Here is a 144,179-nt window from a genome sequence, read left to right as displayed (position 1 = left end):
CAGGTGTTGCGAACACACATGTCCAAAGGACATGTGTGTGTGTAACATGCAACTGAGAAAAATGCACTAAAGTGCTTTTTTCTATTTTTTCGCTATTTACCACGAAGTCAGACTTCGTGGTAAATAGTGGCCAAATATTGCGAATTCGCAATTTAAAATTGGTTAATGAATTGCATTTAAGGAATCTCAAATAGAGATTCCTTAAATACAATTCCTCGCAAATATGCGATTTCGCAAATAGCGATTTTTGCATTTGGGATGATGAATCCCAAATGCAAAAATTGCCTTGCAAAGGGCCAGATTCTGAGAATCTGGCCCTTTGCGAGCCGATTTTTCATTCATGAATCTAGCTGCATGTGCAATAAGGTAAATATTTTGAGAACGTGGAAAAATATAATTTCGCTTTCAGGGAAAAAATAGTTCCAGAGTTTTTAGAAGTTCTGTTTATCAAAACTGAAGGCCGAATTCAGAGTTCAGGGAACGCTGTGTGCTCGTGTTTTCAAAAGCTATTCTTGTTGTTAGGAGAGAACATTAACTCAGATAGGCTGGCAAAGAATTCATCTACAACAGTAGGTGAAAGTTGGACCATGTCCGAAAAAGTAGAAATAGTGCATATGTGAGATGCATTGCCGTCATCGGTGTCTAGATCAGCAATGGTCACAGAAGGTTGTAACTGTGTGCCGCTTTCATCTCGTACCTCACCACTACCTAGTCGTAATGGTGAGGTCTCAAAGAATGGCGTCATTAGAATAGGTAGCCGCTGGGGACAATACGTTGCATGAGCCGTTACCGAACCAAGCAAAGTATCGATATCCATAGGTACTGCTGATGGGAGTGTGAGACAGAGGTCTAACACACATTCTTCTCCACAGAGCAGGCATCGTAGAACAGGTAGGATGCAATCTTGCCAGATAGGTCTGAACGAAAGAAACCAGGTAGTATTCATATCTCTTAGCCGAGCCAAGCCGAGGACTTTAGTAATCCGATCTCGGTATCGCATTGCTAGGAGCGTTTCTTCCATTGTAGCCTGAGTTTTGTCTGTGACTGGACTTGCCATATCGGAGCAGAAGGAACAAAAATAAGATTCCTGCTACGAGTCCCAAGATGAGAGGCAGGCCGCTGAACACAGAGTGCACGAAATTCGGGAAGATGCTCAGGACTGCTTCAAAGGGTGCTAACAGTCCCGAAAAAATTGTCTTAAATACATGTGTGATGCCACTGGTATCAGACATGTTTAAGATTTGACTTAAAATTTCTACGAAATGCACAGGGCAATCTGGTGATAATAATGCATGTATCTCTGCTGCTGTCCTTGCGACTTGCAGATCATACGTCTCTCTAGACGAGGTTAAAGGCACAGTTGTTTGTAAAAGAATGGACTTCATTCTGCTTAAAGTATCAATTCGAATAGAAGAGATATTCAAAGAAGGTCATATAGTTGCCTCCTTGTCTGGTTTGCTGTTTGGATACAATACTTGCATACAGCAAGTGACCCTGGATGTAACGCTGACGAGATAGGCCGTTCCTGGCAACATGCCACAACAGCTGCGGTCAATTAACATAACGTAACTGCAGTTGGAAAGTTGTCTGAAAAAAGGCTCTATTTGTGTAGCAGGGGTGCCGTGCAGGTGGCATGAAAGGCTATTTGATGAACCTTCGCAGGCTCCATGCAAGTTAATTCCTTTACACAGAAGTGTACCTCTCAGTGAATTTTTACAGTTGTTACCACTAAGAAATACCTCTTTTTTCCCCCCACTCCAACATCTACGTGTGTAAGGTAAATTCCAGGTTGACTTGATGTACCCTTTACCCAACCTTTCATACAGGCCCGCTGGTATGTGGTTTTGGCAATATCGAAACTGAAAAGTCGTTATCGGAATTGTAATGGTGCCATGTATTATCCATTCAACGACAGGTTTTTTGGACACTGTCAATAGTAATCTTTCTAGTTTGTCAATGCTCAGCACTGTATAGTCTGCCCCTCTTTGTGCCAAAGAGATTTGTTTATCTGTAAGGTTAAAGACAGAAAACAATGACGTTGTGTTGATTAGACGCCATGGCACGTAGCCTGAACGGAGATTTTGTAACGCGTAACTGTACAATAGAACGTAATTGGGACTGGCCATGTTGTAACTTTAGCATATCCTGTTCTATTATATCAATAGCAGATGATACAATGCTGTCCAGTGAATACATTCTGGAGGACAGAGTCATCAGCCCATTGTCCACTACAGAGAGTGTTTTTTCTAAATTAATACGATCAATTGCTCGTATTTTTCCAGCAGTTTCAATTTGTGTTACTTTCCAAGCTTCGTTGTAAGCAGCATATATACCGGCGTATATGAAACGTTTTTGACGCTGTGTGCGAGGTCCCAATAAGAAATCTCGCAAGTCAGCACCTTCTTTAAGTAAGGTCAAGTGTTGCTTAATTTCAGGTAGTGTAGATTTCTGTAGCCATTCGAGGCATAGTTTTCCTACACTGTATGTTGTTATTATCCCTGTATGTTGTCTCTGGGAATATCTTGGGGCTGGCCTGTTCTGTTTGAACCGCTGTGTTTTGTTCAGGCATCTATCTTGACAGTTATTAGTGTCTGTGGGCCAGATCAACCATTTTCTCCAATCAAGATTAGTTCTATTTTGGTGTAAAATATGGGATACGTCTATCTCCACATCTGTAGTAATATTACTATCAGGTATGGGCTTTGGTATAGATGGTTTGTTTAAGTCCTTTATCCTGGCTAGGCCAAGACAGGTTGTTTGTTGAATGGTGTCATTCAGGAACATTATATGTTCTGGGATCATGCAGGCTCTGAATAATGATTCTAAACCTTGTACCTGCCAGTCTTTTGTACCCCAGACAGTTTTTGTCTCAATGTTGTTTTTCCAAAATTCAAAACCAAATGTAGACAATTTTTCATAAAACTTTGCAGAATATATCAGTTTAGTATTTGTCAGCATGTTTTTCATTCCTGTCTTATTTATAATCTTAAAATAAAACGTTTCTGGATCAGTGTTATTAAACCCTGAGAAGTAAGGGAATTTATCATAAAATGTTTTCGAGCTGCCTTTTGGCGGTGTTGGACAATGTTCCCATTGATTATAAGCGAAAACATTTCTAGGATTAGCAGATTTATGCAAATAGTGGTGCCCATAATGATTAAAGCAATACATTTCATCATAATCTGATGAACCTTCTAAATAATCATGTTCTGTAAATTTTGCTCACATTTCTAAATCTGACATCATATTATTAATAGTTTCAAAGTCCCAATCATCAGATAAAGTGCTAGGTGATACAAAGTCACTTAAAGAAACCTTGAACTGATGTGGATATTTCAAGAGTTCAACCGGGCCATAGATGTCGTAATCAGTAGCGTCCCATGCTACACCACCAGGTATAGGAATGGCTGTGATGTTTACTGATGATAGTTCTCTTTTTTCAATGTGAGAAGGTCTGTGAGGCTTTAGAACCAAGTTGATTTTCTGACTTGCTGTGTCCATTGTACTGTATTTTCCATCAATCATTCTTCCCAGGCTTACAACCAAAATGAGCCAGAGTAGGAGGAAAAGTATACATAACACAATCCAAAATTCCATCTATAGTGAAATCAGATATGTTTCTCCAAGTTGATGAAAGAGTTCAGTTATGTTTTCTTTGAAAGTTTTATTTGCTGGCTTTTCTTCATGTTCACTTGGATCTTCAGAAAAGTCATCGAAATTGATGAAGTAGCCAGATGCAGTTCTGTCAATTATTCGAATTGCTTCCGGACTTTCATTAATCTTTGCATTTGTATGGTCAGAGGCTACATCATTGTAGACAGGTATTTCTTGACGAGCTCTTGCAATTTGGATTTCAAGAGGCACAAGATCCATTGCTTTGTTGCATAGTCCTTCTTTATTCACTGCAGGTTTATCAAATGTGATTAGTCTCTCAGTTTGAACCTCTTGAATTGTAGCAAGGTTTGGTCTTCTGCTATATCTTGGGAGTCCACTGGGCCTACTACTTATTATTGGCCACATGATTGTGGTTTTACCAGGTCGACTGATACAACTCTGTTCTCCTTTTTACCAGCAAGGGGCGGTAGTACTACTGATCTTGTTCCGCTGATTGCTAAGACAGGTACTGCTTTCCTGTAAGAAGGCCCAAATTCCTTCTTCACCGCGATCTTTTCTCTGACCAGATCCCCAATCTTTGGAATCCAGACAGGTCTTGCTGGGGCAGGTGGTTTTTCTTCAGTGGCCGTTGGCTTTAGCTTTGTGTTACTTGGACTTCTTCTTGTCTCATTTAAGTCCTGTAAAACAGCCAAACGATCTTTGATATCAAAGGTTTTTTGTTCCACCACAGAAGTCTGACTATCGAGGTATTCGATTATCATTTTTGTACCAAACAAAAGTTCATACAGAGTGATTCCACCCAGAGAATTTCTTGGCAGATTATTAAGACTACCTTGGACACTTATTAGATGTTTGACCCACCCATCACCCGAACCTAATACCCTCGCTGTTATAGATTGCTTTATGTCACGTTTTTTTCTCCCCACTACCGCATTTCCCTCAGGATGGAATGGACTAGAGTACCGCAATGTAATGCCCAAGCTGGCCATGGCCTCCTTGTAAGCTTGAGAGCTAAACGCAGGACCCTGGTCAGAATGTAGAATGCCAATTGCGTATGTGCCGATAAAGACTTGCAAATCTTTTATAACAGTTCTTGCGTCAGCCGAGCGCTGGGGCCACATCCAAATGAATCTCGTGCAGGAATCCACTGCGACCATGATATATTTATAGTTGCCATCCCTTTGTAAGGGACCACAGTGGTCCAGGTAAACACATGCTAATGGTTTATCTGAGATTAGAAGGGGCGTCTGTGCAGTTTGTTTCACTGTTGATACTTTCATTTTTTGGCATATTTCACATTCTAAAACATAGTGTCCAGTCTGTTTTCTCATGCATGGCCACCAATATCTCTGTTTTAATAACGATACTGTGGCGGAAACACCAGCATGTGCAGAAGCGAGCCCTTCATGTGCCGCTAAAATTAGTCCTAACCTATATTCCATGTTTGGAATTGCCCTATCCCCCACTCCAGGGATTACAGCAAAAGGAACATTATTTGCATCAGTTTTGTATGAGTACTTTACTGGAAGCCTTTCGGGAGTGTCTTACCACTGTTTTTTACTGAAGCACCGACAGCTTTCATTATCTCGCTGTCTATTTTTGTTTTTGACCGGGTAATGGCAGCTACGGAAGCCGTTTGCACAGCTGCCTTCGCTGCCTCATCAGCCAATGAATTCCCTGCAACGTGAACGCCATCATGTTGATGACTCAGTGTATGTATCACGTGAGTCTTTTGTAGTTCTTTCTGTAAAAGAACTACTTGTTCCCGAAGCATTTTCTGCTTGATTGTGCCACCTTTTGCATCTTTGAAACCGTTTTGAACCCAGTTCTGCAAGTATTCATTGTAAGACTGGACGCAATAATACGAATCGCACACTATTAGTGTGGGGAATTCGCGATCGGTATTTTCAAGCGCCATCTTAAAAGCCTGTCGTTCAGCTCGCGGAGCTGTACAGTCTCCGAGTGATTGAGTTTTAGTGACCAGGGGTCTAAATTTTCCTTCATGACAACGACCTTTAACAATCGCGCACGCAGCACTATATGCTTGTTTACCCCCAACTGCGGGTTGTGCTGAACCGTCTGTATATATTATACAGCCGTAATGTTCCAGAGGCATGATCTCAGTCGGCAGAGGACATTCATATTCGTATTGGAGAAACTCTTGCGTTTTTAAGTTAGGATCAAATTCGTATACTACCTCTGATGCAGCAAGAGAATTAACCCATTGTATCCATCTCGGATGTAAAGCTTTAGCATTCGGAATGCTGGCTCTTGTTACTGCCTCTATGGCAGGTACCGGTGTAACGATTATTATACGTTTACCTTGTGCGAGGGCTCTTTCTTTTGCTACAGCAGTTTGGACCGCAGTCAGAATTTTTTCAGTAGAACTGAATTTCATTTCAGCTTGTGTGTACAAGTGTGATTTATAAGCTATTGGTACAGTTTCTCCATCATTAGAGGTAATGTACGTAAATCCACATCTTCCTGGGATGACTCGGATTACAAGGTTGCGTTCGTTTGCGCGTGTTTGCAGTTTTGTTTTAGTTAACATGTCTGTTTGTAATGATTGTAACATTTTTGTGTGTTTCTGTGTCCAATTAATTGGTTTGAAATCAGGTTTTATTAATTCGTAGAGGGGTTTAACCCTCTCCGCGTAGTTTAGAATGTAAGTTCTTCCAAAATTCAGGAAACCTAGAATTGATTGTAAGTTTTTCAGCGTTTTTGGAGCTTGGAGTACTGCACACTTCTCTAAGAAGTTGTCTGCTAGGCTTTTGCCTTCACTTGATAACTCATATCCTAAAAATAGGACAGTGAGGTGGGCAATTCGTGATTTTTTAAAGTTGAATTCGTACCCTTCAGATGCGAACCCAAGTATAATGGTGTTCACTCTTTTCAAGTGTGTCTCCAGGTCATCGTCTGTAAGATAGATGTCATCGACATAAGATAATGCCTCATCATCATACATTTGTAGTAATTCTGTTACCCTGGCCGAAAATGATCCTGGGCTGTTCTTGAATCCCTGGGGGAGACGGGAAAATTGCGCTGGGCCCCCATACTGGAGAAAGCGGTCAAATATCTGCTTTCTGGTGCAATGTTTTGACAGAAAAAACCATTTGAAATATCTAATGTCGTTTTATATTTTTTATGCGCACGATGTTATTCATTAGTGCTGCACTGTGTGAGTTTTGTACTGCAAATGTTTTGCAACAAGAGTTTAGGTGTCTGTAGTCCAAAACTAGACGATATGAATCGTCTGGTTTGGAGACAGGACACAAAGGATTGTTCATTTGTGAGGTGCATATTTACATCACCCCCTGATACTCAAGTTGATCTAAGATCTCCCTGACTTGTTTTTAGCTTCTTGCTTAACAGGATACTGCATCTGTGCAGTAGGTTGATTTTTTAACTGAATTTGATGGTGAGGAGAATCCTCATCCCATCCTGCATGATTTTTATATAATGCAGGGGCTTGGGCCACTGCCCATTTTCAAGCATATGTGTATTTTTTATGAATTGGAATGTGATTTGAGAAGGCAGGCATAATCATTTCTTCGCCATCTGGGCACTCCCTGACAAACTCTGGTGGCCAGTCTTTCTCTGCTAGAAGGATATCATAGCCTTTAGATCGATTCTCCCAAAAGAGACCTCTTATTTTCCTAGTTTTGTCCCCTTCTATAGGTAATGTTATTTCATATAATTTATGGGGTACACTAACTCTGGTGTCTGCAGATTCCACCTGAATGTATTCATTCGTGTCCACTGTCTCCAGAACATTCATCAGGATCTTGCGAGCTATGGTCACTTCTGCTGCGCTGTCTAGCATTGTCTGGGCCCATTCTCCGTTCTTGAGTTGTGTCCTCAGAATCCTCTGCATGTTTTATTTTAATACTAGCTACCTTCTTTTTGGGAAATTGTAATTTTTTACTTTGATGAGCAGGTTCCTTGTCTTTGGACTTGACGCGCTCTTCTTTATGTTCTGACCGTCCTCTTCTTTCCGATTTCTGTGAGGAAGTCTGAAAAGATCGAGAGGGACGTGTATCATTATCTTGATATCTGTCAGGTTTTCTTAAATTGTCCCTATCTCTAAGGTTGTATCTTTATTCAGAGGGCTCCCATTGTGGAGACCTGTCCCCTTGTCCTGGAGATCTATTTCTATGTTGGGGAGACCTTCCTCTGGACTGAAACTGTTTTTCTCTGATAGTTGTTTGTTTATTACCCTACCACTTCTTTTTTGGAGTAATGAGATTATTCTTAATAAAGGTTTTTTCAGGATTTTCAGTTAGTTGTGGTTTTAGTGGTTTCCCACCCAAACTATCTCTACCTAATTCTTCATAGCACTTTTCAATTATTCTGCCAAGTTCAAAAGGTTAATTTTTGTCGGACCGCCACAGATGCTGCTACTCCTTTTATGTTGGCTAGTAGTATAGCCGAGACTTGCTTAAAGTCTTTCAGTAATTTCATACCTAGATTTAAAGCAGGCTCCGGACCGTATTCATTTTGAATCTGTCTTAGTACATCTGGTATAACCGCCATAGACGGAACACCATGTCTTTTTGCGTATATTGAAGCAAAGACTGTTCCCCAAGTGTCACAGTCCTCCACATGTGGAGCGATCCCCATTGGTAGACAGATTGTCAGAATTCTGTGTTTTTCATGAGGTGTACTATCAGTAAATACTGCCTCTATTTGAGTAATTTTTTGAGCTAACCAGAACGGAATTTGTTCCCGTTTTGCGGGTAATTTGCCAATGACTGATTGTATAGTCTGTGGTGTAATTTTATTTGTGTTCTGTGGAATTTTTATTGCTGGTTGGACTGTTAAAGTCCGCATGACATATTGGACCAATTGTCTATGTATTTTAATTAATTGTTTTAGCTGAACTAAAAGTTCTCTGACTGACATATCTTCAATGCCAGGATGTGGTGTATAGCTGGCTAGAACCGGCCATGTGGCTCCTGGTCTACCTAGTGGACCGAGCCTGGTAATGTGATTTTGATGTTTTAGGGTGCCAATAAACCAGAGCTGATGCTCCTGGTAAGTTCGTGGAATTTCAACGTCCTCGAAAGGAACGTATTCCACCGGAGATTCCTCTTCTTTGTAGTAGTGGAACTCGTGTGTCACAGCATTTGCTGCTGGAAAAGTTATCCATGAATAGAATACCTCTGTCTGCCGATTTTCATGTGCCTCTACCACAAATATGACTGTACCACCTCTTGATGATACTCCATTATTTATAAGTTTGTAAGTTACACTTCTTCTTATATTTATCGGGATCTTTATTGCATCCGGGTCATTTTGGAGGGCTGTGCCATTTAAGACTGCTTGAGCTTCTATTCTAGCTCTTTCCCTTTCGTTGTCACTTTCCGTCATTTTTGCTGACAGAAAGTTGGCAGAGCTTCAAGGAAACAAAGATTAGGTGCACAATATTTTGGAACACTGTATCCTTCAACCTTGACTAAACCAAAAACTAATTCATAGGATTCCCCTCCTGCTAAGTTTTGCCGGATATTAACCTTTCACCCACTCCAGACGTCTATTGGAGTTTTTACGGAAAAAAGGGGTCTGTGTGAAAAGCACGACTGAGTTACTCTAGTATCTAGCGTTAAATTATCGCCTTACCCAACGTTGGGCGCCATGTAGTGTAATTCCTATATTCCCAATAGGCTCTGCGCATTGGAATAACATAAACGATAGTTTAGACGTAGGACTTAGGTTGACTAGGTCTCTATTGAATATGTTAGACTTAATTAGGAACGCCAGCTAGCTCAGAGGCCACTAAAAACGTTCTCGAATTCACAAGAAGGGATTAGTTTCTGACAACCGCATAAACATGACAACTTTGCTCCCTCAAGAATAAGAAGTATATCTCCAGAGTCGCGGAAACAATAGAAAGCTATTTTACTCAGTCAATCGTGCATGCTTAGTTTCACCAGAAGTTCAGAGATACAGATAGACGGGCGTTTTCAATAAAAGAGGTTATTTATTGAACAGTCTTCTTTCTCATGCAAGAGAAGTGAATTGCTACAATCGCAATACTTGTCATAAAGTGAAGTGCGTACAGTAAAAGGAGTATTATAAAATAATACTGTAAAAGCATGGTATGGTTTCTAAGCCATACGGTGTTTAAAATGTATAAAATACATACAATGATAAAATAATGACTAAACGTACTCAACTGGTGCTTCTAAGATACGCCTACCCCGGTGTACCTAACCTAAGCCTAGTACATGGGAAGGAGTAAGTGAGATGTAGTTTGAGTTAAGATAGTTTCTGCCAAGAATCTAAATCAAGAATTCTCTAAGGGTCTAATCAGCTCCGTACCTTGGTTATAGAACGAAGGAGGTCTTTTATCTCTCTCTCAGGACTCGATCTCCCAGCAACCCGCAAGGGTGACAGGGAAACACTGGAGCTGGATTTCTCGGCAGGAGAAAAGACAGCGTCTCTCTCAGTGTGTCAGCGGGAGGGTCGGCTTCCTTCGGCACTTGCTACAGCAGGGCGTCGGACAAGTAGATAGTCGATCTGCTCCAAACCACTGTGTGTTTTTCTTGGGCAGATGCTGGTATATTTATACCTGGAAGGTGCCGAGTTTGACGTAAGGTTGGACATAAGACGTCACTAAGAACTCGCAGTTCTTTCAGGACTTTGGGGGTTCTAGGACAGATCAATACAGAAGCAGGGGGAATTCCCAAGCTACTGGAGGCTTGGTTTATCTAAGAACACGTTGTGCTTTCTAGGAGTCAATGGGAGTAGCCGTGCCGTATTTGGACTGAATTGGCTATGTCTTAATATGGGTATGATTCTTATGCCTATATAAGGATATGATTTGATATAACCACATAAGGGCATAAATCGGGAATATTTAACTAGAGTCCTAGATTCGTCTACAACAGATTCACTGCTTTGTAAACTGGATGTGACTGTATGACTTGGATGCGGTTGATCGATTGTTGACTTTTGGCTCAGGTACTGATTGTTGACCACTCTTAGGTTAAATGTTCCAATCCTCTGTATGATCGGCTCACGAACCTGTATGATAGTTCTTGATGACATGTTGTATTGTTTTAAATGAAAACTTTAAAAAGTATTGAATAAAAATAAAAGATGCTAAAGAAGAAGGGAAGAGCAGTGACTACATTAGTCCGTGAGGTGCAGTTGGGAGAGGTGCATTTTTAGTTCTTAGTGAAGAGCCAGTGGATCAGTTTGAAGTCTGATGGGGTCAGGGATGGAGTCCCATAGTTTTGGAGCAGGGTAGATGACGGTCTGTGTCAATGTTTTCCCTTTTTGGGATTTAGGAATTTTGAGAATTAGCATTGTGCATTCGTTGCACATCTGTGAGTTGTAGCTCTAAAGTGAGTTTCTGAAGGGGGAGGTGTGGCACAGTGGCCAGAGCTGCTGACTCTGATCACGGGGCTCACGGTCCGATCCCACGTGCCGACGGCAGCTCAGCTCAGCACCATGTGACTCTGGACAATAGCTCACTTAGGGCCCGATGTAGGTAATCCCAGATTACCGATTCTTAAATACCGAATCATACCGATTCGGTATTTAAGAACTGCCAATCGGGATGTAGGTAATTTTACCGAATTAATTACCGAATCGGTATGATTCGGTAATTAATGAATCGGTATTTACCGATTCTGTAATTGCCATTGACTCCTATGGGCCTTGAGGCCCGTAGGAATCAATGTCAATTACCGAATCGGTAAATACTGATTCGGTAAATTTACCGAATTTACAAGGGGGACAGGGTGTCACTTTGACACCCTGTTGCACCCCTCAATTGTGCATGGGTGCACATGTTGCAGACATACATGCCCTTAGGGCATGTATGTCTGCAACATGGCACTGTTTAAAAATCAAAAGAAATGCTTTTTAAAGGGTTTTCTTAATTTACCACCAACTTCTAGTTGGTGGTAAATTAAGAATTCTAAAGCCCCTGTAGCACTGATTACATTGCTACCTACATGTCAAAATACAGATTCGGTAATTATACCGATTCGGTATTTTACCAATTCTGTAAAATTACAGAATCTGTATTTTAACATGCCCCTACATCTCATTTTCCAAATACCGGTCGGTAACGGCCGAAATTCGGTAATTTCGGCAGTTACCGACCGGTATCTGCCTACCTACATCTGGCCCCAAATCTCCCAGACGGCCCCCAGTGCCCTGAAACCTTAAGGGGTGATATTTTCGTGCTTTACAAATAAGCATCAAAGGGACAGAAATTCCTCCTGTGCTGAAACTTGAGCCCATGGAGTTGCACAATAGAAAAGAGCTTCAGCTTTTGGCAACTTCCCTATTGGAATTGCAACTTATCGTCAAGCGTCGTATCTAGTGCCAGAGGAAAGGCTGCCTAAAGTTCCAAGCAGAAGCATCTATAGGTTGGTGATGTGGCTAAAACGTAAAGTGTAACCATGTTCAATGTGAGTTACATGTCCTAAGATTGCTCATGTGGTACACTTGTAGCTAGCAGGCACCAGAGTGTCCTCTGTAGCACCAACAGTAAAGGGTCATCTCTCTTCTGTGTGCTGTGCACTTAAGTGTGTGTCTGTGTAGATCTAAGGCACAGAAAGTCTGTTAGAAAAATGATCAAAGGTAAGACAGAGTAAGAGAAAGATGACATTACCAGGGGGCCCTAGAAAGATGAGGGCCCTAGGCAATTGCCCACTTTGCCCTTAAAACATCTTTGCCCTCAATGAAAATATAAGAAATCTTACAAATAAGTACATTTTTTCCTGTGATAGCCGCTTAGAGAAAGTAAATACTTGCTGTTTCCTCACAGATTGCTTAGCATATTTTTGAAAATTTGAACATTTATTAGAAATGAATCCTCAATAAATCTAAGTAGATAAAAACACACTACAAAGTGAGAGAGTGTGTGACCATGGGGTACACGTTACAGGTCCTCCTATGTTGCATTCCTGATGGGTTGTTGAAGCGCTCTTTTCGCGAGTAGCACTCTACTCCGGAACCCATAAAGGACTAGTGGTGAGTTCGTATGGTGAAATATGAATGTGATTTGAGTGGTGGATATGTTAGTCAGTTATTTTTATTGAGAAGGATAGTGGAGGGATAGAAGAGGGTAAAAGGTTTGCATTTATATAGCGCTTGCTACCCCTGATGAGGTGTTCAAGTGCTTTTTTGGCGAATAGCACGCTACTCTGGAACCCGTATTAGTTTGCAGGGTCAACTATTAGTCATAATGTATGAGAACATTTTATGGGTCTGGCCTCAACAAGCAAAACATTTTGATGGTATTATTGTTTTGGATTCAACTTGGACATTCTGTTTCAGGTTCTTTTTTTAAAATTTGATACGTATATATAAAACCAACATTTTATTGATTTCCAGAAGCAGATGAATACAAGTGCGCAAGATCGTTATACATGTCTCATATACCTACATGAAGTGTATATTTTGTCATTATTATAGCAGATCATTATATTCCCACCATTTCCCCCAAATACTATGATGTTTCTGAAGACAGCCTCTCACAACATAAACAGACTTTTCGAGTCTCGCGCACCAGTCCGTTGCGACCTCCACCTTGCTTGGGTCTGAGGCGCTGTATCGTTCCAATGTTTCACAATCTCTCTTTTGGCAAGGAGCAGTAGTTTATTGTACGGTTAATAAGAACCTTAACAAACAGACATACAAATTAAAAGCACTCAGCATGCGAAGTTAAAGCGTCCCATAAGAACAAGCAGGTCTGAGTGCGGCACAAAAAGATTACGCGGAACCATTGTTCAAACAGAAAGACAGGATTTGCAGTGTGTTTGATTGCTGAGACAGTGTTCAAAAAAGCAATATCCGCATAGAGAGACAACAACAGGCCCGTTAAGGCACAAAAATACATTAAATTAAGCCATAGTTAAAACAGAAGCACAGTATTTGCAGCATATTTGGTTGTTAAAAAACAATGTATAAGATTGCAAAAGCAACATAGACCGTACCACACCACGCCCATTTAAGAGACACGGCGCTGCCACGTGCAATGGAATTTTGAAGTGTAGCATTTGTATCAAAACATTTTTGCAAGCGCAGGCCGGCAGAATCAGGAGCACAGGGGTTGAAATTGTAAAGAAAAAGTGCACTACCCCAGACAGAATAGAAGGAGTGCTTAAACTGCCACCTTTGGGGTCTGGTTGTTAGCAGCACTTTTGGCAAGTAATGTCCCACTCCCAAACTGGAAAAGTTCTCCTCGGGGTCCTTCCAGGTCTTACAGGATCCCCAACATGGCTACCCATGGGGATGGATGAATGGGTCATGCCAGGACTCGCGATAGAGTCTGGAAGACCCCTTCTGCCAGTATTCAGCAATGATTGGACAGCCACATATTTCTTTATTTATTTAAAAAAATTTGTATAGCGCAAACATGACCCTCGTGGGTATCGGAGCACTTTACATGAAGAGAATAAGATTATCGATTGATCTGGTCAACAGGCAACATATGCGTGAGAGACAAACATATCATAAAGTAAAAATAGGATAACAGGGATTGGACTGGAATAAAGCCAGTACTAAGAAGGACAATCTACATAAGAGTTTGATATCTATACATTTTCAATGTCACCGATATATTGACTTAGGGTAAGAACTTAGTCAGTCTTAGTCTTAGTCTTTTTTGAAGGCGGAGGTAGAGGAAGTTAGGCGAAGGTCCGGTGGTAAAGAGTTCCATATCTTGGGTACATATCCTGTGTTAATGGTCCCGCATTTCCTGGGAGCAACAAGATCATTCAGGCATCTGACGCCTTTGGGCACGACATTACCTCTCAGGCGTAGGATGGGTGATGTGGAGGTATTTAAGTTGCGTAAGTCGGAGTCGGAGTATCATCTAGCGGGCCAACCCAGGCAAGACCCCAAACAGATCCGAGGAATTGATCACCTGTGATTTATAAATGTTGGAAATCCCACACTCCTCAATGGGCCCCATAAGGACTCTGGCCTCCAGTGGCTATATTGAGAGCTCCATCTAGTGTACCCTTATGATTAAGCATGGGCGGATTTTGCGGATCCACGATTCACGAATTTGCGGATTCACGGATCGTGGATCCGCAAAATCCGTGGATTTTGCGGATCGGCGGATTTGGGGGCGGGGCTTCCTCGAGTGTGTGGGCGGGGCCAAACGGACGGGGCTTCCATGCGAGCGCACATGCCTCTTGTGTGTATACAAAAGGTCAGAGACCGATCAGAGCAGCAGATTAAGAGACAGAAGCCCCTGGTCACAGGAACAGCACGGGGATTGCGCACGTGAAAGCCAAAGATGCAAATGCCTCTGGCCAGCATCACAGCGGATTTCCGATGGTATATTTGGGAAGAAGGCACATCTGCCCAGCCTCCCAACGCTCACGATTTTTTTTGGGCTGATGAATGAGTCACTGCATTTGCGCTTCAACTAGTTCCAGCGACCAAGTGTGTGTTACTACTATGCAATCGCGCCGAAGTGCGCAGGGGTCCCTTGAGTGAAATGTCCATCATAGTGGGTAAATGGCGGGAAGACGGGCGGGTGCACACCTCGAGTGTGTGGGTGGGGCCAAACGGACGGGGCTTCCATGCGAGCGCACATGCCCCTTGTGTGTATACAAAAGGTCAGAGACCGATCAGAGCAGCAGAGTAAGAGACAGAAGCCCCTGGTCACAGGAACAGCAGGGGGATTGCGCACGTGAAAGCCAAAGATGCAAATGCCTCTGGCCAGCATCACAGCGGATTTCCCATGGTATATTTGGGAACAAGGCACACCTGCCCAGCCTCCACAACGCTCACGATTATTTTTGGGCTAATGAATGAGTCACTGAATTTAAGCTTCAACTAGGGCACATATTTATTCAAGAAGACACACCATGTAAATAATTTACGATGGCGCCGGCAAGCTGCCAGCGCCATCCTGCAAAAGTTACTTAATTAGCTTCAACAGGAAGCTCCAACTGATAAAATAAAGCAGGCGCTCGAGCCCCTGCTTTATCTTATCTGTTAGAGCTTCCTGTCGAAGCTAATTAAGTAACCATTTGAGGATGGCGCTGGCAGCTTGCCGGCGCCATCGTAAATTATGTTAGGCTTGAACTTTTGACCGCAAAATCCGCTCCGATCGCGGATTGCGGATTCTCGGTAAATTCGCGAGAGTTCGCGGATCGCGGATTTACCGAAAATCCGCAAAATCCGCGATCGGAGCGGATTTTGCGCTCATGCTTACTTATGATGTGCAAGCGCTTGGAAACCTGGGACTTATGGAGTGTGAAATCCAAAGGACGTCATCTCACCGTACGCCAGACACCCCCCACCTTTGCTATACGGACCAGATCATTGTAGGGGTGAGAACACAGTGAAAGAGTAGCAGGAAAGTGAAATGATGGAGGGTGAAAGGATGGGTGTATGGTACGATGGGGCAGGGTGAAAGGACGGATGTGTCTACAGCTGGCACTCATCCACGCTTGCTTTTTGGTCTCTCTATGTTTGTTTGTTTGTTCGTACGTTTAGGTCAGCACAAGTACGGTTGTATGATAGGTGCTTAGATGTACTTTTTAAGGTTCCTTTAAATATATGCTCACTTTACGATGAGCATTCTGACACCCACGGAGAAAGCGTCAGTGGGTAAGACACTATAACTAAGGGTGGATTTGCACTCCAGTTTGGCATACATCGGTAATCATGATAATGATGTGAATTCACTAAAAATGCACAGACTGTATTATACGCATGGTGTGTATGTACAATTATACACGATATACACACTTCGGAGATATGAATGAGGTGAATGTTCTATCAGCACACAGTGATAACTAGGAGTGTGGTAGATTGTTTATTTGTTTTTCAGGTTATCCCTTTCACAGAAGGATATAAGGTACCATCCGTGAGTATACAGATTCATCTAAGATCCAGGGACGGGTGCACCTTATTGTGTCTATACGGCCCGGGTCACTGCTTAGGTCCTGATGAAAGCCTACTAGTACCGTAGACAGGTTGAAACATGTAGACCACCACGACTATCACTTTTCACAGATACCATAGGTCAATTTAACGTGTTAGGGTGTCACACTTTCTATTTTAATCTTGCCCTATTCCTCCACATTAAATCTTAGGGAGTACAATAGAGACATTTTTATTTTCACATTCACTACTCACTTGCACAATCACCAAAAAAAAATCTCCGCTGTAAACAGGAGTTGAAGCACACTCGGGTGGCATTCAGCTGCTCGGATGGGACCCCTATGATGAGGCATTTCACCAACTAGGTGAGTGAGGGGTCTTTATAAAGAAAGGATTATTTTTTCCTTTCTTCTTCCTCCACATATCTCATGGATCTTGTTTTCTTCTTGGTATAATCCCTTTTATTGTTTATGATATTGTTCTTAAGGGGAAGGGGAGTATCCTATTTAATAACCCTGCCTCTCTAATTTTTTTAATAAAGTATCCAGGGGGGGCCATACATGCGTCCCACCAGTCATTGTCATTTAGCGGGCCAACCCAGGCAAGACCCCAAACAGATCCGGGGAATTGATCACCAGTGATTTATAAATGTTGGAAATCCCACTTTCCCCAAGGGGCCCCATAAGGACTCTGGCCTCCAGTGGCTCAATTGAGAGCTGCATATGGGGTACCCTTATGATGTGCAAGCGCTTGGAAACCTGGTACTTACGGAGTGTGAAATCCAAAGGACGTCATCTCACCGTATGCCAGACACCCCCCACCTTTGCTATACGGATCAGATCAATGCAGAGGTGAGAACACGGTGAAAGAGTAGCAGGAAAGTGAAATGATGGAGGGTGAAAGGATGGGTGTATGGTATGAGGGGGCAGGGTGAAAGGACAGATGTGTCTACAGCTGGCACCCATCCACGCTTGCCATGGGGCGAGACAGAAGTCTGTCTTGAGTAAGCTTGCTTTTTGTTCTCTATGTTTGTTTGTTTGTTCGTACGTTTAGGTCAGCACAAGTACGGTTTTATGATAGGTGCTTAGATGTACTTTTTAAGGTTCCTTTAAATATATGCTCACTTTACAATGAGCATTCTGACACCCAAGGAGAAAGCGTCAGTGGGTAAGACACTATAACTAGGGGTGGATTTGCACTCCAGTTTGACATACATCGGTAATCATGATAATTATGTGAATTCACTAAAAATGCACAGAGTGTATTATACGTATGGTGTGTATGTACAATTGTACACGATATACACACTTCGGAGATATGAATGAGGTGAATGTTCAATCAGTACACAGTGATAACTAGGAGTGTGGTAGATTGTTTATTTGTTTTTCAGGTTATCCCTTTCACAGAAGGATATAAGGTACCATCCGTGAGTATACGGATTCATCTAAGATCCAGGGACAGGTGCACCTTATTGTGTCTATACTGCCCGGGTCACTGCTTAGGTCCTGATGAAAACGTAGTAGTACCGTAGACAGGTTGAAACATGTAGACCACCACGACTATCACTTTGCACAGATACCATAGGTCAATTTAACCTGTTAGGGTATCACACTTTCTCTTTTAATCTTCTCCTATTCCTCCACATTAAATCTTAGGGAGTACAATAGAGACATTTTTATTTTCACATTCACTACTCACTTGCACAATCACCAAAAAAACCTCCGCTCTAAACAGGAGTTGAAGCACACCCGGGTGGCATTCAGCTACTCGGTCGGGACCCCTATGCTGAAGCATTTCACCAACTAGGTGAGTGAGGGGTCTTTTTAAAGAAAGGATTATTTTTTCCTTTCTTCTTCCTTCACATATCTTTTGATCTTGTTTTCTTCTTGCTATACTCCCTCGTATTGTTTATGATATTGTTCTTAAGGGGAAGGGGAGTATCCTATTTAATAACCCTGCCTCTCTAATTTGTTGAATAAAGTATCCGGGGGGTGGGGCCATACATGCGTCCCACCAGTCATTGTCATTTAGCGGGCCAATCCCGGCAAGACCCCAAACAGATCCGGGGAATTGATCACCAGTGATTTATAAATATTGGAAATTCCCAAGGGGCCCCATAAGGACTCTGGCCTCCAGTGGCTATATTGAGAGCTGCATATGGGGTACCCTTATGATGTGCAAGCGCTTGGAAACCTGGGACTTATGGAGTGTGAAATCCAAAGGACGTCATCTCGATGCCCGCCAGACACCCAGCACCTTTGCTATATGGATCAGATCAATGCTTAGGGGTGAGAACACGGTGAAAGAGTAGCAGGAAAGTGAAATGATGGAGGGTGAAAGAAAGGGTGTATGGTATGAGGGGGCAGGGTGAAAGGACAGATGCAGGGGTGGGAACAGGGTGAGAAGTAGGTGCAAGGTGAAAGCATAATCCAATGGTGTGAACAGGGTAAACATATAGATGTAGGGTTGGTTTTAGGGTAAAAGGAGATCACAGGGGTGGATGTAGTATAGATAGATAGATGCAGGAGTGAAAACAATGTACAATGGTGGAGGTTATCTAAGAAGGAAGGCAGGCAGTAGGTTCAGGGTGAAAGAATAGATAGAGCATCACAGATTGGAGGGATGGATGCAGGGTTAAAAGAATGCTGCAGGTGTGGAAACTGGGAACACGGTGCCGCAGATAGATGCATGGGGGAAGCAGGGTGCAGAGTATAGATGTAGGGACTGGATGCAGAGTATAGATGTGGGGACTGGAAGCAGGGTGCAGAATCTAGATTCAGGGAATGGAAGTAGGGTGGAGAGTATAGATGCGAAGACTGGAAGTAGGGTGGAGAGTATTGATGCATGGGTGGGAGCAGGGTAGAGAGTTTGAATACAGGGACTGGGAGTAGAGTGCAAAGGAATGAGGCAGGGACTCGTAGGGTGCACAGTATAGATGCTGGGACTGGAAGCAGGGTGCAGGGTATAGATGGGTGGACTGGAAGGGTGCAGAGTATAGATGCAGGGACTGGAAGTAGGGTGCAGAGGAAAGAAGCATGGGTGGGGGCAGGGTGGAGAGTATGAATGCGGGGACTGAAAGTAGGGTGCACAGTAGAGATGCGGAGACTGGAAGCAGGGTGCAGAGTGTAGATGGGTGGACTGGAAGTAGGATGCAGAGTATAGATGCAGGGACTGGAAATATTGGGCAGAGGAAAGAAGTATGGGTGGGAGTAGGGTGGAAAGTATGGATGTGGGGACTGGAAGTAATGTGCAGGGTAAAGATGCAGGACTGGCAGCAGGTGCAGAGGATTGGTGTGGGGACTGGAAACAGAGTGCAGAGGAAAGACACAGGACTGGAAGTAGGGTGCAGAGTATAGGTGCAGGGACTCGAAGGGTGCAGAGGAAAGATGCATGGGTGGGAGCAGGGTGGAGAGTATGGATATAGGGACTGGAAATAGGGTGCAGAGTATATATGCGAGGACTGGAAGTAGGATGCAGAGGAAAGATGCAGAGGTAAGAACATGGTGCAGAGTACAGATGTATGGGAAAGGGGAGAGTGAAAGGATAGCTGGAAGTGGGCTAAGCAAGTAGGAGCAGGGTAAAAGGATATGAGGCAAGGATAGCAGCAGAATGAAAGGACAAAGGCAGGGTGAAAGTATAGATGCAGGGGATGGGGCAGAGTGAAAGGATTGGTGCAGTGGTGGGAGTAAGATGAAAGGATATATGAAGAGGTGGGAAATTGTTGAATACAGATGCAAGCTTAGGAGTAGAATGAAAAGATATCACAGAGGTGCATACAGAGTAGATAGATGGATGCTGGTGGTAAGCAGGGTAAAAAGATTATACTATGGAGGAAGATGACTGCAGAGGATAGGCGAGGGTGAATAGCTAGATGGAGGGCTGGGCACAGAGTTAAGGAATTGAGGCAGAAGTGAGAACAGAGAGAATAGATAGACACAGACCGAAGCAAGATGGGAAAAGAGATGCAGGAGTGGGACAAGATGCAGAGGATAGATGCAGTGCTGAGTGCAGGGTACAGAGAATAGATGCAGGGATGGGAGCAGGGTTCAAGAGATAGATGAAGAATCAGAGTAGAAAGGATAGATGCCGAGATGGGAGAAGGGTTTAGAGATTAGATTTAGGAGTGGGAGCTGGGTGTAGAAGACTGATGCAGCATCCGGAAGCAGGGGATAGATGAAGGGATGGGAGCACCCTGACCCAGGCAGATGCAGGGTCAGGGTAAGGAGCATAGATGCAGAGATGCGAGAAGGGTACAGAGGCTAGATGCAGGGTTGGGGACAGGGTGTAGAAGGCAGATGCAGCTGCAGGATGCAGCGGATAGATGAAGGTGTGGGCACACGGTGCAGGAGACAAATGCAGGATCAGGGTACAGAAGATAGATACAGAGATGGGAGAAGGGTACAGAGGCTAGATGCAGGGGTGGGAGCACGGCGTAGAAGACAGACGAAGCAGCAGTAAGCAGTAGGTAGGTGCAGGGGTGGAAGCATGGTACATGACATAGATGTAGGATCAAGGTACAGAGCACAGGCAGAGACCTAAAGTTAATGAGACTGAGGTTGAGGCTATCAGAGACACAGGCGCTAGTGTGACTATGGTCCTGTACAAGCTGATGCCTCAAGAGAGATTGCTACCAGGTGAGTATCACCAGGTAACCTAGGCAGACAGCAGTACCAAACCCCATCCTATGTCTGTAGTGGATTTGTAATGGGGAGGTGTGACATGCTCTATGACGGTAGCTGTATCTCCTGTGCTCCCAGTCCAGTGTTTGCTGGGCAATGATCTCAAAGCTTCTGAGTGATCAGAAGTAGAGAGGGGTCTCCATATGAAATTATTGGAGCTCCCTAAGTGGGCATGTGCTGTGATTAGGGCACAGACTATCAAGAAGGGAAAGGCTGGATACTTGGTACCTGGAACAAAGGGCCAAACATCAAAGGACAAGGGTACTGGGCCTGGTGAGCCAGGTCAGGGAACTTCAGAGGTGCAGGAAGAATCTGACCTTGATGGGAAAGATTTGGCTTCAGAGGTAGGGACTCCATCCCTGCCAGAGTTGTCTGATTTGGCAGAGCTGAAAGGAGCAGGAGGACCCTCCATAGTGGAGTATTGTAAGTGGCAGAGAGATTGTCTGAGCTTGAGTCAGATTTCCTCTAAGTAGGAGGAAGTGGATGACAGCGGGTGTCACATAATCTGAAGGGAAGATGGCCTGCTTTATACTGAGGCCAGAAACATCAGGGAGGGGTGCCACCAGGAGGTTGGTGGTACCCCAGAAGTATACAAGAGTTTATCCTGATGTTGGGTCATGATCAAGGTTCCCTGTCTTCCGTTTTTACGGATTTTTACAAATAGATACAGACAGAAAACAATGTGTTTTCTATCTGCATTTATTTTTAAAAGTGGATAAATACAGAAACTTGTGCTTCTTTGAAGTGACTCTCCGTGCTGTCTTTCATGAATTATAGCCCAAAAGCTGAGCAGATGGACAGAACAGGAAATTAAAAGCAAGAGGAAATACTTTAATTAATGGCATATGTCAACATACATTTGTGGTATACGGTTAATATTTAGTAGATGTATTCTTTTGTAATATTTGCCATCCTAAATAGCTAAATCACAACAGACATCAAAGTATGAGTGCATCTATCAGTTAAATAAATATGGAAATGTACAGCTTTACAACTTAATTTATACACAAGACACAAAATAAATATGGATAAATACACATAAAATGGCCCAAAAATAAATATGGATAAATACAGACGAAAATGTTAAAAAAATAAATACTATAAAACCGGGAGCCCTAGTCATGATATACCCTTGGCAGGACATTTGAGACAGACAAAGATATGAAACCAGTTGGTGAACCATTTCTATTGGCCCCATATGTCTACAACAGTAAATGAGTTTTGCAGCTCCCATGTCACCTGTCAGGCCAGGGGAAAGGCAAGGGGCAAGACAAAGGCTCATTTGATACCACTCCCAGTGGCAGGGGTTCCCTTTGAAATGGTAGGGATGGACATTGTTGGTCCTCTGGACCCACCTACTGCATCAGGTGGTAGGTATATTCCCTACAGGGCTCCTGCAGTGAATAAGGCACTGCTTGGTGTGCTCACCAGAGTGGGTTTTCTAAAAGAGTTTGTGTCAGCTAGGGGCACAAACTTTCTGTCCAGCTATCTGACTGCGATGTGTGATGAATGTGGTGTTAACTATAAGTTCACCACCCCATATCATCCTCAGACAAATGGTCTGGTAGAGGGGTTCAACAAGACCCTGAATGACATGATCAATGGTTTGTCTGAGAAACTCAGGAGGAGGTCTCATAGAAAGGGGTTGATATCAGTCCATTTGAGGAGTTAGGGCATCCTGTGAGGAGCCATTGTGCCTGCTGAGAGAATCTTTGGAGAAGCCTCTGAAAGAAATAAAGTACATTGTGGTGGACTATGTGCTAGGCCTGAGATCTAGAATGCCAGAGTACATGTACAAGGCAAGCAGAAAACTGAAAGCTAACCAGTAGCTCATTAGGCATTGGTATGATCAGAAGGCTACTATGCCTGAGTATACTCCAGGACAATTGGTGTAGGTGTTGGAGGCTGTGGCTCCCAAGGCCCTCCATGACAAGTGTAGTGGGCCCTATTCAATCTTGGAAAAGAAGGGCGAGGTTACCTTTTTGGTTGACCTTGACACCCCAGGAACCCTCATAGGGTCCTGCATGTGAATAGATTGAAACCCCGCCATAAGATGGCAGATATGATCATGTTACTGGTAGCTGATGAGGGAATGGAGGAAGAGACGGAGCCATTGCCCAACCTCCCCTACAATAAGTGCAAGATTGGTAAGTGGAGAAGTTTGTACTCTCTCACCCAAATTGACAGACCAGCAGCACAGAGACTGCAAGTAGGGGTTGGAACAGTTTGCTGGTATGTTTTCTTTGACCCCAGGTATCACTGAGTAGTGTATGCACCACATTGACACTGGTAAGAGCCCACATGTAAAAAATAAACTGTACAGTTTTTCTGACCATGTCAGAGACAGCATCAAGGCTGAGGTAGCTAAGGTGCTGGAGTTGGGGGTATTTGAAGCATCTGATAGTCTGTGGCCATTCCAGTGACACTGATGCCCAAACCTAATCCCCAGGGTGGCAAAGGAATTAAGGTTCTGTGTGGACTACAGATGACTTAATGCAGTCACAAAGACTGATGCTCACCCTATACCTAGAGCTGATGAGCACATTGACAAGGTAGGGGCTGCTCAGTACCTGAGTACTTTTGATTTAACTTCAGGTTACTGGCATATTGCCCTCGCTGATGGAGCAAAGAAGATATCTGCATTCTCCACACCAGAGGGACATTATCGGTTCAAGGTAATGCCCTTTGGCATAGAGAATATACCTGCCACTTTCCAAAGGTTGGTGAACAGGTTCTTGTCTGGGCTAGAGCAGTTCAGTTCAGCTTATCTGGATGATATAGCTGCATACAGTTCTACCTGGGGTGATCTCTTAACCTACCTGAGGGAAGTGCTTCAGGTCATGCAGCAGGCAGGCCTGACTATTACGGCAAGTAAGTGCCGAATTGGGCAAAGTTCTGTAGTTTACTTGGACCACTTGGTAGGTGGAGGCCATGTACCGCCTCTCCAAGCTAAAATCCAAACTATTTTGGATAGCACAGCTCCTGTTACCCAGACTCAGGTCAGGGTTCTCCTTGGGCTGACAGTTTATTATTGAATATGTGTTCAAAATTATGAGACCAATGGGGGTCCCTTGACAGAACTGACTTCTAAGAAGAGGCCGAATGAGTTACATTTGACCCCAGAGTTTCAGAAGGCTTCTTATCTGAAAGCCTCTGTGTGTTAAGCATCAGTGTTTCTACCCCTTACCACACAAATAATTTGTTGTTCAGGCAGATGCTTCAGAGGAAGGGATTGGGGCAGTGTTGTCACAGTTAAATGAAAAGGGCCTTGATCAGCCAGTTGCCTTTATTAGCAGGAGGCTTCTTTCCATAGAGGAGAGGTGGCGTGCCATTGAGAGAGAGGCTTTTGCTGTTGTTTGGTACCTGAAAAAGCTGCGACCATATTTGTGTGGGACTCACTTTCGTGTTGGAACTGACTACATGCCTCTCAGATGGCTCATGCAGATGAGAGGGGAGAGTCCCAAGGTGTTAAGGTGGTCCATTTCCCTACAGGTAGTGGACATTACAGTGGACCACAACCCATGCAAATTCGGATGGACTTTTCAGGTTTTTTCACTTGCATGATGAGGACTACCAGTGTTTAGGTTAGTGACCTCTCACCTTTCGTTTGGGAGGTGGCTCTGTTGGAAAGTCATCCTGTATGCTCTGTGCACCCCCATTTTTTGCTTACTGGTGGTAACTGACTCTGACTGTATCCTGGGCTCTGCTAAGCAGGTCCAGGACTAGTGTTATGGTGAAATATCATTGAGACTACAATGGAAACACCTACCTAAAGTAGGGTACACTATATATTTATTACATTTTTAATTGGCTTGACCTAACCTATAAGGCCCTGGTACATAATAGGTTAGGGGGCTTGAAACTACCTCTAAGACCTTAGTATACAATAGGGCAAGGCAGTTTAGAGGCCAGCAGCCCTTTTTGCACTTGCATGTGTGCACTTCAGAGAGCCTGTGGTCAATTAAAACTGCAGCCCAGTGTTGCAGAACTGCTTTTAAATGCAAACTGTGTCCAAACTCAATTTTGGTGTTAGGCACACTTAAACATTCATATTCTATAATATTTTGGGATTATTAGGCATCTCAGGGTCTCCCCTAGGTGTCCCGGGGTCAGGGGTTTTGTCAACATAAGGAGGGCCCTTATAAACAATTCTTTACATGTCCTGGGGATATATATATATTGCACCTTTCATTTCCCTCATTGTAGAAAAGTGCTGACCAAAATCAACAATTTGTGCATATTCAGGATCCCTAAAGTCTCCCTTAGATGTTCCAGGGATAGGGGGCATGTAACTATAAGGAGGGCCTTTATTACAGATGTTTTATATGCCTTGATGCTGCAGAACGTGTGCACTGCAGTTTCCCCAATGTAGATGCCTAGCCCCTTAGGATTACATTGTAATAGTTTATGAATGCATAAATATAGATAGGAACCAAAGAAAAATATCATTCAAGGACTTAGGAGAATGGTATTGATAAATCCAACGATATGCTATTGTTGAATTTATCCTAAAGTGTACTTAAAAGAAGTTATAAGACATTCTTGTCTGTAAGCCAAATTTCAACCTTCCCTAGGTCACCTCTGATTGGCCAGAGTTAACAGGATTAGACAAGCTGCTTTGATGAAGTGATAAGTGGCTCACCCTGAAGAGGGGCTAACTGTTAGAATGAGCTCTGCTCCACAGGAATGCCAGGGCGGGGGGAGGGGGTGTTATAAAGCATCAGCTTCAAATGAAGGATGGGACATCTACCTCCTCCCCTCTCCATGACCCAGCCAGATGGCTGGTTAAACTAGCTCTTGCTGCTCTGCTGAGATTTAAACCATGTTGAATTTTGGAGGCGTATTGCATTCTGGGAGACCATTGTGTCACACTTTGGAGACAATGGTCATGCTCTGGGGAGTTGCCCTACACCAAAACAACTAAGAAATATCCTGCCGTCAACAACTATACAGACAAAAAATGACCGTGTGGATCCATAGACTGGTTAACCAAAAATACGCAAAATTTGTGCGGATTCCCATCACTCACCGAGCCCGGTGACATGCTTCATCATCTGCGTCTCCTTTTCAGGGCTACTACTCCACCCTAGTGATGGAGGAGCCCAAGGATGTTTTATAGAGTTTATTTTCACTACAGATGTGAGCAAGTATGATGAAAACAGTGTATGGGAAATAAGTGCAGTGCGAAAATACATGATGTGAATCTAAAATTGAAGCGGAATCAGACTATAATTTTATTCTTGTCTGATCCGAACAAACAATAAAAAGAGTGCAAAGATGGATTTCAACAAATAACCGTCCTGTAACAAGAATGGGTCAACATGTTTCAGCACACTCAGGTAAAAATTAACCTAGTGCTTTCATCAGGACCTCTTGGATGTAAATGCTATTGCAATACAATATCAGTGGTGTAATAAATAATATGTGAAAAAGGATACACTGCTACGGCTGAGATGCACGCCTGAGGTACCGACGGTTAGAGTGGTGCCTCCTTTGCCCTGAGCTGTTGCCAGGTGGGGTGAGGTTTCTCCTCCATACCCTTGAGATTTTTCCAAGAGGCGAGGGGAATGAAATCTGTGAGCAGTCATCGAGCATTTGCAGGCTTTGTAGTCAAAGGGATGAAACATTAACACACATAGTAACCTTATGCCCAGCTTTGGCAGAGGCTCGGAAGTTGATCCTAAAACCAATTTTTAATGAACTAGGAATTAGAACATGCAGGCAAGCAATTATTACCTGTTTGAGTGGGGCCAATATAAAACTTATTTATCACTTTGTTAAGTTCATCATTATTGCTGAGAAGAAACTCAAAGACGAAGAACAAGTAAATAACCACTTTTCGTGATATAAAATACTTAAAGAAACTTATTTAAAGAATTGTTTAAATCAAAATGTATGCCAGTTGAAGGGCATATTAGTATAATTTCCTATAGTTATGTACATTGCACTTTATTATAGCTTGCAAATGGAAAACAGCAAAAAATGTATTTATACTTGTATCTCCAACTGCTAACACCTGTCACTTTAGTTAAATGCTGCTATAATAGTGATTGCTGCTAATATATTGTACTTTAGTTAATACCTGCATTTTAATCATTGTGTAAACGTTTTAATATTATTATGGAATTGACTGTATTAATGCAATTTTAGATGATCATTTTAAGATGATAATAACTTTGTGCATAGTATATGTTTGTTTATGTTGGTTGCTTTTATCTATCCTTGGTTGTAATGATTTTAATTAATCAACAAATAAATACATACTACTACTACTACTACTACTGTGAGCAGTTAGACTCGCAGTGTATCCTTTTTCACATATTATTTATTACACCACTGATATTATATTGCAGTAGCATTTTCATCCAAGAGGTCCTGATGAAAGCACTAGGTTAATTTTTACCTGTGTGTGCTGAAACATGTTGACCCATTCTTGTTACAGGACGGTTATTTGTTGAAATCCGTCTTTGCACTGTTTTTATTGTTTGTTCGGATCAGACAAGAATAAAATTATAGTCTGAGTGGCCAAGATGGCGAGCTGAGCGGACGCACTCTCCGTGAGCTCCTCCGACTTCAGGCCCCTTGACCGTGAAACCGCGCAGATCTCCCCTGGGCTGCAGCAGTGTTATAGCGATGTCACACTACCACCGACGACCCACCGCGAGACACCCGCCCGGCTCGCAATTTGCACCCGAGGGGCGCCGGGGAGCGGCGACTCCCGGAGAGCGGCCTTTGCGAGGCACCACACAGGGAACCCGCCTGTGAGGCGGGGAGCGCCGAGTCCAGTACGAAGTGACAACGGGGGCACCACACGGCTGGACGCCAGACTACACCGGCGGACGTCCCGACTGGACCCTGGGAGAGAGAGGCAACCGAGGGCGGTTGTCAGCGACGCCATCAGGTGATCCCGGAGGACCGGAAACCCTCACGCGAGGCCAGGGACGCGGCCTACTGACGAAGCGTCCCAGGCCTCTGCCACGGACCGGGCTGCGGAGCGCCCGAACAACGCAACACCTCCGGAGGTGAGGAACACGGCGCCTGTCGATCCATAGGGAAAACACGGTTGAGAGCCCAACTGCAGCAGCGACGGAGGAGTGAGCCCGAGACCCGGCCCACACAGAGCTCGGGGTCCCGTGGAGCTGTGACAGAGTGCTGGTCCGGCCCGGCGCTGCGAGACAGTGGAACCCTGCAATCCCATTCCAGGCCCGGTGGCAGTGGTGAACGGCGGATCATGGGTCCAGCGGCCCGGAAAGCGACGAAGAAAACCGGCGAGCAAGCAGCCGCTCCCAGGCTGGGGCTCTCACGCAGGGCCGGGGACGTGGCCTACAGCCGGAATACACATCCCACCCGCCCCGCACTGAACGAACGACACCCCGACCACCGGGGATCACCAACGAAGTACATGGACATCCTGCAACCTTATCCCAGACCCGGTGGCAGTGGTGACTAGCGGGCAACGGGTCCCGGGACCCGGAGGCTGTCCGAAGAAGACCGAGGTGCCGCGCTCGTTCGCTCCCGGGGTGAGGCTCTCACGCGAGGCCGTGGACGTGGCCTACGGCCGGAGAGGACATTCCCCCTGCCACGCACAGTGCGGACGATACCCCAGCCACCGAAGGAGGACGGGCGAAGAGCCGGTGGCGGTGGAGAGGGCTCGGGGGGCCGAGCCTCCGGGGGCATTGCTTCGAGACGACCGGCGAGAGGAGTGGGCTCGGACCTGGGCCCTCCCGGAGCGCTGGACCGCGCAGGGGCCTAGCTGACCACAAGACTGGCCTGAATCTCGGTAAGGAAACCGACTCAACGTGCACCCAGAGGGTCCCTATCGAAGCTCTGCGCAGCCTACGAGAACCCGGGGCTGCCCCGGTGTGAGCCACTGGAAGGGCTCAGCGGGCTGGGGCTGACGGCCTAGACGCGGAGGATCCACAGAGCAGCGGCTGGAGATTTCGCTCTGCGGAGAGGGGTAAACCAAGGCCCTCTCGAAACGATGACCTGCCCTAGGAGGGATTGGTGACCCTATGCAGGAGTGGATCGATCTATACCCTCGGCCGAGGGAGGCGAGCTGCAGTGAGGGAGCTAAGGGCGCGCCCACCCCGATCTGACTCTAACCTACGCTCAGCGGCCCATCGAACCAGTCTCACTGGCTGGGCGACACCGTCCACGCACCAACACCTTCGGCGATGGCAGGCAATAGAGGACTTAAGAAGGACCTAAGAAGGGTGACCGAACACTGCCCGAGATGTTGAATAGGGGGTCATCGAAGCCTGACAAAGGGCAACACTCGCCGGGCACCTCGAGAAACCCACTGGAGGCGGAAGACAGAGAACCGCCAGTCACCAGATCCTTCCTGGAATCTCTATTCAGCTCCCTGCAAGATGACTTTCAGACACTGAAGCAGGAGGTGGCCGGGGAAGTCAGAGAAGTGCGGAGAGAAGTGGATAACCTGGGTGAGAGTGTGGCTACTATGGAGGGAGCTGGTCACTCCAGAGACGAAGAGATCGAACATTTGCAGCAGGAAGTGCTCCGCTTACGGGACCAACAATTGGACCTGCAGGCGCACAATGAAGACCTTGAGAACCGGTCCCGTCGCAATAATATTAGAGTCCGGGGAGTGCCATCCAAAGAAGAAGGAGAAGACGTCGCCAATTACCTACAGTGCATGTTCAGGGAAATACTGGGGGAAGCGGAAGACTTTCCCATCAGGATAGACAGGGCGCACAGAGTGGGCCTGGCGCGCCGGAACTCGGCACCACCACCGGACATTCTGGCCTTCCTGCCGGACTACCCGCTTAAGGAACGTATCCTTCGTGAGGCACAGAAGCAACAATCGCTGCACTTCAGAGGACACTCGATCGCACTTTTCCAGGACTTATCAGCGATTACGCTCCAAAAACGTAGGACATTTAAGATTGCGACTGACTTTCTGAGAAGCCATGAAACGCAGTACACATGGGGGCACCCTTGCCGGCTTATCTTCCGCTGGAACGGTACTGTACATCAACTCCGCTCCCTCCAGGACACATGCGAGGTTCTGGGCATCACCGCGTCAGACGAAACCCCATCTACACCGCGTCGCAGACGCACCACCAGGGACAGCTGGCAACGAATCCCGGACCGCCGGTCCTCCGCCTCCTCCGCCCGCCTGGATTCGCCTACTATCCGGTCCGGCATGGACAGAGCAGTGCAGGAGGCGGCCAGGGGCACGACCACCAATACTGTCGCGTTGACAGTTTGAGATGTCTCCGGGGGGAGATTGATGCAGCCTTTCTATGATGCAGGTTTGGGGGTACGGGGGAGGGGGGCAAGCGGGGGTGCGGTGGCAGGACGTCCACTATCGTAACCAACCACAGTCTTGTCCTGGAGGGGCCGGACTGGGACTATGAGAACTTGGGGTTCATTGCGGGGTAGGGGAGGAGGGAAGTGGGGAATGTTGGGGGGTCTTTTGTTTCTGATGCTCGGGGAACCGGGTCAGGGGTTGTTCAAGGGGAGTTGAGGGGGGAGGGGAAACAACCGTCCAGTGTTCTCGTCACACACACTCTAGCCAGACAGTGCTCCTATACACTACTTAGCACTGTGCCGCCCTACCTGGGCTCTGATCCCCTGCCCGCGCTACTATGGATACTATAACTATGGCAGCTCTTAAGGTAGTGTCCCTTAATGTGAAAGGGCTGAATAACCCAGTCAAGAGGAGGGCGGTCTTATCTTTGCTTGAGAACACCCAAGCAGATATCTGTCTCTTACAGGAGACCCACCTGTTAGCCCGTGATTGCCATAGGATGCGATCTCGCAAATTCCCCACACAATTCTTTTCTTCCAACACCACCAAGACAGCGGGGGTGGCAATCTTGATTTCCCGGACATTCAAGGGGGAGGTTTTACATAAGTTTGCAGAACAGAAAGGGAGGCTCCTGGTGTACAGGGTTAAGTTAGGAGGACTGGTGTTCACTATAGGGTCACTATATAGCCCCAACGAGCAGCAGGAGCGATTTTTTCACTCAGCCCTAGTGGACATCACGGCCACTGCAGACAGGCACATTATCATAGGGGGGGACCTGAACATGGTGTTTGACTCGTCTTTAGACAGGTCAGCACAGCGGTACCCACAGAGAGATTTCCCGAGGATGCAAATCCCACTTGGAGGACCTGGATCTCCATGATCTTTGGCGCCGCTTTCACCCCACCGATAGAGACTACTCCTTCTACTCGCAATCGCGCATAAGACGTATGCGAGATTAGACCACCTTTTAGTCACGGGGCCAGTATGTGCCCTAGCTACAGCGTCAGAAATGGGGGTTCCCTCCCTATCTGATCATGCGCCCGTCACGGGCACCTTTCGCTTCCCGCCGGTGTCTTCGTCACGGGGGGTTTGGCGCCTTCGGGACACACTACTAGATAAAAAACCAGTAATGAAGCACATCATAGACTCAATCCATGATTATCAGGCCCACAATGGTAATACTGACACCTCCTTAGCAACGCAATGGGCGGCTTTAAAGGCGGTGCTCAGAGGAGAGTTCATAGCGATATCATCTGCCGAACATAGGGAACGACAGACCAAACGAGACGAACTCACCCGCGAGGTTCGAGAGTTGGAACAGGTACATCAGCGCACGGGGGCCCCTAGGGTATGGAGGCAACTTAAGGCAGCGAGGAAACTCTTATCGGCTCTGGACACGGACAGGGCGGAGTATGCAGCGCTGCGTTTGAAACATGCGTACTATACGGGGGGGGGGACAAGTGCGGCCGGCTGTTAGCAAACAAACTCCGGGTGGCGCATCAGCGACACTCAGTGAAGGAGCTTCGGGTCTCCAACGACGAGACGGTCGCGGAAGACGACCGTATAGCTGAGACCTTCCGTCAATACTATGCAGAGCTCTACGCTGGTGAACCCCCATCCCCATGGACGGAGGCGAACTATCTGAACTCGGTCACTCTCCCTTCCTTAACTCCGGAGCAAGCAGAATACGTGGAAAGGGACATTCGGGTTGAAGAGGTGATTACAGCCATCTCTAAACTCAAGCATGGGAAGGCCCCGGGCCCGGACGGCTATACTGCACTTTTCTATAAAACGTTCTGCTCCGTGCTGGCCCCTGTTCTCACTCGCCTATTCAACTCATTCTCCGCTACTGGAGCTATCCTGCCTGACTTGCTCCGAGCGACCGTGTCGGTCATCCCCAAACCGGGAAAAGACCGGACTCACTGCAGCTCGTACAGACCAATCTCCCTCCTGAACATTGATCTCAAGCTGTACACCGGGATCCTCGCGGCCCGGCTGGCACTCCATTTGCCGGGTCTGATCGACTCGGATCAGGCGGGATTCGTCCCAGGGAGGCAGACGGTGGACAATACCAAGAGAGTGGTTCACCTCCTGGAGAAGGCTTTCCGGATTCCTGGGGAAATAATGCTGCTAGTCGTAGACGCGGAGAAGGCGTTTGACCGGGTGCACTGGCCTTATTTAGAGCGGGTCCTGGCTAAGGTGGGTATCGGAGAGAAGTTCCGCACCCTAGTGTTCAACTGCTATAGATTCCCGTCGGCGGTAGTGCGGGTGAATGGTTGCAGCTCCCAGAGGTTCACCATAGAGAGAGGCACCAGGCAAGGGTGCCCATTATCACCGCTGCTTTTTGCTCTCTATATGGAGCCTCTGGCTCGAAAGATACGTCAAAACCCGTCCGCGACAGGAGTGAGAATGGGGGGATATATCCACACAATTAGCCTCTACGCGGATGACGTTATATTGACATTAGCTAACCCGAGAGGGGCCCTTCCAGCGTGTATTGCGGAGTTGGACGCTTTCTCATCGGTGGCGGGTTTCAAAATGAATATGGGGAAGTCCGCGGCCCTTGATATTTCATTGAACGCGGCCACAAGGTCTGAACTCCAGAGTCTCTTCCCCATGCACTGGTCTTCGGATATTGTACCCTATTTGGGCATTCTTTTGGCACCCACCTTGCCTGCTATGGTCACTGCCAACTATGCGGCCTTGGGTAAGAAAATTAAAGAGGAACTGAGGCGCTGGGACAAGGGCACTTTGTCCTGACTCGGCAGAATAGCAGCGGTTAAGATGACAATCTTACCACAGGTTCTATATTTATTCCGAGCCCCCCAAGGGGTGGATTCAGCAGACGCAGGTGGACCTTGCACGGTTTATCTGGCAGGGCCGCAAACCCCGTCTGAAGAGAACCCTCACCACACTGGCCCCGGAGGCGGGGGGTCTAGGTGTGCCGCTCGAGCAATCCTGTTTCCTTGACACAGTCCCCGCTCGAGGGTTATCGAGAGAAGGGGAAGCCAAGGGCTTCAGAGACTCCTGCAGCAGTCCCCGCTCGAGCGTTTATCGAGCGTGAGAGACGCTGAGGTTGCCATTACTTTGACGCTGTCCCCGCTCGAGGGTTTATCGAGCGTGAGAGACGCTGAGGCTGCCATTACTTTGACGCTGTCCCCGCTCGAGGGTTTATCGAGCGTGAGAGACGCTGAGGCTGCCATTACTTTGACGTGTCCCCGCTCGAGGGTTTATCGAGCGTGAGAGACGCTGAGGCAGCCTGTCCTATTACCCCTGTCCCCGCTCGAGGGTTTCGAGTGCGAGGACGCAGTGGCCGCAACATCAAGGAGCCCTCATCCAACGCGTGCTTGCCCTCCGTTGGTGAGTGTCGGGACCGACACTCTTGCGGAGGACGAACTGTGTATTTACATCACCAGTTAGACTCGAGTGGCATTGTCGGCCACTGCTTAGCACGGGGTCCTCTGTTGGTGAATGTCGGGACCGGCATTCGTGCAGAGGACGGTTGGAAAATAGACCTTCACAGGGCTGACGTTTCCCTTGATGGTTAGAGCGCGGTTACGAGTGATCGCCACTTCTTGCTTAATAAAGCTTTTACGACAACCTACCTATCTGTCTTCTATTGTGGGTTAAGAAGTGGGTGAAGCATCTAGCACTGCCCCAATCCTGAGGAAAGAGGATTACAGCCGGATCTACGCAAGTATTTTCAAGCGGCACAACTGCGCTATCTCGTTGAGTGGAGCAGACGGGAGTCAGATAAACACTGGCTTTTCCAGGATCAGGCGGTAGCGGGCAGGCCATTACAAGAGATACCCTTCTTGCACAGAGCACACCGCCCTCCCAATTTATACGCGTCCTTCATCACGCGAACCCCACTGCGGGTATGGGACGCCACTAGTGTTGTTCATGATCTCACCACGTTCCCCTCCCCGTTTACGCCACTAATTGAGAACCCGGATTTCACCCCCGGGATGGAAACGGGCGCCTTTCAGCGTTGGCGGGCAGAGAGATGTACAGCGCTGTTCCATATGTATGCCACAGAGGGCATTATCTCATTTGAGGATTTTAAGCGCGAATATCATCTACCTGAGGCGGAGAGGATGCGGTACCTGCAGGTGCGACATTGAGCGCTGCAACCACAGGTACGTGAATCGGCGGACAGAAAGCTCTCGCCCTACGAGAAGTGGCTTGTGACACGTACTTCGGATGCGAAGCTGATTTCAGATCTGTACCAATTTCTACAGCCTCCCTCTTCTCATATCTATAACCCGGGTAGGGCGCGTTGGGAACAGGAACTGGGGAGGACACTGAGTCATACAGAGTGGGACCAGATTTCATACCGGGCACGACACTCCGCATACCACACCGGCCTTACCGAAACACTTACTAAGGTGACTACCTACTGGTACTACATCCCAGAAAGATTGCACGAAATGAATCATAATATCGAGGACTCATGCTGGCGGGCTTGTGGGCAGGTGGGCACTCTTACGCATGTATTATGGGATTGCCCTTTGCTGCGCCCCTATTGGAAGGAGATCTTAGACAAAATTGACACACACTTTGACGTTGAGCTGCCACGCTTCCCTGCCTATGTGCTGCTGGGCTTGCCCAACCGGCTGATGTACCCCCTGAAGTCCCGAAGAGGCCGACAGATAGCAATAGCGCTGGGCTCAGCCGTTCAAAACATTCTTATACACTGGCGCACTACTACAATCCCATCTATCACAGACTGGCTATATAGGTTATGGCATGTCTTGGGCATAGAGAAGCTGTCACTCACAGTAGCGGGTGACGTGGAACAATTTAATGACCTGTGGCAACCGTTCCACTCATTGTTGGTTACGGAATTTAAAGAACTCACATGTCCACGATACCTTAGACTCTTGAGACTAACGTCAACTGCAGACTCAACTATCTGTTGAATTTAGGGTAGGATGAACCGGGGGGCAAGACAGAGGATGAGGAGTGAATCGGGGAGGCAAACTGGACACTGGACGGGGGAGGGAGGAGAGGGGTTAAGGGGATGGGAGGGATAGAGGGAGTTGGTAAGGGAATTGTTTATTGGTGTGTTATTGTCGCTGTATGCCCATCAATGAAGGTACCGGCTGGTCACTTCCTTTGCAGAGACTTTAAGCACCCGTGCGCTCCAGAATGGTGATATTATGTCATGATCCTTATGCGACTATTGTTTCTTGTTTTTGTGCATAACTCAATAAAATGCTTTAAACCTAAAATTATAGTCTGATTCCGCTTCAATTTTAGATTCACATCACGTATTTTCGCACTGCACTTATTTCCCATACACTGTTTTCATCATACTTGCTCACATCTGTAGTGAAAATAAACTCTATAAAACATCCTTGGGCTCCTCCATCACTAGGGTGGAGTAGTAGCCCTGAAAAGGAGACCCAGATGATGAAGAATGTCACCGGGCTCGGTGAGTGGTGGGAATCCATACAAATTTTGCGTATTTTTGGTTAACCAGTCTATGGATCCACAAGGTCATTTTTTGTCTTTATAGTTGTTGACTGCAGGATATTTCTTAGTTGTTTTGATGTCAATTTGGGGCTGTATATCCTGTTGAGTCGTTAAGCCTAGGCCTCTGACCCCCCTTCATCTTTTGATGTGTTATGAGTTGCCCTACACCTCATTGGACGGGAGTGCCCTCCTGCTTGACTCCAGAGAACATTGAGAAAGTATCAGAGAGGAGCAGAGCCTCTCAGATCTGCTGCTTGAAACTAAGAAGGCTTTCCAAGCTGGAAACTTGATTTGCACCTTCAGGCCCTGCATTCTCACTGACAGCGTCTGCTGCATTATGTTGAACTACAGCCCTTTGGATGTACCTTGCTTCAAAAGGATTAAAGAGTGGACTCCCTGCAAGCTACAGGTTAACAGAGCACACCTGCATCAACTCCACCAAGTGTACCCTGCCTGGGAGCGACATGGCCGACTAGACGTGCCTGAGCAGAGCTCCGGCCGAGCCTGCTTATGATCCGGCTTTCACTATTCCCCAAGACCCAGAACCGGCACCAGAAGTGTGGACCTGGTGCCTGGACACCTACTGAGGGCGGCTGCAGTTCCGAAACGGACCCAACCCTGCCCAGCCGCTGTGCGTGACGGTGCCTCCTCACTGCCCCGGGGATCGGTCTGGCGGCCTGGGAGACGGGAGGAAGAGGACCGCGCCGAGCGCCGGAATTCCCGCGAAGAGCAGCTGCGGGTGTTCGAGGCTCGATCGGGTGCTCGGCCGCCGGCGGGAGATCACACTCCTCCGCAGCCGGACAGCGGGAGCAGGACGGAGGAGATCGCCGACCACCTAATCAAGATGGCGACCGACGCGGCGAGGGAGAGTTAGAGACGGCGAAATCCCCCCTCTGGTTCCGAGGTGGTGCAGAGTCGGTGCCTGGGAGCAGGGACGGAGGGCCAGTGAGCTTTGCGCCGAGGTGAGGACGACCGCGTCCGTTCTGGGCCTAGCGTTGGGGCTGGTCTCGGTGGCGGCGCCCGCCTTTACCAAGATGGCGGCCGCGCACTGACGACCCACAGTGTGACGGACATCGGACTGTGGAGCTCGGCTCCTCCTGCCCTGGAACTTCGGCCTTCTCGAACTGTGCTGACCCCTTTCTGTTGGCCACTGGAACTTCTGTGGCACCGCCCTGCCTGTGTCCACACCTGGTGATCCGACCCTACGACAGGGAGACCCCTGGGGGGGACGTGCACGTGGCGCAGGCTGTGGAGCACCCCCCTGGTCCCCGCGGAGCGGACAGGGGTGGAGACGGGGCCCCCCGCCAGTAGTGTAGCCGGGGTGAACCGGCGACCAGAGCCCGGCCCCGGCGCTCCACATCGGGACGGGGGGTGTATGCGGACCCCAGCCCAGAGGTTCTCAGGATCATATTCGGGGGCCGCCCGGGGGCGCTGAGTGGTCGAGGCCCTGCTTCGCTCTGCCTCTGTCCCCGGTGCAGGTCCGAGCCCAGCGATACCTCGGAGGGAGGCTACTTCAGCCCAGGAGCCCCTGGCCTCTAGCCAACGCCGCTATGGGTAAAAATGCAACGGCACCCAAGACTAAGGGGCAAGGCCCGATGGACAATTTCGCTGCGCCGCGCACTGCGGTGGAACAACGGCCTGCGCAGTCAGGGGCACGCAATGACACGGACATGCTGCTGGAGGCCATTCAGGCGTCTAGAACGGACATCCAAGCTTCACGTGCGGCCTTGGAAACCAAAATCGGAGAGGTAGGGTCTGAGGTTACGCTGCTACGCCAGGACTTTCGTAACTTAACCGACAGGGTCACGGAGACTGAGACAAGGTTGACAGACAATGAGAAGTCGGTGGCTGAGCTAAGGAAGGACATGGCAGAGCTCCAGGCCTCCCACCGCCAACTTTTGTGGAAGGTGGACGATGCCGAGAACAGGTCCAGGCGGAACAACCTGCGCTTCGTGGGCTTTAGAGAAGGGATCGAAGAAAGGAATATGGCTGCCTTCCTCCTTGACTGGCTCAAACAGACCTTCCCGGCGGCGCGGTTCTCCCCGTGTTTCATCATAGAGAGGGCGCACAGGGCGCTCTTGGCCAAACCACCGGAGGGTGCGAGACCGAGACCGGTCATAGCCCGGTTTCTGAACTTCGCCGATCGAGACCTGATATTGCGAGAGGCCAGGACACTGGGGGAGATCCGCTTTGAAAACGCCACCATAATGATTTTCCCGGACTACAGTCAGGAAGTCTCCAAACAACGCCGCTCCTTTGACGCCGTGAAAGCGAAGCTGAGGTCCCTTAACATCCAATATATGCTCCTCTTCCCGGCCAAGCTCAAGGTCATTTATCAGGACAAATCCATCTTTTTTGCACACCCGGACGATGCTTGGCAATGGTTGGAGGAGCGGCCTATCCTAAATAGTAGGGAGGCGGCGGGCCGGGCAGAGTTGGACCGGTCACTACGGGAACGTCCGACGTGGGAGAGGCCGAAGCCGCCAAGGAGGAGATTGAAGAGGACACAGCGCAAGACGCCGCAAACTCCATACAGGACCACCGACCAGCAGGAGAGGAGGAGAGGCAGGTCGGCGTCACCGGGCTCCGGCTCCGTGGCAGGCTCGAGGTTTGGTTGCCTGAGGAACGGAATCCGCTCGGAGGAGGAAGAACCGGAGGAATCGGAGGGCCGCGCATCCGGAGGAGAGGAGGAGAATGCTGGGAGTGACTCGTTGCACCCTCTGGCCAAAGAGATCCGGCAGTTAGAGCAAGACTCTACAGGTCGTGAGGAACAGATGGACACACAAGACTCCCACTCGTGAACACTGATCCACTGGGTCTGGGAAGGGATGACGGCTCGGCGATGCAGAGCAAGCAAGTTGGCACTCCCCCTAGTACTGTTTTTTTGTGTTTATTAGCACTGGTTGGGGTTTCTTGAGGGTGGGATGTGTGGGAGGGCGACAGGCCTACTCCCGTGGATAGTTGAGACCCGCATGGGGATGCAACTGGAAGGGGAGGGAGGTGGGGTGGGGGGAGCGGGATGGGGCTTTGTTATCATGTTACCCCACGTTGGGGTTGTTGAGAGAGCTGGGGAGGGTGGGGGGAGGTTTGTTAAAACACAGCAGCAGCAGCATGTTCGGGAAAGACGACCCTTGCCACCGTCCCGGCCCTGGGGCCAAGTGCTGGATAGTCCTCAAGTGAAACAATGGCGAGTACACTAGCTACACCCCACGGTGAAGGCACCGGGGTTAAGGCGCTGACCTGGAACGTAAATGGACTGGGTTCCAAAATTAAGAGGGGCCTGGTCACTGCATATATTAAACGGGTGGCACCTGACATCGTCTTCCTCCAGGAAACACATTTGAGGGGGAACCGATGTGCCTTTTTGGCGCGCGGGCAGTACACAGTTCTGGCACACGCGGGTTACACCATGGATTCACGGGGCACGGCAATACTAGTTAGGAAAACTGCACCTTTCACAGTTACACGTACATGGTTGGACCCACAGGGCTCGTTTACCGGGGTACAGGGGACATGGAGACGGCGCAGGTACACTCTACTGTCGGTATATGCTCCACCCAAATTGCAAGCACGAACAATGCAGGAGGTCTCGGCCATTCTGCTAGACACGGCGGACACAATACAGATTGTGGGAGGGGACTTCAATGACGTGATGGACGTGACACGCGATAGATCTGGGAACCTCCGCACAGTGGCTGCAGAGACGGCATTGGCGCGCAGAATGGACACGATCGGGCTTACTGACGTTTGGCGGTGGCTCCATCCTGCCCATGTGGCTTACTCATTCTACTCTGGGGCCCACAAGGTCTTCTCTAGGCTAGATTACATTTTTACATCTAGGCAGGAGCTTTCAGCGGGAGACGAGGCGGACTATAGGGCGAGGGGTATCTCGGACCATTCTCCGCTGTTCGCACACATAGGTCGGGGAAGGGGGAGGGGCCAGGCACAGTGGCATATGTCGCCTTGGGATTTACAGACTCCTGAGATTCTACGGGGCATAAGAGCGGATATCAAAGTTTTTATGGCCGAAAATGAGGGATCGGTACAGTCCGGAGTGACACTATGGGAAGCCATGAAAACAGTGTTGAGGGACCGCTTCCAATCCAGGGTAGGGGAGGCCAAGAGGAAACGCACGGAAGCCATAGCGAGGGAGGAGGCAAACATCTTGACCCGGGAGGCAGAATATCACAGGACGAAGGAGGAGGTTGATCTTAGACTACTGCTAGATACACAAAGGCTGTATAGAGAACTGAGCACGGACGAGGCGCGTACACAGGCGCTGGCCACCCTACATCGCTTATACGATGTTGGCGACAAATCTGGTAAACTCATGGCGTGGTTGAGCAGGCGCGAGAGAGCTGCCAGATGGGTGGATTGGGTTGAGCTCCCTGGTGAGGCGCGGGCGTCCTCAGACGGCGCCATTGCAGAGGCCTTTGCGACCTACTACGAAGCCTTCTACAGGGCAAGAGACCTAGGGGACAGCGAGGTGGCGAGATCGTTCCTGGGCGACGTGGCCGTTCCGCAGTTGACCCCTGAAGATAGTGAGGCTTTGGAAGCCGCCCTGTCTCTGGATGAAATCACAGAGGCGGTGGCTGCCCTGAAACCGGGGAAGGCGCCGGGACCGAATGGTTTCCCGGCGGAGTTCTTCAAACGAACGGGGGACCTCCTTTCGCGTCACATGAAGTCGCTGTATGAGGGGGCGTTTGCATCCGGCGACCTCCCGCCGGACCTGGCCCTAGCGACCATAATCCCGATCCACAAGGAAGGCAAGCCCCTTGGTGACTGTTCCTCCTACCGCCCAATCTCGCTACTAAATATTGAGACCAAAATCCTGGCCACTATTCTTGCAAGGCGCTTGCGTCAGGTAATTACGGGCCTGATCCACCCGGACCAGTCCGGGTTCCTCCCGGACAGGGCCACTAAACTCAACCTGCGGCGCGCCCACAACTGGCTCCAAGAGGTCTGCGACAGGAGGGAGCCACATTGGTTCCTCTCCTTGGACGCGGAAAAAGCGTTCGATGCGGTCCACTGGCCTTTCCTAATGGGGACCCTTGAGAGGTTTGGGTTTGGGCCGAAGTTCCAGCGCTGGGTGACACTTCTATACTCGAGACCTAGGGCTAGAGTGCGCGTAAACGGACGACTGTCGAGAGAGTTCGCGATAGAGAGGGGGACGCGACAGGGATGTCCGCTATCCCCACTCCTTTTTACCCTCACGATCGAGATCCTTGCGATCCGCATCCGGCTCAACCGAGCTGTGACTGGCTTCCACTGGGGGGAATCGGCCGCCGACCAGGAGAAGATCTCCCTTTACGCCGATGATGTGCTACTATATGTGACTGATCCGGCCACGACGATACCGGCCTTATTCAGGGAACTGGATGACTTTGGGGCGGTAGCCGGCCATGCTATAAACTGGCATAAGTCGGTCCTATACGACCCACAAGGTGCCCCGCGAGGGGAGGAGCTGCCTGAGCTGCTCATTCACACCACGACAGGCTTCCGGTATCTGGGGGTCTTTATCACCCGAGATGTGCAGCGCTCCTATACGGACAATGTCGATAGAATTTTGGTGGCGGCAAAGGCGGAGATGGATAGGTGGCGGTCGCTCCCGCTCACCATTTTGGGCAGGGCTGCCCTGTATAAGATGATCCTACTCCCAAAGTTTTTATACGCCCTGCAAAATGAGTATTATCCCCTCCCGGCTCAGACTCTGCGGAAAGTCCATGCCGATCTCCGCTCCTTCCTGTGGCTGGGGAAGCAGGCCCGGGTGGCACTCACGACTATGCAGCGCCATCAGTATAGTGGGGGTCTCTCACTGCCTAATTTGGAGGCCTATTACTGGGCGGAACACCTCATCCCGATCAACGATTGGATACACGCCCCAGCGAACCACCCCACCTATGCACTAGAGAGGTCTCGGTGGGGCACTAAGACGGTGCTCCACTTTTTATATGGGGGGAGGGGAGGCCGCCAGCTTCTTCCAGCGACTAGGATCACCTTGATGGCGTGGCGCAGAGCGTCGGTTAGAATGGGTTGGCATGACAGGCTCACCCGCCAAACCCCCCTATGGGCATGTAGGTGGCTGACTGAACTGAACAAGTTGCGCGGGTTTCAAAGGTGGGATGATATTGGCATCTCCACAGTTGGGGATGTCATAGCAAAGGGGGAGCTTAAAACATTCCAAGCACTGCAACAGGAGTTTGGACTCCAGAGATCCCAATACTACAAATACATACAGTTGCGACACGCATGGGGAGCCCAACACATATCTCTCACTGACATTCCCCAGTTTGCACCACTTGAGGGCCGCCTGCTGCAAGAGCAGATGCAGAGAGGGGCAGTATCCATGACCTACAAAACATTGACAAATAACATGTTGGGAGATCTACAGGTCCTCAGGGAGAGGTGGGAGGCGGATGTGGGCACGCTAGAGGACCTAGACTGGGATCTCATACTCATGCACCCCCGAGAAGTGGCCATAAAATCGAGGCTTCGTCTCATTCAGTTTAAGGTCCTTCATCGGGCGTACTTTGACAGGGTGAGGCTTTTCCGGATGGGGAGGGCTGCTAACACCGCATGTCTACGATGCCAGCACCCAACGGGTGACTTCTTTCACATCATATGGGGATGCACTGTGATACAGGAATATTGGGGCGAGATTTTTAACGAATTGAGTGAGATACTGGAGGTGGAGATACCCAGGGACCCCAAGTTGGCGCTCTTGGGAATGTCCACGGAGGTGGATATCACGCGATATTTGCTCATCTTTTTGCTGTTGGCCCTGGTGGTCGCCAAAAGGGACATTGCAAGACTGTGGGGGGCGCCTGGGAAACCGAATCTCGAGGAATGGAGAAGAGGCCTGGATATGTATATGGCAGCTGAACGTGTTACGTATAAAGCTAGGGGGTGCCCTCGAAAATTTAGAAAAATATGGGCCAAGTGGAGGCACTACCATGGACTGGAGTAGGAGGGTGGGACCGGGAGGGGGTAGTGGGCGGGTGGTAGGATGAAGCACAGTCATGGGGTGTAGGTCGCTGATCCCGGCAAATGTGCACTGGAAGGCTAGGGCCATGGGGAGTGCTTATACTCATTGCCACACAAATTCGAGGACCGAGAGAGCCATGAGGGGCGGGGGGGGGGGGGAGAGAGTGGGTGGAAGGTTTCATGCTGCTGGGGGGGGGGGGGGGGAAGTTGGGTGGGGGGGGGCTTCGAGGTGAGGTCCCTCAGTTACTACCTTTCTTTATAGTTGATGGGGGGGGGGGGGGGAGTTCGGGGTGGAACTGAAGAAGGATAAGTTCGTCAGGATGAATGCAATGTAACTGTCTATTTCAAAAGTTGCGTAACGGCGGGTAGAGCGGAATGTTGACGCCCCCCCGCGATGTATTGTTCATGGTACTAATGATTCACCTGATGCAACAATAAAAAGAATTTCAAAAAAAAAAAAAAAAAAAAAAAAAAAAAAAAAAAGTGTACCCTGCCTGGAGTGTATCCAGTGGACTTTTAAGAGTGTTGTCCAGGTGCATTGTGGGGATTATGATCCCAACCTTTCAAGGACCATCTTGGAGATTCCAGACCCTTGGATTGTGTTTTGGACACTTTGGGCCCTCACAACGAACTTCAGGATGATGTTCCTGAAGTTTGGAAAAGTTTGGTGAACTTTTGTGTAAAAGCTCTAGAGAGTGACCGGACCCTCACAGGAAGGCAATCCGGTGAACCCTCACCGAATATGGCCTGCTGGAGGAGGCTGATGACGAATAGTGTGAAATCCTCCTGAAAGGTTTCTAAGTAGGAAGGTAAAACCTTGACCGGAACCTCCCGCTTAGTGTATCCGACCAGGCCTCCTTCGCGGTCGGCCTCAAACTTTGACTTTGTCCCGGTCAGAGGCGACCACATTTTCAGAATTGGCACTATTGCTTTCTAAGCACTAGTAAGTGTTTAATCTTTTACAAGTCATATCTCTGGTTCGCTACATTAGATGTTTTTTTCGTTTTGGTGTCATTTTAAGGATAACAATATTTCCTGTTTTTATAAATTGGTCTTGGATTTTCATTGAGTGTTGTGTCTTAATTATTTACTCAATTGGTGTTTTTAAATGTTTTACATACCTGTCTCTGAAGTTAGTCCTGCCTGCTCGCAGCCAAGCTATCCGGGGTTGAGCATTGGAATAATATTCTGACCTATTCTGAGCCTTATACTGTGTTAGTGTCCTTATTACCAGTAGTAGATGCATGTTTATCACTGCTAATAACCCACTTTCCAACAGACACACACATATACATATGCACACACACACATACACACACAGACACACGCACACAGACACATACACACACACACACATACACATTCTCTCTCTCTCTCTTTCTCCCTCATCTCTCTCTCACTTTCTCTCTCACTTTCTCCCTCCTCTCTCTCCCTCCCAAAAATAGAAGACCCCAGTCAGAAGGGCAGGGTCCAATGTTCCAATATACAGTCGGTTCTATGTTACATGATCAGCAAAAGAGTCAAAACTTTATTTTATGTCTTTATATCACTTCACATCAGCACAACATTTCGCACTCAGTATAATTCACCATCAGATACATCACTGGCGAGCTTGGAGCCAGATGTCAGGCCGGTTGCAAACACTTGATTCACAGTTGGCGACCAGAGTTGGTGACGAGCTTCTGACTACCCGTGACGACAACACGCAACAGAACAAATGCCACAAGTGCAACAAGAGAGAGAAGCAGGACGACCAAAAACTGAGACTTATAGAGAAACAAATGCAGCCCTTGAACCATCCACCCCTTCTTCACGTGGAACAGGTGTACTTCCGGGGTCATGACCTTCTGTGTAGCTGTGGCATGTCAGCCTCTCCAGGGTTAGGCACTCACTGCAAGTAAATATGGGAAACCACATATAAGTTGTTGAAGTGTGAGAAGACTCTCCCACAGACTGAATAGCAAAACTCACTCAGGTTTTCATGATCCCCAATGAATATGTGCAAAGCAAATTTACTGTTGCGAGTATTTGCATATAATTTGACTATGTAAAATATGAATGGATTGTACTGTTTTTTTGAATAATCGAGCCGAGCCCCATGATAGAGCTGGTCAGCAGCACTTTGGGGTCATTCAGACACCAGCAGTCAGTGCATGAAGGCTGCTGTGGCTGCAGAGGTACCATCTCCACCCATGCCCTGGCAGACAGACCGCCCACCCTAATTAGATGTAACGTTTGCAGCAGCATTCTTTTTTGCTTCTCACAAACAAGCCCTCAAAGCAGGGAATTATTACAAAAACAGACAAAACCAATGTCCCTGACATGCAGGGTGTCTCCCCAGCCCCTGGAGACCACTGTTGTTCTTTCCTGCCCGGTTTTGCCCACGTCTCCCATGGCAGACACTGCGGGGCAGACCTGCTTTGGGTGCCCACCCTACATAGAGTGGGTTTAATGATGCATCAAAGGCAGAGGCCTGTGGCAGATGGCTTACTGCCAGTGTAGCTGCACCAGCAGCCAATCAGCAGCTGCCCACCTCAAAATAGGAGGGGGGACTAAGGGTTTCCCAGAGCAGCACCCCACTAATTTACTACAGGACCCCCCTCCCCCCCGGGGAAATGCTGGTCCCCTTCCATACTACAATGGTGGAAGAGGAGGCTTTTTATGAACTGGCACCAGTGCCCGTCTTTACTGGGCATCTACAGGAGACATGCCAGGCCCTGAAATGCCAATGAGCATCAGGACTGCCACTCCACCAACTGCTAGATGACGCCCTTTGTCTTCCACTGAAAGGGAAATCACTCGTACCAGAGTTAGATGGTGGGAGACAAGGCTATTTATTAACTGGCACTAGTGTCCTTCGACGCATGTCACGACTACCAGAGTTAAATGGTGGGAGACAAGGCTATTTATTAACTGGCACTAGTGTCCTTCGACGCATGTCACGACTACCAGAGTTAAATGGTGGGAGACGAGGCTATTTATTGATTGGGACCAGTACCCTTCGACATGTCACTACTGCTGAAGTTAGATGTGGGAGATGAGTCTATTTATTAACTGGCTCTATTTCCTTTTGTGATGGGCATCCGCGGAGATGTGAAAGGGTCCAACAGTGGCCACAGCTGTTTCTGGAAGTGTATCTGAATCTTACACCCTGACTTCAGGAGTGAGTGGAAAGCTATTTCAGAGCTCTCAGCAATTCATGAATGCTTTTTTCTATAGTATACATTAAGCTCATCCTTCTCTGCTGCTACCAAACTGATCTCAATCCCTTACTCAGTGGTGCTCATTGGTCAGACCTCCTCAATCTTCCACATGCTGACCTTGAACGCTGAATATTGAAGGTCATTTTATACTTCCATATTATAGTTTCTCTGCCCCTGCTCCCCTATTTATTGAGTCTTGCTCTATTATCTACGTTTCACAACCTTTCCCTAGTTTACATCACATGTGACAGCCCAGGCAGGACTTTCACAAAGTAAGGCCCCATGTGTTGGAACTTTGTTTGAGTATTGGTGACCATGTGAGTGGTTCAGCCTTCCAATGCACTAGGGTCACACCCTTTATAAATCCCTGAATGATTGATTGATTGATTGACCCTTACATCCATTCCATGTACAGCTTGTGTGAATATCTTCAACTGACCCTTAATGCAAGGAAGGCACCTTTTTGACCCCTGTGGTTAATGGGTGGACAACAGGGCCAACGTCTGCTCTTTTTACACACTTTATTTTTGATAGAGCCTTGGGTATCTCTTCTGCACAGGCTCAGCATCCAGAGGGTACAGGCTAACCCCATGCACAGTAAACTGGAGCCCATGCCATGGTGCCACACAGACCTTCTGCCACTTCTTCTCAGATAAGAACAGACACCTACCTGCTGTGCCTAGCTCAGTGATGAAGAGCCAGTAGGTCACTTTACCGCAGATAAACTTACCAAAGGTGTAGGTGGCCTGGAATCCCTTCATGTTCAATGAGCCATCACTGTGGAACTGGAGCAAAAGGGAGCTCCCGGAGGAAGTCACTGGTGCGACTGGCATGGATTTGCAGTATTTGCCAATAAGCGGGGAGGTGGTCTTGGCACCATCAAAAATAGACAAGGAATCAGCGTTGCACGTAGGATTAGGTTCAAGGGCAATAGATGTGAATGTCAATGAGACCTGCAGGGTGTAAATAAGAAGTATGTGTTAGTCCTTAAATAGTACCTCTGTCATGCCAGCAGGAGGCAGTGTGCCATAAGGATGAAAATTACGTGACAGTAGTTTCTTACTACCTCTAACATACCAGTAGGGGGGCAGTGTGACATATAGAAGGAGAAGTATGCACAAGCCTTATTTAACATCACTGTCCAGCCAGCAGGAAGTAGTGGGCCAGATGTATCAAGCGTTTTGCAGTTCGCAAACAGGCTTATTCGCAGAATCGTCCCATTTGCGAACGGGAAAAAGCCTTTTAGGATGTATCATCCCAAAAGGCAATTGCAAAATAGGAAAGTGCAATTTTTGTGATTACCTATTTTGCGAATGCATTTAGAGAAACCCAATTTGCGATTCTCTAAATGCAATGCAGGAAGCGCTTTTTAAATTGTGACCCTGCTTTAAGGAATCGCAATTTACCACCTACTTCAAGTTGGTGGTAAATTGCAAATCCTTAGAAAAATGCACAATTTTGCATTTTTCTAGGTGCCATGTGGCGCACATACATGCCCTTAGGGCATGTATGTGCTCCACATGTGCACACATGCTTATTTCAGGGGTGCATCAGGGTGTCCTTTTGGCCCCCTTGCACCCTTGAAATGGCATGCTCAATTTGCGAGAACCTATTGGGATCTCGCAAATTGCGCATGCGATTCCCATTCATTCCTAGGGACCTCTAGGCCCATAGAAGTGAATGGGAAGTCATTCCTTATTTGCGACTTGCAATTTGCGAGTCGCAAATAAGGAATGTGTAGGAATTGCAAAAGATTTGCTGAAACCTACATACATTGCATTTTGTGAGTCTATAATAGCGAATCGGTTAAATTTGCTATTATAGACACGCAAAATCCAATTTTGATACATCTGGCCCAGTATGACATAAGGAATGAAAAGTATGCACTGGTGCTTACACACCATTATTAATTGTCCTGCTAGCACAAGACAATGAGATGTAAGGAGCGAGAAGTATGCACTGGACCTTATTTGCTATCCCTGTCCTGACAGTAGGGGGCAGTGTGGCATAAGGAATCAGTAGTATGTGTTAGCCATTATTTATTATCCCTGACTTACTAGTAGGGGGCTGTGTGACATAAGAAAGGAGAAGTATGTTTTAGCCCTTCTTTACCATCACTATCCTGCCTGCAGGGGGCAGTGTGACATAATAGGAGAAGTATGTTTTAGTCCTTCTTTACCATCACAATCCTGCCTACAGAGGGCAGTGTGACATATTAGTTTAGCCCTTCTTTACCTTCTTTACCATCACTATCCTGCCTGCAGGGGGCAGTGTGACAGAGAAGTATGGTTTAGCCCTTCTTTACCATCACTATCCTGCCTACAGAGGGCAGTGTGACATAAGGAAACAGATGTATAAATTAGCCCTTATTTTCCATCACTGTCCTGCCAGCAGGAGGCACTTGAGCTTTTCTATATACACTTCAGTGCCTAGACACCTTCATCACACAGAAGCGGCTTCGATCATCTGAGTGGAATCGCAGGCTAGGTTAATTTTTAGGTGTCGGCAGCACAGCGCTTGCTCTGTGCTTGTGAAATCTATTGCTGTTAATATATCTTTTTTAACACAAACTTTATTGCATTTTTGTTACACAATAAGAATGCAGCGCATTAAGCCACCTAATACATTAACATATTTAGATGGTAATATACAAACAGGGATCAATTAGTCAATTAGTCTGTATTAGAAGCAATCAACATGGCATGAAATATGCTATATATAAAATTCCTGCAACATCCCCATCCTCCCCCTGCTGATAGTGACATGTCATGTAATGAATGATTTATAATCGAGGAGATGTGTGTGCAGTAGGGCGCGATCCAATAGATATAGGCCGGTACGTGGCCAGACTACCTTTTGACTTCTTGTTCTGGGCCGTCTAGGGAAGAGATCAACCTGGAAGTGAGGTTGGGGCATAAGTTCCCTACATCTAATAGTCCCCCAGTTTGGTACCCAGAATCACAGCAGGTGTCCCCACTCTTCAGGGCTCCAAAGTCTGCGCCTGGGACCCTTCCATTAGTGTGTCCCATTACAACTCTAACGTTTTTTTCCGTAGGGCCCTATATTCTTCCCTCCTCAGAGCCTCACTTTCTGCCAAGTCCCACTGCAAAACTTCCTCCTGCCAGGTAACTACCGTAGGAGCCTGAGGGGACTTTCAGCATTTCGCAAGCAGTCTTTTGACCAAGAGCAGATAGAGGTCTGTAAAGCGCTGTCACTTTAGAGCGTTTGGGCCACAGAGTTAACCCCTCTACTGATGTAGGGCAGGCAGGTGTGTTAGTGCCGCTGAAATCCCACCCCAGCAACCAATCAGGGAAGGGCAAGTCCAAAGCATATGTACCAGATCACCTTCCGGGGCGCGACAGCGTGGGCACGCCAAGGGGTCCTTAGGGAACATTTTGTGGATTTTGTGAGGTTGAATATGATAGCCACTATAGTTGTCCAGCTATACAATAGGCTTTGAAATCTGGAGCCCCCATGGCGCCTGCATGAGGTTGGCATTTGCAGTTTATGTAGATTGACTCTGCGGGGTCCCCTCCCCCATGTTAGCTCAATCAGTATGGTGTTTAACAGTTTAAACACCCTTGCCGGTATTATGATTGGTGAATTCACAAAGTGGTACAGCGAGCGGGGCAACATCACCATTTTCGCCAGGGCCAGATGGCCCGCTATCGACTGGGGTAATGTGTCCCAAACCGACACTTGCGATCTCAGCGTGTTAATCGTATATATGAGGTTGCCCTCCAATAGATAACGGACCCGATTCACAAAGGTAAACTGAGACGAAAGTCTAACTTTACGACTTTTGGTATTCACAAAGGGCATTTACGAGTAGTAAAGTTAGACTTTTGTCTCAGTTTAACTTAAGTTTTGGTCTTAAGTCTAACTGAGACCAATACTTAAGTCAAACTGAGACAAAAGTCTTACTGTACTACTTGTAAATGCCCTTTGTGAATACCGAAAGTTGTAAAGTTAGACTTTTGTCTCAGTTCACCTTTGTGAATTGGGTCCCTTGTGTTTTGTGGTATATCTGAATCCCAAGTTAGCGAAAGGTGCTTGGTGCTGTTTGCAGTTGTGTGACACCCCATCTAAATGTGGTATCTGTGTACATATTAAAGAAGTAAGCACAACATTTATCTGCATTAATATGCAGTGTTGACAAGTGGCCAAAGAAGGATAGATACTTGGCTATCTCTAATTTGCCCTCCCGGAGGTCTTTGAAATACAGAAGCATGTCATCGGCATGTAGAGACAAGGAATGCGCCACTCGATCTAAAGGGACCCCGCTATGGTCCACCACCTGACAGATCCCCTGGGCGATTGGCTCAACCGCCAATATGAAGAGGGGCGGGGAAATAGGGCTACCCTGCTGAGCGCGGCTAGACACTTGGTAGGAATCCGAGACAGAGGGACCAGTTCTGGACGCTGGCCGTAGGTGATGAATATAGTAGTTTCACCCATTGGATATAAGCCGGGGGTATCCCGTAGCGAATCAAAGCAGCAAGCTTGGAGTCCCAGTCTAGGGTATCAAAGTCTTGATGGATATCTACGGAAAGGCAGTCAGCATATGGATGGTCTCGGGCTACATCCATTATTCCAAACAGGACCTTTATGTTGAAGGAGGTGTTGCGTCGAGGAACAAAACCACATTGATCCGTGTGGATCAAGTGTGGGAGTAATAGGAGCAGTTGGCGGACCAGAATTTTACTGTGAATTTTATATTCTGTATTCAGTATCAATGCCGGGGTTTAAAAGGGATGTTCCGAGAGCTTCGCTAGTGGTGGGGGGGAGAGTGTGCGTATATCTAGGGATGTATTATGTCATTTCTCCAGCTTTGGCACCAATTTTGCAGCATAGCTGGAATAGAATTCCACCAGAATTCCATCAGATCCGTGTGTTTATTGTGGGCCAAATCTGATGGTGCCATGAATCTCGCTCGCCAGGATAGAAGCAACAAGTTCTTCACTTTCCCGTGTGGGTACCCTAGGCTGAGCTGCTCGGTGTAGGAACTCAGATAGTTCTACAGGGTTGGGAGGCTGCAGAGCCATGTATAAAGTGGTTCAATTGTATAGGAATGCTGTTGATCCCCAGTTGTGTCACCACTGGTCCCTGCGTGAGAGTGCTGATTGATAAGATAGGCTCAGGAGACGGTTCCGCACTAATTAATTAAGCCAGGAGGGTGCCCGCCCTGTCGGCTTCTGTGTGTGTTCGCTGAGTGTAGGCTCTCTGGCCAATCAAGGCACCATGTACTACTACCTTAAATGCTTCAGATTCCACCAACGGCGAGGAAGCCATACCAGCATTGTCAGAGAAATATGTATTAATGGTTGTGGCAAAAGTTTCTCTAAATCAGACGTCTTCTAAGAGACTTGGCTGCAGGCACCAGCTTTGTCTGGGAGCAGGAACCTGTCCCCATGAGAGTGTAATTTCCAGTGGGTTGTGATCTAACATTGTGTTACCCAGATTCGTAGCATGTGTAATGCAGGACAGAGGAATCTGTGGGCAGAACAAGGGCCTCTCCTCACCTCAATGAGTGCAACTGTCGGGGCAGTTGGGGAGCATACAGACCGCAACGTGGTGCGGCCCGGTGACCGCACCAGACCCACTCGTGGCAGCAGAAAAGCTCTGTGGATGGTCCGCTCGTAAACAGTTACGTCAGGTATGCAGCCCAATTGCAGGGTGATAAGCTCTGGAGACCGCTTATTGCAGGGTGATGAGCTCTGGAGACCGCCTGGGCCACTCTTACCCTGCAACCTCCGAGTTCACTCAGGTGTCTGCTGCTAAAGCTGCTCCTCTCCACCCACCATTTTGTCAGTGCAGTGAGGTATTGGAGTTGTTAGTACTCCTACCGTCCTTTAGCCACCAAACACCCGCTGGTAGTGATAGTGCACAATAAGGCATCGCTCCAGGGCTGAGTAGGAGCCCGATGCTGCACGTAGGTGTTGGATAAAAATAGGATATTGGGGACTGGGTCCTTTAATCACACAGATTATGCATCCGCCGTCTTGGGCTGTTGGACATGCACCCCCATGTTTTTAATATATCTTAAAAGGGACTTACATCCCGCCTTCACTTTTTATTGGTCCCTATGCTTGCCAGTTTACTTTCCTCCATTTCCATATGTTGTAGCCTGTTCTCCCTTTGGTATCTTTCTTATCAAAGTCCCGTGGCCTAACTACTCATTTCCATCCGTGTTGGCGGTTCAAACTATTTTTCTCTTGCTTAACTGCACATTCTTAAAACAGGCAAAGTGCAGTTATCTAGTTATCATGATTTTAACGGTTCGGTAAGTATAGTGGCACTGGGACTTATAACAAAGGCCTTGCAAGAAAATACAGGATTTTTTACAACATACAAACTTCAGAGTATATAGCACGATAATTGAAAATGTCACAGTGTAATGTTTAAGTAAAGAAAAATTGTAAACCATAAGTAACACAATGCCAGTGACAAGGCAAGTGGAAATATTCACTATATGCTCATTATTGTTTTGAGGTTTATGCTCATGCTCACGTTTTTCACAATAATAATAAAAAATCTGCAGAGCAAAATAAAATAAAACTTTGTAACATAAATCTGCTATAAAAAAACTTGCACATTTCAATAAAACAATAGTCTTACTTTCAGTGTGTTTCTTTCACTTATATTGCACAAATGGTCAAATGCTCATTTGAAAAAGTTAATTTTCATTTGTGTATGCTACTAATGGGCAATAACCAAACAACACCTTTTAATCTAGTTTTCATAATCTTGTTTTTCTGGTTTTGCAAAAACCGTGCTTACAATGTACTTGTATTTTTTTTCATCGCCACCCTTTACCTATTTTCACCATAGCTGCGCCATTTTCAAGTCTACTTGTCAGGTGCATTTTTTTTATGTTTGTCCATTTACCTGATCTCCCCACTTTATAATACCACTAGTAACAGCACAATATCTTTCCTTTTAGTACATAAACAAGTCATAACACTTTAACAGTCTTTCTGTAACGTATATTGTACAACGGCTCATCAAACTACAACTTAGAAGAAAAGAAGCGTATTATTAATCACATAGGCGAACTCTAATGCATTTACTAATGCTTGTTTAAAGCTGTTCTGGAAAGTCATGATGTCATACTGCCCTCTCGGCGAACATTATAGAAGGTTCTTCATGCTTCCAGGGTCTGCTTGCCTTCTGTTTTTTCTCAGTACTAGAACAACATTGGGTAGCTCCTGCACTTACCTTGGATCCAGCTGGAGCCGTGATGTAGAAGCCGCAGTCCATGTTGGAATCGTAATTGTTGGGGAAGTTAGGGGATGAGACGGTGCCATCAGAGCTGGTGAATGTGCCACCACATTTTACTGTCAAACAGAAGAAAAAATCATCTTAGTGCTTTGCACATAGAGCACTGGTGATGAGTGTACAAAGTCCACATGCACAAAATACATCTGAGCTTTAGCCCTTCCACAACTGTGTGCCACACCAGAACCAGGAGTAGGATCCTGCCTGATGCCGCCTGCACGCTGTTTGTGCTTCAGCTCACATGTCCCAAAAAATAGCGGTATATGGCAAGAAACTGGAGACATGGCATGGGGATCCAGTCAGAAAGTACAAATTCACTGTCAGGATGGTAAATCATAGAGCTCATGTCACGGCCAATAGAGGACCCCCACTTTCAGAGATTCTTGTCACTACTCTCCCACGTCACTAATCATATGTGTTCCCATATATTTTGTGCACACTGTGATCTTTGACAACCCCCGATCATCGGTGGCCAAGACTCCACAGGCAGAGAAATCAGAAACAAAACACTGCTAATCCATGAACCACCCCCAGCTCCTTTCCCTAGACTCAAAGTGATGTTGTCAGTGTACTGGGCCCGCAACATCTTGTATTTCATGGTGAGACCTCTATTGACTCTGAGAAACAAGCACTTCCTGCAGTGAGCCATATGCCAACACGCCCAGGTATCAAGGGAGCATAGCTCACTGGGTCCCAACAAGAGGTTGTTGTGTCCTCCCTTCCCCATTGCTGTAGAAGGCCCTTGCTTCCTCCCTCCCTCCCCTGTCTGAGAGTGCCCTGACACCCAGGACCGTACCATTGATGTAGGAGGTCTCTGAGTCCTCCGTCCCCTATCTGAGAGTAGCCTGACACCAAGACCGTACCATTGCTGTAGGAGGCTTCTACATTCCAGCTCCCTGTCTGGGAGCGCCCTGACACCCAGGACTGTACCATTGCTGTAGGAGGCCTCTGAGTCCTCCGTCCCCTGTCAGAGAGTGGCCTGACACCAAGGACCGTACCATTGCTGTAGGAGGCCTCTGAGTCCTCCGTCCCGTGTCACAGAGTGGCCTGACACCAAGGACCGTACCAATGCTGTAGGAGGCCTCTGAGTCCTCCGTCCCCTGTCTGAGAGCGGCCTGACAAAAAGACCGTACCATTGCTGTAGGAGGCTTCTACATTCCTGCTCCTTGACTGAGAGCGGCCTGACACCAAGGACCGTACCATTGCTGTAGGAGGCCTTGAACCCACTGGCGGTGATGGAGCCATCCGTCACAAACTCCAGCAGCATCTCATTTCCAGAAGACATGAATGGCTGGAGCTGCCCGGTCCCACACGCTTTGCTGATTAAGACTGGGGCTGCCTTACTGTCGCCATCGTAAATTGTGAGGTAGTCGGAGTCGCAGTTTGAGGAGGATTGGAGATCGAAGGCATCAAACTGTAGGAGAATCTGAGAAGAAAGAGCAGTAAATTAGACATGCGACCTCCAGGGTGTCTGGAGTTTTCTATCCATCATTTGTTTAAAAGGGACTGATTTTCAGTTTTTGAAAGTTATCCGCAGACTAGACTCACCCGGTGATTTTGCATTGACTTGTTCTATTTCTAGCCTCCTTCACCACCATCCCTAAACTTCATTTGTGTGTTCAAAGAGACATGACACCCTAATGCTGTCCCTAGACCTCCTGTCTTCTCTCATGGTGCCTCTACTTGGAAACAGCCGTGTTATGAAGCTCAGGTACCTTTTGTGAAGAAGTTACACACTGGGTTCTTGTTGCCTGTGCTAAGCTGGGGTAAACCTCAAGGCACATGGTACAGTTGTCTCCTCATTGGACTGATGAGGATGGCCCTCCACATCTCTGGGGCACTGCCTCTGGATTACCAATCACCTGTGTCCTACCTTTGAGTGTGAGTGATGCCCACCAGCAGACCATGACAGGAAGAAGGCTGCAGCTCTTCAGATGAAATCTCATAAAGGATTTCCACACTAGGAACAGACGCTCATGCTTTGTGCAAGGGGTGTACGTTGAATATCGAGCAGAGAAATATCACATACAATAGCATTGTAGCCTGAATATCAGCTATCACAACATCCAGAGTGTGTACAGCTAAGTAAAGATTTACTACTCTTCACATCAGCCTACCTTGTAGCCACATATCTCTGTATTCTCAAGATAAATGTGGAATTAAGTACCGGAAGTATACACTTACCTATACATATTGACCTAAACCATACTTTGTTAGCTGATAGTTTGGCTAAGATGTTTTTTCAGCACTGTATTCAAAACTCAATATTCTTGAACCATACACCGAGGAGGAACCTTTTGCTGTGCACCTCAGTAGTTTGTCCTGCTACACTGCCCACTAATAGGTTAATCCTTGTGCGCCCAAGTCCTTTGGGGAACTCGACTGGCATTCCCTCTCACCATTGCTTATTGTCCACATGTGGCATTTCTTTGAAGTGGAATTTGAACTTGATTAAAGTCTGACTTATTTGCCCCTTGTAGACCCACTCTTTAAGTTGTATTCTGTCTACTTTGCGGTGTCAGCACTACTGTAGATCTCAATAATACCGTCTGATTGGTTCTTCTCTGAAGCTCTGCAGCTATGGTGCTGACATAATTGGAGAGAAAATTCCAAGGGTAGGTCCTTCTCCTCCTCTCTGATGGACCACTCTAACTAGATTGACCTATCTCAGCAGCTACCTCGGCCACCAATCAGGCAGCTCCTAACCTAGTGTGCTACTCTAGGTCCCACCCCTAGGCGGCTCAGGACTCTGGCAGGAAGAAAGCACGACTAGCCCCATCAGCTTCTCGGTGAAGAACCTACCTTATTGGAAGGCACTCGGATCAGGTAGACACAGTTGACGTTGTTTGGGTACGAGGAAGGGTTATTGGAAGACGCCAGTGTGCCGGTCGGGTTAGATAAAATAGTGCTGCAAACACCTGAAATCAAATATGAAAAGGAAAATCCATTAAATATTAATGTCTTGCAACAGCACAATGACACTGACAGGTAGAGTTTCTTCCCTCCAGTGGCTCCTCCTGAGAATTATTTCTCAGTTAGATTCACTAGTATTTAAGCTGGCATCTTTATATCTCCACCAGGAGGAAGACCCTTGACCTAAACAATGATCTCTGTGGCTGGTGCTAGCCTCAGCAATGAAATGGAAGCTCAGACAAGAATATAAGTAGGTACCAAAAACTACACTGTGCACACTAAACTTCAACACAATCTGTCCTGGTGCAGATAAAATGGCAGTAGAGGTGGGATAGATTTTTTGGGGAGACAGATAAAAATTAAACTCTGCAAAAGCTAATTAATTTGGACCAAGAACAGAATCTTTCTGTCACTCCGCTTTCTCTTCACTGGTCTAAAGTGACTTCAGACTTCAGGTCAAAGAAACCTACATGGTGTATAGCTATAAGGCCACATAACTCCTATTGCGAAGAAGACAATGAACCCAACGGCAGGGATATTTTCAAAGCTGGGAACCCAAATGTCAAGCTGCATAAAGGGAACAAACAGGGTCATAGTAGAACTCTAACATTCAACCCATCTGAAACTCCAATATAAGAGGAATATGTTTCCATAAAGTAGTAGATTGTGCTTGGCACTCATCAGGTGATGCACACTGGGACCCAGTCAGAGCATAAATTACGTAATTCTCCCAAGAATGGGATCCCACCAGCGGATAAATGCAAGGATCCCATCGGTGAATGGATACTGGGGAGGCATATTTAAAACGAAATGCCGGAGAGCGTAACTGCTCCATCTTCGGCAGCGCAGCACTCTGACATTTCCAAAATGCAGGAATGCACTGTATTTACACCAATACAACGCTCCCCTTTTTTTTCCTAGTGCTGGCGCTAAAATTAGCTGCATAGTGCCAACGCAGGCGCCCTTGCCCCATAGTGCAAGGGTGCCTGCATTGCAGGGAATGATTATTTATGTGCAGAAAGGTGTCCCTTCCAGCACATAAACAATCCTTTATGGTGATTTGTTACTTCTATGTGTGCTGCTGAATGCAGCATAAATAGAAGTAGCAAATTGTCTGCTGCAGAATGCAAAAACATGGAGAAATAAAAGCATTTCTCCTTGTTTCTCCATTGTAGCGCCTGCTGTTGCATGACGTTAGTTTTGGCGCTGCCTCAGATTTATACCTCCTTGTGAATCTGGGCAGCATCAAAGAGCAGTGGGTGTTGTGGTGGAACGCTCACAGCAACACCCATAGCACGCTCCTTTCACACTAAATGATGCGTGTGAGGGGGGCTTTTTTACAAGGCGGGGTTAAGCCACAAAGGGGGGCTTACGATGCTTTGTAAGTATGGAGAAGGGCATATCGCCACCAGAACGTCGCTAAGAGTGGCGTTCTTGTGGCGTTATCCCCATGTAAATATGCTCCTGGAATCGCTACACGATACGAATTTCAAGCTCTCATGAAAGGAAGAATGTTGATATTCCAACAAGGGGGTGAATGCAAGGAATCAATCAGTAGATGGATGCTCGGGTCCTATCAAAGGTCAGCGATGGTGTCTCATCGGTGGATGTAGCCACGATGCGATGAGTCTATGAATGCTGGGATTCCATTTTGTGTCAGTCAAACTAAGGCATACGTAATGAGATCCTATTAGGAAATATGTCCTGGTATCTTATCAGGAGATCAGAAAGGATCCGTCAGTAGAACCAAAGCGGACATTGTAGCCAGAAATAAATAGTGGGATCCTATTTACATATGAAGGCTGGGATCCAATTAGTAGCAAATTCCAGGATCCACTGGATTTATGCCAGGAGATGAATGTTGGGATCTCATAAGGGAACACATGTTGGGATGCCATCATGAACTGAATACTGACAGTGCACTAGGATAAATTCTGGGATCCGGTCAGGGGATAAATGGTGGAATCCATTCAGGGGATACATGCAAGAACTCACTGAGGCAATGCAATTCGGGATTCCAGGGGCCAATAATTGCCAGGCCAATAAGTTATAAATGCTGTGATCCTATTAGAGGACAAACACTGGGATCCCATCAGGAGATAAATGTTGGCATCTTGTCATAAGATGAATGCTGGGAACCACTCTGGGAAAAGATGCTGGGATCCTACTGGGAGCAAGTGCTGAGATCCTATCAGAGGATAAATGCTGAAATCGCAACAGGATGAGACAAAGGCTGGAATTCAGCCAGGGGATAAATACTGGGATCTCATCAGGAGAACAATGCTGAGATTTCATCCTAACAGCAGGAAGAACAAAGAGGGACTATCTGTAGCAGGTTTTAGTTCCCAGCAGGGCAATAGGACAGTTCTAGATGCTTGCCGTAGCTGATGATGTTGAAACATTTTTATCTTGGCTGAAATTGTTAGATCTATTTGCATGACCAGTGGGGAATAGTGGCTATTGGGACGGATACAGCTCTAAAATGGTTCCGATAATTTTCTTAGAGGACAGACACAAAATGTCAGACTAGAGTTCTTCAAGTCATCAGAGGGGAAGGTTGAATGTGGAGTACCCCAGGGTTCACCCTTTCTCCCTCTCTTGCTTTTCAAGCTGCTATTTCTTACCATTAGCGCCAGATACCTCAAATAATGCTTATTTGCTGATGACATACAGATCTACATGCACATGTTGGTCTCATAGGACAATGGGGATGAATAAAAGTGGGCAGAGATAAATGGAGCAAATCTGAGATGCTCTGCATAGGCTCAAGACACAGACTTCTGAATAACCTCGCTTAGCCCCCGGAGTTATTTGAGAGCCCATCCACCTTGATTAAGAAAGCTAAAAATCCGAGGGTCATCTGGATTACGGAATTGAACTTTGAGGCTCACATCAGCTCTGTAGAGCATTCAAATGTATTCAGCATAAGACAACTGAAATGTGCATTGCCCTATATCCAAAACAAATATCACAAAATCCTATCTGGTTCACTGACTGATTCAAACCCAGATTATGCCAATTCCTTTCTGAGTTGGCTTCCAAATATAAAACTGCTGAGATGCAACATGTACAAAACATGGCGGCACAACTTGTTTTAAAACTAAGGATATATCATCGCATATCAGCAGACTAGATTTCAGTAGTACCCATCCAAGAGCCCTATCAAAATGTCATTATCATATCAACAGGATAGACTTCAGTGATACCCATCCAAAACCCCTATCCAAAGGTCATTATCTTTAACAGGGTAGACTTCAATGGTACCCATCCAACACCCCTATCCAAAGGTCATTATCGTATAGGCAGGCTTATTTCAGTGGTACCCATCCAAGAACCCTATCAAAACATCATTATCATATCAGCAGGCTAGACTTCAATGGTACCCATCCAAAACCCCTATCCAAAGGTCATTATCTTATCAGCAGGCTAGACTTCAGTGGTACCCATCCAAGAGCCCTATCAAAACGTCATTATCATATCAACAGGCTAGACTATGTGGTACCCATCCAAAACACCTTTTACCAAGGTCATTATCTTATCAGCAGGCTAGACTTCAGTGGTACCCATCCAAGAGCCCTATCAAAACGTCATTATCATATTAATAGGCTAGACTATGTGGTACCCATCCAAAACCCCTATCCAAAGGTCATTATCTTATCAGCAGGCTAGATGTCAGTGGCACCCATCCAAAAGGTCATTATCTTCAACAGGCTAGACTTCAATGTTACCCATCCAAGAGCCCTATCCAATGGTCATTATCTTCAACAGACTAGACTTCAATGGTACCCATCCAAGAGCCCTATCCAATGGTCATTATCTTATCAGCAGGCTAGACTTCGGTGGTACCCATCCAAAAGCCCTATCCAAAAGGTAATTATCTTCAACTAAGTATTTGTTGTCTCAAGTGCATCAAGGGAACAGCATCAGCCTGTTTGTGGGAGAAAATTACCAGTCTAGGTCTGTTTTTGTACTAGGTGGAGAAAATTACTAGACATGTTCCCTCATGTAACCCAGGGCCCTGTGGCTTATCTCTTCTCAATGCTGGAAGTACTAACATTCAGGGAAAGGGAAACTGCAGATTCTCACTCATCTGCCCAAAGATTTTGAATGTACTGCCTGCACCTGGATATTAAGAATAGAAATGCTCCGCTTACCATTAGGAAAGCCTTACAACATTCCTCTTGTGTTCTCTTTTTGCAGCAGTTACATGTATGGTATGTTATATTCGTTAGTTAGGAACACTGGTGCCTAAACACAATAATTAAGTTCAGAGGGGGTGCTCTACAAATAAACTAGAAAAATACAATTGTCCCATGATGAATGATATTGGTGGAAGTTGAGCTGGAATCATTACAAAAGATAATTCTACTGCTTATAAGGAAAAGATGCTGTGTCTGCTATGACATTTCTGCATCTATCTGCAGGCATGCACTCCTTACCACACTGGTACAGGGCGTTGACTTTGGAAACATCCAGGTTGCTAAGCCCATATCTCTGTCCGATGACTGTGTTAGCATTTGGCTTGGGGACGATGGTCGGCTGTCCAGATTTGGTAGTGAAAGCATACCTGGGGAAAGGAAGACCTCATGGGTAAATCCCACCGTTTATGCACCATTATAACGCATTATTAACCCATAGAACTATACAGCGAGTCCAGGTGGGGACAGGTGAGGGTCAAATATTTGGTGTTTGCTTAATTCCATTCATATCTAAACTCAATCTCAATGTTGTTCTAGAACGATCCCCCTGCAGATCCTGTCCAGCTCAGTCTGAAACTTCTCAGTTCTCATTTTCATGAGCCTCAAATCCATGTAGGCAACACATGCTCCCCCTATCGCCCTCACTCACACTCAGCATCTCAGATCCCAAAAAGCACTGATTTGAAAAATGTCTCCCTTGTAGACTCATGACTTTTTCTCTTGTGACAGAGGCTGGCTTTAGTACTGAGGTACCATCCTCATGCGATTCATCAACAATGGATCTTCCACTCTAAACCGAGTTGTTCACCAATTCAGACAACGTTCACCTGCCCATCCTCACATGTGGACATTCAACTCTATGGGAACAAGTTCAGTGACACAGTTATGACTAAACTTCACTTTCTTAACTTCACCATCTATAGCAGTTCCACACTCTGGTGCCCATATACACCAACCCAGCCATCACTCCGTACCCGCTTCACATACAGAGCATCAATCCTAACAAATCATGTTCACCGACACAGCCATCATTCCGTACCCTGCTTCACATACAGAGCATTGATCCTATCCAATCATGTTCACCGACACAGCCATCATTCCGTACCCTGCTTCACATACAGAGCATTGATCCTAACCAATCATGTTCACCGACACAGCCATCATTCCGTACCCTGCTTCACATACAGAGCATTGATCCTAACCAATCATGTTCACCGACACAGCCATCTTTCTGTTGCTCCTCTTCCCTTTAACAGTCACAGTCACCCCTCTAGTGCCCTTCCTCGGATATATAGGTTCCAATAGGCACCATGCTCTGCTCTCTGTCCTCCCGACCCCCAAGAAAATGTGAAATAAACACCACCCTCTACTTCCCATTTCCAACAATCTCATCTCTAATTAAAAAGATCACATCAGAATGTGATCACAATCACTGCGTCTGATTTAGGGTTTGATGGAAGGAGGATTATGGGAGGTGGCAGAGGACATTACCAATGCCATCCCGACGGCACACCATGGCCAAATTTAGACATGACCTCAGCCCAGCAGCCATCTCTCCATAATTAAAGGAACCATCATTACTGCTGTTCCTTTCAGTTACTAAAGGTTTTCACCCAGGTTGTGGGAGTTATTATTTTCGTCCTGTCGATCAATGCTAGATTTTTCCAGAGGATGATGGACAAGCAAAAAAGATATTACACCATCCACCCAAAGTAGGGCAGGCACTGTAATGCCATTCCTCAGATGGCTGCCACTCCATCGGGCTATCAGAGGAAGTATTTCATCAACAGACCCCATAGGAGGTCTGTCAACAGGATACTTACGGTCTGTCCATCTTTAAATGAAGCGGGTGGTCCTAGGGTTTGGCGGAGAGGGTAATCCGTCATTTTTGCAAAGGAGTACCCTGTCTGCCAAAATCTAAATCAGAGTCACTGTCTATATATAAAAGCCTTTCATCAGAGTTGTAAACAGAAATCTCTTCTTAGCTGAGCATCGGAGACTTACATCCCATAGTGCATCACGGAGGCGTAGTCGTACTCCAGGCCAAGGTTGTTGGTGTTCTCTTTGTTAAAGTTGCCGATGCTGTCTGTTGAGAGGAGCAGACGGTACAGATGAGTTAGTGAGGACTGAGTCTGATAGGGCACATTCCCATAAAGAGAAGGTCCTAGCTCACCAGGGGGCAGTGCTCCCATGTGCCATTGCAGGGGTTAGGAGTAGTCTAAAGGCAAAGCTGTCGATTTTGGAACATGGGGGGGGGATCAAATCTGAACCCAGGCATAGGATCGAAAAGCATATGATTTGAGGTTAATCACTTAATACCTTCAGCATGTGAATAAGAAGTTGTATAATTCTAAATGTAAACCCTATTTAATGAAGTGCACCATCTTGCTCCCAAGCGAGAATCACACTAAATAAATACCAGCGCCTACATACATCCGGGAAGGACACACTGGAGTTTCAGCCAGGTTTAGAGATACCTCACTGTTGTCCTTTTGAAGGGAAAATCATCATGTTTTTTCCTTATGAAAACTTTTTTGCCTCATAACGTGATCCATCTCCAGCTTGCACCCTTCACCTTCGATTGTATTGTACTGTATTGTAGTTGCATTTATATAGCGCTTACTATCCTTGACAAGGCACTGGAGCACACTGCTCCAGGCACCCAAGGTTTAGTGGTTAATCCAGTGGTTGTTGGTTATTGGGATAAATCTTGTGCTCTCAAGAAAACCATTCCATGCATTTACTCCAATTTCTTTGAGGAAGAGTAAATTATTTGGGGTTTGTGGTGATCATTTGGGAAGTGGATCAAGTATGCGAGTTCATGGAGATGATTTGTGGGATTAATGCCTGAGAGAGATTCAGAATTATTAGTTTGCAGGTATGACTTTCAAGGAAGAGGTGACTTAGTTGAAAAGTTGGAAGAAAATGAGCACATTAAGAGAAATGCAATAGTAAAGATTAAGGCAAACATGCCTGTGACGTAAAGTAGGCTGTGCTCAGAGAGTGGAGACATGCGTAGTATGAAAAACAAGGAGATAGTCATTCGAATGAAGCCATGCAATCGGAGGATGAAAAAACTGTAGAAAGAAACACCATTATTTGTATGTGAGATATGGGAGTACGAAAGAGTGGTGCTCAAGGCGCTGTACATCCCAACCAGCCCCGGGCCCACTTAACAACGCATGCTTTGTGTCGGGTTTATGTTACTTTTCTAATTCAAACCAAATTAATGTGTTCAGGTGGGATTTACAATCCAACGCTAATCGCGATATGAATTGTAACCCAAAGTAACAAAAAGTTATGCTTTGCGCTGCCTTGCATTACTTTGCATCAAGGGGGTGGTCTATGGCTGGTGCACAGGTGTTACTATGCCGTCACCCATGGGTTTTGACATAAATCCATATCTACAAAACATGGTAAACAGGGATTTGGACTAAAATGCTGTGCCGCCTCAATGCAAGTGTACCGGGATGAAGTATTTTCATTTCTCCTTGTTTTTCCCACTTTGCATTCGTGCTGCATTGTTCAGCACACAAAGTAGGACAAGCCTCAAAGCATCATTTTTGTATTGAAAGGGACCCTTTTCAGCACAAAGACTGTGCTTCAGACATCGCATACATTCTAGCACCATGACGCAAGGGTCTCTGTGTTGGTGCATGTCTGTCTAAAGTCTGCCACCAGCGCTGGGCGGCAGCAGCGTAGCGCCACATCAACGTATTTCATTCACACGATGCAGCGCAGCCACTTCAGCTGAACACTTCTGTGTAAATCTGGACCCCGTGTCTCCGAAGCGGGCACTGCAGTTAGCAATCACTGATTCTCATTATCGATTTCAGGAAAATGCATTTTAAACACGGGTCATTATTTGTCCTGTGCCAGACATTTTTATGTGGTCCAGTTAATGCCCTCAGCAGTGGTAGCGTTCGTGAAAAGGACACCAGACTGTGACAGTAACAAATATTGATCACCGTAACCAAGGGTCAGATTGGTAGAACGGGTGTGTTGGCGAGTATCTGTGATCAAACCTAAACTGAACCAATCGGGTGTCTAAATCAGTGCCAAGGTGTGCCTGGCTGCAGTCTGAGTTGTACTCAGTTTTCCCTCTGAGTGGTAAGTGGAGCCCGGGGGTGACACTGACCCGGCGAGATGTTCTCCGTCATGATGGTCACATAGTTGTCGCGGTCGCTGCGGCTCTGCTCGTGGTAGAAGCCCAGGGAGTGCTGCAGCTCATGCTGGATGGTTCCTTTCGACAGACATCCCCTGGGAAGAGATACCTGCTGATCTCCACCTGTCTTCCCGATGTATGACCAGCACCTAGGGAAGAAGATGGACCAGGGAGACCCATAGGTTACTGCAATGGCACCTTTAGAGAAGGAATATTACAATCTTACTACATACAAGGGATCTGCCTGTGTGTCTCCTTTCTGACTGTAACTATCTGCAAGGGATGAGGGGTTCTAGGAAAAGACAATGCACAGTCTAGGTTGTGATGGAAGATCTTGCATCCAAAGGAAAGCTGTGTCATCCTGCACCAGTCTGGTTCATTTCTGGCCTACCCTGTGATATTTTCTCCCAGTAGACTCCACATCAGTCTGTGCTGTAGCCCCTTGGAATCGGTCTTCAGACTCAAACCTTTCTGTTTGATAACCTCTCTTATGGTTGTGTAATCTTACAGTTCTCCCATCACTTTCATGAGCTTTCCGCTAGCGCCTTGGACACCTCCCTGGAGGTAGCTGTGGGCTCCATAAATGTCATTATTGGAGTAGTGTGGCTCACTGGTTAGAGGCGGCAGGCCTGAGAGCAGAAGTCAGCCCGGGACCAGGGTTCAATTCCCGACGCGGCAGGGTCGTGGACCTTGGTCAGCGGACTCGATAATTCTCGCTTCGGTGCTTACTATAATCAGGGGTTCCACTCGGCAACTCTGGGCATTAGCTTGCCTAATCTCCACAATGGCCCCACCAATTCCGGGGATGCCTGGCTCCACCTTGGGGACTCCCAGCAAGGGACCATCCCACAGGGAAAGCCACGACGGGTTCCCCAGAGTTATACAGCGCCGGGATGCCCCGTTGCTGGGGCAGCTGTGCGCTTTACAAGTATACTACATTTACATTTACATTTACATTACTTAAATTACATTTGTGACTATTGTCTGCCTGGGGGGACAGATCTACCAGCAGCCCATGGGTCCTTCTGCTCAGTCCCCCATGACTGGGATCCATACTCCAACGCAGTCAGTGTTCTGGTTGCGTGTGGCATGTTACATGTGTGTTCTGCAGCTGAGAAAGCAAAGGCATTGAGAGTGGTGTCCTAAAATGATGAGTCCCTTCAGCATGTCTTTATCATTTGTGTACTTGTTTCTGCCTCTGCAATCTTTGCATTTAGACCTCTTGGATCTATGGGTGGACCTAGAATATAAAGTACATCTCTTTTCTGCTAGGCACAACATTTTTGCCCAGCAAAAGGCCCTGGGACCCCCTCCTGCCTTGTGTTGTGATGACATGTGATGGACCGTTTCTGACTCCGTCAGAAACGGTCGCTCCCTACGACCCCTGGCCCTTGCTGAGATCGTGCTGCTGATTACATTGCGCCACTGCCTAAAGACTGCTCTTCTCACTGCTGCCTGCATCTGGTATCGTACTGTTGCCTGCTGCCTGCATTTTGGAGCGTGCTGCTCGTCTTTGCATTGTTTAATAGCATCGCCTGCATTGCCTCATTACTGCTCAAATTACCCGCCTGGCGTAACGCTCGATTTATTTGCTCAACTTTAACATTGTGCATTAATTGCTGATACATCGTGATTGTGCCTCTGTGATTGTGCCTCTGCCCACGTAGTTTTCACTGTTGTTAGCCCCAACCGGTTACGGTTTCGCTTCTAGAGCCATCTTGTTGTTGTTGCACCTGGGAGCCCGCCCTCTCCACCCCGCACCCGCCTCCCAGCTGACCCTCCCTCGCCCCTCCCCCCGACTATCCTTTTATGATAGATGCAAATGCGCGCAGCGTCCACGCGCTGCGGCCGCGCCGAAGGTGCGCCAAAGGTAAGCCCGTCTACGCCCGTCCGCGCCAGGACCGCGCCAAGCGCCAGACCCCCTGGTCCCCGCTCCACCCATCCTCCCCGCATTTCATACGACGCCTCCACCCTCTTTGCACTCAACCCCGGCCGACTCACTAACTGCGCCCAAGCAGCACCAGGACACACCCATGGACCCTTCACCTGCCACTCCTGCAAATTCACCTGCGTCAAGTCCCAAACCAAATCCACAAACACCAAACAGAGAGACAACACCAACCACCTCAAATGCATCCTTCTCAACACCCGCTCGGTTCACAAACACGCCATCGACCTTTGGAATCTACTCGACACCATTTCTCCGGACATCGCCTTCCTAACAGAAACCTGGATGAATGCCTCCTCAGCTCCAGACATCACCATAGCCATCCCGGAACGGCTACAAGATCATCCGTAAGGACCGCCCCATCCAAACAGGAGGAGGCATCGCCATCGTCCACAAGAACACCATCCGCGTCTCAACCTGCTCAGATGACAACCTCGCTATCGCCGAACACCTACACTTCCAGATCCACACCGACCCCAAGACAACACTTAGGGGCACCCTCCTCTACAGGCCACCAGGACCCCGAACAAAATTCAGCGAAGACATCACTGACTTTATCACCCCACACGCCCTCCCTTCGGAAGAATACATTCTACTGGGAGACCTCAATTTCCATCTGGAAAAGAGCAACGACAGTAACACCACCACCCTTCTGGACAACCTCGCCAATCTCGGACTCAAACAACTTGTTAACACCCCCACACACTATGCAGGACACACACTCGACCCGATCTTCACTTCCAGCAAGCATATCTCCTTCACTCATACCACACCCCTCCTCTGGACGGACCACAGCTGCATCCACTTTATTTACAATAAAACCTCGATCCACAACCACCCTCAACAAACTCTGCGAAGAAATTGGAACAAAATAACGATCGACCAGATTTCAACATCGCTTCTTCAAAAACCCCCCGCCTATTCAACGAACCCTAACCAAGCCGCCATCAACCTTACAAAATGGTTAACACAAACCGCCGACAAATTAGCACCCTTGAAAAAACATCAAATCAAGCAAGGAAGCAAGAACGCCCCCTGGTTCAACGATGACCTTAAGAAATCCAAGAAGCTCTGTCGTTCCCGTGAGAAAACTTGGAAAACAGACCCAAACACTATCACCCAAGCCGCCTTCAAAAACGCCACCCGCAAACACCACCAACTAATCCGGACAGCCAAGAAATCAGCACTCAAAGACCGACTAGACAACAACGCCCACAACAGCAAGGAACTTTTCAACATCATCAAAGAATTCACCAACCCCACCGCCAGCTCTAACGACATCACCCCCTCTCAAGTCCTCTGCGACTCCCTTGCCTCATTCTTTCATAACAAAATCGCCGACATCCATAACAGCTTTGACAACCAACCTGTAAACCAGTCCACCCCACTCACCTCCGAACCGTTACCTCCTCCGAATATCCTTTTCGAATGGAACCCAATCACCACAGAAGAGACCATTCGCCTGATGAACTCCATCCACTCAGGATCCCCTACAGACCCATGTCCCCATCACATATTCAACAAAGCAGACTCCATTATCGCACCCCATCTCCGAGATGTCATCAACTACTCCCTTAACTCCACCATATTCCCAGAAAGCTGGAAACACGCCGAACTCAGCGCCCTTCTGAAGAAACCCACAGCTGACCCCAACGAACTCAAAAACTACCGCCCCATCTCGCTCCTCCCATTCCCTGCCAAAGTCATTGAGAAAGCCATTAACAATCAGCTCGCCACCTTCCTCGAAACAAACAAATTACTTGACTCCTCTCAGTCTGGCTTCCGAGCCAAACACAGCACCGAGACCGCCCTCATCGCAGCAACAGACGACATTCGAACACTACTGGACAACGGAGACACAGTCGCCCTTATCCTCCTTGACCTCTCCGCAGCCTTCGACACAGTCTGCCATAGCACCCTGATACAACGCCTCAAAAACATCGGCTTTCAAGGAAAAGCATTGGACTGGATCATTTCGTTCCTCGCTGGAAGAACTCAGAGAGTCCGCCTCCCCCCTTTTAAGTCAGAGGCCACCGAAGTCATCTGCGGCGTCCCGCAAGGATCATCTCTCAGCCCCACCCTCTTCAACGTCTACATGAGCCCCCTCGCAACCATTGCACGTCAACACAACCTCAACATCATCTCCTACGCTGATGACACTCAGCTGATCCTCTCACTCACTAAAGACCCAACCACCGCCAAAACCAACCTACACGAAGGGATGAAAGAAGTAGCCGAGTGGATGAAGCACAGCCGTCTGAAACTGAACTCGGACAAAACGGAAGTCCTCATCTTAGGCTCATCCCCTTCCGCCTGGGACGACTCTTGGTGGCCAACTGCCCTAGGAAAAGCCCCCATACCGACGGACCACGCACGGAACCTGGGCATCATCCTGGACTCCTCACTCTCGATGACCAGACAAGTCAACGCCGTCTCATCTTCATGCTTCAACATCCTACGCATGCTCAAAAAACATTTTACTGGATCCCCACCGAAACAAGAAAAACGGTCACCCACGCACTGGTTACAAGCCGTCTGGACTACGGAAACACCCTTTACGCCGGCTCCACCGCGAAACTACAGAAAAAGCTCCAACGCATACAAAATGCTTCAGCCAGACTCATACTAGACATCCCCCGCACAGACCACATCTCCGCTCACCTGAAAGACCTTCACTGGCTCCCCGTCAACAAGAGAATAACGTTCCGTCTCCTCACCCACGCACACAAAGCCCTATACGAACTTGGACCTGATTGTCTCAACACGCGCCTTTCCTTTTACACCCCCACCCGCCAGCTGCGTTCGTCCAACCAAGCCCTCGCCGCTGTTCCGCGCATCCACAAAGCCACCATGGGAGGAAGATCCTTCTCCTACTTAGCGGCCAAGACCTGGAATTCCCTTCCCATCCACCTCCGCCTCACTCAAAACCACCTAGCCTTCAGAAAACAACTTAAAACATGGATATTCGATAAGTAATCCTACCCCCCTTCCTCAAGCGCCTTGAGACCCTATGGGTATGTAGTGCGCTATATAAATTTTTACTTGACTTGACATCGAATAGAGAGACTTGACCAGTCAAACATCAGACATGTCGAAGTCAGGCTGATGCACTGGAGCACATAGTCTTCGCACCTTTGCTCCTCTGAGCAGGAGGATTACATACAGCACCCTATTGAAAGCGTGAAGACCCATTCCTGGCCATAGCAGAGGACAGCATACCATCCCCGATAGGATAACACTTTGCAAGGACTCAAACTGCACTGCACTAGAAGCATGCTAGGGTATTGCTTGCTGTATTTGGGCCACATGAGCAGCTAAGACCTTCTGTGTTTTAGGTGTTCTCTATGTTAACTCCCTTGCTTTCCTGTGTGCAAATACAATTCCCATTCAAAATTAACAAAATAGCCTTTTTACTGGATGTTTTGTTAATCGTGTACAATCACTTTTGTTGTACTGTGAGTTCCAAACCCTCAACCTCCTCTTGGAGCAAACCGTGGCTACGCAGCCTTGCTGCTCTTAAGCAGTCACAAGTACAACAGGAGAAACTTAGTAATTCAGTTGTGGTGCAAAGGGACCTGTGGCCCTGGGACACCAGCGGTAAATGATAGGGCACAGTAGGCACCAACCATTGATACTGCCCAGTAACCACCCACTGACCCAGAAATCTTAATAATATCTTAACAGTTTTTTTAAACAACTGTAAAAACAGTGGCCACTCACAGATTTTCCAGGATGACTTCTTTCAGCTAGGGAGTTACAGCTTCAGTGAGGCTATCACAATGCTAAGAAAACATATGAAATGTGTAATGTGGTGTAATGGTGCTGATTATATTTGAGGGACACGTGATTCACAGACAAAAATATACACGCCATGCTAACAAATTGATAGGAACACATAAACAGAGCCATGGAGAACCCGGTGGTGGGAGCCCATCACAAAACAAGTGAATGAACAAAGGGTACAGGGTTCAGCCATCAGAACCTCTAGGGAATGAAAAAAGCACACAGGATCCAGCCATCAGAACCTCTAGGGTACGAACAAAGCACACAGGATCCAACCATCAGAACCACTAGGGAACGAACAAAGCATACAGCATCCAGCCATCAGAACCTCTAGAGAATGAACAAAGCACACAGGATCCTGCTCTCAGAACCTCTAGGGAATGAACAAAGCACACAGGATTCAGCCATCAGAACCTCTAGGGAACGAACATAGCACACAGGATCCTGCTCTCAGAACCTCTAGGTAATGAACAAAGCACACAGGATTCAGACATCAGAACCTCTAGGAAATTAACAAAGCACAAAGGATCCTGCTCTCAGAATCTCTAGGGAATGAACAAAGCACACAGGATTCAGCCATCAGAACCTCTAGGTAATGAACAAACCATACAGGATCCAGCCATCAGAACCTCTAAGCTATTTATAGTCCAGTGGTGCCCAGCACTGAGAGCCTAAACAGTAGATGGGAATACATGGACCTGCAGATCTATCACACAGAGTGAACGGACCCTTACGATATACTGTCACTGAGAGGTCAAACCCATTTGGTATTATTTCTCACAGAGAGGTGAAACTCCATGAAAGGCCCACCACTAAATCCACATCACAGTGAAAGCCTGTCACTGAGAGTGCCCTGCCCATGGAAAGAATTTCACTGAGAGTCTTCTGCTCATACAAAGTATTTCACTGAGAGTCCACTGCCCATGGAAAGTCTTTCACTGAGAGTCCACTGCCCATGGAAAGTCTTTCACTGAGAGTCCACTGCCCATGGAAAGCCTTTCACTGAGAGTCTTCTGCTCATACAAAGTCTTTCACTGTGAGTCCTCTGCCCATGGAAAGTCTTTCACTGAGAGTCTTCTGCCCATACAAAGTCTTTCACTGAGAGTCTTCTGCCCATACAAAGTCTTTCACTGAGAGTCTTCTGCTCATACAAAGTCTTTCACTGAGAGTCTTCTGCCCATACAAAGTCTTTCACTGAGAGTCTTCTGCCCATACAAAGTCTTTCACTGAGAGTCTTCTGCCCATACAAAGTCTTTCACTGAGAGTCTTCTGCTCATACAAAGTCTTTCACTGAGAGTCTTCTGCCCATACAAAGTCTTTCACTGTGAGTCCTCTGCCCATGGAAAGTCTTTCACTGTGAGTCCTCTGCCCATGGAAAGTCTTTCACTGAGAGTCCACTGCCCATACAAAGTCTTTCACTGAGAGTCTTCTGCTCATACAAAGTCTTTCACTGAGAGTCTTCTGCCCATACAAAGTCTTTCACTGAGAGTCTTCTGCTCATACAAAGTCTTTCACTGTGAGTCCTCTGCCCATGGAAAGTCTTTCACTGAGAGTCTTCTGCCCATGGAAAGTCTTTCACTGAGAGTCCTCTGCCCATGGAAAGTCTTTCACTGAGAGTTCTCTGCCCATGGAAAGTATTTCACTGAGCGTCTTCTGCTCATACAAAGTCTTTACATGCGAGTCCTCTGCCCATGGAAAGTATTTCACTGAGAGCCCTCTGCCCATGCAAAGTCTTTCACTGAGAGTCTTCTGCCCATGGAAAGTATTTCACTGAGAGTCCTCTGCCCATGCAAAGTCTTTCACTGAGAGTCTTCTGCCCATGCAAAGTCTTTCACTGAGAGTCCTCTGCCCATTGTAAGTATTTCACTGAGAGTCCTCTGCCCATGGAAAGTCTTTCACCGAGAGTCTTCTGCCCATGCAAATTCTATCACTGAGAGTCCACTGCCCATGGAAAGTATTTCACTGAGAGTCCTCTGCCCATGCAAAGTCTTTCACTGAGAGTCTTCTGCCCATGGAAAGTCTTTCACTGTGAGTCCTCTGCCCATTGTAAGTATTTCACTGAGAGTCCTCTGCCCATGGAAAGTCTTTCACTGAGAGTCTTCTGCCCATGCAAAGTCTTTCACTGAGAGTCTTCTGCCCATACAAAGTCTTTCACTGAGAGTCCTCTGCCCATGGAAAGTATTTCACTGAGAGTCTTCTGCCCATGGAAAGTATTTCACTGTGAGTCCACTGTCCATTGAAAGTCTTTCACTGAGAGTCCTCTGCCCATACAAAGTCTTTCACTGAGAGTCTTCTGCCCATGCAAAGTCTTTCACTGAGAGTCTTCTGCCCATGCAAAGTCTTTCACTGAGAGTCCATTGCCCGTAGAAAGTCTTTCACTCAAATTCTACTGCCAATAAAGGGGCATCTCCCACTGATAGTTTCCATTCCTTGAGGGTCATATCTCAGTAGAGGGTCTGTCACTAACCCTCCACTGACCACGGGCATTCCTGTGATGAGCGCTCACACCCTATGGAGGACCATCTCTCACTGAGAGCCCACAGCCCATGTACGGGCTATCATTTAAAATCCACCACGCATGTGGGGTCTTTCACGGTGAGTTTGCAACCCAAAGTGGGTCATCATGGACAGTCCTGGACCCATGGAAGGTCTCACAAGCAGAGAACATACCCCCATGGGATATCTCAGTGAGAGCCCACAGGACATGGATGGTCATTACTGAAGCAACACAAACCATAGTGGTAGTCAGTAGTACAATGATAGTCACTGACTGCAGGCTTTCAGCCGACGAAAGGTCCTTGCTCATTTAGGGTGTTGTACTACGTTATCAAGTTGTTTTTTTATATTGACCTAAAATCATATAGAGTATAGGCATATTATTCTTAACTAAACATCTATACAGCTTGAAGATCTACATATCAATATAGAGTCCTCATTAGGTGCATTGTAAATCAAATGTGTTGCTGCGTTTTGAAAAAGTTGAAACTTGTGGGTCAGAAGCGCAGGAAGACCGCCTTAGACAGAGTCAGAAAAATACGGTTTACTTAATATCAAGGACCGGACCAAGATTTTCTAGGAGTTAAAAGGCAGAAGGAGAGCAATCTTACGCCTGGGGGAAGAGGGAGGGGAGATGTTTCGATGGGGGGGAGGTAGGGGTTATTGTATTGGTAGACTGCAGATGGTGGGGGGGTAAGGAAGATCACATAGGGTGTTTTGTTGTAACATTCACAAGGAGTTGATCGTATTGACGTCGCTCCCAAGAGCCATTTAAGCATGAATACATAATGTCCTACTGTACAATGTATGTCAACGAGTTCTTGTCTAGAGTTGGGTCGAGGTCTAAAGCTGATTTTCGTTTCTAATGTAATGGCTTCATGAGATATCAAATCAATAAAAATTGTTTAAAAAAAAAGGAGAGCACTCTTCTGACTACTTTAAACATACAATATCTAGTGCATATTAGTTTTGAAATTTGAAAAATAAAAGATAAATTGGAACTGAAATTCACTCCCAGATTGTGAGCTGATTCTGCTGGATTTGATGGTGTATGAAAGGAACTAGGCCACCAATGAGAGACCACACGCCTGGTTTGCCAATTTGAAGATCTCAGTTTTAGTGGTATCACTCATTTGGGAACAGCAGCCCTAAGTAACCGAGAGGTAAAGGGATTCCCTGAGGCTAGCTCTCCCCCTTGACGTTTAGCTTTAGTGAAAACAAAATGGGGCATGAAGTTGCACAACAACCACCTTTCATCTCTGAGGGAGACTTTTTTCAAATTTGCAAGACTACACCGTTAAATGTAAATATTTTTGCACCACTAACTTTTGCCCCATTCTAACCTTCTTAACTATGCTGTGTGGGGATATATTTCTCTACCATTATGTGATCTGTAGATCATGCACGTTAATTCACCTTGTCTTGTTAAAATCAGGAAACATAGCTGGTAACAGCGAGCCTACGTGATTTAGCCCAGTCTGGTGTGATGCTGAATGTAGGGTCAGGCCGTAGGATGTCCTGTGCTCTTACCCATTCACTGGAAAGTTCTAGAAGTAATGAGTCTATCTGATTGAGCCCTCTCTGGTGTGATGGTGAGCGTAGGGTCATTCCTTGGTGTGTCCTGTGCTCTTACCATCCAGAGGCAGGTTCTGGAGGTAATGAGTCTATCTGATGGAGCGCTCTCTGGTGTGATGGTGAGCGTAGGGTCAGTCCCTATGGTGTCATGTGCACTTACCCACCACCAGGAATGATCTGCAGGTAATTTGGTTCCTCCGTGTGGGTCACAAAGCGGATGCAGGTCACTGTTGCAAACTCACTCATTGCATCTGTAATGGTAGCCACATCTTCAGCACCTGAGGGATAGCAGAGGAAAGGAGAGGATGACATAAGGGGAAGCAGCCTGGAAAGGTTTCAGTTCAAGTCAAGGATGGGCCTTGATATAAAAGTGAACTTACTGTAAGTGGGACTGAGGGTGTAGGGTACAGGGACAGTCCCATCACTGGATTTAGGCCAGAAGCAGCTGTTGTCTGGACATACGAGGGCACTGCGTCCTGGGTGGATAGCAATGTCACCCTCGTGCACCAGCTGTGAGATGCCTACAACAGTAAAACACAGTGATAGTTGTCAGTGTCTGTTATATACTGGAAGGAACAAGAGCACACGGAAGAGAAGGAAGCTGATTTTAGACCTACAGCAGAATCTCAAAAAAAAAAATGCAAGAACCACTCATGGCGGAGGAAGAATCACCCATTTCACGTCAAACGCCAAACCTTGGCCTAAGCACCTACTTAGGAAAACGAATTACCCTAAGGACCAAAAAGACCTCAGCACACAGCCATGCACAGTGAGTGATTGCAGCTGTTAATGTTTACTGTGAATGATTTCCTGTGTCTTACATTCCTATAGTGTTGTCATCTTGTCATATCAGGAGTGATTTATGGCACCACAAAAAGCATTTTACTAACTTGCCTTAATAATATTGAGAATATTAAGACAGAAAAATCAGACTAACAACCGTGATAGCTAACTGTCTTCTAAGCGCTTTATGTCGTCTTTCAGCAAACACCAGCAGTGACGTCTCACACTTTGTCAGTGCCAGCCCTTTCACCCTGTCACCTCCCTAGATTCCTTGTAATTCTTCCTCCACACATTTGTATTGATTAAGTCTTTATATCTAAATTAGGCCTGTACACATCATTATCCGTGTTGTTGTTCAAAATATTTTATAGAATTTTTGATACAGAGGAGAACAGACTATACAGAAAAGAGCACCGAAAAAAGGTACAAGTGAATTCACATCCTGTCGAGAACTGATTTATTCAAATATGTAAACATTAGCGTTATAGAGACAATTAAGTACCAATCAAACACTATTGGAATCCTGTAACAAAAAAGAAGGAAAAAAAATGAAAAGAAACAAAAAGTAAAGAATATTGATCAATATTATCATTACCATATTAAATCTTCTTTATAGCTATTCGACTTTAACTAATAGATATTATGCATGCAACATTTAATCAACAGTAATAAGACTAATTATAGCTGTTAAGCTATATAATCATCAATTGGTCTCCAGAATAAGTGATAATTGAAAGCATTATGGGTAACACCTGTAAGAGACAAATTGTCTCCTCTTGAATTGACAGTAATGAAGTATTTTTTCAATTGGCACTAATGGATTTCAAAGCTGCAGAAATTCAAAAATCAGGAGGTTTGCCACTAAGATTAGACAATTTTGTTGGAAGTGAGATCGACTTACAAATTATTATAGCATAGGAAAAATTATCTGTGATATTCAATATTTTGGTCACAATATTCCAAATGTCTTTCCAAAACTGACCAACAACAGGACATTCATAAAGCATGTGTCTCAATGATCCAATATGAAAAGAACAATTCCAACATTTAGACAAATTCAAAGGTTTTGCCTGAAATAACCTTAAAGGACTCCACAGGCAACTGAATAGTACAAATGAATTAGTTTGCTATGGGGAAATGGGCAGCCATCCAGAGATACTATTTGGGCATATTTTCCTCCAAATATCTAGGGTAAATGATAATATCTAACTCTTTGTTCCAAAAAGAGGCTAAAAAGCTGATATTATCCCCTGCACAACTATTAATTTTTTAAAAAAGATTGACACAAAGTGAGCGGCGGATGCAATAGATTGAATGTACAGGGACAAATCAGATGTGCCATTGCAAGGAACATTATTTGGAAAGGAGTCAAGGATTGAGTTACATAAAAGTTCATATTTATAGCTCTCTGAAGACTTTAGCTGAAATTGTTGTTGCAATTCATCAAAGGTTAAAAATGCATTGTTATGATAAATGTCTTTTAAATAGAAAATACCAGCCTTAATCCATGAGTTCCAAATGTTTTGATTGTGAGTTAGTTTAAACATAGGATTACACCATAATGAGGAATGTACTGTAAGTGAGGTTGGAAAATGTAATCAAAATCTTGTAAAATTAATTTTGTAGACTTCAATATTACTGATCTCTGGAGCAAAACAGTAGAGTTGGCTATAGTGAACAATGCAGGCAGAGGAAATGGTGCTATCAAATTTTGTTCAATATGGATTACTAAGTGCTGTAGACTGAAACCATAACATGCTTTGTTTTTTCTCTGAGTTTTATATAGCACAAACTTGACCCAAAGGTATCAGGTATCAGAGCGCTTTACATGAGCAACAGATGCGTTACATAAGGACACATTAATTTTTTTATGTTAGGCACGGGGAGATTAAGTGATTTGCCCAGAAAGATAGGATGTTGAGCGTCATTGCCAAGACTTTTCTCCGGTTCCCCAAATTTGAGGTCGACCGCCCTATCTGTTAGGCCACATCCTCTCCCCAATTTGTTTTCAAGGGAAAGCTTTATGATAATTTAAAAAATCTGGTAAACCGAAACCACCATTGCTCTAGCCAGTCTTAATTTCTTATTACTTAAACAAGGAGAATTGCTCTTCCAAATGTATCCATATTTTTATAGAACTCAAGAGGGAACTGTGTGGGTATAATAGAAGGAAGATAAAGAAAAATTTGAGCAATAACCATTTTAACAGCATCAAATTTTCCCCACCAAGGTAAATATAGTGCAGACCATTTTTGAAATTTGTTTTCTAATATTTAAAAGAATGAAATTACATTTTAAGGAAATCAACTGTTTTATGGTATACGAAAATAATATACCAAAGTGTTTGATTTTGTATTTTGCCCAGATAATTTCTTTGTTTGGAAGCATATCAGGTAAACAATGAACATTTAAAGGTAAAAAAACTTTTATTCATATTTAGCGTATGTCCCGAAAACTGAGAATATGTGTTTTTAATAATTGAGAAATTGAAGATGACGGATCACCAATATATAGAAGTACATCATCAGCATAAGCTGACGTTTTAATAGAAAATAATTTATAATGAGCCCTTTGACTTCCATAGAATTTCTAATGGCAATTCGTAAAGGTTCAATAGCAAGAAGATAAAGCAAAGGTGATAATGGGCACCCTTGTCTAGTACCCCTGAAAAGTAAAAATGAATTAGATATCTGACCATTAATAAAAAGCTGGGCGACTGACAAGAATATAGAGATAAAATCATACGAATAAATGAGGTGCCCAAATTAAATGCATTCAAGGTACGGAAAAGATATTGCCAATGTACTTTGCTAAAAGCCTTTTCCTCATCTAATGCCAGGACACCAGCTGGATGAAGACATGATAATCCAACTTCAATCGCATGAAATAATAACCTTACATTATTCACTGAATGTCTGTTTTTCATAAAACCAGATTGGTCAATATGTACGATTGGAGGAAGCACAGTAGCCAACCAAGTAGCAAGGATCTTTGCATAAAGTATACAATCTTGATTATTCAAAGAAATAGGGCGATAATTTGAAACAATAGAGGGATCTTAATCAGATTTTGGAAGGACTATAATCAAAGCTTTAGTAAAGGTTCCTAAAGTTGCCCTTACATACTAAAATGAGTAAATAGTTTGAATAAATGCGAAAATAGGTAAGGAGCAAATTCTTTCTAAAAATCAGCCGGGATACCTTCTGGACCTGGATATTTAAGTAGCTTAAATTATTTAATAGCTAAACGTACTGCATCTAAGGGAATTGGAATATCTCATTTATATCTAACTGACAATATCATTTTAGTTAAGCCACACTGCTCTAAAAAAACTATCAATATGTTATAAATCATTTTTTTTTTTTTCGTCATCTCACCCGGAAGCTTCTGCAGATCTTAAAAAGCCATCAATCTTCAACTGGGCACCCTATGGCTTACTGCACTTGCTTAGGTCGACCAGACCGACCCCGATGTAATGAGGGCTAGGGGTAATCGTAGGACCATAGGAGGAGCCAGCAAAGATTATATTAATCTCAAATCGTGGCCCCAGGTCGAAAGGGGCTGCCAGATGTTTATAGAGCTAGCCTCAGTTCCGTCCTGGTCTAGGCGAGCCATAGCAAATGTGACTTTAAGCCAATCTTCTCTCTTCGGAGGATGGGGATCTTTCCACTTCATACATATTTCTCTCCAGACAATTAGCACCAGGTATAGAAGCAACCCACTATGAATCTGTAATAGGTTCGGAGTAGATGTGCCGTTGTTTCCAAAAAATACCAATGATAGTTTGACCTCAATGTTTACTTTAAAGATGCCACGGAGAGTGTCCCCGACCCCCTTCCAGAAGGCACTTAATTCGGGACACTCGTAGAAAATAGGGATGTCATTAGCATTGAGTGCCTTACAGCTAGGACATTTTGGGGTAGGCAACGGGGTAAACTTGGCTATCTTAGCTGGCGTTTAGTAAAGTCGATTGGTGACAAAAAAAATGAGTTTTCTTTAGGCTGGCTGGTTTGATAAATTTATATAATAATTTCAGAGAGGGCTCAAGTAAATCTCCAATGGTGGAAGATCCAAATCTTCTGCATCTAGAGACTTCTTATACCAAATGTTTCTTTTTTGGCTGTACTGATTGGAAAAAATCTCTGTATCCCAGTCTCCAGTTATTTCCCCCTTTCCTGCTTCAAACCAAGATTTAAGTTGTACATACTTAAACTTTGAAAACCCGGGCCTATCTTGGCTCTTAGTAACTCCCAAGTCTGAATTCCTTCTGCGTCGACCGAGTCAGACCAGATGGTTATGCCTGTTCTCCTAAAAGGTTCAGCCAGACTATCTTGAAGGCAGAGTGGTGTCCCAGGGGAATCCCATATAGGTGCGAATTCTGAAAAATAGCCAATTCCCAACCTACATCTCACTTTATGCCATGTTTCCAGGGCAGCCCCCAGGACCTTCAGACGCACTCGTTTAAAGTACCTTAGAGCCCCAAACTTGTATAAAAAGCCTCCTCCGCCCTCCATCATAGCCAATTCGCCCAACAGTCTTCCCCACGATGAATCCGCCGGTTTTGAAAGTAGCATACGAATACCTTTAAATTGGAATGCAACAGAATACCATCTAATGTCCGCAAAAGCCAACCCTCCTTTAGTGAGCGTATGCCTCAACTTCTTCCAGGGTAGCCTTACTCTTTTATCTCCCCCCAAAAAAGCTCCAGATTTTACTTTGAATCTGAGAAATACATGAGCTGGAAAAAACCAAGGGGCCTGCGTTAAACAGGTAAGTCAATTTAGGGAGGATAACCATCTTCACCAAGTTAACCTTCCCGTAAATTGTCAAGGGAAGATTCCTCCATCTAGTGAAGAGACGATCAATTTCTTTAGTAATTTTACTCAGATTTATCTGGGGGATTTTATCTAGTTCTTTCACTATATAGATACCCAAGTATTTTATCTCTTTGCTAGTAGGGCCCTCCCATTGTTCAATGTTCCAACACATCACCTCCGTTTTGGAGGAGTTAGCTAGATAGCCAGAGAAGGAGCCAAATTCTTCCAAAAGAGCTTCAACCCTCGGGATGGTCTCCCTAGGGTATACTGGTGTATAATATTACGTCGTCCGCATATAGGGCTAACTTACATTGATAATTCTGGGATTTAAAGGGATAAATTAGATCATCCAGTCTGATGACCTGCGCCAACGGCTCTATGTAGATGTTAAATAGCAGGGGTGAGATAGGACACCCCTGTCTTGTTCCCCTCTGGGTATTAAAGCTAGAGGTTAGCATGCCGTTCAATAGAATCCTTGCAGATGCTCCCTGATAAAATTTTCTCAGGGTCTGAATGAAAATAGGACTGAAGCCCATAGTCCCAAGTACCTCCCAGAGATACAACCAGCAGACCATGTCAAATGCCTTGGCCGCGTCCAAGGCAACTACTGCAAAGGGATCTGATCTTACTACGGCCAAGTCGATATTACCTATCAGCAGTTGTGTCTGCTCCTGGATGTATCTCCCAGTTACAATGCCCTTCTGGTCAATGTTGACCAGATTGGGGACCAATTTAGTCAATCTCCTTGCTAAAATACCCATGAAGATCTTATAGTCAGCATTCAGCAGGGAGACCAGACGGTAGGAGTCTGCTTTTAATGGGTCCTTACAAGGTTTTAATATTAGTACTATGTTTGCGTCCTTCCAGGATGTGGAGATCTGGCCTGCTGACCTATATACTGAGTTAAACAAGGTGCCCAATACCGGAATTAGTTCTTCTGATAAGGGTTTCTAAACTTCATTCAGCAGTGCGTCTGTTCCTGATGCTTTGTTGTTTATAGATTTTTTTATTTGATTTTTAATCTCTTCTAAATTAATAGGGGCATCAAGGAGATTACAGCTAGCTTTGGGTAATGTTGACAAAGATTTACCCCTTAACCAAATTTGTATTTGGTCTAGGAAGGGGGCTAAGTTCTCTCTGTAGAGATCCGAAAAAAGGGAGAAGAGACAAGTTTGCATGTCCTCTACTCTTTTTGATTTATTCCCTTTATTATTTATTATAGGCTTATTGATATTATTCTTGGAGCAATCAGTTCTTGCTTTCCAGGCCAGTAGAGCCCCGGTCTTCCTCCCATACTCAAAATGTTGCATGTTCTTGATAAGCCATTGCGCCCTGAATTTCTGGTCCAATTTTCCCCTATGCTCCTGCCTGGCCCCCTCTAGTTCTCCCTGGACTTTTGGCAACCTTCCTCGGCTCCCGTGCCTGAGTTAATTCCTTTCCGTTTCTAATTGCAGGATTCTCCCCTCCATATTACTTAACTCCCGGGCTACAGCCCGATTGTTAGAGCAGATAAGACAATGCAGTCTGCCCCTCAGGGTGGCCTTAAAGGCGTCCCAGACAAAATCCATAGTTGTGGAGCTAATATTGAGAACAAAGTATTCTCGGGAGGATGATTTAGTAGCCTGTATAATTTCGGGGTCTAACAGCTTTGCTCTGTTGAGCGTCCATCTAGTTTGTAGTGTATTACTCTTCCTAAGAGTAGAGAATGATATTGTATCGTGATCCAAGAGGTGACTTGACAATACTGAGACCCCCGTCAAACTACCCAGGACATGTCTGTTTGTTAAAATATAGTCTATCCTGGATGAGTGACAATATTTTTTGCTATAAAATGTGAACCCCTGGAGATCTCCCCTCTTTGCCCTCCAGACGTCCACCAAGTCTAAGTCATGCAACAGATTTTTCATTGCTTGGCGGATCCGAGGAGCCCCTATAAAGTGACTCTGATTTGACCTGTCTTTTAAAGGGTCAAGGAGGACATTAAAATCTCCTCCTATTATCATAGGTGGAAATGCCGTAATTAATTTTGATTGCAGCTTACAGATATAGGTTGCGTCATCAACATTTGGACCATAGAAGGAGGCACAGACTAGTTCTGTCGCTCGAAAAGCCAATTGTGCCACTATCCACCTCCCTGTCTGATCCATCTGCACTGATTTAATAGAACAGGAAGCCCCTTGCTTTATCAGAATTACTACATCCCTGCTGTTAATCGTTTGTTGTGAGGAACAAAAACATTTTATCCAGGGAATTCTAGAAAATATTGAACAACATTCTACAAAACTCAAATGGGTCTCTTGTATAAGGCAAACCTGAGCTGGGGAAAGCTTTAAATACTTCAGTATAAGCCTTTGTCTGCGTGGACATCTTAGCCCGTTTATATTCCAAGAGATAAAGTTGACTTTACTGTCTTTTATGGGTATTCCTGCCATCAGCTTACAGACCCTTGGTGTTGACTAAACAAAGACTTCCTAAGCTTCAAGTGAGACGAGGTATATTTTTTTATTTTATCCACTGCACCCCACCCTGTGCTCCCTATCCTCCCACTACCATCACACCCCTCCCATCCTGTGACCCCTTCTCCCATGAGGAACCCTCCCTTCCAATAGGCTAAGCCTATTCGATCACCACCCCCTCGGGCTTCCAAACAATAAAACAAACGTGAATGCATTTAGTTGCATCAGGAAACCTTGATGTCAAAGAGCCCCCCCATAGCTTCAATGATCTCCCTCTCTCCCCTTCTCCTCCGTTTTGATTCTGACTATGAATGTGTCCGCCTCCTCAGTCGTGCGGAACTAATGCATCTGATTATACCACATCACACATAATGACGCAGGAAACCTCAACTGTGCTCCTGCCCCCAAACTTTTTAGATCCTCGAGCCTCTTCCCCAGCTCCCACTGTCTTGTTGCGGTGATATGTGAGACATCTGATCTTATAGGGAAGGAGAATGGGGTTTGACCTGTGGATGTTGATGTAGATGTAATAGTACCTTCCTTGAGGGCAGAGAATACAATTAACTCCTTAACAGAGTATGACAAAAAATTAACCAGTATCTTCCTTGGTCTTTGTCTGCCGGGGTTCCTCTTGAAAGGGTCGCGGCGTACTCTTTGGATCTCATGTGAGAGATCTATACTGGACGAGTTTTTAAAAACTGTTCCCGTTAACAGAGAATTCACGAACCCCTTTATATCCGATCCTTCAAGGTCTTCCGGGATATTTAGGAGCCTCAGATTGTTTTTCCTGGAATTATTTTCCAGGCGCTCAAGATGGACTTTAGGTTCTTTGTTTTCGACCGTTAATTTTACCACATCCGCTGAGTTAGTGTTTATAGCTTCTTTAAGTTTAGGGATCTCAGATTCTATTGAATCCGTCCACGTAGTAACTTCTTCCAATTTCTGGGTCAGCACTTCGCATGATAGTTGGATAGCCGCCTTGTTAGCTTCTGAAACCGAGAACCTGCTAGGCATCTCAGCCTGGTTTGTTTCTGAAACCGTAAACCTACTAGCCATCTCCTCTTTCATGACTAGTCATAAATCAGCCAATGAGTGAGTCGTAGAGTCTAAGACAGCATTATGCGGTGTGATAATGTCACTTGTAGTTTTTGTAACCTTCGGCTGGTTTTCCAAACTATCTTCAGTTCCCAAAACAGAGTACCTATTTGAGAGGCTCACTGTAGAATAGATGGCTAATCTGATCGAACTCTCAGCTTGCTTACTCAGGGAGATTGGCCTTTCTAAATTACTCAGCTGGATGGAATACATGTCCTCTGGGGCTTCACTCAGTTGATCAGGGGGTTTACTCACATCCACATCTGCAAGGCACTGTGGGCTATGTGCACCTCCCTGAGGGCTAACCTGGTCTGCACTCTTCACACTCTTTATGGGTACGCCGGTAGTTGCTGTTGAGGTAGACATAACTTTGTAGTATGTTTTAAAAAATGGGGTGACTATCACATTTAGGGGCAATATTTTCTTTGAGACCGCAGTCCGTTGTGTCCCTTCTCTGCTTCCATTGCTTTACTGATGCTTTAACTTCTGATACAGGAGGGGAGACTCTGGGGGTCAAGATAGGCTGAATAATATCTGTATTAAGGGAGGAGTGGGGCACCCTAGCCCGCAGAGTATATCTGCTCATTTTAGATTGTGAGGAGTCCACTTTTGCAACTTTTACCACTTTGCCTGTCTCCATACAGTATTGAGGCACCTCTCCCCGCGCTAGCGCCCTTATGATACCAAGTGACCTTTTACAGAGAGGTAAGTAGGTACTAGAGGTATGACTGTTAGTGAGGCTATCTGGGGATAATATTCGCTCCTTCTTACCTTCACTTAGCCCAATAGTTCTTGCTTTCTTTAGAAGAATGAAATTCCAATGCCCTACCTGGAAACCGGCCTTAGAACCAGCCTCCTGCCTCCTAGAGTCTGCCTGTTGCTCAGTACTTCCCCCAGAGCTGACGCTTGTGCTGCCCCTGCCTCTGGCGATCCGGAGCAGGAAGCAAGCTGCGCTCTGGTGTCTCCACTCCCGTGCTGCTGCCTTCTACCTCAGGTGCAAATATCCAGGTGAGCCGCGGCAGGTGTCCAGAAGTGCACGTCCGCCGGAACGAGGAGAGGGAAGAAAGGAAGACTCACAAGGCATCACCGCCCCGAGGTAAGCGAGAGAGGGGATTAAACACATGCGGTCAGGGCTCTGACATCAAAGGTCCCCAACATAGAGCCCGAGGGATCCCGACCGCAGCTGTTTAGATAGCGGCCACCATGTTCCTCCTGTCCAATATGGTATAAATCATTAGAAGAAGTTTGATAATATAATGTTGAATAGTAATTCATGAATTCATTTACTATTTCTTTATGAGTTAAAACTGTTAGACTGATATTCATGCGCTATCTTTTTTGAGATTGTTGAGAAACGTTAGGGCATAAAGTGCATGAAACAAGTGCATGGTCTGAAATATCAATATTTTGGATAGTAGGATCAGAAATAGAGGGTATTAAATGAAGGGATATTAATAAATAATCTATTCGAGAATGAGGATAAGAAAAAAAGTAAATTGTTTATCTGTTGGATGATGCAAATGCCAAATATCCACTAATCTAGTAGTTCTAAAAAAGGATTTAAGAGTAAAATAAGCCTTTGGAGGATGATATTTAATTTGGGAAATTCTAGCCAATAAAGGATCACAGATAAGATTAAAGTCACCTCCAATAATAAGTGGAACATTAGCCAATTTTAGAACTTGCGATGTAAAAAGAGACCATAAATCGGGGTCATCCTTCGTGGGACCTTATACAAGAATCAAGTGTAAAACAGTATCATCGATTTTTATTTTAGTTATAAGGAAACGACCATTAGAATCAGAACATTTATGTAATATTTGAATATGCATTATTTTTGCAAACAAAATAGCAACTCCATTTTTCCTATTAAGAGCTGGTGAAGAAATAATATTCCCAACCCATTTTTTGTTCATGTATGATAAAACAGTATCATCGATATGAGTCTCCTGAAGTAAAAAAATATCAGCCTTATGTCTAGCTAAATAATCTAAAACCTTAGTACGTTTAACAAGGTGCTGTAAACCTTTTACATTAAAAGAAACAATTTTTATACAGTTAATATTAGACATCATAATGAAAAAGTGAAAATAGAAGAGAAAAAAGAATCACCTGACAGAGTAAGCATAGCCCTAATAGAAAACAGAGGATAAAAGGAAAGAGACGGACCAACACATAAAAAAGACAACATAGAAACATAAATAGAATTCTTGAATTGCACACACGCATGACAAGAATAACTAATCCAGAAAGGCCCTTTTAAGAATTTCAGCTGTTTAGGCTAGTTAGAAGAGCATTTAAATCATAGTCCTCAAGTAACGTTCTCATTGGTTTTCCATGGAGAGCTGTGAGCGGTGATCTAAGTATAAACCAAATCATGAGGTTGCTGGAAGGACTTTAAGAATCCGTCTTTCCATATTCTCATCCTGGAGGGATTGAATAAGCCATATTTGAAACCACAACTTCTCAGACTTCAACGAAGAGCAACAAACTCTTTGCGGATTTTTACAGTCTCTTTGGCAAAGTCTTGATTAATAAAAATGTTGTTCCCATTGACCATTAACAATGGAATTCCCCTTGCCGCTTTCCGTATCGGCACTAGATGATGATGATGCGACATTTTAAATATCATTTAGCGAGGTTTAATTTGGTTTGGATTTCTATGTTCATTGGCTTATCTGTGCTGTAATAGTTATAAGACTATCTAGTTTGACTTTGTTGTCTTGAATTTTGATTGCGTTGTCAGAGACTTTCATCGAAAGACTAGCCATATCTTAGCGTATATTTTTTATTTCGGATGCAATAGTGTCTGTGTTGGAACAAATAGCTTGTATTTCATCAAATAATACAGCCAAAGAAGGTTCACTGGCTCCTACTAATTTAGACTTGGCTGGCAGAGGCGAACAATTTTTTTATGCTTGCTATGTATTTAAGGAGTATTTTTACCTTCCATAATTATGAACAAATTTTAAAGCTATGAGCAATAATTATTATAAATGTAAACAACCTAAAAGAAAGGGTGTACACTATAATGCTGTGCAGCAGCTAAAACCATCTGTGGGAGTGACCAGGCCACAGCCGCTCCCTTTCCGGTGAGTGACTCCGCCCTCCTGACTGAGAACCTCAGCAGTACGTGGAAGGAAACACCGCTGAAGAGTTCAATTGAAAATACTCCTCCAAAAATTCACTCAAACGCTGAAGTAAGCACCAATTCTGAAAGTGCTGTTCTTGGCAAGCCCGTGGAAGCAAATTAGACGGCAAGACCAGCCTAATATTAGTCAGAATCACAGTCAATGAATGGCCTACGTCGCGGTGATTAACGCGGAGAGGCCATCTTGATTCGCGTGCTCACGCGACTCCATCATTATCTGTGTTACATACAAGAATTAACCAATATTTAGAATTCTTTGAATATTCACGAATTGAACTAGACCAACGAGCAGGTTCAATTTACGCACACAAAGGTTAGTTTAATTTCCATTGATATAATTGTATTCAGACATTCCTTTAAAATATATACTTTTGTGGGCCAGTCATACACTTTGATTAATAATAGTAGTTATGTGGTGATGACATGGATGTATGACGTTACAACGCATACTTTTACATCGCATGCTTTTACAACGCGGTATTTACAACGAATACCATTACAACGCATAGTGCTTTTAGGCGCTGGATAGTGATTTATTTAATTTACTTATCCAACTCCAGTCCCCGTGGATAGTAGGGAAGGTGTTGGATAGTAAATTAAATATATTCCCTATCCTAGAGCGTTCCCCAGCGCAATGCGTTGTAATGGTTTGCGTTGTAAAAGTTGCGTCGTAAAGGCACTGTGTGGTAAAAGTTGCGTTGTAAAGGTTGTACACCGATGACATGATACATATGTGCATGTTGACTCCAGATGTTTCTATGCTATGAATTTGAATTGTGTTCAGGAGGACTTTATTTCCCAGAATGCATTTATTTTCAAGTGTGTTATTCCACTCCTCTATATGTTTTTGCATGGATGGTACCTGTTCCCAGATATACTACATTTGTAAAGTATCAGCCAATGAATAAGTATTGAGACCAGGTCGAGAGGCTACTTCAATCTGTACTGCAGGCTGCAGGGTCAGGCCTGAGACATGTTTAAAAGGCTACTTTAGTGGGTACCACAAGGAGTGCGACTACCCAGAGTAGAGTTTAATCTACACCCAGCACCAGATACTAGGGACTTAAAAGTAAATTAAAAGTGACAATTAGGTGTCGGCCAATAGAACCATGTTTCAGGGAGAGAGCACAAGCACTTTACCACTGGTCAGCAGGGAAAAAGTGCACAGAGTCCTAAAAGCCAATGAGTTCAGGACAGGTCAGCAGAGGAAGGAAAACATCTGGGGTGACCCTGCAGGCAGTCCAGCACCTTGGCTGTATTCGGTGATGATTGTGACACCTCGGCTCAGGCTCATAGCTGACTCTCTTGTAACAGGGTGTAGCGCCCTGAAGCCCAGAGGCTTGCTTTTACGTTGGTTCAATTTTAATCTCAAGGGCACCTGGGATCAGGGTCTCAGCTGACTATCTTGTAATAAAGTCTAGCGCCCAGAAGCCCGAGGTTTTCTCTTACCTTGGTTCTCATTGGTGATGATCTTGAAACGTCTGGGCTCAGGGTCATGAGTAATAAAGTCTAGCACCTAGAAGCCCGAGGTTGTCTCTTACCTTGGTTCTCATTGGTGATGACCTGGGAGACGTCTGGGCTCAGGGTCACGTGTGATAAAGTCTAGTGCCCAGAAGCCTGAGGTTGTCTCTTACCTTGGTTCTCATTGGTGATGACCTGGGAGACGTCTGGGCTCAGGGTCACGTGTGATAAAGTCTAGCGCCCAGAAGCCTGAGGTTGTCTCTTACCTTGGTTCTCATTGGTGATGACCTGGGAGACGTCTGGGCTCAGGGTCACGTGTGATAAAGTCTAGTGCCCAGAAGCCTGAGGTTGTCTCTTACCTTGGTTCTCATTGGTGATGATCTCGAAGACATCTGGTATCAGGGGCTCCTCTGAATGCCGGGTGTCTGAAAGAAAAGGCACATTCACAGCCTCACATCAGCTGCTCGTGCACAGGAATAGACGGATTCATAAAGCAATTACAGAAGGTGAAATATTCACTGGGTCCTAATGGGCATCAGTGTCAGTGCACAAACTGTCTATTTCTGCCAACTCGCAAAAGTGTTCATGCCAAGTGTGGGTGGAGGTTTGAGAAATGCGTAGAGCCCTGTGGGCGCTAGGACATATGCAGCAAACTGGGAAAAGTGTGCAGGCCCATCTTTCTTATGGGCCGTATGCTCTTACAATGCGTGACCGCTGACCTCCTGGTCAGGGAAACTGCTCTTCCCTCGTGCAGCGCTGTTGTTGAGGCACAGCCCCAGCGCCTTTCTGATTCCTAGGTAAGTGTTTGAGGCCCTCCTCCACTCGCAGGCTCCTGCCTGCGCCTCATTGCTGGTGGTCCAGTGGAAGAGCCTGCTCTTCTGCTGGTCTCTGTTCAGCCTTTTCTGTCTTTTTCTGTTTTCTGGTCATCCTGTCTTTTCTGTTTTTGTTTTTTCAATCTCTGCCTTTTTTTACGATTTCTCTGCTGCCTCTGTTTTTCAATTGCCTTTTGCCTTTTTCCTGCCGCTGCTGCCTCTGCGGCCTCACCCCCCCAGGCTTGTACCCAATCCCTCCTTCCAGCTTCTGCCAGCTCTCGGCGCCGAGATCCCGAGGCCTGTTCTCCTGCCAACACTGCCACTGCACCTTCACCCACCTCTGACCCAGACAGCTACCGCAAACCCACCAGACGCCAACATACCCAAACCCCTGAGCTGCATCCTCCTTAATGTATGCTCCCTGCACAGACATGCAGTAGACATTTAGGACCTCCTTGTCGCCTTCCTCACAGAGACCTGGACCAACGCCAGATCTGCTCCTGACATCGCAACTGCCATCCCCGACAGGTACAATATCCTGTGGAAAGACCACCCTAACCGCCCTGAAGGGTGCCTCGCCATCGTCCACAGAAGCTCCCTACGACTGACAATCTCCATCTTGCACGACGCCTCGATCTCCCATGGAACATATCCATTTCCAGACCCACCCCATCCCCAGAATGACACTCCGTGGGACACTCGCCTATAGACCACCCGGACTCCGCACCCCGTTCACCAAACCATCACAGACTAGATCGCGCTCCACTCACTTGCCTCCATGGACTAAGTACTGCTCAGAGACCTGAATTTCCACCTAGACAACCTCAGCGACCCCAACTCCACCGCCGTCCTAGAGAACCTTGCCAGCATTGGACTAGAGCAACTCATCTCCACCCCAACTCACATGGCGGGACACACCCTTGACCCCATATTAGCTGGAGGAAACAACATTCACTTCAGTCACACCACAGCACCTCTCTAGACGGACCACCACTGCGTCCCCTTCTCCTTCTCAAAACCCACCGCACACAAGCCTATGCCACGCCTCCCAGGCAGAAGCTGGAGCAAGATCACCAAAGAGCACCTCACCTCCGCCCTCAACCGCACTCCTCCCCCTACCACTACAGACACCAACACTGCAGCCAACGACCTCCACCAATGGATCGCTGCCTACTCCAACACGCTCTCCTCCCTCCAGAACTCCGACAGATGACACAAAACGAAATCCACCAGGTTCACCACGGACCTCCGAGAATCCAAGCACTTATGCTGATGACTGGAGAAAGCATGGAGAAACAGCAAAACCCCAGAAGCACCCACCGCCTACAGGGAAACCACCACGAAACACCACCAACTCGACCGATCTATGAAGAGAAACTTCATTCAGGACAGAATCCTCTCCAAATCCCACAACTCCAACTAACTCTTCACCATCATACAAGAATTCACCAGACCCCACAGTGAAACCACCAACATCCCCTCCCCCCAGGACCTCTCCAGCAAACTCAGCTCTTTCTTCCACCACAAGATCAGGATGCTTTAATACAACTTCGACGACCAAGACCAAGTCACTGACCCATCCCCATTCACCAGCTATGCCACCCAGCAGACCCTCCTCACCTGGACCCCTCTCACCACTGAATCCACCGCAAAGACTATAAAGAGCATCCACTCTGGAGCACCCACTTACCCATACCCTGACAATCAACTGTGCCCTTGAAACAGGTATGTTCCCAAACGCCTGGAGAACGCCTGGAGAAGTGCCAAAGTCAAACCCCTCCTCAAGAAGCTCTCTGCAGACCCGACGGACCTCTAGAACTACAGGCGCATCTCTCTCCTCCCCTTAGCCGCCAAAGTCATCAAATAATCTTCAACACCCAGCAAACAACATCCTCGACTCATCCAAATCTAGATTCTGCAACAACCACAGCACCAAGACTGATCTCCTAACCGCCACTGACGACATCTGCACCCTCCTTGGTCAAGGCCACATTGCAGCCCTCATTCTACTAGATCTCTCAGCAGCCTTCAACACCATCTTCCTCCTCACACTAGTAACCAGACTCCACGACGCTGGTATACAGGGAACTGTCTTAGACTGTATTCGCTCTTTCCTCTCTGGCAGAACTCAAAGAATAAGACTCCCGCCCTTCCTCTCCAAACCCACAAAGATCAGATGCCGAGTACCCCAAGGATCCTCCATCAGCCCCATGCTCTTCAACATCTACATGGCCCCCCTTGCAAGCATCGTCAGAAAACACTGGCTCAGCGTAGTATCCTACGCCGACAATACCCAGCTCATCCTCATCACCAGCAGGCAGGACTATGGAAATACCCTCTACCCCGGAATCAACAAATCACTCCTTTGCAATCTACAGACCATCCAGAACGCAGCAGCCAGACTCGTCCTCAGCATCCCACGACACAACCACATCACCCAGCAGCTTTGCGACCTCCACTGGCTCCCCGTCAAAAAGAGAGTTACCTTAAAGCTGCTCACGCCTAACAAGCCCTCCACAACACTGGACCCCAAAACCTCAACAAAAGAGTCTCCTTCCATGGCCCCAAGAGACACCTCTGCTCCACCAACCTAGCCCTTGCTGACATCCAACGATCTAGATCGGGGGAAGATCCTTCTCCTACATCACAGCCAAGACCTGGAACGAACTCCCCCTCAGCGTCAGACGAAGCCCTACACTGCAAGCCTTTAGAAAAGACCTCAAGACTTGGCTCTTCAGATGACCTCAGAGCTGGCTATACCCCCCTCACCCCTACCAGAGCCTAGAGACCTTCATGGGTGAGTAGTGCGCTCTATAAATCTCTGATTGATTGATTGATCGACATTCTAAATCCTTTCCCAAACACCGGTTCCAAATACACAATGGAGCATTCGATCCATAAAGCGCTCCATTTCTGTCTGCGGCCAATGGTGCTTAGGGGTTTTCCTCTCTGTGGATGTTTTTCTCATTCTCATGTCCGGTCTTGGCAACTTCATTTTGTGCATGTAGTCAGTGGTGTGACTGCTCCTCCTTTCATTCTCACACCTAGTGACTCATAGCAGCATTATAATCATGCACAAGGCGCACATTCACATGTTGCTCATCATTCATGGCCGCACATCTTACTCTCTATCCCTGATTTAAAGGGACTAAGTAGATAGTATTTAATGCAGCCACCACCCGCGCCCACTGTGCTTCGTTACGTACAAGAGCTATGATCAAGTTCAAAGATATTCCGACTAAAAATGTACTTACGATTTTTCTCCAGTTCATAGAAAATCTGCAAAAGAGAAAGATGACATTTGAATCACTAAATGCAAGTTTAAGGACATTAGAACTTTAGGAAACCCTAAAGCCATGTTTTAAAAGATGACATAAGATGTACGTTGAGCTATATGTAAAGATATGGAAAGTACAAACCTCGACCTGCAATGGTATAAGCTGCAGAACATCACCTTGCACAGTATTATCAAGGTAAGAGTATATTGAGGAGAGGGGATTTACTGTTCCGATGCCTCCTTGTTGATACTGTGCAGCTGATATCTTGCTGTCAATATTGTTGCGGGTCGATATTGAAGATCCCATATGGTGGTTAAACACTGTGGCTCCTGGCATGAGTTGGCCCCTTGTTTCAAGTACTCAGGGTTGCACAGATGCCAAGGGTGAAGTCTTGGGTTCATGTACCTATTTGGATACTGACAACTGCTTCGGAACGTTTCGGTAAAAAGTGTCACTAGAACAAATGGCCTTCAGCAGCACAGATTGGTCAGAAGATGTACAGAAATCTCGTATAATGTAATAGAAGAGTCTGTGGAGTTTTCCATGGAGTTTCTCAATAAGGATCATCTGATGGCCGCACTAATCCTGATTTGGGTGCAAACTCCTCTTTTCGCCCAAATCAGAATTCAAACGCGCCTGCTAATTCCACACCCACAGGTTTTTGGCAAGCAAGATTTCTTCCTGGTAAAACGTGTAAGAAATTGTGCATGCACACTCCACAAAATCCATGGTTGAGTTTCCAAAAATATTTACATCTTCTAGCACGTGCCATTTATTCTCCACCCCACATTCTGAGACCCCAAATGCAGAAAACCTAGACCTTTGTGCAATGGCCTAGGGCACAAGTCGGGGGTACACATGGGTGGACGGCGTCCACCTAATATTTTCAAAGGGTGAACGCCGTCCTCCATGCCAAGAGGTTGGGCCTCACTGAATATTGTGCCTAATTAGTCCCGGTGTCATTTCTAAACACCAGGACACATTCAGCAGCGCCTGCACATTGTCTGCTTTCCACAAGCAACAACGTGCAGGCAGGGACGGGGCGCTCTCATTTCAGACTCCAGCTGGGCCCATAACAAAGTTCGAATCTGAGGGGTCATCAGGCTTCTTTTGTTCAGTCTCCTGGCTGGGAACAGTCAGAAGCCTCACACCTAGAAGCAAAGGCAGCAGAGGGGAAACAAAGACTCACACCTTGTGAGCACGTCACACACAGTTAAGGGGAGCTGATTTGAACTTTGTTCAGGCTCGGTATACGAGATATTTAAGTGCCACCATTTTTTCTTGATAGTGCTACTCATCCCAATGCAGGGTGTCGGAGCGTTTTTCATCACAAATAAATATTACATATACAATAAATCATCTGCATTTGTAAATCATTGTACAGGGTGTGTTACATAAAACAGTGGGGCATTACAAGGTGTAGAAGTCACATATCATCTTCCATTACTCACTGTGCTTAAAAAAGCTTTACAAGTAACTACAAGTAACATAAGGATCTCCGTCTTCAAAGCCGTAACCTACTTATCTAACTACATAAAATAAAATCTGTCATTTGCATGTTGCATGATGTGCTTTGCACTTACCCTTTATGCTACTTTGAGTCAAAACTTAGGCTAAACAAAGCACAGATCTTTCCAGCAAGTGCATAAACCTCCAGAGTTATCTTACAATTATTATTCACTCAGATTCACCAGGAACACACAGATTTCTGCAGCCGGTGCATTAAACCCATAAGATATTTTAAAACACAGTCTTTGCAACCAATTAACCAGAACAGGTTTACTGTCAGTTTTCTTCTTGCTGCCACTTTCTTTGTGGCAGAGTTTAAATAAAACTAAATGTTAAGGGCTAAGTCACTTTTCTGGCACAACCCTGATGCAAAATCCGTTTTGGGATTTACAGTTCCACACATTGACCTGCCTTGCATTACCTTGCGTCAGGTAGGCATTATATGGATGGTGCTAGGGAGTCCCTGTGCATCTATGGATGTATTTTGACACAAACCATATTTACAAAGACTTGTAAATATAGGTTTGCACCAAACTGGTGTACCTACCTGAGGCTGGCGTAGCAAGAGGAAATATATCTATGTCTCCTCGCTATTTCCTCTTTGCATATATGCTGCCTTCTGCAGCACACACACAAAGAGCAAATAGCCACATAGGATAGTTTGTGCGCGGCTTTGGGAACAAATTACGGAAACTTTTCCTTAGGGTCCTATTGCTGAATGCCAAGGTTACAGTAACCTTTTTCGTTCACTAACCTAAAATTGCTTATACTTTTAGGTTCTTTTTTCAGCCCCTTTTATGCATTCATCATTGTTTTCATATCTCTCTCCTATCTTCCCTTTCTGTCTTTCTCTGTTGCTTTGGGTCAGGGTCTGTTGGTGAGAAATGAGCCCCAATCTCTTAAAATGAGTGCAGGTGGGTAAGGCTGAGTAAGAATACTTCTCATAGGAGAGCGGTCTCAACTCTGGAGAGCGCAGGCAGCTAAAGCAATCACAAAAACACTAAATCAGAGCTGCACCACTATGAAAAGAGCATGCCCATATAGATAATCATAACTCAGTGAAGGACAGAATGAGACATTTTTCTTCTTTATTTCTTTTTTCAAAACAAGCAACAGCCAACGTGTTTCGTCCTATAACAAAGGACTTCTTCAGGGCATTTATCAGTATAAGGCGACTGAAAGATAAGTAGATGGGTTGTCGCCTTATAGGTAGATTGTTCTGAACAGAAGTAGAAATCTATCATCTGATTTGTATGTTGAATGAGTGATTCATATAAAGATCAAGACGTTATTTGATGTGATCCAATTTCCAATAGTTGTTGGTTGATCAATCACTAACGTGGTATGATAGCCACAACTTGATCAAGACTATGCTGGTATGATTAAAATCTGCATGTCTTTTTAGGGGGGACTCTTTGCACTAGCAGCCAAACTTCGTGGTCGAAGTCCAAACCGGCATAATTTTTCGGCATCCCTCTCCCGCCTGTGATTGTGGCTGTTTCTTGTTTTGAAAGAAACATTTCTCACTCCGCGCTTCACTGAGCTATAATTATCTATATGGACATGCGCTTTTCATAGTGGTGCAGCTCTGGTTTAGTGTTTGTTTAATTTCCCCTTTAGACGGGGGGGTGCTCTCAGACAGGGAGCACCTTTGGAAGTCTGCACACAAGATATTTTCAATACTCTGATTTTATTGGTGACTTTTGTGATTGGTGCCGCAATTGTTTGTGTTTGGTCCACTGTCCATTCTTTTGTGTTTCTAGCTAAAGCAATCGCATCTACGTGGAAATGTGCTGCATATGTAATATTGTCCCTGGTTGAGTAGGATGGCGATAGAGTTTGTTTGTTCAATCCTTCGGTAGAGGAAGCTTAACGACGACAAAGGGCAACATTGTTTTTTGTGTAGTGTACACAAATGTGAATCTTCTGCCTCCATGAGAAGGGTTCGCATGTATACTCAAATTGCGCTGAAATGCACTCATGATAGACCGGCTAAACATATAAGTGAGGGCTTAAGATCTGATGTCACTTCTTGTAAAGTTGTGGCTTGTGATGCCACTTCCTATGATTGCAAAAAACACAGTTGATGGACAGAATGTAGAACAATGTCATACATTCACCCCAGTACAAGGATCTGGGCCTAAATCCATCATTTTTTTGCACTCCACACCACCCTGGGTTAGACACTGGCTATATGCAAATCAGCTCTGACCCTGTGCCTCATGGGAACAGTCCAGTCCGAACTACCAAGCCATGTCTTTCCCAGACCGGAATCAAGCATCCAAGGACCGGTTTCTGGCTATCAGCCTTCATCAGCCTGGATAGCATGACTCCAGTGGTGTGGAGAGCCTGGGACTCACGTCTGAGCATCCCCAGCCCACTCGGTGTGAAATTGCAAAAAACACAGTTGATGGACAGAATGTAGAACAATGTCATACATTCACCCCAGTACAAGGATCTGGGCCTAAATCCATCATTTTTTTGCACTCCACACCACCCTGGGTTAGACACTGGCTATATGCAAACAGCTCTGACCCTGTGCCTCATGGGAACAGTCCAGTCCGAACTACCAAGCCATGTCTTTCCCAGACCGGAATCAAGCATCCAAGGACCGGTTTCTGGCTATCAGCCTTCATCAGCCTGGATAGCATGACTCCAGTGGTGTAGAGAGCCTGGGACTCACGTCTGAGCATCCCCAGCCCACTCGGGGTGAAATTGCAAAAAACACAGTTGATGGACAGAATGTAGAACAATGTCATACATTCACCCCAGTACCACCTCAGGTGAGAGTACCACTTTACTCCTACTGCGGCGGCTGCTATGCCTGTCATACTACAGGACATCTGTACAGGAGGGCCCATTTTTCTTGCTTCCATTAGAGCCTGTGGCCATTTTGCTCTGTCGCTGACATTGCAGTGCCTGTCTCATGGCCTCAAAGCGCTGTAAATAGTGTCCTTTAAGATGTTGGTGGCGGTGACCTGTCAACCCAGCTCTGAGTTTACAAGAAGCTCCTTCAGCTGTGCCAGGAGCTGCATCCACCATGTCGTGTCCACTGGTGCAGATGTGAAGGGCACACACACGTAGTACTGTCACTGACATACTCCCCTGCTCAAGACTGCACTCTAGGAAACACACCTGAGAGTCGTTACAAGTACTCAGGGCTGTGAGATACTGTCACTGTCATACTCCCATGCGCAAGAGTGCATTCTATGAAACACACCTGAGAGTCCTTACATGTACTCAGGGCTATGTGATACTGTCACTGACATACTCCCATGCTCAAGAGTGCACTCTATGAAACACACCTGAGAGCAAGCCTGAGAGTCATTATAAGTACACAGAGTGCCTGCACTCAGCTCCATATACCATTGTATAGCACAGTGAGTACAGATCTATACAAAATATTAAATAAACATTGGCATCTACTAATAGAGGACACTAGTCTACATACTAAAGTGGGCTTAAAGCCGTCAATTACTTTCAGTAGGGGCAAAACACTGAAACAAGAACTTTGCCCCAGCTATATTCCACCCATTGAAAGTAAGCACTGTGATGCGCACAGCTCCCAAAGGCTTTTTCAAATGTGGCAGGTGCTGCATATGCTGCTTTGCACTGAATAAAATAACACACTTTCAGTACAACAGTCAGAAGCAATTTAAGATACACCATTTTATCAACTGTAATACGACACACACAGTGTATTGCCTAAAATGTGTTTGTGACGGGATTTATATTGGAAGTTCGATCAGGCCTTTGAAAGAAAGAATCCAGGAACACATCCGTGCGATTCGCAACAACAATATGCAGTATCCATTCGCAGTGCACTTTAACATGACACATCAACAGAATGAATTACATAGGATTAAATTCCATGCAATAGATGTGGTGTTGCCAGGACCAAGGGTGGGTAATCGCGAACGTAAATTACGGCAACTGGAAAGCAAGTGGATTATTTCTTTGAGAGCAGTAGAGAAAGGGGCAAACATGGATAAAGAGATGCATGAATTTCTGTAAATAATTATGAATGTAATGTATACATGCAATAGATGATCAAGTAACATCGAATCAAAATGGAAATTTTTTGTGGTTTGTGTGATCTAACAACAGACGAATGACATCTATGATGTATAATGTGCCCGAATAGAACCAATGGAATAAGTATGTGATTTTTATTTGTATTATTTGTCGTACATATGTTTTTAATATACCAGGAAGGTTTGAATAATTACACCTAACAAATGGAATAGCGACATTGAATACTGAATAAACACTAAGGTTCTTTCTGAAATGATAATTAATAAATGAAAAGAGAGCGTAAATTAAGTGCGATCACCCTATAGTAAAAGTACCCCATCCACTCCAATGCTCAGGAATCTATATGACTGATGGTAAATAAATACATTTCTTAGATTTTTCAAAATGGCCGCCATGTGATTGGTACAAGGCAAATGGGTTTCAAAATTAGTCCGTCATCGCCTTTTATACCAACAAAGGTGAGATGAGACAGAGAGGGCCCCGGAAGAGAAACGCGGAAAGAAGCCACCATTCCCGAAACGTTACACGCGCAATGGCGGTAAGTTTAAACCAAACAAACGCCGTAGGTCGTAAGCAATTAAGAACGCGAGCAAGCATGACGGGCATAGATACGGAAGTGGGACATTCGGTTCGTGTAAACGGCTCGCAATATAATGTAGGCTACGGGCGGGGAAAATATAAACGCGATTGGTTGATCGTTTTGTATATTTTAAGGTTGCGGGCGAGGAGAACAAAAACGCTAACTAGGGTGAAACATCGTATCGCATAATATAAGATTGTTAACTAATGTGACTTTGCTGCATATCGTATAAACAAGTATAACTTGGAAACATAAGCAGCAAGATAAGATTAGTGTAGATTTAAACACAGTGGAAATGTCGGTTTTTTTCGACATACCTAGGGAGAGATATATTATGTCATCCCGGGTTAAGAAAAATGTTTTTAGAACTTTTTAGCTAATAAATATAATTGTAAAGCTTGGCATGGTTATATAACAATTCTACATAAGTATCTATAGATAGATATAGTAGTGACAAATCCTTGCATTATCATCAAGTGTAACTTAGAATAGGGTGACATTGAGCAAATCTAGGAGCATTTGGAACTGATGGCTTTATCATATTAATACTTTAGATGGAACTTATCAAGGCTCCAAGACCAAACTTTTGAACTCGTAATAGCCATATGGGGAACGAAAACAAAACTACTCACAGCAATCTTACGTGTGGAAAATAAAAAGCCGGGAGGTAAGCTTACTAACTATGGACATTTTTTTTATACCAATTGACGTGAACACATAGGTCTTCATGAGATATAATGGTAAATATTACGTCCATATATTTTTACAGGAACAATATTGCCAAGCTTGTAGTGATAAATGAATGCAGAAAATACAGAGTGTTCAACTGAACGATTGTTTGGTAAGCGCAAAGTACAGAGTTCGAATCAACAGTAAATCTTTTTATAAATCATTTTTATAATGAATTATGCGGTGATTGGCATAATTTTGGGCACATTAGAACATTGTACCCACTTGATTTACTTTTTCACTAAAGGTTTTCTTAAAAATACTTAGACGAATGCAGGGACTTTACGGTTAAGGTGATCGCACTGAGTGGTTATGCTCTCAGCACATTTAAGACTAATGAAACAAACTTTCAAAGAATGATTTGTTTATTTTGATGGGTATCAGGTGCACACAGACAAACATGGCTGTGTTGGTGGCACTAAACACGCATGTGAATTGGATGTATGTAAATATACATTGGTAATATGTAAGGTGGCCCACAAAATATCATTCTGATATGGTATTATATTTTATATGTTAATTACAGCCTTGAAAAAGCCCGGGAAGAGCGAAACGCTCGTCGGCTGGCTGTGACAAGAAAATAAAAGAACATTGAATATTGATGAAATTTGTGTGCTTCAATTATGGACTAACGTACGCTGGATATATTAGATGTTTGTGGCTAGATGCCCATTGGATAATAGCTATCAAGAATAGGATGTGCACTGGTATTTTCTGTTAAGTGTCCTTTAAGATGTTGGTGGCGGTGACCTGTCAACCCAGCTGTGAGTTTACAAGGAGCTCCTTCAGCTGTGCCAGGAGCTGCGTCCGCCATGTCGTGTCCACTGGTGTAGATGTGAAGGGCTCACATACGTAGTACTGTCACTGACATACTCCCCGGCTCAAGAGCGCACTCTATGAAACACACCTGAGAGTCATTACATGTACACAGAGTGCCTGCACTCAGCTCTATATTCCATTGTTAAAGGGGGTCTCACCTGTGCCTGCACACAGCTCTATATACCATCGTTAAAGGGGTCTCACCTGTGTCTGTACTCAGCTCTATATACCATCGTTAAAGGGGGTCTCACCTGTGCCTGCACTCAGCTCCATATACCATCGTTAAAGGGGGTCTCACCTGTGTCTGTACTCAGCTCTATATACCATTGTTAAAGGGTCTCACCTGTGCCTGCACTCAGCTCTATATACCATCATTAAAGGGGGCCTCACCTGTGCCTGCACTCAGCTCTATATACCATTGTTAAAGGGGTCTCACCTGTGCCTGCACTCAGCTCTATATATCATTGTTAAAGGTTGTCTCACCTGTGCCTGCACACAGCTCTATATACCATCGTTAAAGGGGGTCTCACCTGTGCCAGCACACAGCTCTATATACCATTGTTAAAGGGGGTCTCACCTGTGCCTGCACTCAGCTCTATATACCATCGTTAAGGGGGTCTCACCTGTGCCTGCACTCAGCTCTATATTCCATCGTTAAAGGGGGTCTCACCTGTGCCTGCACACAGCTCTATATACCATCGTTAAGGGGGTCTCACCTGTGCCTGCACTCAGCTCTATAATCCATAGTTCAAGGGGGTCTCACCTGTGCCAGCACACAGCTCTATATACCATCGTTAAAGGGGGTCTCACCTGTGCCTGCACTCAGCTCTATATTCCACGGTTAAAGGGGGTCTCACCTGTGTCTGCACTCAGCTCTATATACCATTGTTAAAGGGGTCTCACCTGTGCCTGCACTCTGCTCTATATACCATGGTTAAAGGGGTCTCACCTGTGCCTGCACTCAGCTCTATATACCATCATTAAAGGGTCTCACCTGTGCCTGCACAGAGCTCTATGTACCATTGTTAAAGGGGGTCTCACCTGTGTCTGCACTCAGCTCTATATACCATTGTTAAAGGGGGTCTCACCTGTGCCTGCACTCAGCTCTATATGCCATTGTTAAAGGAGCTCTTACCTGTGCCTGCACTCAGATCTATATACCATTGTTAAAGGGGGTCTCACCTGTGTCTGCACTCAGCTCTATATACCATTGTTAAAGGGGGTCTCACCTGTGCCTGCACTCAGCTCTATATACCATTGTTAAAGGAGGTCTCACCTGTGCCTGCACTCAGCTCTATATATACCATCATTAAAGGGTCTCACCTGTGCCTGCACACAGCTCTATATACCATTGTTAAAGGGGGTGTCACCTGTGTCTGCACTCAGCTCTATATACCATTGTTAAAGGGGTCTCACCAGTGCCTGCACACAGCTCTATATACCATTGTTAAAGGGGGCCTCACCTGTGCCTGCACACAGCTCTATATACCATCGTTAAAGGGGTCTCACCTGTGCCTGCACTCAGCTCTATATACCATTGTAAAAGGGGTCTCACCTGTGCCTGCAAACAGCTCTATATACCATTGTTAAAGGGGCTCACCTGTGCCTGCACACAGCTCTATATACCATTGTAAAAGGGGTCTCACCTGTGCCTGCAAACAGCTCTATATACCATTGTTAAAGGGGTCTCACCTGTGCCTGCACACAGCTCTATATACCATTGTTAAATAGGTCTCACCTGTGTTTGCACACGGCTCTATATACCATCGATAAAGGGGTCTCACCTGTGCCTGCACTCAGCTCTATATTTCATCGTTAAAGGGGGTCTCACCTGTGTTTGCACTCAGCTCTATATACTATTGTTAAAGGGGTCTCACCTGTGCCTGCACTCTGCTCTATATACCATCGTTAAAGGGGCCTCACCTGTGCCTGCACTCTGCTCTATATACCATTGTTAAAGGGGTCTCACCTGAGCCTGCACACAGCTCTATATACCATCGTTAAAGGGGTCTCACCTGTGTCTGCACACACCTCTATATACCATTGTTAAAGGGGGTCTCACCTGTGCCTGCACTCAGCTCCATATTCCATTGTTAAAGGGGGTCTCACCTGTGCCTGCACACAGCTCTATATACCATCGTTAAAGGGGTCTCACCTGTGTCTGCACACACCTCTATATACCATTGTTAAAGGGGGTCTCACCTGTGCCTGCACTCAGCTCTATATACCATTGTTAAAGGGGGTCTCACCTGTGCCTGCACTCAGCTCTATATACCATCGTTAAAGGGGTCTCACCTGTGTCTGCACACACCTCTATATACCATTGTTAAAGGGGGTCTCACCTGTGCCTGCACTCAGCTCTATATACCATTGTTAAAGGGGTCTCACCTGTGCCTGCAAACAGCTCTATATACCATTGTTAAAGGGGCTCACCTGTGCCTGCACACAGCTCTATATACCATTGTTAAAGGGGGTCTCACCTGTGCCTGCACTCAGCTCTATATACCATTGTAAAAGGGGTCTCACCTGTGCCTGCAAACAGCTCTATATACCATTGTTAAAGGGGCTCACCTGGGCCTGCACACAGCTCTATATACCATTGTTAAAGGGGTCTCACCAGTGCCTGCACACAGCTCTATATACCATCGTTAAAGGGGTCTCACCTGTGCCTGCACACAGCTCTATATACCATTGTTAAAGCGGGTCTCACCTGTGCCTGCACACAGCTCTATATACCATTGTTAAAGGGGTCTCACCAGTGCCTGCACACAGCTCTATATACCATCGTTAAAGGGGTCTCACCTGTGCCTGCACACAGCTCTATATACCATTGTTAAAGGGGGTCTCACCTGTGCCTGCACTCAGCTCCATATACCATCATTAAAGGGTCTCACCTGTGCCTGCACACAGCTCTATATACCATCGTTAAAGGGGTCTCACCTGTGCCTGCACTCAGCTCTATATACCATTGTTAAAGGGGGTCTCACCTGTGCCTGCACTCAGCTCTATATACCATTGTTAAAGGGGTCTCACCTGTGCCTGCAAACAGCTCTATATACCATTGTTAAAGGGGCTCACCTGTGCCTGCACACAGCTCTATATACCATTGTTAAAGGGGGTCTCACCTGTGCCTGCACTCAGCTCTATATACCATTGTAAAAGGGGTCTCACCTGTGCCTGCAAACAGCTCTATATACCATTGTTAAAGGGGCTCACCTGGGCCTGCACACAGCTCTATATACCATTGTTAAAGGGGTCTCACCAGTGCCTGCACACAGCTCTATATACCATCGTTAAAGGGGTCTCACCTGTGCCTGCACACAGCTCTATATACCATTGTTAAAGCGGGTCTCACCTGTGCCTGCACACAGCTCTATATACCATTGTTAAAGGGGTCTCACCAGTGCCTGCACACAGCTCTATATACCATCGTTAAAGGGGTCTCACCTGTGCCTGCACACAGCTCTATATACCATTGTTAAAGGGGGTCTCACCTGTGCCTGCACTCAGCTCTATATACCATCATTAAAGGGTCTCACCTGTGCCTGCACACAGCTCTATATACCATTGTTAAAGGGGGTCTCACCTGTGCCTGCACACAGCTCTATATACCATTGTTAAAGGGGTCTCACCAGTGCCTGCACACAGCTCTATATACCATTGTTAAAGGGAGTCTCACCTGTGCCTGCACACAGCTCTATATACCATCGTTAAAGGGGTCTTACCTGTGCCTGCACTCAGCTCTATATACCATTGTAAAAGGGGTCTCACCTGTGCCTGCAAACAGCTCTATATACCATTGTTAAAGGGGCTCACCTGTGCCTGCACACAGCTCTATATACCATTGTAAAAGGGGTCTCACCTGTGCCTGCAAACAGCTCTATATACCATTGTTAAAGGGGTCTCACCTGTGCCTGCACACGGCTCTATATACCATTGTTAAAGGGGTCTCACCTGTGCCTGCACTCAGCTCTATATTTCATCGTTAAAGGGGGTCTCACCTGTGTTTGCACTCAGCTCTATATACTATTGTTAAAGGGGGTCTCACCTGTGCCTGCACTCTGCTCTATATACCATCGTTAAAGGTGCCTCACCTGTGCCTGCACTCTGCTCTATATACCATTGTTAAAGGGGTCTCACCTGAGACTGCACACAGCTCTATATACCATCGTTAAAGGGGTCTCACCTGTGTCTGCACACACCTCTATATACCATTGTTAAAGGGGGTCTCACCTGTGCCTGTACTCAGCTCTATATACCATTGTTAAAGGGGGTCTCACCTGTGCCAGCCCTCAGCTCTATATTCCATTTTTAAAGGGGGTCTCACCTGTGCCTGCACACAGCTCTATATACCATCGTTAAAGGGGTCTCACCTGTGTCTGCACACACCTCTATATACCATTGTTAAAGGGGGTCTCACCTGTGCCTGCACTCAGCTCTATATACCATTGTTAAAGGGGGTCTCACCTGTGCCTGCACTCAGCTCTATATACCATCGTTAAAGTGGTCTCACCTGTGTCTGCACACACCTCTATATACCATTGTTAAAGGGGGTCTCACCTGTGCCTGCACTCAGCTCTATATACCATTGTTAAAGGGGGTCTCACCTGTGCCTGCACTCAGCTCTATATACCATTGTTAAAGGGGATCTCACCTGTGCCTGCACACAGCTCTATATTCCATTGTTAAAGGGGGTCTCACCTGTGCCTGCACACAGCTCCATATACCCTTGTTAAAGGAGGGCTCGCGTGTGCCTGCACATGGATCTATATACCATTGTTAAAGGGATCTCACCTGTGCCTGCACTCAGCTCTATATACCATTGTTAAAGGGGTCTCACCTGAGCCTGCAATCAGCTCTATATACCATTGTTAAAGGGGCCTCACCTGTGCCTGCACTCAGCTCTATATACCATCATTAAAGGGGCCTCACCTGTGTCTGCACTCAGCTCTATATACCATTGTTAAAGGGGTCTCACCTGTGCCTGCAAACAGCTCTATATACCATTGTTAAAGGGTCTCACCTGTGCCTGCACACAGCTCTATATACCATTGTTAAAGGGGGACTGACCTGAGTCTGCACACAGCTCTATATACCATTGTTAAAGGGGGTCTCACCTGTGCCTGCACTCAGCTCTATATTCCATTGTTAAAGGGGGTCTCACCTGTGTCTGCACACAGCTCCATATACCCTTGTTAAAGGGGGGCTCGCGTGTGCCTGCACATGGATCTATATACCATTGTTAAAGGGATCTCACCTGTGCCTGCACTCAGCTCTATATACCATTGTTAAAGGGGGACTCACCTGAGCCTGCAATCAGCTCTATATACCATGGTTAAAGGGGCCTCACCTGTGCCTGCACACAGCTCTATATACCATTGTTAAAGGGGGACTCACCTGTGCCTGCACACAGCTCTATATACCATTGTTAAAGGGGTCTCACCTGTGCCTGCACACAGCTCTATATACCATTGTTAAAGGAGCCTCACCTGTGCCTGCACACAGCTCTATATACCATCGTTAAAGGGGGTCTCACATGTGCCTGACACAGCTCCATATACCATTGTTAAAGGGGGTCTCACCTGTGCCTGCACTCAGCTCTATATACCATTGTTAAAGGGGGTCTCACCTGTGTCTGCACTCAGCTCTATATACCATGTTAAAGGGGGTCTCACCTGTGCCTGCACTCAGCTCTATATACCATGTTAAAGGGGGTCGCACCTGTGCCTGCACACAGCTCTATATACCATGTTAAAGGGGGTCTCACCTGTGCCTGCACTCAGCTCTATATACCATGTTAAAGGGGGTCGCACCTGTGCCTGCACACAGCTCTATATACCATGTTAAAGGGGGTCTCACCTGTGCCTGCACTCAGCTCTATATACCATCGTTAAAGGGGTCTCACCTGTGCCTGCACACAGCTCTATATACCATTGTTAAAGGGGTCTCACCTGTGCCTGCACACAGCTCTATATACCATCGTTAAAGGAGCCTCACCTGTGCCTGCACACAGCTCTATATACCATCGTTAAAGGGGGTCTCACATGTGCCTGACACAGCTCTATATACCATTGTTGAAGGGGATCTCACCTGTGCCTGCACACAGCTCTATATACCATTGTTAAAGGGGTCTCACATGTGCCTGCACACAGCTCTATATACCATTGTTAAATGGGGTCTCACCTGTGCCTACACTCAGCTCTATATACCATTGTTAAAGGGGTCTCACCTGTGCCTGCACTCAGCTCTATATACCATTGTTAAAGGGGGTCTCACCTGTGCCTGCATTCAGCTCTATATACCATTGTTAAAGGAGCCTCACCTGTGCCTGCACTCAGCTCTATACCCCATTGTTAAAGGGGTCTCACCTGTGCCTGCACACAGCTCTACATACCATTGTTAAAGGGGTCTCACCTGTGTCTGCACTCAGCTCTATATACCATCGTTTAAGGGGTCTCACCTGAGTCTGCACTCAGCTCTATATACCATTGTTAAAGGGTCTCACCTGTGCCCGCACACAGCTCTATACCCCATTGCTAAAGGGGTCTCACCTGTGCCTGCACACAGCTCTACATACCATTGTTAAAGGGGTCCCACCTGTGTCTGCACTCAGCTCTATATACCATTGTTTAAGGGGTCTCACCTGAGTCTGCACTCAGCTCTATATACCATTGTTAAAGGGTCTCACCTGTGCCTGCACTCGGCTCTATGTACCATTGTTAAAGGGGTCTCACCTGTGCCTGCACTCGGCTCTATGTACCATTGTTAAAGGGGGTCTCACCTGTGCCTGCACTCAGCTCTATATACCATTGTTAAAGGGGCCCCACCTGTGCCTGCACTCAGCTCTATATACCATTGTTAAAGGGGGTCTCACCTGTGCCTGCACTCAGCTCTACATACCATTGTTAAAGGGGTCTCACCTGTGTCTGCACTCAGCTCTATATACCATCGTTTAAGGGGTCTCACCTGAGTCTGCACTCAGCTCTATATACCATTGTGAAAGGGTCTCACCTGTGCCTGCACTCGGCTCTATGTACCATTGTTAAAGGGGTCTCACATGTGCCTGCACTCGGCTCTATATACCATTGTTAAAGGGGTCTCACCTGTGCCTGCACTCAGCTCTATATACCATTGTTAAAGGGGTCTCACCTGTGCCTGCACACAGCTCTATATACCATTGTTAAAGGGGGTCTCACCTTTGTCTGCACACAGCTCTATATACCATTGTTAAAGGGGCCTCACCTGTGCCTGCACGCAGCTCTATATACCATTGTTAAAGGGGGTCTCACCTGTGCCTGCACTCAGCTCTATACACCATCATTAAAGGGGGTCACACCTGTGCCTGCACACAGCTCTATATACCATCGTTAAAGGGGGTCTCACATGTGCCTGACACAGCTCTATATACCATCATTAAAGGGGGTCTCACCTGAGTCTGCACACAGCTCTATATACCATCGTTAAAGGGGGTCTCACATGCGCCTGCACACAGCTCTATATACCATCATTAAAGGGGTCTCACCTGTGTCTGCACTCAGCTCTATATACCATTGTTAAAGGGGTCTCACCTGTGCCTGCACTCAGCTCTATATACCATTGTTAAAGGGGTCTCACCTGTGCCTGCACTCAGCTCTATATACCATCGTTAAAGGGGTCTCACCTGTGCCTGCACACAGCTCTATATACCATTGTTAAAGGGGGTCTCACCTTTGTCTGCACACAGCTCTATATACCATTGTTAAAGGGGCCTCACCTGTGCCTGCACGCAGCTCTATATACCATTGTTAAAGGGGGTCTCACCTGTGCCTGCACTCAGCTCTATATACCATCATTAAAGGGGGTCACACCTGTGCCTGCACACAGCTCTATATACCATCGTTAAAGGGGGTCTCACATGTGCCTGACACAGCTCTATATACCATCATTAAAGGGGGTCTCACCTGAGTCTGCACACAGCTCTATATACCATCGTTAAAGGGGGTCTCACATGCGCCTGCACACAGCTCTATATACCATCATTAAAGGGGTCTCACCTGCGCCTGCACACAGCTCTATATACCATCATTAAAGGGGCCTCACATGCGCCTGCACACAGCTCTATATACCATCATTAAAGGGGTCTCACCTGTGCCTGCACACAGCTCTATATACCATTGTTAAAGGGCGTCTCACCTGTGCCTGTACTCAGCTCCATATACCATTGTTAAAGGGTCTCCCCTGTGCCTGCACTCAGCTCTATATACCATTGTTAAAGGGGGTCTCACCTGTGCCTGCACTCAGCTCTATATACCATTGTTAAAGGGGGTCTCACCTGTGCCTGCACACAGCTCTATATACCATCGTTAAAGGGGTCTCACCTGTGCCTGCACTCAGCTCTATATACCATTGTTAAAGGGTGTCTCACCTGTGCCTGCACTCAGCTCTATATACCATTGTTAAAGGGGTCTCACCTGTGCCTGCAAACAGCTCTATATACCATTGTTAAAGGGGCTCACCTGTGCCTGCACACAGCTCTATATACCATTGTTAAAGGGGGTCTCACCTGTGCCTGCACTCAGCTCTATATACCATTGTAAAAGGGGTCTCACCTGTGCCTGCAAACAGCTCTATATACCATTGTTAAAGGGGCTCACCTGGGCCTGCACACAGCTCTATATACCATTGTTAAAGGGGTCTCACCAGTGCCTGCACACAGCTCTATATACCATCGTTAAAGGGGTCTCACCTGTGCCTGCACACAGCTCTATATACCATTGTTAAAGCGGGTCTCACCTGTGCCTGCACACAGCTCTATATACCATTGTTAAAGGGGTCTCACCAGTGCCTGCACACAGCTCTATATACCATCGTTAAAGGGGTCTCACCTGTGCCTGCACACAGCTCTATATACCATTGTTAAAGGGGGTCTCACCTGTGCCTGCACTCAGCTCTATATACCATCATTAAAGGGTCTCACCTGTGCCTGCACACAGCTCTATATACCATTGTTAAAGGGGGTCTCACCTGTGCCTGCACACAGCTCTATATACCATTGTTAAAGGGGTCTCACCAGTGCCTGCACACAGCTCTATATACCATTGTTAAAGGGAGTCTCACCTGTGCCTGCACACAGCTCTATATACCATCGTTAAAGGGGTCTTACCTGTGCCTGCACTCAGCTCTATATACCATTGTAAAAGGGGTCTCACCTGTGCCTGCAAACAGCTCTATATACCATTGTTAAAGGGGCTCACCTGTGCCTGCACACAGCTCTATATACCATTGTAAAAGGGGTCTCACCTGTGCCTGCAAACAGCTCTATATACCATTGTTAAAGGGGTCTCACCTGTGCCTGCACACGGCTCTATATACCATTGTTAAAGGGGTCTCACCTGTGCCTGCACTCAGCTCTATATTTCATCGTTAAAGGGGGTCTCACCTGTGTTTGCACTCAGCTCTATATACTATTGTTAAAGGGGGTCTCACCTGTGCCTGCACTCTGCTCTATATACCATCGTTAAAGGTGCCTCACCTGTGCCTGCACTCTGCTCTATATACCATTGTTAAAGGGGTCTCACCTGAGCCTGCACACAGCTCTATATACCATCGTTAAAGGGGTCTCACCTGTGTCTGCACACACCTCTATATACCATTGTTAAAGGGGGTCTCACCTGTGCCTGTACTCAGCTCTATATACCATTGTTAAAGGGGGTCTCACCTGTGCCAGCCCTCAGCTCTATATTCCATTGTTAAAGGGGGTCTCACCTGTGCCTGCACACAGCTCTATATACCATCGTTAAAGGGGTCTCACCTGTGTCTGCACACACCTCTATATACCATTGTTAAAGGGGGTCTCACCTGTGCCTGCACTCAGCTCTATATACCATTGTTAAAGGGGGTCTCACCTGTGCCTGCACTCAGCTCTATATACCATCGTTAAAGTGGTCTCACCTGTGTCTGCACACACCTCTATATACCATTGTTAAAGGGGGTCTCACCTGTGCCTGCACTCAGCTCTATATACCATTGTTAAAGGGGGTCTCACCTGTGCCTGCACTCAGCTCTATATACCATTGTTAAAGGGGATCTCACCTGTGCCTGCACACAGCTCTATATTCCATTGTTAAAGGGGGTCTCACCTGTGCCTGCACACAGCTCCATATACCCTTGTTAAAGGAGGGCTCGCGTGTGCCTGCACATGGATCTATATACCATTGTTAAAGGGATCTCACCTGTGCCTGCACTCAGCTCTATATACCATTGTTAAAGGGGTCTCACCTGAGCCTGCAATCAGCTCTATATACCATTGTTAAAGGGGCCTCACCTGTGCCTGCACTCAGCTCTATATACCATCATTAAAGGGGCCTCACCTGTGTCTGCACTCAGCTCTATATACCATTGTTAAAGGGGTCTCACCTGTGCCTGCAAACAGCTCTATATACCATTGTTAAAGGGTCTCACCTGTGCCTGCACACAGCTCTATATACCATTGTTAAAGGGGGACTCACCTGAGTCTGCACACAGCTCTATATACCATTGTTAAAGGGAGTCTCACCTGTGCCTGCACACAGCTCTATATACCATCGTTAAAGGGGTCTTACCTGTGCCTGCACTCAGCTCTATATACCATTGTAAAAGGGGTCTCACCTGTGCCTGCAAACAGCTCTATATACCATTGTTAAAGGGGCTCACCTGTGCCTGCACACAGCTCTATATACCATTGTAAAAGGGGTCTCACCTGTGCCTGCAAACAGCTCTATATACCATTGTTAAAGGGGTCTCACCTGTGCCTGCACACGGCTCTATATACCATTGTTAAAGGGGTCTCACCTGTGCCTGCACTCAGCTCTATATTTCATCGTTAAAGGGGGTCTCACCTGTGTTTGCACTCAGCTCTATATACTATTGTTAAAGGGGGTCTCACCTGTGCCTGCACTCTGCTCTATATACCATCGTTAAAGGTGCCTCACCTGTGCCTGCACTCTGCTCTATATACCATTGTTAAAGGGGTCTCACCTGAGCCTGCACACAGCTCTATATACCATCGTTAAAGGGGTCTCACCTGTGTCTGCACACACCTCTATATACCATTGTTAAAGGGGGTCTCACCTGTGCCTGTACTCAGCTCTATATACCATTGTTAAAGGGGGTCTCACCTGTGCCAGCCCTCAGCTCTATATTCCATTGTTAAAGGGGGTCTCACCTGTGCCTGCACACAGCTCTATATACCATCGTTAAAGGGGTCTCACCTGTGTCTGCACACACCTCTATATACCATTGTTAAAGGGGGTCTCACCTGTGCCTGCACTCAGCTCTATATACCATTGTTAAAGGGGGTCTCACCTGTGCCTGCACTCAGCTCTATATACCATCGTTAAAGTGGTCTCACCTGTGTCTGCACACACCTCTATATACCATTGTTAAAGGGGGTCTCACCTGTGCCTGCACTCAGCTCTATATACCATTGTTAAAGGGGGTCTCACCTGTGCCTGCACTCAGCTCTATATACCATTGTTAAAGGGGATCTCACCTGTGCCTGCACACAGCTCTATATTCCATTGTTAAAGGGGGTCTCACCTGTGCCTGCACACAGCTCCATATACCCTTGTTAAAGGAGGGCTCGCGTGTGCCTGCACATGGATCTATATACCATTGTTAAAGGGATCTCACCTGTGCCTGCACTCAGCTCTATATACCATTGTTAAAGGGGTCTCACCTGAGCCTGCAATCAGCTCTATATACCATTGTTAAAGGGGCCTCACCTGTGCCTGCACTCAGCTCTATATACCATCATTAAAGGGGCCTCACCTGTGTCTGCACTCAGCTCTATATACCATTGTTAAAGGGGTCTCACCTGTGCCTGCAAACAGCTCTATATACCATTGTTAAAGGGTCTCACCTGTGCCTGCACACAGCTCTATATACCATTGTTAAAGGGGGACTCACCTGAGTCTGCACACAGCTCTATATACCATTGTTAAAGGGGGTCTCACCTGTGCCTGCACTCAGCTCTATATTCCATTGTTAAAGGGGGTCTCACCTGTGTCTGCACACAGCTCCATATTCCCTTGTTAAAGGGGGGCTCGCGTGTGCCTGCACATGGATCTATATACCATTGTTAAAGGGATCTCACCTGTGCCTGCACTCAGCTCTATATACCATTGTTAAAGGGGGACTCACCTGAGCCTGCAATCAGCTCTATATACCATCATTAAAGGGGTCTCACCTGCGCCTGCACACAGCTCTATATACCATCATTAAAGGGGCCTCACATGCGCCTGCACACAGCTCTATATACCATCATTAAAGGGGTCTCACCTGTGCCTGCACACAGCTCTATATACCATTGTTAAAGGGCGTCTCACCTGTGCCTGTACTCAGCTCCATATACCATTGTTAAAGGGTCTCCCCTGTGCCTGCACTCAGCTCTATATACCATTGTTAAAGGGGGTCTCACCTGTGCCTGCACTCAGCTCTATATACCATTGTTAAAGGGGGTCTCACCTGTGCCTGCACACAGCTCTATATACCATCGTTAAAGGGGTCTCACCTGTGCCTGCACTCAGCTCTATATACCATTGTTAAAGGGGGTCTCACCTGTGCCTGCACTCAGCTCTATATACCATTGTTAAAGGGGTCTCACCTGTGCCTGCAAACAGCTCTATATACCATTGTTAAAGGGGCTCACCTGTGCCTGCACACAGCTCTATATACCATTGTTAAAGGGGGTCTCACCTGTGCCTGCACTCAGCTCTATATACCATTGTAAAAGGGGTCTCACCTGTGCCTGCAAACAGCTCTATATACCATTGTTAAAGGGGCTCACCTGGGCCTGCACACAGCTCTATATACCATTGTTAAAGGGGTCTCACCAGTGCCTGCACACAGCTCTATATACCATCGTTAAAGGGGTCTCACCTGTGCCTGCACACAGCTCTATATACCATTGTTAAAGCGGGTCTCACCTGTGCCTGCACACAGCTCTATATACCATTGTTAAAGGGGTCTCACCAGTGCCTGCACACAGCTCTATATACCATCGTTAAAGGGGTCTCACCTGTGCCTGCACACAGCTCTATATACCATTGTTAAAGGGGGTCTCACCTGTGCCTGCACTCAGCTCTATATACCATCATTAAAGGGTCTCACCTGTGCCTGCACACAGCTCTATATACCATTGTTAAAGGGGGTCTCACCTGTGCCTGCACACAGCTCTATATACCATTGTTAAAGGGGTCTCACCAGTGCCTGCACACAGCTCTATATACCATTGTTAAAGGGAGTCTCACCTGTGCCTGCACACAGCTCTATATACCATCGTTAAAGGGGTCTTACCTGTGCCTGCACTCAGCTCTATATACCATTGTAAAAGGGGTCTCACCTGTGCCTGCAAACAGCTCTATATACCATTGTTAAAGGGGCTCACCTGTGCCTGCACACAGCTCTATATACCATTGTAAAAGGGGTCTCACCTGTGCCTGCAAACAGCTCTATATACCATTGTTAAAGGGGTCTCACCTGTGCCTGCACACGGCTCTATATACCATTGTTAAAGGGGTCTCACCTGTGCCTGCACTCAGCTCTATATTTCATCGTTAAAGGGGGTCTCACCTGTGTTTGCACTCAGCTCTATATACTATTGTTAAAGGGGGTCTCACCTGTGCCTGCACTCTGCTCTATATACCATCGTTAAAGGTGCCTCACCTGTGCCTGCACTCTGCTCTATATACCATTGTTAAAGGGGTCTCACCTGAGCCTGCACACAGCTCTATATACCATCGTTAAAGGGGTCTCACCTGTGTCTGCACACACCTCTATATACCATTGTTAAAGGGGGTCTCACCTGTGCCTGTACTCAGCTCTATATACCATTGTTAAAGGGGGTCTCACCTGTGCCAGCCCTCAGCTCTATATTCCATTGTTAAAGGGGGTCTCACCTGTGCCTGCACACAGCTCTATATACCATCGTTAAAGGGGTCTCACCTGTGTCTGCACACACCTCTATATACCATTGTTAAAGGGGGTCTCACCTGTGCCTGCACTCAGCTCTATATACCATTGTTAAAGGGGGTCTCACCTGTGCCTGCACTCAGCTCTATATACCATCGTTAAAGTGGTCTCACCTGTGTCTGCACACACCTCTATATACCATTGTTAAAGGGGGTCTCACCTGTGCCTGCACTCAGCTCTATATACCATTGTTAAAGGGGGTCTCACCTGTGCCTGCACTCAGCTCTATATACCATTGTTAAAGGGGATCTCACCTGTGCCTGCACACAGCTCTATATTCCATTGTTAAAGGGGGTCTCACCTGTGCCTGCACACAGCTCCATATACCCTTGTTAAAGGAGGGCTCGCGTGTGCCTGCACATGGATCTATATACCATTGTTAAAGGGATCTCACCTGTGCCTGCACTCAGCTCTATATACCATTGTTAAAGGGGTCTCACCTGAGCCTGCAATCAGCTCTATATACCATTGTTAAAGGGGCCTCACCTGTGCCTGCACTCAGCTCTATATACCATCATTAAAGGGGCCTCACCTGTGTCTGCACTCAGCTCTATATACCATTGTTAAAGGGGTCTCACCTGTGCCTGCAAACAGCTCTATATACCATTGTTAAAGGGTCTCACCTGTGCCTGCACACAGCTCTATATACCATTGTTAAAGGGGGACTCACCTGAGTCTGCACACAGCTCTATATACCATTGTTAAAGGGGGTCTCACCTGTGCCTGCACTCAGCTCTATATTCCATTGTTAAAGGGGGTCTCACCTGTGTCTGCACACAGCTCCATATTCCCTTGTTAAAGGGGGGCTCGCGTGTGCCTGCACATGGATCTATATACCATTGTTAAAGGGATCTCACCTGTGCCTGCACTCAGCTCTATATACCATTGTTAAAGGGGGACTCACCTGAGCCTGCAATCAGCTCTATATACCATGGTTAAAGGGGCCTCACCTGTGCCTGCACACAGCTCTATATACCATTGTTAAAGGGGGACTCACCTGTGCCTGCACACAGCTCTATATACCATTGTTAAAGGGGTCTCACCTGTGCCTGCACACAGCTCTATATACCATCGTTAAAGGGGTCTCACCTGTGCCTGCACACAGCTCTATATACCATTGTTAAAGGGGCCTCACCTGTGTCTGCACTCAGCTCTATATACCATTGTTAAAGGGGCCTCACCTGTGCCTGCACACAGCTCTATATACCATTGTTAAAGGGGCCTCACCTGTGCCTGCACTCAGCTCTATATACCATCGTTAAAGGGGGTCTCACATGTGCCTGACACAGCTCCATATACCATTGTTAAAGGGTCTCACCTGTGCCTGCACACAGCTCTATATACCATTGTTAAAGGGGTCTCACCTGTGCCTGCACACAGCTCTATATACCATTGTTAAAGGAGCCTCACCTGTGCCTGCACACAGCTCTATATACCATCGTTAAAGGGGGTCTCACATGTGCCTGACACAGCTCCATATACCATTGTTAAAGGGGGTCTCACCTGTGCCTGCACTCAGCTCTATATACCATTGTTAAAGGGGGTCTCACCTGTGTCTGCACTCAGCTCTATATACCATGTTAAAGGGGGTCTCACCTGTGCCTGCACTCAGCTCTATATACCATGTTAAAGGGGGTCGCACCTGTGCCTGCACACAGCTCTATATACCATGTTAAAGGGGGTCTCACCTGTGCCTGCACTCAGCTCTATATACCATGTTAAAGGGGGTCGCACCTGTGCCTGCACACAGCTCTATATACCATGTTAAAGGGGGTCTCACCTGTGCCTGCACTCAGCTCTATATACCATCGTTAAAGGGGTCTCACCTGTGCCTGCACACAGCTCTATATACCATTGTTAAAGGGGTCTCACCTGTGCCTGCACACAGCTCTATATACCATCGTTAAAGGAGCCTCACCTGTGCCTGCACACAGCTCTATATACCATCGTTAAAGGGGGTCTCACATGTGCCTGACACAGCTCTATATACCATTGTTGAAGGGGATCTCACCTGTGCCTGCATACAGCTCTATATACCATTGTTAAAGGGGTCTCACATGTGCCTGCACACAGCTCTATATACCATTGTTAAATGGGGTCTCACCTGTGCCTACACTCAGCTCTATATACCATTGTTAAAGGGGTCTCACCTGTGCCTGCACTCAGCTCTATATACCATTGTTAAAGGGGGTCTCACCTGTGCCTGCATTCAGCTCTATATACCATTGTTAAAGGAGCCTCACCTGTGCCTGCACTCAGCTCTATACCCCATTGTTAAAGGGGTCTCACCTGTGCCTGCACACAGCTCTACATACCATTGTTAAAGGGGTCTCACCTGTGTCTGCACTCAGCTCTATATACCATCGTTTAAGGGGTCTCACCTGAGTCTGCACTCAGCTCTATATACCATTGTTAAAGGGTCTCACCTGTGCCCGCACACAGCTCTATACCCCATTGCTAAAGGGGTCTCACCTGTGCCTGCACACAGCTCTACATACCATTGTTAAAGGGGTCCCACCTGTGTCTGCACTCAGCTCTATATACCATTGTTTAAGGGGTCTCACCTGAGTCTGCACTCAGCTCTATATACCATTGTTAAAGGGTCTCACCTGTGCCTGCACTCGGCTCTATGTACCATTGTTAAAGGGGTCTCACCTGTGCCTGCACTCGGCTCTATGTACCATTGTTAAAGGGGGTCTCACCTGTGCCTGCACTCAGCTCTATATACCATTGTTAAAGGGGCCCCACCTGTGCCTGCACTCAGCTCTATATACCATTGTTAAAGGGGGTCTCACCTGTGCCTGCACTCAGCTCTACATACCATTGTTAAAGGGGTCTCACCTGTGTCTGCACTCAGCTCTATATACCATCGTTTAAGGGGTCTCACCTGAGTCTGCACTCAGCTCTATATACCATTGTGAAAGGGTCTCACCTGTGCCTGCACTCGGCTCTATGTACCCTTGTTAAAGGGGTCTCACATGTGCCTGCACTCGGCTCTATATACCATTGTTAAAGGGGTCTCACCTGTGCCTGCACTCAGCTCTATATACCATTGTTAAAGGGGTCTCACCTGTGCCTGCACACAGCTCTATATACCATTGTTAAAGGGGGTCTCACCTTTGTCTGCACACAGCTCTATATACCATTGTTAAAGGGGCCTCACCTGTGCCTGCACGCAGCTCTATATACCATTGTTAAAGGGGGTCTCACCTGTGCCTGCACTCAGCTCTATATACCATCATTAAAGGGGGTCACACCTGTGCCTGCACACAGCTCTATATACCATCGTTAAAGGGGGTCTCACATGTGCCTGACACAGCTCTATATACCATCATTAAAGGGGGTCTCACCTGAGTCTGCACACAGCTCTATATACCATCGTTAAAGGGGGTCTCACATGCGCCTGCACACAGCTCTATATACCATCATTAAAGGGGTCTCACCTGTGTCTGCACTCAGCTCTATATACCATTGTTAAAGGGGACTCACCTGTGCCTGCACTCAGCTCTATATACCATTGTTAAAGGGGTCTCACCTGTGCCTGCACTCAGCTCTATATACCATCGTTAAAGGGGTCTCACCTGTGCCTGCACACAGCTCTATATACCATTGTTAAAGGGGGTCTCACCTTTGTCTGCACACAGCTCTATATACCATTGTTAAAGGGGCCTCACCTGTGCCTGCACGCAGCTCTATATACCATTGTTAAAGGGGGTCTCACCTGTGCCTGCACTCAGCTCTATATACCATCATTAAAGGGGGTCACACCTGTGCCTGCACACAGCTCTATATACCATCGTTAAAGGGGGTCTCACATGTGCCTGACACAGCTCTATATACCATCATTAAAGGGGGTCTCACCTGAGTCTGCACACAGCTCTATATACCATCGTTAAAGGGGGTCTCACATGCGCCTGCACACAGCTCTATATACCATCATTAAAGGGGTCTCACCTGCGCCTGCACACAGCTCTATATACCATCATTAAAGGGGCCTCACATGCGCCTGCACACAGCTCTATATACCATCATTAAAGGGGTCTCACCTGTGCCTGCACACAGCTCTATATACCATTGTTAAAGGGCGTCTCACCTGTGCCTGTACTCAGCTCCATATACCATTGTTAAAGGGTCTCCCCTGTGCCTGCACTCAGCTCTATATACCATTGTTAAAGGGGGTCTCACCTGTGCCTGCACACAGCTCTATATACCATTGTTAAAGGGGTCTCACCTGTGCCTGCACTCAGCTCTATATACCATTGTTAAAGGGGGTCTCACTTGTGCCTGCACTCAGCTCTATATACCATCGTTAAAGGGGGTCTCACCTGTGCCTGCACACAGCTTTATATACCATCGTTAAAGGAGCCTCACCTGTGCCTGCACTCAGCTCTATATACCATTGTTAAAGGGGCCTCACCTGTGCCTGCACACAGCTCTATATACCATTGTTAAAGGGGGTCTCACCTGTACAGGTAAGCTCCAGCAGGTGCCCACCAGGCACACTGCCACCAGGGTCCATGCTCGACTGTCCATTCCCTGGTTCTGGAACAGAGCTCAGGTCACCACCAGACAATGTTTCTTCCTTCAGAGAGATGCTTCGTTTACCTTAGACCCAGTTCTTTATATACCCAGAAGAGGCTGAGCATCCTCCAATCAGCCTTCAGCCCCAAGGATGACGTCTCTTTCTGCACAGATCACAAGGTGTGTCTGTCCTGGAGAGACTGCCCTGGGATTGCCTCTCTGGTGCCAGAGCTAAGATAATAATAAGCAGCTTTTAAGTGTGGTAAATTGGGTTTGTGACAGTCCCTGCGCCGTGGTATATTCGTGTTGTCTGTATTCTTTCTGTAAGAGGGTGGAGTTGGGATTGGACACAGGCGCACCTTCAGGGTTTGGCTCCTCAAACAACAGCAAAAGTCCTCGAGGCACCGAAAGACCCGGAGTGGAGAAGATCACAGGAGACACAAAAAGTGCATCTGATGAGCTGGGCGTGGGTGTGGAGAGCAGATTTAATGTTTCAAGCAAAGTTAGTTAGCTTCATAGATGGATCAGAGTTAAACAGCTGTAGATGGAAGGCAGGGCCGGAGGATGAAAGGAAGAGTGCAAGAACGAAAGGCAGATGAGTAGGATGAAAGGCAGAGGAGTAGGATGAAAGGCAGAGTAGTAGGATGAAAGGCAGAGGAGTAGGATGAAAGGCAGAATAGTAGGAAGAAAGGAAGAGTGGGACGATGAAAGGAAGGGTCGGAGGATAAAAGGGAGGGTGAAAGAATGAACGGGATGGTGGGAGGATGAAAGGCAGAGTGGGAGCATGAAAGGAAGAGTGTAAGAATAAAAGGCAGAGGAGCAGGATGAAAGGCAGAGGAGCAGGATGAAAGGCAGAGGAGCAGGAAGAAAGGAAAAGTGGGAAGATGAAAGGTAGGGTGAAAGGATGAAAGGATGAGTATAAGAACGAAAGGAAGAGGAGTAGGGAGAGTAAGAAGAAAGGCAGAGGAGCAGGAAGAAGAGAAAAGTGGGAAGATGGAAGGAAGTTTGGAAGGGTGAAAGGAAGGGTGAAAGAATGAATCGCATGGTGTGAGGATGAAGGGCAGAGTGGGAGGATGAAATGAAGAGTGTAAGAATAAAAGGCAGAGGAGCAGGATGAAAGGACGAGTGGGATGATGGAAGGTAGGGTGGGAGGATGAAAGGATGAGTATAAGAACGAAAGACAGAGGAGTAGGATTAGAGGCAGAGGAGCAGGATGAAAGGATGAGTAGAAGGAAGAAAGGAAATGTGGGAAGATGAAAGTAAGGGTGGAAGGATGAAAGGATAAGTATAAGAACGAAAGGCAGAAGAGTAGGATGAAAGGCAGAGGAGTAGGATGAAAGGCAGAATAGGAAGAAAGGCAGAGTGGGACTATGAAAGGCATGGTGGGCGGATGAAAGCAAGGGTGGGAGGATTAAAGAAGGGGTGGAAGAATGAAATGGATGGCTGTGGATGAAAGGAAGGGTGGGAGGATGTAAGGAAGGGTGGAAGAATGAAAGACCGGATTGGAGGGTGAACACATGCGTGGATGAAAAGCGTGGTGGAGGCTGAACTAAAGGAAGGGTGGATGAGGAAAAGCATGATGGAAGGCTACTTGCATTTTAAAAAGGTGCTAGGCCAGGGCGGGTGGAATGAAGGTTAAAAGAGTAAAATGATGGAAGGAAGGGTGTAAAGATGGCACCTGGTACTTTCGACCTTACGCCCTCATGACAGGAATAAGGTGCCCCATCCTGAATGACATCCCCCACTCTCAGACACAGTGCATTAGAGCCCGCCCACTGCCTGCCAGCGTTTCACCAATAAGCTCCAACTTTTAACTTCCAATCATTTGTTTTCTTTCTTAGAGCATGGTGTCTTTGATTTTTTAGGGGTCGGTGTAATTCGGCAAAGACTAATTTCACGTAATTACTGCAGAACCCTCTGTCCCCTGGTTCACCTCTGATCCCAAAGGTTTTTGTAAGCTGGAGCGTGCTTGGCGAAAAGCCTACAACTCAGAGGCGAAGTGCGCCTACAGAACAGCTTTAAAGAAATGTCATGGGTTAAAAGGCACTTCCATTAGAGACTATTCAGCCAATCAAATAACGTCCCCGGACAGCTCAGGGAAAGAAGCTTCAAGATTGTTCAAGGCTTCATCAAACCGTTGGCCTTGGATAGCAATATCGTTCCCACGGTTACTCTTTGTGAGAACTTAGCTACTTTATTTCAGGAGAAAATTCAAGCTGTTTATTCCTCTTTTTCCTCAGCTGGGTCTCCAACTACGCCCATCTCGACTCTGGACAAGCCCAGAATCTGGTCCGAGTTGAGTGCGTTGAGCCCAGAAGCCTCAAAGTTGGAACCGAGCAATTGTAAATCAGGTTCGCCAGGTAATCCTTGGCCAGCCAGGTATTTTAAACTGATGGCCGAGTCGCTCAATCAGCAACTCAATCCCATTTGTGGCTCCTTGAGGACGGGCATCTACCCTTCCGCCTGGAAAGCGGCCTATGTCTTGCCAATCCTGAAAAAAGCAGACGCCGATCCAGCGGAGCTCAAGAATTTTAGGCCGATCTCTCTCCAGCCTGTTCCGGCCAAAATCCTTGAGAAGGAGGCCCAGAAGCAATTATCTGTCTTCCTTGAGTCCAACAACTGTCTTCACGACTCTCAATCCGGATTTAGATCTGGCTATAGCACTGAGACAGCCCTTTTGGAAGCAGACAAATCCATACGTGAAGTCGTAGACCAGGGCAACTCCGCAATGATTCTACTGTTGGATTTATCTGCGGCGTTTGATACGGTGTTGCACCATATCCTACTGGTCAGACTTGAGCTCCTTGGAGTGTTGGGTACCGCGCTGGCCTGGTTCCGTTCATTTCTAGAGAGCCGGTCGCAGCAAGTACTGCTTCGTCCCCACATTTCTTCACACAAACCCCTTCTGTGTGGGGTTCCTCAGGGCTCCTCTCTGAGTTCCACGTTGTTTGATGTTTATCTGACCCCACTTGCTTCTTTAGGCAAGCTATGAGGAGTGAAAACGATCTCATATGCTGATGACACTCTGCTAGTGTTCTCTTTTAAAGAGCACTCAGAGGTACATTTAACAACTTTAAGAACAGTCTGACTAACATCTCGGTGTGGATGACGGATTGTTGCTTGAAATTAAATGCCTACAAAACGGAGGTATTATTTTTTATTCAACCCTCTCCTCCGACCTCCAATCTCTGGTGGCCTCCGGAGTTAAATCCCCCTCCTGCCTCCTGTCCCAGTGGATTCTGCCTGGAATCTAGGGTTTGAATTTGATACCCTCGCCTCTTGTAAAGCCCAGATCGTCCAAGTTTCCTCGGCCTGCTTCTGGAAATTAAAAATCTTGCAGAGATTCCTGCTTTACCTTTCTCACTTTTGTGTAACAGACCGTCTAATCTGCTGGGGCATATCCTAGAGCTTGTTTGCTCTCCTCTTCACGCCCGCACTGCCGTAAACGGTCTACTCCCGCCGCCGCAGCTCACCAACAACTGAGCACCGCCGCAGTGGGGGGGAGACCGAGGGGACCACAACGGCCAGAAGCCTTTGCGGCCGGAAGCCGCCAACACCCGCGTTAGGAGGCGCATAAATTTCCTGCCATCCCCGGTGGAGCGGGGGCTTTACCTTTCTCGCTTTTGTGTAACCGACCGTCTAATCTGCTGGGGCATATCCTAGAGCTTGTTTGCTCTCCTCTTCACGCCCGCACTGCCGTACACGGTCTCTTCCCGCCAGCGCAGCTCACCAACACCTGAGCACGGCTGCAGTGGGGGGTAGACCGAGGGGACCACAACGGCCAGAAGCCGCCAACACCCGCGCTAGGAGGCACATACATTTCCTGCCATCCCCCGCGTCGCGGGAGCACGCGGGAGTGTCCCGGGAGAAGCCCGGGACAAGGGCGGGACCGTCTGCGGCCAGACGAGGCTGGGCTGGGCTACCCCCCTGATACCGCTACCCCTGGACAGTAAGCACTTAAAACGGACTGCTGCATTTGGCTGCAGGGAACTGTTATTGGGTTCTTAGCTGTTATTGCCTGTTATTCTTATAATAAGTGCTCTTATTTGCAGTATGGAAAAAAGGAGAGTGGGAGATAGGGTGGTGGGTACACTAGACGCTTTCCTTACAAGGGCAGAATCAGTATTAAACAATGAGATTAAGGCTACTGAACGTAGGCTTTCACTGGATCCTTCCCTCTCTAGGAGGAGATACCTCCCATGTGCGCAGTTACCCCCGTCTCAGATAGTCCTTGATACTGCTGTTAGAAGTTCTTAATCGCCGCAGGGGTCACCAATTTTGCTCCCTCCTACCCCTCAGATGTCTCCCCAGCCCGTGAGTACTGCAAGTAGTCTTGCCATGGTCAAAACTAGAGTGATGAAGGCTACGCGTGCTACCACTGGGGACCCATCTAACAAAAAAAGGAAGAGGCGAGGTGCCAAGAGTCCATTGCCCATCCTGGCTCCCAGGGCCCGAGTGAAGTATTTGTTTTTGGTAATCAAAACACCAATCCTCCTGCCAACCTCCCCTTCGTCAACAATTACTCCTTCGCTGACTAAAAATGATATCTGCATCTTACTAAACGAGCAACTGACAGCCTTACTAGAGCCACTATTGAAAAGACTGGACTCGGTGGACACTAGACTAGCTAAAATTGAAGCGCCGTTGGCTCAAACCCAGCAAGTGATCCAGGTACCGCCTGGCTCACAGGTGTCAACCAGCACTGCAGCCGTTCAAGTAGGGGTAATTCATAGGGACCAGGGAGGCTCCAAGGTTAATGTCCAGTTAATGGGGGGAGGTGAGGTACAAGGCGGGAGGGTCAGGAGGACTCTCGAGCCAGCCGTAGGTGTGGATAAGACTTTGTGCACTAAAAGACCATCTGTGGTAGAGGAAGCACGGAGGGTGGACATCTCTAGTAATGCTGCCCGGGAAAAGAAGTGCCCGTACCTCCACCTACCATCAGAAGCTACTCCCTTCACAGTCATCTTATCTAATGTTCCTCACCTTCCTCAGGGCGGCTACGAACATTGGTCATCGCCTAAAAATAAGGCGTTTGATTTTCTAAATAAAAAAACGGGAATAGGGGAAGCCCTATTTTATGAGTTCAAAATGGTCAGACGTATAGACTGGGTTGGTCATTCCTCAAAGTCCATACCGGGTGACTGTGTAGTCTTTAGTTTTAGGTCCCCAGGCTTGGTCCGTCACATTCTCGAGCTGTCTAGTCATGTTCCATTTGACAGGGCCTCTATTGGCATCCTACCCCTTGGCTTCTTTTATAAACATAGCAATTCATTTATTCAGAGGGGAGTTGGAGGCCCTCAGAACGATTACTTAAGACCCGATCTTACATTCCAACTCAACAACCGTTATGAGGCTCTCTCCTCGCTCGAAGATAACGATTGACTGGGTACGTGCGCGCAGGAGGATTTTGTAGGGGGCTTAGTAAGGTGGCTGATAGCCCACTCCACCTGTCACCAACGTACCCTCCACTCCTTTATCCCCTGTGGTACCGACGCCTGTCAAACATCATATGGTTAATGAAATAGGTAACGGTCAGGCTGCCTCTGCTCCCCAGAAGTCGTCCCTGGTCCTTGCCTCATGGAACATAGCAGGATTGGAATCGAAGGCAGTTTCTGATGAATGGTCTTTATTTATTAAGGGAGTGGACATCTGGGCCTTTCAGGAAACATGGTCAATTAATCCTGTGTTCCATGCTGGCTATTTAAATTTCACAAAACCAGCTTTAAGAGGGCATAGAGGAAGACCATTGGGTGGTTTAACTTGTTGGGTAAGGCAGCTTGAGGGGATCACAGCAGAGGAGATAGTCTTGGATAGCCCGGATATTCAAGCTATAGAGTCAAATCTGTTAAAGGCCTTGACTTGCTTCTGCTCAACGTGTATGCAAGGGGTCAGCCGGGAGGGAGATCCTCACAGGTTGTTACCACCCTGGAGTCATTTTTGGCTGAAGGGCCTCCTAATGTTAACCTCGTAATTGCAGGAGATTTCAATACCTGTTTTGAGCCCCTAGACACGGATGATGGTAGATTCAGTGTTGAGGTGGATGAGTCTTGGGGCGTCCCCCAACTGAACGCCCTCCCTATTAAAAAATGGTCTGAAGCAGCCCTTCAATTAAAAGGGTTGTGCTTGGAATGGGGTCTTAGAGCAGTTAACGGAAGGACAGGGTCCGACGCCGTGGTAGAGGCGCCTTTTGACAATGGGCATACCAAAAGCAGGATCGACTATATTTTAGTGAAAGTCGAGTTCTGGCATTTAGTCCAAGATATGATAGTGCAAAGTCGCCCCGAGAGTGATCATAACGTACTGGTTCTCTCATTGAATGATGGGAGCTTCTGTAGCCCTTGTGTATCCGGAGCTGTGCCCGGCCCTAACCAAGTAATTTTGGCTAATGACATGAGGAGGGTACGTTGGGCAAAGGTTGCCCTTGATGATAAGAAAGTGCAAGAGATCAGGGCTCTAGTCTCAGGGTCACTAAAGGAATTGAACAAATGCGACAAGCAAGAGGTCCTTAATGTTAACTTAACTAGGGTCCACAATGAGCTCTTTTCAGGGCTAAAAAATTATTTTATAAATACCAGGCCAATTAGAAAGACCCCCAATTCGAAACCCAACTCCTGGTACAACGAGACATGCAGAGCTGCCCATAAGGATTTAGTGACAGCCATTAAGTCAAGGAGTCTTTGTATTATTAAGCAGTCTCGATTGGCTTATAAATCCTCCTTGAGAAAGGCAAAGAGGGACTGGGACGAGGGGCGCTGGCAGGATCTACTGTCAGCATGTAAAGGCAGGAACATGACCCAGTTTTGGGACTTGATAAAATGGGGTAATGGGCAACATTCGATAACTCCTAATAACAACGTAGAGCCCCATCGATGGGTTGCCTTTTTTGAAGGCCAATTCGAGAATAATAACACAAATGAGGCATCTGTTCCTTCTCCCATTTCCCCAGAAATACCCCTGCTCTTTAGTATGAAAGAGGTTGAGGCAGTCTTGAAGGCTATTCCTAGTTGTAAGGCTCCCGGGCCTGATTGTATCCCGGCGGATCTATTTAAGCAGGACTCCAATCTTTGGATCCCCTATATTACGAACCTTATTAATGGGATAGCAAGGGGAGTGCCGATTCCACCTTCTTGGTGCGGCTCGGAAATTATCCCTATCTGTAAGAAGGGTGATCGTTCCGCACCGGCTAATTACATGCCTATAAGCCTTATCGATGCCCTACAGAAAGTTGTAGCGAGAATAATTTTGGGTAGGATCCATTCTTGGATGCATGATGAGTGCATCCTCACCTCGCTACAGGCTGGGTTTCGAGCCCATATGGGGACACTGGATCAAGCCTTCAGATTCGTTATGCTTTATTGGAAGGAGGTTTTGTTGGGTAAGGGTATGATATTTGCTGCGTTCGTGGACCTCAAATCTGCGTTCGACCTAGTCCCATGATCTAAACTGTGGGACGTCTTGTCGGCTCTGGGGATGCCTAAGGAACTGGTCTCTTTGGTGGTCAGGCTTCATAGGTCTAACTATGCCCAGGTTCGTTGGAGAAAGCCAGGGGAGGTTACAGATAAATTTGCAGTGAGAAAGGGCGTCCGGCAAGGGTGCGTACTGGCTCCCACATTGTTTTCACTTTTTATTAATGGGGTTGGGCAGTATTTTGACAATCAACCAATGGATGAACCTATGCTAGCAGGCCAAAGAATCCCCCTGCTCATGTTCGCAGACGATAGGCTGATTTTATCCAAGACGAGACAGGGGCTACAGCTGACGCTGTCTCGTTTTGAGGAGTTCTGCTGCGACCATGAACTGGTAGTTAACATTGAGAAGACAAAGTTTATGGTCCTTCATGGGGCAAGGCCCGTAACTTCAAGAGTTTTCATGAGCGGGAAACTCTTGGAGTAGACTAACGTCTTCTCCTACCTGGGAGTCACCTTTGGCGATAGATTGAGTTGGTCTCCACAGCTGAAATTATTGGTGTTGAAACACTCACAGCTAGCTGGTGCCCTGTTAAAGGAACATAGCCTATCAATTACCAAACCCATTGTCCCTGTAGTCAAAATGTACACCACGAAAATCATTCCCGCAATCCTGTATGGGGCCGAAATATGGGGAGCATGTAACCTGTATCAGCTAGCTCAGGCCCAGAATACATTTTTGAGAGCAATTGTGGGCCTCCCTAAATCGACCCCGCGTATCCCCCTCCTGTTAGACCTTGGTTGCCAGGCAATTGAGGACATTGCCCGGTTTAGGATGTTGGCATTTTGGAGAAGACTTTGGATTACTCCCGAACTTCTCTTATTCGCCAGTGGCTTGACTGAAGTCAGGGGGTTGGACAGCACCAATAAAATCGTATGGTTAAGCAGCATTAAATCTCTGCTTACCAAGATGGGGAGGAGAGATTTGTGGGACTGCCCGGAAACTGCATAATTTCCTCCCAAAACTGTTTATAAAGCAGCATACTGGAATCTCATTAAAACCGAGAGGTTCTCCTCTCTGACCTGCTCATCACTAACTAGAGACTACTGTGAGCTCAAAGACGAACCTTACTTGGAAAGCTATTGGGATCTACTAACTAAACCTAGTGATTGCAAGCTTTACCATCAGTTCAGTGTGGAGACACTTCCAACGAGGAAGTCCACATGTAAATGGTCACTTGGTACAGGAGATATGTGCCCGTTTTGTCCTGAGCAAATTGAAGATATTAGCCATCTTCTCTATGTCTGCCCTGCTTACCAGCTCCCCCGAAGTATGTGGCTTAAACCCATATGCAGATCTTTGGGTACCAGCTTTGCAATGGTCGCTAAAAGACTATTGAGAACTAATTGTAATGATATTGCTGTTCTTGGGGTGTCTAAATTTCTGAGCTGGTCTTGGGCTATCCGGGAAAAAAGAGGGGGTCTTTTGAGCTAAATGAGTTTTTCTATTATATGGCTTGGTAGTGTTTTATCTTTAAGGCATTCGCCTTTTTCTTTCTCTTACATAATACGTCTTGTGATTGTACCACATTTAATCTGTTCTTATTGAATGATTTTTAATGTGATCCTTGTTATTTATATTTTTATCGTGAATTGGTAATCTTTTATCTGACAGTTTTAAAATGAATTCAGAGTTTTGTATATTTCCTGTCTTTTAAGATGAATAATCGAAATAAAGACTTTTTTGAATTGAATTGAATTGATTCCTGCATCTCCTTCCTATGTACTGCAGGAAGACTGTGGTCCACGCATTGGTTATGTCAAAGCTGGATTACGCTAATAGCCTGTATCGGAGTCTTCCAGCCTACCTGACACACAGGCTCCAGGTTATCCAGAATGCTGCAGCCAGACTCATTAGAAATGTTCCGCTGCATCATCAAATCTCCCCCCATTTGTGGAGCCTGCACTGGCTGCCGGTCAAAAGAAGGATAGAGTTTAAGGTGTTGACCATCACCTACAGAGCATCCAGGGATAAGGGCCCTGTGTACTGGAGGCAAAGACTCCAGAAATATTAGCAGTCCGGGCCCTGAGATACAATTTCCAGCAACTTCTTAGGATTCTCTGTTTTGCCAAAGCCAGGATCGGGGGTCGAGCCTTCTCAGTGAGAGCTGCATCCCTGTGGAACTCCATGCCTGAACAGCTTCACAAGGCTGAAACAGAACAGCGTTTCCAGAGATCCCTGAAGACTTGGCTATTTGCTCGCTTGCACCCTTCTTTCTCTCTTCAGCTCTTCCTGTCTACTGGATCTGTTGTTAGCGCCGGGACACCTCACTTGGAGGTAGCCATGCACTCTATAAATGGCCCATTCATTCATTCATTCAAAATGATTCGTAATTATGCGTACGTACATGGCAAGCGTAATCCAGCATATAGCACTTTGTGTCCAAAATGGGCCTAAGGATGCACTTTATGTAGATAGCACTAAGTGCTCCAGGACACGAACAGCTGTAGCCACAGCTGCGCGCTCTGAGGGGCATATTTATAAGAGCACCACTTCTTCTGACGCTCCAGCGGCGCAACCCTCTCAACCATATCTATGAGGCCACGCAAAGCCACTTTGAGAGCTTTGCATGGCCTCATAGATATGTAGTAGGCCAAAGCAGCGCGAGTCGCTGCGTTGCCTTACTCTGCACCTGGGACGCGTTCCATGGGCGCTGCAGTGGGTTTTTCCATTCAACACCCATGGATTTTGACAGTGCCCCAGATTTACTTGATTGTGTAAACCTGGGGCAGGGCTAAAACCTTACAACTCCCCAGAGCAGGTGTAATGAGGAGAAATATTATTTATCTTCTCGTTTTTCTCTTCTTCAGTGTGCGCTGCCTTCTGCAGCACACATGAAAAGAGGAAGACGCCTCGCTGGATTGTGTTTGTGCAGGAAGATGACAAAACAATCCTGCATGCAAAGCAGACACGCTTGGACCATGGTGCAATGGTGCCAGCGTTAGCGCTAGGCAGCATATTGTGCACCAGCACAGGGGAACTCACAGGAATGCAAAGTATTTCATAAATACTGTGCATTCATGTCCTTTCACATTAGGGTTGGGCAGCGCAGCAAGAAGGCTTACGGCACTGACCTACACCAATTCCCACTAAATGAGGCCATTAGTTTGCTCTTCCTGTGCTCCTGGGGAAAGATTTGCCCCAAATTACTCTTAATTACTCAAGCAATTGCATACATTCAGTAATTTCGCATTACAAGAGTAATGGTTAATTACTAATTTTGCCTAGGCCTAGTTATTTTATTAGTGTATGATGTATTTTGTTTTTTTCATTGATAATGGCAGCTTCAGTTTTCATGATGTACTTTGTTTTCTGGCATAGTGTATAATATCTTCTGTTTTCTTTTGTAGCGCATGTTGTTCTTTGTTTTCTCCCATATTGTATGAAGTCTTCTGTTTTCTTTCGTAGTGTATGCTGTGCTCTGTTTTATTACAGAGTGTATGATGTCTTCTGTTTTCTTGCATAGTGTTGGCTGTGCTTTGTTTTATTCCGTGGAGTATGATGTATTCTGTTTTCTTTCATAGTGTATGCTGTGCTTTGTATTCTCCCATAGTGTATGATGACTTCTGTTCTCTTGTGAAGTGCATGCTGTTCTTTGCTTTCTCTCATAGTATGTGATGTCTTCTGTTTTCTTTCGTAGTGCATGGTGGGTTTTGTTTTCTCCCATATTATAGGAAACCTTCTATTTTCTTTGGTAGTGTATGATGTTCTTTGTTTTCTCCCATATTGTATGAAGTGTTCCATTTTCTTTCCTAGTTCTTGGTGTGCTTTGCTTTATTCCATAGTGTATGATGTCTTCTGTTTTTTTCGTAGTGCATGATGTCTTGTTTTCTTTCATGGGGCATGGAGTCTCTTTGCAGGTTCCTTTTGTAGGTGCCTTGACTCCTGACTTTTCTTGGTTTCTTTACAAACATCTTGTGCTGGTTTGTGCCTGTTTTATTCCTCAATATTTTGCTGCATAAAGAGTCATATTCTGCCAGTGCACCTCACCACTGACATGCACAACCTCCAGCTTCTCCAGTAACCACATACACATAGCTCGGCCAATGCACCTCAACACTGACATACACAAACCGCAGCTGTTCCAGTACTGAATACACACATAGGATTCTGCTAATGAAACTCAACACTGACATGCACAACCTCCAGCTGTTCCAGTACCGGACACACGCACTTAGCTCTGTCAATGCACCTCAACACTGACACACACAGCCCACAGCTGTTCCAGTACCGGACCCATGCATAGCTCTGTCAATGCACCTCAACACTGACATACACAACCCACAGCTGTTCCAGTACGGGACACACGCACTTAGCTCTGTCAATGCACCTCAACACTAACATACACAACCTGCAGCTGTTCCAGTACCAGACACACGCACTTAGCTCTGTCAATGCACCTCAACACTAACATACACAACCTGCAGCTGTTCCAGTACCGGACACACACACTTAGCTCTGTCAATGCACCTCAACACTGACATACACAACCTGCCGCTGTTCCAGTACCGGACACACGCACTTAGCTCTGTCAATGCACCTCAACACTGTCATGCACAACCTCCAGCTGTTCCAGTACCGGACACATGCACTGAGCTCTGTCAATGCACCTCAACACTAACATACACAACCTGCAGCTGTTCCAGTACCGGACACACGCACTTAGCTCTGTCAATGCACCTCAACACTGACATACACAACCTGCCGCTGTTCCAGTACCGGACACACGCACTTAGCTCTGTCAATGCACCTCAACACTGTCATGCACAACCTCCAGCTGTTCCAGTACCGGACACACACACTTAGCTCTGTCAATGCACCTCAACACTGACATACACAACCTCCAGTTGTTCCAGTACTGGACACCCACATAGCGCTGCCAAAGCACCTCAACACTGACATATACAACCTCTTCCTGTTGCAGTGCTTGACCTATACATAGCTCTGCAAATGCCCTTCAACACTGGCAGACACAGCCCCCAGCTGCTCGAGTTCACAAAGATAAAAATTAAACCAAATGTCTAATTTTAGACTAGGGGCTCTATTATGTATTGGGCGCACTTTCCTTGTTTGCGCCCAGAGCACCTGTTTTAATATGTGCCAGGCGCAAACAGGGGAAGGGCGTCCTATTACACTGAATGCGCTGCCCCCGCAGTAGCCGCAAACTCGTGCTTCCCTGGGGCTGCGCATTCAAGGGAAATACAGAGCCGCTTTCGAGCAGCCGCTCGGTGTTTCACTGTGCAGGCAGCAACCGGCTTGCAATTTAAAGGGGATGAGAGATGCCCTTGCAGGTGGGTGCAGTCAGTGTGCAAGGAGATGTTTGGGGGGTCCATAGGACCCCCTTTTCCCCCTCCAGAGGGCTGCTATCAGGGGGCATACTGAAAGTGTGCCACCTTTTGGGTGGTGCCCTGTCAGTGTGCCTCCTGAGAACTTATTTGCGCCCGCATCGGAAATACGGCCCGGGCACAGAGGTAAACAGTTTTCTTCAATTGCATGGGGCCACGCCCCCATTCAAATGAGGGAACACCCTCTTGAGGAAGCACTAGTGCTGTGTGTGCGCCAGCACTTTCAGTATTACAGAATGGGATGCACAAGCATCTGCAGCCCCTTCTGTAATACCAAAGTGCCCCCAGGGTGCGCAAAGCGGGCACAAACACCCATTACGGCCATGGGGCACCATATATATTACGGCCCCTGAAGTCTAAGTATAACCTAAAGTCTAACTTTACACCTGAAGTGTAAGTTTAGACCTGAAGTCTAAGTTTAGAACAAAAGTCTAACTTAGACCAAAAGCCTAACTTTACTACTTTTAGGTATTCACAAAGGTAAGTTTCTACTAGTAGTAACTTTACTTCTAGTAACTTATTACTAGTAAGTTTACCTGCATGGGCTCAGGGAGGCATCCTTGTTGAAGGCCTTGGTCTGTGAACACTTTTTCAGTCTCCGTATTTTGTGTGGTCTTGATTCTCAGTCAGGTTTGGGAATAAAGTGAGATTATAGCCTCCAGCAACTTTTTAGGGATTCCCCAGGTTAGTAATTGTTTGCCAGAGGATGTTTCTATTTATGCCGTTGAAAGCTGCAAAGTAATCAACAAAGCATGCAAAAAGCGGATGTTTGTTTGACTGGGTAGCCTGTTCGACCAGGTAAGCCAAGGCGATGATGTTATCTGCAGTTGAAGCCTCTTCCCTGAAGCCTGATTGATAGATGGGGAGAATGCCCTCATCTCTGGCCCTGTTGTCTAGATTGTTTAGTAGGAGACTTGCCTATGCCTTGGCTTCAATGTCCTAAGCAGTACAAAAGGGGGTGGTGATGGACGGAGCATCTGAACCAATCAAACACTCACACCCAGTCAACAGATCTGGGTTTAATCCATCACCGTTCTTTAGCCCACTTTGCCACCCCAGTTCAGACATGGCCATAAGCAAATCAGTCTGACCCTGTGCCTCATGGGAACAGTACAGCCCGAACTACCAAGCCATGCCTTCCCTGGACCAGAATCAAGCTTCCGAGGACCGGTTTCTGGCATTACAGCCGTCTTCAGTGTCCTTCAATGTCCAGCAGCGCAATCATTCTGTAGCTTGTCGGATCCATGTTTTCACCTTTTTATGAATAGGTGGTAGGATGGAATCCATCCAAGATTCATGGACTGTGACATTTACACTGCAAGACATGGAAAGGGTGGTAAGAACAGAAGCCTAGAATGCATAATCCTCCTTAAATTGGTGACCTCGGAGCCCATTCGGACCCGGGCCCCATCCATCCTTATGTTCTTGAGGATTTTATTGTGCGGCTGAGGTCCCAGTGCGTTGACGTTGTTGAAGGATTGAGTGTGTGCCTTGCCCTGTTTTTGGTGTGCGCGTGATTATACACGGTGCTGTCACGTGGCACTAGAGGGTTGGCTTTGGTGGCTCTAGGTGAAGACGTACAATAGAGTGTCTGGACGTGCTTGATCCATGTGTCAGCGGGGGCACACTTACGTCTGTCATAAGGGTTACCATTTGAGGTTATCAATATATTGCCAGAATTCAGCCTGTCTGTGGTGTTTCAGGAGGCTGCATACATGTTTCCATTGCAGGTCTTGTTGTTGTTTTTTTTTGTTTTGCTACAATTCACTCCCTTTGTGTGTTTTCCTGTCTATTGTGTAGCATTGTAGTCGTTTATCCCCGGTTCTGGCCACTGCAGGAAGCACGTGCACAATTGTATCACCTTCTGGCCAGGCGTGGCCAGAAGGCTATAAATAAATGGGCCGGGGTCGCTCGGGACTTCCGGTCTGACTAGCCCATCACTGTGTCTGTGTGCGTGTGTTCCACTGACCCACTATATTGCCTTGCTCTTGGTCCCCTACACTGGCGACGAGGGTGGGATGTTAATAATACCCCAAAAGAAACAAAAGCAGAATTACCGGAGAGCGTGCCGAGGCATAGCAGCAGGCGAAGGACCGGCGCGAAGTGAGGCGCCCGACGTCAGGAACACAGACCAAATCGAAGGGCCTGGCGATGTCATCAGCCGCACCGGTGAGCAGCGTGAGTCAGAAGCTGCGTGGGGACACCGGCGCGGCAGGCAGCGGAGAGACGCGAGCACCGGCAGCCCGCCTGTGTGCTAGCTGAGATAAGCGCGCTGAGATAATCTGAGATAAGCACGCATGCGCAGAAGCGGCAAAAGGCCTGGCAGAGACACTGAGGCCCAGCGCGAGTGAGCGCGAGTGAAGCTAGGCAGGAGGGGAAGAGGAGTTAACCCCGCGCCTGCCTGACAAACAGCAAACAGAAGTGCCTGACAGCCCAGGAGTGCCCCTGGGGAGCAAACAAAACACCACACACCAGGAGAAAAAAACCAAAAAAAACAAGCACTAGCAAAACCAAGGGTGAGGTAACTTAACAAGCACTGGCAAAACCAAAGATAGAGTCGCAGAGCAGTCGTGTGACCAAGTCCCAGGCAACAAGGAGCACAGAGAAGGGCACCTCAAAATGTCGATCCAGCCAGACGCTGGAGGAGGAAACCAACAACAACAAGCAGCGCTCCCAGCACAACCAGCAGGGCCACCAACGCTACCATCGGTACATTCACAAATTCAGGCACTGCCGCCATTTAGCGAGCTTATCGATCCAGCAACAGCAGCACCGAGATGGGCAGTGTGGGTTGGACAACTAAACAATTACTTTGTGGCCACCCGAGGAAAGGACAATGAGGTCAAAAGATCGTTGCTGCTGCACTTCGGTGAGACTGAGATTTACAAGCTTTTCGCTCATCTCCCAAACACTGGAGCTGCCAATGACTACGACGCCGCTGTGCGAGCGCTCAATGCGCACTTCGACCCTCAGCTCAACCCGCACTATGAACGATTCAAATTCCGTCAGTCAGGGCAAAGAGAAGTAGAAACAATGGATGCATTCGATGCCCGTTTGAGAGAGCTAGCGAGCACATGTACCGAGGATGACCAAACGAAGGAGGTCACTGCACAGCGTATTCAAGGGTGTCGGAACAAAACTCTGAGGACGCTAATACTGCGTCAACCACGCATCACACTAGATGAAATACTCATACTTGCACGATCACACAAATAATCTGATGCCCGATCCACGGCGATGGAAGCCGCCCTCAATCCTCAAGCAGATGCTGGGACCAACGTAAAAACAGAAAGAGTGGACGCTGTTCGCACCCCAAGTAGGGGTGGGCGAGGAAGATGGCCGACCAGAACACCACGACGGCCGCCATGTGGCTATTGCGGAGGGGAGGGCTGCCCTGAGCGAGGAAAGACTTGCTCCAAGTGTGGAGTGCCGAACCATTTTGCAAGCGTATGCCGAGGAGGGGTCCGTGGGAGAAACCCATCCGGAAGAAAGACCGTCATGGGGGCAGTCAGACAGCTAAGCCTTGATGAAACCCAGCAGTCACGACCCACGACGACCCGACACCACCGTCACGCACGCCTGGACGACTCCTCCACTGAAGAGGATGACGAATGCTACTTCGTGTCCTTCACTAAGGACTTGAAGAGGAAGTGGAGACCTCAACCAAAATGCCAGATCCAGATCGATGGCTCGGTGGTCACTGGAGTAATAGACACTGGCGCAACAGTAAATGTGATGGGCATACAACACTACAAAAAGCTTAACCCTAAGCCAAAACTAACGCCGTCTAAGATCCGAATACTAACGTATGGCAGCCAAACACCACTTCTTCTACGAGGCAAAATGCTGGTACAAGTCAAAGCAGAAGACTGTGAAGTCGACAAAGAGGCTGACCTTCTAGTCGGGAGCCACACCGCAGAAGATCTCAACCTCATTGTGTTTGCCAACGCCGTCAAGGTACTCCAGACTGAAGACATCCTACAACTATTCCCGTCGTTATTTGAAGGGCTAGGAACAATCAAACGACAGCCTGTAAAATTGCACATTGACAAAGCCATCCAACCCATTGCTTTGAAGCATCGGAGGATTCCATTCCATTTGAGAACTGCGGTCAAACAAGAGCTAACACAACTAGAAAAGCAAGGGGTCATTGAAAAGGTGACTGGCCCGACACCGTGGGTATCGCCCATGGTGATAGCAGATAAACCCCGGCAACCAGGAAAAATAAGAATCTGCCTAGACATGCGAATGCCCAACAAAGCGATAAAAAGAGAAAGACATATCACACCCACCGTCGATGACATACTAACAGACTTGAATGGAGCCCAGTGGTTCTCGAAATTAGATCTGAATGCTGGATACCACCAAATAAGTCTGGCTGAAGAAAGCAGATATATAACAACATTTTCAACTCATCTAGGCCTCAGGAGGTACAAGAGGTTAAACTTCGGAATATCATCGGCAGCTGAAATATCCCAAAACACCATAAGGGAAATACTGTCTGGCTTGCAAGGGGTGTTAAACGTCAGCGACGATATATTGATACACTCCAAAACCAGCGAGGAACATCATCAGCGACTGAAGTCCACACTGAGGAGGCTAGCTGAACACGGAGTAACGTTGCACAAGGACAAATGTAAGTTCTTCCAAAAGTGCATAGAATTCTTTGGTTACGTCTTGAACTCGGATGGAGTTCAAGTGGACCCCAGAAAATCTTAGGCGATCAAGCATGCTCCGGCCCCAACGACAGCCTCGGAGGTGAGAAGTTTCTTGGGCATGGCCCAATACTGTGCCAGATTCATCCCGAACCTGGCCACCATTGCTGAGCCCCTACGGAATCTGACAAAAAAAGAAAATCCATGGAAATGGACAGACACCGAAGAAACAGCATTCACCAAAGTCAAAACCGCAATATTAGATGGGACCACCATGGCCTACTTCGACACCTCGAGGCATACGGAAATATTGGTAGATGCCAGTCAAGTCGGGCTGGGGGCCCTGCTCACACAGGAAACAGAACCAGGGGTGTGGGCCCCATTGGCCTTCGCGAGCAAGGAGCTCACTGCAACTGAGGCAAGATACTCTCAAATCGAAAGAGAGGCCCTGACCGTGAAATGGGCCTGTAACCATTTTCACCTCTACATAACTGGACACCCATTTAGGATGGTGACAGATCACCAGCCACTAATACCTTTGTTTAAGGGTACAGCCCATCATCCACCACCACGAATTGAGCGGTGGGCCATTCAGATACAACAGTATCAAATGGGCCTTGTGTACCGACCCGGAGCAAAGAACCCGGCGGATTTCCTGTCTCGGCACCCGGCCATAGACACAGCAACAGGAGAAGAACCAGACAGACAAACGGAAGAGTTTGTGAACATGATATCACAATGGGCCTGTCCCCAAGCCCTGTCAGCGGAAATGATTGTGGCACAGTATGCCAATGATGTGGTCCTGAAAAAAGTTACAGATGCAATACAGACAGGATCGTGGGAAGGCTTCCCACGAGATGTCCAAGGGTGGAGTGAAGCAGACCGACTGCGCCTGGGTCAATTCTGGAAAATACACAACGAACTTAGCATCGCAGAAAATGGACTCATCTTAAGAGGATCGAGAGTTGTGATCCCTCTAGCACTGCAAGACCAAGCAACAACGCTAGCCTATGAAGGACACCAGGGCACTCGAAGGATGAAAGCCAGAATGCGAGAGAAAGTATGGTTTCCCAATTTGGAGAGCAACGTCGACGCAGTAGTGCAGAACTGCCGAGCATGTCAACTGACAAGTATAGCAGAAGTCCCAGCACCAATTATCACTGAAGACCCTGCACCGTCGCCATGGTCGTGGGTCAGTCTGGACTTTGGTAGCTTCCTGGATGGGAGAGTTACGGTAGTCCTAATGGACAGCTACACACTTTTCAGGGAAGCGAATTCAAGGAGTTCCTGCAAGGGCTAGAGGTGCGGCATCATCGCATAACACCACAATGGCCTCAGGCCAACGGAGAGGTGGAACGGTTCATGAGGACTATCAACAAAGTCCTGAGAATAGCCACAGTAGAAGGAACGAACCCTGAAGATGCACTCCAACACTTCCTCCGAGAGTACAGGAGCACCCCTCACAGCACAACCCAGAGATCCCCCTGGTCACTCATGTTGTCGGGGCCGAGGCGTGATCTGCTCCCTATGGCAGAAAACTGTGTGCCCGACCCATACCTCCCGGAAAACACTCAGGCACGACGAAAGAAGACCAACGACAGGGCAAGCAAGAGGAGGAGAGCTCAAGACTGAACACTAATCCCAGGAGACTCAGTACTAATCCGAGCGAGAAGACCGGGTGGGAAGTTCCGAACAACCTATGAAGCCGTGCCATGGACAATCAGAACGACCAAGGGCACTGCCGTAACGGCACAACACGATGGAGAAGAGGTGACAAGGAACGTCTCATGGTTCAAGCGAATACCACCAACATCCGTCAGCGCAGAGCAACCAGGTGAAACGTCAGCGGGGTGTAACGCCACAAGTAGGTCAGAAGATCTCTAACACTCCGATACTTCGACACCCTTTCCTGCTATGGCCCCAGTATCACCAGAGCCGGAACCAAGAACCAACCCAGAGTGCACACCGGTGAGAGGACGACGGCAGTATAACCTTAGACCCAACCCCAGGCCTAGCCAGAGACTAGCCGACTTTGCGTGCTAATTTTTTTTACTTTAATTTGTTTGAAAGACCAACTTGGGAAGGAATGTAGCGTTCTAGTGGTTTATCCCAGGTTCTGGCCACTGCCAGAATCACGTGCACAATTGTATCACCTTCTGGCCAGGCGTGGCCAGAAGGCTATAAATAAATGGGCCGGGGCGCTCGGGACTTCCAGTCCGACTAGCCCATCATTGTGTCCTTGTGTGTGTGTTCCACTGACCCACTATATTGCCTTGCTCTTGGTCCCCTACATATTGCACATTTGTGTCGGATCTCTTCAGTCCCATTCGTGTATTGAGGCGGGAGGCCTGCCTCAAGGTTCTTTTGTCCTCTTTCACTGTTGCACCGTAGTGTTGTCGCTGGTACCACTCCTTTTCCTTGATCTCCGGATGCATCCTGAAGGGTCTTCCCTGAAGCAGTAGGTGCATGGCTGCTGCTATCGACAGCCATTGTATGAATGTAGCCGCAACAGGACAGTTGATGTTCTCCGACTGTCAGTTCATCTCCAGTCTGCCAGACTGGAGGTGTCTATTTTGTTCCCTTTCACTCCTCGTAAGAGTGTGTGACTTTCTTCCCCCTTTGGGGGAGTCCAGAGTGTGTAGGATGTGAGGGCTGAGTGACTGCAGAGATATCGCTGTGGTTCAATGGAGGTGATCGCTGAACACCTGCTGTGCTATAGAGATGTCCAGAAGTTGTTCCTAGAGGGGAATGCTCATGAACACATGGTCCAATGTTGAGGGATTGTTGTACGACCATGGCCATGTTGTGATTGGGAGTCTGTCTTGTGCGGACTTCAGTTGATATACATTTTAAGAGATTTGATTAAGGGATGAGTAGGAACTGTCTGAAACTAAACTCTGTAGAAACAAAGATTTTGTTATTTGGCGCTAATCCGTCCTTTTGGACCCCTAACAAATGTCTGTAGGAATTAGGGGTTCTGCTATCACCCATCACCAAGGCCCGGAATATAGGGATAGTGATTGATAACAAACTCACTTTTAATGATCAAGTCAATGGAATGATATCCTCTTCTTCTCATACTTTAAGGACCATAAAAAAGATTCTACCTTTTATCCCTTCAGATCTTCAAAGCACTGTAGTCAGTTCACCAGTACTTACTAAGATAGACTGTATGGACTGCATCTAAATTTACATCAGCATTTACTGAGCAAGCTGCAAACTCGTCAGAACGATGCAGCACGATTATTGTTGAAGATCCCAAAATATCAGTCAGTGTCAAAATCGATCAGGAACTGATGCTGGCTGCGAATAGGAGAGAGAATTACTTTCAAGACTGTATGTACCATGCATAGCATTACACAACCAAGGCCTAGTGTTTCTTAAATATAGTTTCATCTGGCACGCCCTAGGTAGAACACTCCCAGATTTAAAAGATCTTCCTGGGGTGGAAGAAGTTTTGTAATTGGAGCGACAAAGGCTTGGAACTCTCTTTCACTGCACATTAGAGCCATGCGCAATCTATGGATGTTTAGGAAGGCTTTTAAAACCTGGTTTTCAATGCAGAATGAGTCTTATTTCCATCTTCTTGGTTCTTCTTGATAGCGTCAAAGCCAGCGCCAAGAAGCCTTTGGACAATCGAGCACTCTTATAAATTCCACAAACATAACATATTGCCTGCAGGATCGATCAGGGTTTTTTCCACTTGCTTGCCCCCCATATTTTGGGTAATAAAGTAGTCAGTTATTATTATCTCACTGGAGGGGTAGGTGTGAATCAGCTCTTCCGGGATCTCAACCAATTAGCTTATCTTTGCAAGCCTTGGGCTATCTTTGCAGTTGAAGTACACATTTACCTCCCACAAATCACAGACCACCTCAGGAAACTCCCTGCCTCCCCATACAGAAGAGATGCCAAATCTGCTGATCCACGCACACAAGGATCTACATAACCAAGGGCCTGCATACATAAACCACCGCCTGAACTTCCACCAACCACCGAGAAGACTCAGCTCCTCTTCCCTTACACTTGCCCATACTCCCCGCATCCACCGAAGCAGAGGTGGAGGACGCATCTTCTCCACAGAGCAGCAAAGACCAGGAACAGCCTCCCCTTGCACCTCCGGACCATCACCTCACTTCCGGAATTCCAAATGGCCCTCAAAACCAGGATGTTCGAATAAGCCTTGGGACCTGCAAGCACCCGGATACCCTATCAGGGGATTAGCTGCGCTTTATAAATCCTGATTGATTGATTGATTTATTAACAGTATCGGTATTGTGTGCTCCTTCAACTTCACACCCAGAAGGAGTACGGCCTGTGCCAACCCTGGAGTTAGGTTGATTTTTACTGCAGTTGCTGCCAGCACCAAATGAACATAGAGCTATGGACCTCCAGATCATCTGCCGAATAAATTCGTCTTTTTGGCCGGATGCTGGGATTCTGCAAAGCCCGGGATTAGTAGTGGTGATAGTGTCCAGGTTTCTTGTAGACATCTTTCTTGGACCCATTTCCCTGCTCCTGTTCCCGGCGAAGGTCATCGAAAAGGCCGTCAACAAACAACTGACCAGCTTCCTCGAGGAGAACAGCATCCTGAACCTCCCAGTCCGGGTTCCGCAGCACCCGAAACCACCCTCATTGCCACCACAGATGACATCAGGACCCTCTTAGACAACGTAGAAACCGCAGCCCTTATCCTCCTGGACCTGTCAGCTGCCTTCGACACGGTCTGCCACTGCACACTTCGTACACGCCTCTATGACGACGGAATACAAGAAAAGGCCCTGGACTGGACCGCCTCCTTCCTCTCCAGCAGAACACAGTGCGTCCGCCTCTCCCCCTTCTGCTCCAAAGTTACCAGGATCATCTGCGGCGTACCCCAAGGCTCATCCCTCAGCCCAACGTTGTTCAACGTCTACATGGCACCGCTCGCCCAACGGCACGACCTCAACATCATCTCTTACGCCGACAACACCCAGCTGATCCTCTCCCTCACCAAAGACCCCCACACCGCCAAAACCAACTGTCACGATATGCAGATTGACTAACCTGGTTTGTTCAAATACAGCGGGAGCGATGTTGAAGCTAATTTCTCTCCTCCCTAGATGCGGTACCACAAGTGAATCTTTAGCTGAACTTCACTTGAGAGGACACCACCCAAGGAAGGGGAAAAATGGAGAAATAAAATAGAAAAAGGCTGGCAGCCATAAACCATCCACAGGGCTTGACAATAGGAGAAACACCACGCCTACGTTGGTGTACAGGTTCCTGTGTTGAAGATTAGTACGTTTTGGTGAACATTATCTGCGCCATCTTGCCTCTTCCCCTGATGCCACACTTTTGTCGTGCGCACCCGCCATTTTAAGACGCCCCGATCAGAACGAACCCTTTTGCATGCCGCTGGCCCCTGACATAGCCCTTCGCCTTCACTAAGCCTGCACGCTGACCACCCCCCCCTGCTTGCACCTGCCTTGAATCATAAACCCCTCTTCGGCGCTGCTCTGCCCCAGGCCCTCATCCTGTTCCCAGCGCGACACCTCCCTTCTTCCCTTTCATGATCCCCGGCCCTTAGATGCAAACCCCCTTTTCCCCGTGTGCCCGTTTGTCTTCCCCGTTCCCAGGCCGACACCCAGCTCTGCCGATACTATCCCTTGCCCCTCCCCGTACAATAGAAAGCTTCCCTCCTCAAAGGACCCCCGAGTTGATCAAAGCCCCCCACCCCATGAGATCCGATCGAACCCCGCATTCCATGAATTGGCGGAATATCCAGCTGCGCGATAGTCATCACCTGCTGTGACCAGGGTGGGGATTTCTACTGTAGATATGTGTGGGAACGGGCCCGAAGGGGGATTCCGGGAATGTCTTTTCGTACATCAAAGCTTTATCATATGTATGTAAACTGTAATAAAAACCACAAACACTGTATATAAGGGGCCATGCCCCAAAACGTAAGTTAGAGCACCTCAGAACGATACCTTCTGTCCGTTTTGCCGTGTTCTCCTCCGGAGAGAATAAAAACCTTGTTTCCTGCTTTCCAGTCTCCAGCGCCTGCCTCTTCATTGATTAAATAACTAGAGGGTCACAGAGGCAATACCGCCGGGCAAATATCGATTGTCCCCGACCCGACTCAGGTTTCAACAATTGGCGTCCCAAGCGTGGGGCCCATCAGCGACTCGTGGATCCAGTGGGAGAGGTCCCGACGACAGAGTGAACGACTGCAACGATCGGGAGAGCTCTTGCCCAATAGACCCTCGTCTGGCAGCCGATCATCCGAACTTCACTAGTTCCGAACAGACCTCTCTCGAGTGATCTACGGTCCTGACTGGGGACCATTAGGAGTGCCGTGAGAATTACGAGAAAAAGAGGACGATCGGGCGCTGGATTCGGAAGACAAGAAACTGTCCACATGGTCCGGGTAAGGTCGTGTAATCACGACAAGGTGCGAAATGATTGCTTGATTGTTTGATTGCTTGATTATTTATAAAATACTAGTATTACTCTTTGTTTGACCTAATTGGAGATTCACTGTCTGCACACGGAGAAACAGTAGGCTCCTTCTCTTTTGCAAACGGTGAAGGATAGGTAACGTAACCGTCGCGCCTATCTTTCTCCCCCACTGACTCTATTATTTCTCAACGGTTTTTGGGAGACTCCCCACTCCCTCACTGATTAACTGGGTTCTTTAACCCCGAACTACTGTTCACAGATTGTCTTCTGGAGATTCTCTGTCTGCAAACCGGAAACAACAGCTTCCTCTTTGCGGTTAGTGAAAGGGTAGAGGACGCAGACTTTTGCGCCCTACTCACTCTCCCCATTGTCCTTTTTCTATCCTATTTATTTATTTATTAATTGCTTGATTGTTCTGCGTTCTTGGTTACTCTTTTTTATTTTTGTTCATGAGGTATTCACTGCCTGCAAACAACGTAGAATAGGAATATTCTGTCTAGTCTTTGCACCTAGTGATAAGATAGGCACTGCTGACTTATTAGTCCCTCGTTACGAGCCGTCATGTCTGTCTTCTCCCCATTGATTGATAATTGGTTCAGCCCGGACCGTGTATTAGAGGTGGACCATATAGCTCCACTAGAAGGCACCCCTAATAAGGACATGTTCATAAACTATGGATTAGTTACCATAGCCTATAATAAATTGTGGCACAGGTATACCAAAGAAAGTCAAGACAAACAGTGGCCACTGGCAGGATCCTTTGACCTTGATAAAATAGAAACGTTAGAAATAGCCCTTCGAAATAATAAGACAACGCCTATTATGCTCGACAGTCTCGGTATGTGGCGCAGAGAGGCTATGCAACGACAGAGAAAAGACGAGGACAAACCAAGTAGAGAAATATACCGACAGGACAACCCCAGGACACCGCTACCCACAACTTATCCCCCGACACTATGCAAAAGACGACCAGACTTAGGGCCAGACCAATGCGCTTTTTGTAGATATGTCGGACACTGGAAAGCCCAATGCCCGACTCTACTGAGCGTGAGTAAAGGCAAAGGGCCGACAGGAACGACAGACCGGCAGTACGAGAAAAAGCGCGAGACAAAGAAGAACCCGACTTACATAGGCAGACCAGATAGAACCACCACGTTTGATTATGCCCGATGGCACAGATTTCGCCAGGACAATTTCAGCGGCATGCTCAAGTTCTCCTAGGTCGGGCAACGTCAAGACGGGAACCCAGCCTCGCTTTAAAATTCACAGACGGAAAGAGATAATCATGACCAATAACTGTTTTATATTCGTCTTGGGTCTTTGTATGTCGTACTTGTACTGTCCCCCGTCTGAGTTTGTGTGTATGTAATGTACGAATCTGCGTCATCCCTCTACACGTGTTTCCGTGTTACTCGACCTCTGTTAGCAGAAACTTAGCATAAAAGCAACCTGGAAAGAAAGAAATGGCAAAACAAAATCCGTAGACCATTGATGAACTTGAACTTTTAATTTAGCACAACAAACAAGGAATAATAACGGTAAAACTGTAGAAAATGAAAGTCAAACAGAACATTCGCCCCCCCCCCATTCTGGAACCTTCCAAGGTAGGGCAGGGTTACGGCTACGCCCAACCAGCGACAACCCATATAAGGCGGGCCCCGCTGCCAACTCTTGGTCAGGAAATCTTAACGTATGGGGGAGCCGGAGGAGAGGCAGGAGCCAGCAGCCTGGGCAGTTGTAGGTAGTCCCGCCACATGTCTCCTCAGCCAGCCGCAACGG

General features: G+C 46.7%; 1 protein-coding gene across 1 annotated transcript; it reads right to left on the bottom strand.

Annotated features, from left to right (window-relative positions):
* Positions 1 to 46,618: 46,618 nt before the first annotated feature.
* On the bottom strand, positions 46,619 to 118,556 carry LOC144827869 (embryonic protein UVS.2-like). The gene is made up of 12 exons (XM_078686034.1): positions 118,433 to 118,556; positions 92,284 to 92,308; positions 88,577 to 88,642; positions 74,835 to 74,975; positions 74,615 to 74,732; positions 64,626 to 64,801; positions 62,492 to 62,573; positions 60,728 to 60,855; positions 56,178 to 56,293; positions 54,576 to 54,801; positions 53,316 to 53,434; positions 46,619 to 47,050 (listed from the first exon to the last, which is right to left on the bottom strand). Exons 1-12 carry the CDS (start codon positions 118,499 to 118,501, stop codon positions 46,619 to 46,621), a joined length of 1,698 nt encoding a protein of 565 aa, XP_078542160.1. The 5' UTR covers positions 118,502 to 118,556.
* Positions 118,557 to 144,179: the final 25,623 nt, after the last annotated feature.

Source organism: Lissotriton helveticus, chromosome 4_1 (genome assembly GCF_964261635.1).
Source record: "Lissotriton helveticus chromosome 4_1, aLisHel1.1, whole genome shotgun sequence".
In the NCBI taxonomy this organism is placed as follows: domain Eukaryota; kingdom Metazoa; phylum Chordata; class Amphibia; order Caudata; family Salamandridae; genus Lissotriton; species Lissotriton helveticus.
This window is presented reverse-complemented; position numbering and strand designations above follow the sequence as displayed.

Excerpts from the sequence above, each read along its gene's own strand:
- LOC144827869 (XM_078686034.1), bottom strand. The coding sequence starts at position 118,501 with ATGGACAGTCGAGCATGGACCCTGGTGGCAGTGTGCCTGGTGGGCACC. Across the intron at positions 62,574-64,625 it reads GACGGAGAACATCTCGCCGG|ACAGCATCGGCAACTTTAAC; the intron begins GTCAGTGTCACC and ends TCCTCTCAACAG. Across the intron at positions 56,294-60,727 it reads CAACGCCCTGTACCAGTGTG|GTGTTTGCAGCACTATTTTA; the intron begins GTAAGGAGTGCA and ends ATTTGATTTCAG.